The 144179-nt window shown below is 42.0% G+C and overlaps 2 protein-coding genes, 2 long non-coding RNA genes, 1 other non-coding gene and 2 pseudogenes across 9 annotated transcripts; 2 read left to right on the top strand and 5 right to left on the bottom strand.

The window, feature by feature from the left end:
• Window positions 1-14218: 14218 nt before the first annotated feature.
• Window positions 14219-30638, bottom strand: LOC136332058 (uncharacterized). 5 transcript variants are annotated; one of them, XR_010730587.1, is made up of 4 exons: window positions 30272-30638; window positions 21744-21864; window positions 17362-17454; window positions 14219-16272 (listed from the first exon to the last, which is right to left on the bottom strand). It is a non-coding gene; the product is annotated as an uncharacterized lncRNA (long non-coding RNA). The 5 variants fall into 5 exon arrangements; XR_010730586.1 differs by having other exon boundaries at window positions 14219-17454; window positions 30386-30638; XR_010730589.1 differs by having other exon boundaries at window positions 14219-19498; window positions 30386-30638.
• Window positions 30639-54508: 23870 nt separating this feature from the next.
• On the bottom strand, window positions 54509-67910 carry LOC136332059 (zinc finger protein 84-like). The gene is made up of 6 exons (XM_066271309.1): window positions 66927-67910; window positions 64902-65073; window positions 59248-59414; window positions 57777-57903; window positions 56883-56975; window positions 54509-56371 (listed from the first exon to the last, which is right to left on the bottom strand). The coding sequence occupies exons 3-6, from the start codon at window positions 59260-59262 to the stop codon at window positions 54627-54629; spliced, it is 1980 nt and encodes a 659-aa protein (XP_066127406.1). The 5' UTR covers window positions 59263-59414; window positions 64902-65073; window positions 66927-67910; the 3' UTR covers window positions 54509-54626.
• Window positions 67911-69529: 1619 nt separating this feature from the next.
• LOC136332082 (uncharacterized) lies at window positions 69530-104701 on the bottom strand. Its single transcript, XR_010730592.1, has 3 exons — window positions 104354-104701; window positions 77475-77536; window positions 69530-69673 (listed from the first exon to the last, which is right to left on the bottom strand). It is a non-coding gene; the product is annotated as an uncharacterized lncRNA (long non-coding RNA).
• On the top strand, window positions 69985-72941 carry LOC136332080 (vesicle transport protein GOT1B pseudogene; annotated as a pseudogene).
• A 619-nt stretch (window positions 104702-105320) lies between the features above and the next one.
• On the top strand, window positions 105321-105426 carry LOC136332754 (U6 spliceosomal RNA). The gene has a single exon (XR_010730904.1). It is a non-coding gene; the product is annotated as a U6 spliceosomal RNA (small nuclear RNA).
• A 3803-nt stretch (window positions 105427-109229) lies between these two features.
• Window positions 109230-120169, bottom strand: LOC136332070 (zinc finger protein 613-like). The gene is made up of 4 exons (XM_066271331.1): window positions 120080-120169; window positions 118928-119126; window positions 117242-117368; window positions 109230-112873 (listed from the first exon to the last, which is right to left on the bottom strand). The coding sequence occupies exons 2-4, from the start codon at window positions 118940-118942 to the stop codon at window positions 111501-111503; spliced, it is 1515 nt and encodes a 504-aa protein (XP_066127428.1). The 5' UTR covers window positions 118943-119126; window positions 120080-120169; the 3' UTR covers window positions 109230-111500.
• Window positions 120170-125612: 5443 nt separating this feature from the next.
• LOC136330170 (large ribosomal subunit protein eL30 pseudogene) lies at window positions 125613-125954 on the bottom strand (annotated as a pseudogene).
• Between the last annotated feature and the right edge of the window lie 18225 nt (window positions 125955-144179).

The raw sequence follows: 144179 nt of genomic DNA on the forward strand, positions 1-144179 counted from the left end.
GAACACGGACTCTCTCACTGTCGGAGCCTATAAATGCTAATGAGCCTCGACTGCCAACGAGAATAAAGCACAATACATGACATCACCATAGAGACTTATCAACTGCAAACCTCTACCTGAGCGTGCCAAAGGGGCAGAACCTGGGGTACAGAGTCACCGACCAGGAAGAGGGAGAGAAAAGAAAAAGCAAGAAGATAACCTCTCAAAATCAAGAATAATCTGCAGACTTCATAACCTATCCCATTTTATTATATTTGTTCGTTTGTTTCTCTTATCTTCATTCTTCATATTTTTTTTTCCTCCTCCAATTTGGCCGATTAACTCTCTGCCGGTCTTACTCTCTCCTCTCCTTGAACTACACTACCCATAAGTGTTACATCTCCCATTATCTTTTCTCTCCTCTTCCTTTCTCTCTATGAGGGTTGCACTCCAAAATCCTTAACTCTCTCTCTCTCTCTCTCTCTCTCCTTTTTCTTTTTACTTCTTTTAGTGGTTCCCTCTTTTTTTCTCTCTCTCTCTTTCTTTTCTCCCTCTATATTAGTTTGTTCCTTTCTCCTTTACGTTTCCTCTCATTCAAACCTCAATAACAAACAAATTATCTTATCTGGGACTCAAACTTATGTTTGTGGCATTTTGGGGGGTTTTTACTTCACCTTTTTAACTCACTAGCAGTGCTCCCATCCCTGGCTCTCCATTTTATCTAGTTCTTGTTCCACTAAATACAATAGTAATTTTTTAATTTGTCCCCCCATTTTCTGTTTTCCTCTTATTCCTCTCATCATAACTCTTAGTCAACCAACACCTAAAAGCAAATCATTTTATTCTTGACCCAAATTTTTTCCTTATTTGCTTTTTGTGGGTCCATACCCCCTTCTTTTTTCTTTTTTCTTTTTTTTTTTTTTTTTTTTTTTTGCCCCTTTATTACTTTTCCCCAATTCAGGCCCTCCATTACAGGCATTGTTTGTTATAATTCACAGTTCACCACAATATTTTCTCAAGAAAGAGGGGAGAGGAGAGGAGAGGAAAAAAGGAGGGGGGGAATAATTTCCTTTTTTTTAATTTTAATTTTATTTTATTTTTCTTTATTTCATTATTAATTTTAAAAAAACTTTTTGATTTTTTATTTTTTTAACTTTTTATTCTTTATTAAATCTCATTAATACTATCAACAAAACCACCCTCAGATGTCATTAAGGAAGAGAAAATTGAATATCATGGATACAAAAGAAAGAGAGGTAACACAGCTAGATAAGGAAAACTCTATGGAGAAAAAATTTAATATATTGAAAACCTTGGAGCTAAATGACAGAGAATTCAAGATAGAAATCCTAAAAATCCTCCGAGATATACAAGAAAACACAGAAAGGCAATTTAGGGAGCTCAGAAAACAACTCAATGAACACAAAGAATATATGTCCAAGGAAATTGAAACTATAAAAACAAATCAAACAGAGATGAAGAACTCAATTCACGAGCTGAAAAACGAAGTAACAAGCTTAGCTAATAGAACAGGTCAGATAGAAGAGAGGATTAGTGAAATAGAAGACAAGCAACTTGAGGCACAACAGAGAGAAGAAAGAGACTCAAAAATTAAAAAAAATGAGATAGCCCTACAAGAATTATCTGACTCCATCAAAAAGAATAACATAAGAATAATAGGTATATCAGAGGGAGAAGAGAGAGAAAATGGAATGGAGAACATACTCAAACAAATAATAGATGAGAACTTCCCAAGCGTGTGGAAAGAACTAAAGCCTCAAGTTCAAGAAGCAAACAGAACTCCGAGTTTTCTTAACCCAAACAAACCTACTCCAAGGCATATCATAATGAAATTGACACAAACCAACAGCAAAGAAAAAATTCTCAAGGCAGCCAGGGAAAAGAAGAATACAACATATAAAGGAAAGCCCATTAGATTATCATCAGATTTCTCAGCAGAAACTCTACAAGCTAGAAGAGAGTGGACCCCAATATTTAAAGTCTTGAGAGGAACTTTCAGCCACGAATACTATACCCATCAAAGCTATCCTTCAAATATGAAGGAGAAATAAAAACATTCACAGATACAGAAAAGATGAGGGAATTTATCATCAGAAAACCCCCACTCCAGGAATTACTAAAGGGGGTTCTCCAATCAGATACAAAGAACAAAAAAAAAAAACAGAGCCACAAGTAAAAGCTCCAAGAAGAACACAATAAAACCAAATTTAAACTGTGACAACAACAAAAAGAAAGGGGGGAAGAAGATGGAGATTAACAGTAGCAAAGGATGATGGAGTGCAAAAGTACTCACAAAATAGTTCGCTACAATGAACAGGGTAGGGACTCTTTTCATTACTTAAAGGTAACCACCATTGAAAAAACCACCATAGAAGCACATGAGATAAAAAAGATAGCAACAGAGAAAAGATGTATGGAATACAACCAAATAAAAACAAAAGATAGAAAAATGAAAGAGAAGGATCAAACAAGACACAAAACTAACAGAAAGCAATCTATAAAATGGCAATAGGGAACTCACAAGTGTCAATAATTACACTAAATGTAAACGGATTAAACTCACCAATAAAAAGGCACAGAGTAGCAGAATGGATTAAAAAAGAAAATCCAACTGTACGCTGCCTACAGGAAACTCATCTAAGTAACAAGGATAAAAAACAAATTCAAAGTGAAAGGCTGGAAAACAATACTCCAAGCAAATAACATCCAAAAAAAAGCAGGCGTAGCAATACTCATATCTGATAATGCTGACTACAAGACAGCAAAAGTACTCAGAGACAAAAATGGCCATTTCATAATGGCTAAGGGGACACTGAATCAAGAAGACATAACAATTCTTAATATATATGCACCAAACCAAGGAGCACCAAAATATATAAGACAGCTACTTATTGATCTTAAAACAAAAACTGACAAAAATACAATCATACTTGGAGACCTCAATACACCGCTGACGGCTCTAGATCGGTCATCCAAACAGAGAATCAACAAAGACATAGTGGCCTTAAACAAAACACTAGAGCACCTGGATATGATAGACATCTACAGGACATTTCATCCCAAAGTGACTGAGTATACATTTTTCTCCAGTGTACATGGATCATCCTCAAGAATTGACCATATGTTGGGCCACAAAAACAACATCAGCAAATTCAGAAAAATCGAAGTTGTACCAAGCATATTTTCTGATCATAAAGGCTTGAAACTAGAATTCAACTGCAAAAAAGAGGAAAAAAATCCCACAAAAATGTGGAAACTAAACAACATACTTTTAAAAAATGAATGGGTCAAAGAAGAAATAAGTGCAGAGATCAAAAGATATATACAGACTAATGAAAATGACAATACGACATATCAGAATCTATGGGATGCAGCAAAAGCAGTGATAAGAGGGAAGTTCATATCACTTCAGGCATATATGAACAAACAAGAGAGAGCCCAAGTGAACCACTTAACTTCCCACCTTAAGGAACTATAAAAAGAAGAACAAAGAAAACCCAAAACCAGCCGAAGAAAGGAGATAATAAAAATCAGAGCAGAGGCCCTGGCCAGTTGGCTCAGCAGTAGAGCGTCGGCCTCGCGTGCGGGGGACCTGGGTTTGATTCCTGGCCAGGGCACATAGGAGAAACACCCATTTGCTTCTCCACCCCCCCTCCTTTCTCTCTGTCTCTCTCTCTTCCCCTCCCGCAGCCAAGGCTCCATTGGAGCAAAAGATGGCCGGGGCGCTGGGGATGGCTCCTTGGCCTCTGCCCCAGGCGCTAGAGTGGCTCTGGTCATGGCAGAGCGACGCCCCGGAGGGGTAGAGCATTGCCCCCTGGTGGGCAGAGCGTCGCCCGTGGTGGGCGTGCCGGGTGGATCCCGGTCGGGCACATGCGGGAGTCTGTCTGACTGTCTCTCCCCGTTTCCAGCTTAAGAAAAAAAAAAAAAAAAATCAGAGCAGAAATAAATGAATTAGAGAACAGAAAAACTATAGAAAAAATTAATAGAACAAGGAGCTGGTTCTTTGAAAAGATCAACAAAATTGACAAACCCTTGGCAAGACTTACCAAGGAAAAAAGAGAAAGAACTCATATAAACAAAATCCAAAATTAAAGAGTAGAAATCACCACCGACACCATAGATATACAAAGAATTATTGTAGAATACTATGAAAAACTTTATGTCACTAAATTCAACAACCTAGAAGAAATGCATAAATTCCTAGAACAATACAACCTTCCTAGACTGAGTCAAGAAGAAGCAGAAGCCCTGGCCAGTTGGCTCAGCGGTAGAGCGTCGGCCTAGCGTGTGGAGGACCCGGGTTCGATTCCCGGCCAGGGCACACAGGATTATCAAACATTCAAAGAAGACTTGGTTCCTATTCTACTCAAAGTCTTCCAAAAAATTGAAGAAGAAGCAATACTTCCAAACACATTTTATGAGGCCAACATAACCCTCATACCAAAACCAGGCAAGGATGGCACAAAAAAAGAAAACTACAGACCAATATCTCTAATGAATACAGATGCTAAAATACTAAACAAAATACTAGCAAATTGAATACAACAACATATTAAAAAAATAATACATCATGATCAAGTGGGATTCATCCCAGAATCTCAAGGATGGTTCAACATACGTAAAACGGTTAACGTAATACACCATATCAACAAAATAAAGAACAAAAACCACATGATCTTATCAATAGACGCAGAAAAGGCTTTTGATAAAATACAACACAATTTTATGTTTAAGACTCTCAACAAAATGCATATAGAAGGAAAATATCTCAACATGATAAAGGCCATATATGATAAACCATCAGCTAACATCATGTTAAATGGCATAAAACTGAAGGCTTTCCCCCTTAAATCAGGAACAAGACAGGGTTGTCCACTCTCTCCACTCTTATTTAATGTGATACTAGAGGTTCTAGCCAGAGCAATCAGACAAGACAAAGAAATAAAAGGCATCCATATCGGAAAAGAAGAAGTAAAGGTATCACTTTTTGCAGATGATATGATCCTATACATCGAAAACCCCAAAGAATCCACAAAAAGACTACTAGAAACAATAAGCCAATACAGTAAGGTCGCAGGATACAAAATTAACATACAAAAGTCAATAGCCTTTCTATATGCCAACAATGAAACAATTGAGAACGAACTCAAAAGAATAATCCCCTTCACGATTGCAACAACAAAAAAAAATTCTTAGGAATAAACATAACAAAGAATGTAAAGGACTTATATAATGAAAACTATAAACCATTGTTAAGGGAAATCGAAAAAGATATAATGAGATGGAAGAATATACTTTGTTCTTGGCTAGGAAGAATAAATATAATCAAGATGGCTATATTACCCAAAGCAATATACAAATTTAATGCAATTCCCATCAAACTTCCAATGACATTTTTTAAAGAAATAGAGCAAAAAATCATCAGATTTATATGGAACTATAAAAAACCCCGAATAGCCAAAGCAATCCTAAAGAAAAAGAATGAAGCTGGGGGCATTACAATACCTGACTTCAAACTCTATTATAGGGCCACGACAATCAAAACAGCATGGTATTGGCAGAAAAATAGACACTCAGACCAATGGAACAGAATAGAAAGTCCAGAAATAAAACCACATATATATAGTCAAATAATTTTTGATAAAGGGGCAACAACACATAATGGAGAAAAGAAAGCCTTTTCAATAAATGGTGCTGGGAAAACTGGAAAGCCACATGCAAAAGAATGAAACTGGACTACAGTTTGTCCCCCTGTACTAAAATTAACTCAAAATGGATCAAAGATCTAAACATAAGACCTGAAACAATTAAGTACATAGAAGAAGACATAGGTACTCAACTCATGGACCTGGGTTTTAAAGAGCATTTTATGAATTTGACTCCACAGGCAAGAGAAGTGAAGGCAAAAATTAATGAATGGGACTACATCAGACTAAGAAGTTTTTGCTCAGGAAGAGAAACTGATAACAAAATAAACAGAAAGCCAACTAAATGGGAAATGATATTTTCAAACAACAGCTCAGATAAGGGCCTAATATCCAAAATATACAAAGAACTCATAAAACTCAACAACAAACAAACAAGCAATCCAATAAAAAAATGGGAAGAGGATATGAACAGTCACTTCTCCCAGGAAGAAATACAAATGGCCAACAGATATATGAAAAGATGCTCATCTTCTTTAGCTATTAGAGAAATGCAAATCAAAACTGCAATGAGATACCACCTCACACCTGTTTGATTAGGTATAATTAGCAAGACAGGTAATAGCAAATGTTGGAGAGGCTGTGGAGAAAAAGGAACCCTCATTCACTGTTGGTGGGACTGTAAAGTAGTACAACCATTATGGAAGAAAGTATGGTGGTTCCTCAAAAAACTGAAAATAGAACTACCTTATGACCCAGCAATCCCTCTACTGGGTATATACCCCAAAAACTCAGAAACATTGATACATAAAGACACATGCAGCCCCATGTTTATTGCAGCATTGTTCACAGTGGCCAGGACATGGAAACAACCAAAAAGCCCGTCAATAGATGACTGGATAAAGAAGATGTGGCACATATACACTATGGAATACTACTCAGCCATAAGAAATGATGACATCAGAACAATTACAGCAAAATGGTGGGATCTTGATAACATGATACGAAGCGAAATAAGTAAATCAGAAAAGTCCCTGGGTCAGGGCACATACAGGAGCAGATCAGTGTTCCTGTCTCTGTCTCTCTCTCTCTCTCTCTCTCTCTCTCAAATCAAAACAATAAATATAAAAAAATAAACTCCATATTCTACTATTCAACCATTAAAAAATTCATTTGCAATATGGATCAGGGCATATGCTAAGTGAAATAAATCAGAGACAAATACTGTACTGTATGACCTCACTTCTATGTGGAACCTAAAAACCAACAAGACAGCAAACTCATAGAAACATCAGATTTGTGGTTACCAGAGGGGGTGGGGGAATTTCAGGCAGGTTGTCAAAAGGTAAAAATTCCAGTTATGAGATAAAAGGACTGGGGACACAATGCACAACATGATGACTATTGCTAACACTGCTGTAAAATACATAGGAGAGTTATTAGTAGAATAAATCCTAAGAATTCTCAACACAAGAATTTTTCTTTTTATTAAGAGAGGCAGGAAGGCAGACAGACTCCCACAGCTCCTAGACATTAACCCAAGAAAATCAAAAACACATTTCAACAAAAAGGTTTTAAGAAGGTTCATAGGCTTTGGCCTGATAGCTTGGTTGGTTAGAGCATCATCCAGAAGCCAGAGGTTGCCGGTTCAATCCCTGGTCAGGGCACATACAGGAACAGATTGATATTCCTGTCTCTTTCTCTCTCTCTCCCTCTCTTTCTCTCTTTCACCCCCTCCCTCTCTTTTTCTCTCTCAATCCCATGTCAGGGCACATACACAGATGTTCCTGTCTCTGTCTCTCTCACTAAAATCAATAAATAAAAATATTTAAAATATTTTTTTAAAAGGTTCAGGCCCTGAGTGGATATAGCATCGGACTGGGACGCAGAGGACCCAGGTTCAAAACCCCAAGGTTGCTGGCTTGAGTAAGGGGTTACTCAGTCTGCCGCAGCCTCCCGGTCAAGGCACATATGAGAAAGCAATCAATGAACAACTAAGGTGCTGCAACAAAGAGTTGATGCTTCTTATCTCTTTCCCTTCCTGTCTGTCTGCCCCTATCTATCACTCTCACTGTCTCTCTGTCACGATAACCAAAAAATCAAGGTCCTTCCTAGTTCAGATTCCAAAGATCTGAGACAGAGTATACAGCCATAAGGGGCCAGTCTTCTTCTAAATATCAAGCAGACAGTCCTGACATGAGCAAGATGTGAGTGGAGGAACCCTTAAAGACATTCAGGAAGCTTGTGTCAACTGTTCTGTGTCAGATTTAAAGTTTATAAGTAGAGTTCTCAAAATAACCAGTCAAAGCTTCTAATTCCTTATACTTTTACTCATCTGCCTGGTTTTTATTCACTCACTGTCCTAGACTACCCTCACTGCAGATTTCTCTCTCTACAATCCATGATTCTTCTGGCTCCATCTGGGAGACCGCTGCTAGTCTAGAAGCCTAACAGTCTGTATAGAGATAAACGTGGGCCCAAGAGCTTGGCCTTCAGAACCTCTGAAGAAGCTAAGAAGTATCTGTATCACAGGTAGCGCCTCAGCAAAGTAAAAAATTTTCCTCTGGGCAGTTAGAGCAGTCCTCTATCCAGGTTCACGCAGACACAAAGATTCTATCACCTATAAATCTGAACTTCAGACACTAAACACTTCGGAGGGCCTATAAATTCTAGCAATTAAGAAAAAAAAAGGCAATAGACTCAGGATTTACCAAGAGATATACAAGAATAATGTACTTGCTGACTGGCACAACATTGCTGTAATTTTCCAACATTATATCCCAGTACAGGTTCTTCTGAGCAGGATCTAGGAGCTGCCACTCCTTCAAGGTGAAGTCCACAAACACATCCTTAAATAACAATGATACCTGTGACAGCAAATTCTTGTTTCAAGTGATTTTTCAATAATGTGGAAAAAAGGCATAGAACATTACAATCATTTTCGCAATGTGTTAGCTATTCAAAAAGTTTAGTAAAACTAGTTTTGCCTTACATGTTACTAAAGAAACAAAGTTCATTAAAAATATCCTGCCCTTGCCTGACCAGGCGGTGGCGCAGTGGATAGAGCATTGGACTGGGATGCAGAGGACCCAGGTTCGAGACCCTGAGGTCGCCAGCTTGAGCGCGGGCTCATCTGGTTTGAGCAAAAGCCCACCAGCTTGAACCCAAGGTCGCTGGCTCGAGCAAGGGGTTACTCGGCCTGCTGAAGGCCCACAGTCAAGGCACGTTTGAGAAAGCAATCAATGAACAACTAAGGTGTTGCAACGCGCAATGAAAAACTAATGATTGATGTTTCTCATCTCTCTCCGTTCCTGTCTGTCTATCCCTGTCTATCCCTCTCTCTGACTCACTCTCTGTCTCTGTAAAAAAATAAATAAATAAAAATTAAAAAAAAAAAATCCTGCCCTGCCCATGTGGCTCAATGGATAAGGTGTTGACTCAGCATGCCAGAGGTCGCAGGTTCGATACCCACTCAGGGCATGTACAAGTGATCAATGAGTGCAAACTAAAAGGGACAAAGTGGAACACCAAATTGATGCTTCTCTCCCTCTCTCTCTCTACTTCTTCCTCCCCCTCAAATCAATAAAAAAAAAAATGTTATATCTTACCATTCAAAACTCAACCAATGTAATTCACCACATTGACAAAATAAAGGATAAAAATTCTATCATCATAATGAACACATGAAAAGCATGTAATACAGGCGCACATGTCAGAACTGTGGAATGGAACGTTGTAAGTCAAGCACTAGCTGTAGTCTGAATATACAGTGTGCCTGTAAAGTCATGGTGCACTTTTGACCTGTCACAGGAAAGCAACAAAAGACAATAGAAATGTGAAATCTGCACCAAATAAAAAGAAAACCTTCCCAGTGTCTGTAGGATGATGTGGAAGCATGTGCGCATGCACAGATGATAACATAACACCGTGTATACAGCGGAGCAGACCACAGCCATGCCAGTCGAGATGTGGACAGTACAGAGGAAAGTTCAGTGTGTTCTGTGGCTCACTAAATTCGAATCCGTGACCAAAGTGCAACGTGAATATCAGCACGTTTATAACAAAGCGCCACCACATAGGAATAACATTACTCGGTGGGATAAGCAGTTGAAGGAAACCGGCAGTTTGGTGGAGAAACCCCGTTCTGGTAGGCCATCAGTCAGTGATGAGTCTGTAGAGGCTATACGGGATAGCTACCTAAGGAGCCCTAAAATATCTGTGTGTGAGCCCACATCGAACTACACTGAATAGGTATGAAACTGGGAGTTTTCCTTTTATTTGGTGCAGATTTCACATTTCTATCGTCTTTTGTTGCTTTCCTGTGGCCGGTCAAAAGTGCACCATGACTTTACAGACACACTGTACATTTGCTCTTGTGGGGTGTCTCTCCTCCTAACTCATGGTGTCTTATCAAACATTCAGGAACCCACCGAAGAGCCTTAGCAGACGTAGGAAACACACACATATCCTCGGCCCCACAAGAGAGCAGGGTCCTTCCATTGCACTTCAGGGAAGGCCCTCCTTATTTGATTCCAAATTCTCTCAGCTGCTGAATGGCCCTGTACATCAGCATTCAAAAAATTTAAAGTAGAAACAGCATGATAAAAGAGATTTTCACGAGTCCATGAATATATCTCCCTCTTTATAATTTTTTCTATTTGACCTTTAAGTGTGGGGTGAGCACGCTCCACAATGCCCTGACCCTGTGGATTATAGGGAATACTTGTTTCAGTAAATTCCAAAAGTTTGACAGAATGTAACAAAAGCCTTTCCTACATATGCAGGAGCATTGTCAGTTTTTATCATTTTGGGAGCCCTAAAATGGAGAAGGCACAAAGACAGTGAGCTATAACATGTTTAGGGATTTAGGATTATACCAAAGAAAGGAGTATGAGTAACAGCCATTTGCCAAAGCTGCTCAGGGAGGGAGCCCACGAGGGTTCACTCCAAATGAGGGGACATAAAAGAAAGGAGGACATGTTGGGCAGGTTTTAACAATCTGCCGAGCCACCTCTCGAGAAATCTTAAATTGTTCGCGCAATGCGGAGGCATTTTGACGATGGATGGCATGGGATTGAGCAGCCTGATCTACAATATTAGCACCCATGAGCTTCTTTGGTGGCGGCTTAACAGCAATGGCATTCCCTACTGCCAAGGCTCCAGGAAGCAGAGTGAGGTTGAATATGTCCTATATAGCATGGAGCTTTATGCTGACAAATAAGTCTTTGAAGATTGAGGAACTGCTGAAACTGTTCATCTGTAGTCATTCCCAGGACAGCCATTTCTTTTTTTTTTTTTTTTTAATTTATTCATTTTTAGAGAGGAAAGAGAAAGAGGAGAGAGAACAGAGGGAGGAGCAGGAAGCATCAACTCCCATATGTGCCTTGACCAGGCAAGCCCAGGGTTTTGAACCAGCAGCCTCAGCATTCCAGGTTGATACTTTATCCACTGTGCCACCACAGGTCAGGCCCCAGGACAGTCGTTTCTATAGTGGAAACAACGTAAGCATATATTTGCTTATGGGTGTTGGTATATAGATTGAAAGAAGAATGTGGTAAATGTTGAAAAGCCAGTTATAGCATGTAATTCTACTCTCTGGGCTGACTTCAGAGCAATGGTTTCAGTATGGACTGACCCATCAATCACTAAGCCTGCCGCCCCTGAGCCAGACCCATGAGTAAATACAGTGGGCACCCCAGGGATAGGTTGAATTAAATTGTTTTTGGAAAAATAAATGTAGTAGTCAAAGAGAATTGAACTAATTTGTCAACAAGATAATGGGAATCAATCTGGCCTGTAAAATCTGCAAATGCCACCTGCCAATCCATAGATGTTTCCCACAACCACTGTTGTTGATGTTTGGAAAAGGGAACAATTATAACCTGAGGTTCAGAACCTATGAGTTGCAGGAGACCTCGACACCCATTGGCAATCACAGACGTGACAAGCTCAAAATAGGGAGATAAAACCCTTAGGAGTGGTAGGTAGATGAATGCATTCAACAGGCCTCAAGGTGTCCCGAACCAGCGTGACTTGTAATTTTGCAGGTCTCAGGTGGGAATGGTGGATTAGAAAATAAACATCAGGAAAAAGGACGAAATAGGGAGGTCTTATGGTGTCTGATGGCCTACCAAAAGTGTCTGCACCCCTAAAGGCATTATTTTTATAGTATAAAGCAAAGTCCTTTGCAAATCAAAGAGGGCTCAGATACAAAGTCACATTTCCGAGACAAACCAAGAATTCTCCCCAGTACAGAAAATCCCCACCATGAATATCTTACCTTCACAAAACAAAGGGTAAAAAGAAAACTGCCTCCATTCTCTCCTAGGGACATGGGGGATGGGACAGCAGAAACAATCCAGCATCACAGCTAACACGGAGGTGTGCGGAAAGGCGTGTAAATTACCTTTACCAACTTTAACAATCAGAGGTTGTGAAGAGCTTAGCCCTCAGCATTTAGTCAGGCAAATGAGGTGGGGAGAGGGGCAGCAAGGACCCTGTCAAATTACTGCATCCCCCACCCATATCCCCCCAAAATCTAAACCACAAGGACCCCATCAGTTTGTAGTCTCCAACACCAAGGATTCCCATAATAAACCCGTAGGAGTATAGTTTGAAGGACAAATTAAGGAAATTGGTTCCTTAAGATTTATGTATTTTACTTGTGCTTTTTGTATAGCCTGTTCTAGGAGTTGCAGTTTGCTACCCTTCAGCTGTAAACAGCCAAGGGGAAGTTGGCTCTGTGGGGCCTCTAAAAATATCAAAAAAGGCTTTCAGTTCTCCTGTTGTCAGTTTTAAGGAGGGCCTGAGCCAATTAATATCTCCCAATAGCTTCTGGAAGTCATTTAATGTCTGTAGATGGTCTGTCCTGATTTCTAACTTCTGGGGCCGAATTTGCTGTCCCGAGGTGAAGACTGCTGTATCTCTCCAGGTGCTATACAAAGTCCTGCTTCTGTTAAGGAGTGTTCAAGTTGCTGTAAAATAATGAACACCGCATCTTTATCTGGGTGAGCAATAAGAATGTCATCCACATAGTGAATTACATAGCCTTAGGATGTTGCCTCCACACTGGGAAGATGGCTTGGGCAACCTATTTTTTGACACTGTAGGACTATTGGCCACGCCCTGCGGCAAGACTTTCCGTTATGGTTCCATGGGGGCTTGAAAACTGATGGAACTCTGAAAGCAAAACACAATCAGGAGGGCTCAAGGAAATGAAGAAACAATCCTTTAGATCAATAACAATGACATGAAAGTCCCATGGAATAGCAGTGGGAGAGGGCAGTCCTGGTTGTAGATGACCCATAATTTCCAGTTTCCTTTATCACCCTCAAATCCTGCAGCAATCTCCATTTGCCCAACTTTTTCTTGATAACAAATATAGGTGCATTCCAGGAGCTATTAGCTGTAACTGCTCTTGTACTAACTGATCAGCTGCCTCAAGTTTCTCCCGAGAGGGGGGCCATTGGTCAACCCAACAGGATAATCTGATTTCCAAGTAATTGGATCAGCACAATGCATTACTGGGGTAGCAGGAGTTACCAAGGCCCCTATGTTAAATTTTGATACCCTAAACCACATCTCCTGGTATTAGGTGTTACTTCAATGGGGGCACAAACTTCCCGCTCTTTCCCCAACCCTTTGGTGGGCAGAAACCACTGATCAAGCACCTGGGTGCAGACTAATTCCTTGCTACTAACAAGCAGAACTCCCACACCCTTCAAAACATCTCTGCCCCACAGATTAACACAGTCCAGGGAGCACATATGGTTGAAAGTATCCAGAATGACCTTCTTCGTCCTTCCACTGCAGGACTCCAGAGCTCTGCTGAGGGGACTTGCTTTGTCCTCTGCCTTGCAGCTTGATTGCTGCATGAGAAGGCTGGTATCAAAAAGTCCCCTAAACCTGTGCCCCTGTATGGAAATTTCCATTTCAGGGCGGCCTTGGCCTACCTTTTGAATCCAATAAGCGGCATCAGAAGAGCCAAATCCGCGGTCTCCTCAAGGCCCCTTCTGGAGGGTGCGGTCCTGTCTGGTGAGAGGCAAGAGGACTGAGCAATTTTCTTATCAGGGGAGACATAAACTATATTCCTCGGGGTATGAGCCATGACTTTAATCTCCTCAGTTTAATCAGAATCTATTACTCCTGGGAGCACAAAAAATCCTTTCATGGTTAATCCGCTTCTTCCTAATAAGAACTTCCTATCCTAGTATTTCTAGGAAGCAGTCCAAAAATTCCTGTAGGTATAGCCTGAGGTCCCATCTCTAGAGTTAATATGAATAAGGAAATGGAACTGAGGTCCAGTCCTGCACTGGCTGCGGTTCCTCAAGATAACTGGGTGATGTTTGGAATGCTGGCATCAGAATCTGCACCGGAAACCTCGACATTGCCCCTACTGTTTGACGGGGCCAAGGAGGCCCCAGTTTTCCTGACTCACCAGCTGCCGTGAACCAGAGCGGCTAGTAATTCCAGGTCCTGATTGAGAAAGATGTGGAAATGAAGAAATAAACTCGAGGAGAAAAAGGATGGGATCAGAAGGCCTCTGTAACACCATGATAGCTTGCAAGAGAGAATCTCCATCCCCAAAGCCGCTTTATTTATAGAGCAAGGTAAAGTTGTTAGCAAATCAAAGAGATCTTTAAAACAAAGTTACATTTCCAAGGCAACCCAAGAATTCTCCCCAATGCAGCAAAGCCCCACCATACACATAACATCTTAACTTCACAAAACAAAGGGTAAAAAGAAAACTGCCTCCAGTCTCTCCGAGGAACATGGGATAGGACGAGTAGAAACAATACAGCCTCACAGCTAACATAGAGGTGTGGGGGGAAACAGCCTTTAGCAACTTAAGCAAGCAAGTGATGTGGAAGTATGGGCAGAAAGGATTCTGTCATCTTACTGCAAGTCCCCCAGACCTCTGTCTCCCAGAAATCTAAACCAAAAAGACGCTGTTGGCTTGTAGTCCCCAACATACCCCCCCCCTTTTTTTAACTTCAATTTGTGTGCTGTGATTTACACTCGTCTGATTTCCCAGATTCTGATTTGGAGGCAAACTGGAAAAGTACAAAATAAACACAAGATTAATATAGCCAATGCTAACAGATATCAAAACAAGTGTCTTAATACATTGAAGGGATTAAAGCCTTTTAGATTATCAAGTAAATTCTTAGCCAATACAGCAGGATCTATAAGTCTTTGCTGTTTTGAATGTCCCTAATATGTTGATGCAATTTCACCACGTCCGTGTTGGCACCATCACCGTTCCATTCCCTGCACATACAACCCAACCCCATTTCAGTCCCATAGAGAACTGTCACAAGGAACAGGAGTCACACTCAGGAAAAGTCCGCAAGGCACCAGAACTGTTGTCACATTCTCATTCTGTAGTTGGTTTCCAAGTCCCATGACCACTGATTCCAGCGCATTAAGCTGTTGCCTTCAGCTTAATGGGCATTCTGGATCTCTGGAACCAGGCTGCTCTCTAGGGGCTGATGTCGATCTATGATGAGGCTTCACCTTCTTTGTTCCTCGCTGGCATTCAAAGAGGACCTGTTGATGACAAAATTGGAACATACCCTCGCCCCCAAGTTAGTAATTTGATGGAATTTTGCCACTTAGGGCCAGTTAATATATCCCGGGTACAACACGAGAGACTTAGGCCATTGCTCAGCTGGTATAAAATGCCTCTTAGCTGCCGCAAGTCTGAGGAGGGAATATTTTTTTAAGAATTTTAAGTAAAATAAGTAACTGCTCTTGTGTGATGAGTCTCTCCTCCTGACTCATGATGTCTTACCAAATGTTCAGGAGCCCACTGAGGAGCCTCAGCAGACATGGAAAAACACACACATCCTCGGCCCCACAGGAGAACAGGATCTGGCCCTTGCCTAACTCCTGTGAGCGAACACTCCATCGTACTTCAGGGAAGGTTTCCTTATTGGATTTCAGTCTCTGGGCTGCTGAATGGCCCTGCACATCAGCATTCAAAAAAAAAAATTAAAGTAAAAAGCATGATAAAGATTTGCAGGAGTTCCAGGTTCTGACTCCCCCTTTTTCATTTTTTATAACTGACCTTTAAGTGTTTGCTGGGCACGCTCTACAATGCCTTGACCCTGAGGATTGTAAGGAATACCTGTCCTCAGGTTAATTACAAAAGTCTGACAAAATATAGTAAATGCTTTTCTTAGTAACACTCTCATACCTTTCAAAACATTTCTACCCCACTGATTAACAGGCAATCTAGAGAGCACAGAAGACTGAAAAAGTCCCTATGACTGTCCCAGTAGAGCCCAAGCTCTACATAGATCAGGCGCCCCCGATTCAACTTCCCCATCAGGGGGACACTCCTGCTTATCAGCAGGGCTGGCGGCCTCTTTAAGACTACTCCTGAGGTGGCTGTGAGGATTCTACTTATCAGTGCTGACACCAAGTGCCACCAGAGGAAAGACACAACCGACACACAAGTTAGTTGCAAGAACCACAAGCAGTTTATTACTCATAAGTCCTTTTGGCGTGCCTGGGTACAGCTGAAGGGGGTCCCAACGGCATGCTTCCCATTTTAATTTCTGCTTGTTCTAAATGGGGTTTAATCAGTTCCTCCAGAGGAAAACTTCTGTTTACTCTTGATCTACTATTTAAGGCAAAGCATGCTTTGTTAAGAAGTGCTTGCAAATTGTTAAATTTTCATGTATTAATAATGTATGACATTTGACTTTTTATAGCCCATTATGTCTATTATTTCTGATGCTGTTGGGTTATACAGCATATGAAAATTCCAATCTATATTATTTATAGCAGCAAGAGATTGTACTCAGCTGTCTGTAAAATGGGTTCCCTTGATCTGAATCTATGATTTGAGGAGTTTCGAAGCATGTTTTCCACATATTTAATGTCTTAATTGTACTGGCTGAGATGGGTGTTTTGCTACCAAGGCGAACATTATTCCTGTATGTATGTCAAACATCATACATGCATACTTTTGTTGGAAAGGCCATGGCAAGGGTCCAAAAAAATCAACTTGTGCTTGAAAATTTGGTATTTGGAGTCTGTCTAACCCTGGTGGATCTGTTGTCTGGAATGTACATACATTTTTACAGGCTGTACATCTATTAATGCCTCTTTTTTTTATATATATTCTATCTTTGCCTTTGAATTCCTGGTTCTAAACCATTCTAACATTACTGTTTGTCCTGGATGTCCTAACTGGATATGAATTTCCTTTATAAACTCTGGCAAGAAATGTAAGTATTCCTCTTGTATTTTATATTTATCCCCTTCCCTTTTTAACTTGATTGTAGGCCTTGGGGGTATTTTATATTCTCCTGTGTCTTCATCTTTTTCTAACCTTCACTTTATCCCATATGTTTTTGTTGTATCCCTAATATTAGTTTCTTTACCTACCTTAATTCTTGCTAACTTATCTGCTATTTGATTCCCTAGTGTGGTTGGAGAATTACCTGGGGCATGACCTGATATATGGGTTACACAGAGGTTTATGTGTGATGTTAATTTATCTAGTTTTTTCCCAGTGTTCTCTGGACCAGAGGTCCCTTCCATTCCTTTGCCAATTATTTTGTTTCCATTTTCCTGACCATTCTGTTATTCCCTTATATACTGCCACTGAATCAGTAAAAACATACTTTGGGTAGGCCCTTCTCCATAGCACACTCCACTGCCAGGACTCCTATTAGCTCTGCATGTTGAGCCGAGTCAGTCTTACCTTCCCTCGTGAGTGCTGTATTTGTATTTGTCGCCGGGTTGAAAGCTGCTGCTCTCCATTTGGTCGAGTCACCGGCTACGGGGGCTGATCCGTCTGTAAACCAGGCATTTTTCAGTGAGGGTCTATAGTTAGACCCTACCACCCCTAGATTCTCGGGCACCCTTCGGTTCTCGACAATCTGTCTTGGGGGGTCTATCTCCAGTTTGGAGACCTCCTCTGTGAGAAGGGCTGGTTCGCCAGTGCTCGTTATTTCTCTGGAGCTTATGTACCATTTCCATGCCAGTTCTTTCTCCTCAATTTGGGTACCTGCCAATTCCTCGGCCAACATTTTAAGCCATGCTTTGAGGGGTAGTAAAGATCTGACTATTATTGGGTTCTGTCCTGTTAGTGGCTCTGTATGGAGGAGCACTGCATATAGTACCCATATGTTTCTCACAGGGTGAATATTTACTGTGGCAGTATGGGAATCTTTGCAACCGAAAGCCTACTGGTATTCTTTTATCACTTGGTCCTTTTTTATATAGGCCCCAACAACCGTGAGTTCCAGTAAATATTATGTCTAATGTGACTGTGTCTCCTGGTTTTGGTGCTGCTAATTTTTGATTGGTGCTCTAAATATTCTTTTAATTGTTCTAGGGCTTCTTGTTGCTCTTTCCCCCATGTAACATCTATTGCCTTCCTAGTTACTTCTGCTAATGCTGACAAGTATGGGATGTGAATTCTCCAGTATGCAAATAATCCCATTAACTATTGGGCTTCCTTTTTATTACTGGGAGCCTTAATGCTAAGTATTTTATTTACTACCTTTTCTGGTATTTTCCTAGAAATACTCATCGGGGCTCCACGGAATTCCTAAAAATTTTACTTCTGTCCCTGGCAGTTGTATTTTTTCTGTATTGTCCATCCTGTTCTTTTCAATTGTTCTACAAGTTTAAGTCTTTCTGAAGGTTTTCTTTATTTTCACTATATGTTGTTATATCATCAATATATGTAATAATTTGATTGGTAATCCTTTGGATTTATGCTAGATGCTAATAAATTACGTGCAATTGCTGGTGAATTTTTGTATCCCTGTGTGCACACTTGGGGAGTCTCATCCTCTGCCTTTAGTTTAGTTTTCTTGTACTCAAGTCCCTGTTCAGGTGCCACCTGCTGCAAACCAGCATGGCTATTAATTCTAGGTCCTGAGTGAGAGCACCCCCAAAGCTGCTTTATTTATAGGGCATGGTAAAGTCATTAGCAAAACAATGAGATTTTTAAAACAAAGTCACATTTCCAAGGCATCCCAAGAATCACCTCAAGTGCAGAAAACCCCCCACCATGCATAACATCTTAACTTCACACAACAAAGAATAAAAAGAAAACTGCCTCCAGTGTCTCCGAGGAACATGGAATAGGACCAGTGCAAACAATCCAGCATCACAGCTAACATGGGTGTGGGGAAAAACTTAGCCTTAAGCAACTAAATCAAGCAAATGAGGTGGGGTTGGGCAGCTTACTGCCAGTCTCCCACACCTGTCCCCCACAAATCTAAACCACAAGGACCCTGTTGGCTTGCGGTCTCCAACAACCTGCCCTTCGGCAGTGTATTTAGATTTACACTCACTTGCCCAGTGTTTCCCTCTCCTGCAGCGTGGGCAGAGGCCCAGAGATTTGGGAGCTGACTGTCCTTGCAGGGGAGGCGGAGGCTGGCTTCCTAAGGACTAGGGCAATTTTTGGCAAAATGCCCTGAACCCCCACACCTAAAACAGGACCCTGTGGCAGATGTGCTCCTTTGGCCTCCCTTTCTTGGCTCACTTGGTCCTTTGTCAAAATATTGTCCTGGTAGCCTCCCTTGGAGTGCCGCAGCAATGGCCAAACCTAGTATATACGAAGGTCCAATATCAGCACATACTCTTATGTAATCCTCTATATCTCCCTCCTTTCCGTAAGTCCGGAGGGCCGCCCGACAGGCAGAGTTAGCATTTTCATATGCCAGGTGCTTTACTACAATCATTCCAGCCTCCTTGTCTCCTATAGTCCTTTCAACTGCCTGTTGCAGCCGCGAGACAAATTCTTGAAATAGTTCCTCTGGTCCCTGCCGAATGTTGCTCAATTTCTCCGTCTTAGTACCTGTAGCAGGTAGGCGTCTCCATACCTGTGTGGCAATTTGACTGATCTGTAGATAGGTAGCTGGCTGATACTCTAACTGAGCCACCATTGGGGCATACTGACCCTCCCCAGTCAACATATCAGCTGTGATGGCAACCTGTTGTAGTCTTTCAGCCTGTTCAGCGGCTCGTTCATAAAATTCACATTTCCACAGTAAGTAATCACCCCCGGAGAGACAGGCACGAGCAATCGCCTTCCAATCATGTGGTGGAAGGGCCTCTTCACCAATAGTATCTAATAAGTTAAGTGTGAAAGGAGCAGTAGGCCCATATTGAGCACAAGCAAGTTTAAGTTCTTTAAGAGTTTTAAAAGGTAAAGGCTCATGCACCACGTTTCCTTGGCTATCTCGTCTCATCACAGCGGGGAAGCGTGCAAAGCCAGACATTGTCTCTCCTAAATCTCGAGCCTGATCTAAGGCTTGCTGGAGCGGGGATCTCCAAGGATCATAAATAAAAATACCCCGCTTTGAGACAGGTACACGCCTGTGCTTCCTGGAAGCACCCTGCGGCTCCCGGGGAGGATAAGATGGAGCAGAGGGCTGAACATAAGCAGCAATGGGCAGCGGAGGCGCCAAAGTTGTGAATGTTTTTATATCTCCTTCATACTTGAAGGATAGCTTTGATGGGTATAGTATTCTTGGCTGAAAGTTCCTCTCTTTCAGGGCTTTAAATATTGGGGTCCACTCTCTTCTAGCTTGTAGAGTTTCTGCTGAGAAATCTGATGATAATCTAATAGGCCTTCCTTTATATGTTGTACTCTTCTTTTCCCTGGCTGCCTTGAGAATTTTTTCTTTGTCATTGGTTTGTGTCATCTTTATTATGATGTGCCTTGGAGTGGGTTTGTTGGGGTTAAGAAAACTTGGTGTTCTGTTTGCTTCTTGAATTTGAGGCTTTAGTTCCTTCCACAGGCTTGGGAAGTTCTCGTCTATTATTTGTTTGAGTATATTCTCCATTCCATTTTCTTTCTCTTCTCCCTCTGATATACCTATTATTCTTATGTTATTCTTTCTGATGGAGTCAGACAATTCCTGTAGGGCTTTCTCATTTTTTATTATTTTTGAGTCTCTTTCTTCTTCTCTCTGTTGTGCCTCAAGTTGTTTGTCTTCTATTTCACTAATCCTATCTTCAATCTGGGCTGTTCTGTTAGCTAAGCTTGTTACCTCGTTTTTCAGCTCGTGAATTGAGTTTTTCATTTCTGTTTGATTTGTTTTTATAGTTTCAATTTCCTTGGTAATATATTCTTTGTGTTCATTGAGTTGTTTTCTGATCTCCCTATATTGCCTTTCTGTGTTTTCTTGTATATCTCTGAGTATTTTTAAGATTTCTAGTTTAAATTCTCTGTCATTTAGCTCCAAGGCTTCCAATATGTTACGTCTTTTCTCCATAGATTTTTCCACATCTATTTGTGTTACCTCTCTTTCTTTTGTATCCATAATATTCGATTTCCTCTTTCTTATCGGCATCTGAGGGTGGTCTTATTGATAGCACTAATTAGAATTAATAAAGAGTAAAAAGAAAAAGAAAAAAAAAAGGGTAAAACACCCCACAAAAAAAAAACAGTAATAATTTATTATTTCCCCCTTTTTTTCTCTCTTCTCTTTCCCTCCTCTCCCCTCCTCAGGGAAATATCGTGGAGGCGCCAAAGTTAAGGCATCCATAGGCACTATGCCAATATCTTCCGAATCATCCTCTGAGTCAATCTCAGACTCAGAAATGTCTAGTTCTCTTCCCTTCTCTTTCCCACATTTTCCTTCTTCTTCCTTCTCTAACTGATACTCCTCCTGCAAAGGTTCCCCATCATGTGATTTTTTAGGCAAAGGTTTAATACCTTTCTTTTCATTCTCTCCCTGTTTGTCTGCTGTGCCTGCAACCCCTGCTACTACAAGAGGGGCTTTCTCTTGTTCATGAGTTGAATAGAGACAATCTCGCAGCAGGCTCCACAAAGACAAAGTCTCAGTGGGTACCTTGGAAGGCCCATGAACTGTATGATTTTGCAGGCACTGACCCACCCGTTCCCACGTAGCCAAATTAACTGTCCCTTCCTCTAGGAACCAGGGGCATATTTCCTGAATATACTGCAAAAAGCATTCCAATTGCAAAGTTCGCACATGGCATCCGTCTGCTTTAAGCAGAAGCGTAAGCATTTGTACAAAAAGGTCCCTTTCTTTTGACCCTTGCTGTCCCATAGCGTTTTACTCCCGACAGTACTCGCCCCCAAAATTTCCAACTTACTGCGTGCACTCAGGGAGTTCCCTCACCTCCACCGTTTGCCTTCAGTTTCGTTTTCTTGTACTCAGGTCCCCGTTCTGGAGCCACTTGTCACAAAACAGTGCAACTCATAACTGACCAGGTCCTAAGGGAGAACGGTGGGGAATGAGAAAATAGACACAGAGAGACAAGACATGAATTGGGAGGTCTCTGTAGGCTGATGACCTATTAGAGCCCTGATATTTTTAGTCAGCTTTATTGTATAGTGCAGAAACCAGGAAGTTAGTCAAACAAGGAAGTCTCTGAGACAAAAGTCATATTTCTGTAACTTTGCCAGGAACAATCTCACCGTGCATAACATGCTTATCAAGCATAACATCTTAACTTGCATTTCTTGACAAAAGGAAAGGAATGCAGACTGCCTCAAGCAAACTCAATCAAACAAAAAATGTAGAGAAAGGTTAGCCTTTGGCTGAACCCTGTATTGCAAGGGCCATGTCAGCTTATAGTCTGTCTCCCACACGTGGGGTCAGAGGCTTAAGTATGGGATCATAGACATGATCCCATGGTTACTGCTTGAAGCCAGGTTACTGGTTTGAATAATGCTCAACTGGAGCCCCCAAGTCAAGGCACATATGAGAAAGCAATCAATAAACAACTAAATTGCCACAACTAGCCTGACCAGCTGGTGGCGCAGTGGATAAAACATCGGACTGGGATGTGGCAGACCCAGGTTCAAAACCACGAGGTCACTGGCTTGAGCAGGGACTCATCTGGTTTGAGCATGGCTCACCAGCTTGAGTCTAAGGTCGCTGGCTTGAGCAAGGGGTCACCCAGTCTGCCACAGCCTCCAGGTCAAGGCACATATGAGAAAGTAATTAATGAACAACTAAGGTGCTGCAACAAAGAATTGATGCTTCTCATATCTCTCCTTTTGGGTCTGTCCTTATCTGTCCATCTCTCTCTCTCTCTGTTTCTGTCACACACACAAAAAATGCCACAACTGCCTGACCAGGCGGTGGCACAGTGGATAGAGCGTCGGACTGCGATGCGGAAGACCCAGGTTCGAGACCCCCGAGGTTGCCAGCTTAAGCATGGGCTCATCTGGTTTGACAAAAGCTCACCAGCTTGAGCCCAAGGTCGCTGGCTCAATCAAGGGGTTACTCAATCTGCTGAAGGCCCGCGGTCAAGGCACATATGAGAAAGCAATCAATGAACAACTAAGGTGTGGGAAACACAAAATAACATGAAGAAACTGGGTTTGAGAACAGTGCAAGACCTGTAGTGGTACAGGGGATGAAGCCTTAACCTGGGACACTGAGGCTGCTGTTCAAAACCCTGGGCTTTCCAGGTCAAGGCACACAGAAGAAGCAACAATTATGCTTCTTCTCATCTTTCTCCCTTCCTGTCTGCCCGTCTCTCTCTCTCTCTCTCTCTCTCTCTTTCTCTCTCTCTCCAAAAAAACAATAATAATACTAATAATAATAAAAGGGAATTTTCTTAATCCAAAAAACCATATATAGCAAAAAACCTGTAACAGAAATCACACTTAAGGGTAAAACAACAAAAAAATTTCCCTACTGTGATCAATATTTCCAGTCTACATTATAGTATATTCCTTGTCCTGGCCAGGATAAAGCAAAGAAAAGAAAGAAAAACTGTAAGGATAGAAAAGAATGAAATACAACTGTCATACTTTCTTTATGTTATGACAGTTTATAAAGAAAAAAAGCCCTAGAATCTTTACATATATTAATAAAATTAACAAAGTCTTACAACATAGATAAAAATCAATGTAGACTACTGTATATCTATATAGTAACAAACAATTAAAAATACCAAAAAAATAACTTTTAAAGTCTGTAAAACAAGCCACAGAATGTGAGACCATCTCTGCAATATATGATATATTACTAAATACAGCTTATATGTAATATATATAAATAACAAGTCAATTTTTTTTAAATGGGCAGAAAACTCAGTAAGAATTGGGCAAAAGAATGTCATAAGAAATCCAATCTTCAGGAAACAGCTTATTGATTACCTATTGATAGGGAAATGTATATTAAAACTACAGTGAGATACTAATTCAAGTCCCACTAGATGGACCAAATGCAAAAGATCTGACAATACTGAGGGTTGGCAAGGATCTAAAGCAAAACAGCCTCCACACACTGCTCAGGGGTGCAAGTTAGAACTCCTGTAGGAAGATCATGGCACTGGCTAGTAACATTGTTATAATCTAGCAACATGACTCCTAAATAAATATCCTAGAAAACTTAAGAGACATTTAAACCAGGATATGTATACAAGAGCACTTACAATTTATAACAGCCAAAAGTGAGGAACAACTCCAAGTCCTCCCAAAAATGGATGGACTACTATAAGTTTTTTGTTTTTTTGTTTTTAAGTGAGAGGAGGGGAGATAGTGAGACAGATTTGTCAGAAGCCAATCCACAACTGCTGGCTGACAAGGTCACAGCAGGAGAAGACCCACAACTGCTGGCTGACAAGGTCACAGCAGAAGATGATCAAAAACTGCTGATTGACAAAGTCACAGCAGAGAAGACCAATGGCTGCAGGTTGACAAAGTCACCCAAAGGAGAGGCACAATACTTCCCCCTTTGACTTTTTGAATTAATCTGGCCTTATATCCCCCCTTTTTCTGGATGTGTGCTATTATTTATGACACAGGGATAATAGTACCATGCTTTCCCTGTAGATTCGTAGTAATTTCTTTGGAAATGAGACAGAGGGTGTGAGTTCCACAGAAAAGCCTGTAAGCCTCTTGAACTGGGCTCATAGACATAAGAGGCTGGCTATGATATCCCTCGTAAAGGGTTAAGTCTGTAGGAGAATTCCTTCTTAATCATGTTAGAAAGAATAGATTGTGACTTGTGAATGGGTAGGAGGCAGTGGCTGTGCACAGAGCACCTTTCAGCCTTCACTTAATTCAACATTTTTCCTCCCTAGCCTTTTCATGTGATAGAATAGAGAAACATTCCTTTCTTCTTGCTTATCTGATATGCAGATAGTGGTACACTCTGAGAAGACTAGAGTTAGAACTTAACTAGTGTATAAATATAGTAAATAAATAATATTTGACTAGACAATAGAATCTTAGGTAAGGTGTAGTAGAATGGTCCATTGTGTGGCCTAGGATGACAGCGCAGTCGGCAAGAAAATGTTTTACTAAGAGAATTGTTTTTTGACTGAAGGCAGTTGCTGGGCTTTCTCAGTGAGATGTTCTCATGAGATTTATGTACTTTCCAAGATTTTTTGATAATGAGAGGAATGTGGGGGAATCCATGGAAGTAATAAAAGTTAATGTCTTCTGAAATTATGTTGCTACCAGGCTATCTTGCAAGTGGACTCTGTATATCTTTGGGTGAAAGCTACTCTTAATGTTATGTCAATTTCCTTATGGGCAAGCCTTTTAGAATCTTGTGAGAAAAAGTAGGACACTGCATAAACTCAAGGCCATTTACCTGAGCAAGCGGTGGTCCTTTGTTAGTCCTTAATGATTTCATCTGCTAATCTCTCTCTGCCCCTTGACTCACAATAGCAGTAAAGTTGAGTTAATTGTTAGTACTAATCCTTTAAAAGCTTTTACCAATGTTGTTATCACTATTCAAGTTATTTTGTAGTTGTACTTTGAATGATTTGCTACCTGGTTTATAGTTTATAAATATAAATTAACTGTTATCTGGAAATGCGTAACCATAGTAAAACAAAAGCAATAATTAACACCATGTAATTGTAATTTAGTGTGTGTGTATATAAAAAAAAAAAAAAGCTATACTAGCATTTGGCAGAGATGCCTGGCAGTAAATGCTAACTAGAGAATAAAGAGAAAGAAAAGAATTCGGCTCTCTCACTCGATTCGCGCCGACGCCGTCTCCTCCTGTGGGACCCCTGGATCCCCCCGGGGCTGGACCCCAGCACAGATTCCGGCATGTGCCCCAACCACGATCCACCCAGCAACCCCATCATGCACCAGTGTTTGAATCGACCAAGCTATCTTCAGTGCCTGAGGCTTATGCTGGGACCAACTGAGGTATTCTCAGCACCAGAAGCCCACACTTGAACCAATCCAGCCACTGGCTGTGGGATGAGAAGAGGGAAAAAAGAGGGAGAAAGGGAAAAAGAAGCAGATGGTCACTTCTCCTTGAGTGCCCTGACCCAGAATCAAACTGGGATGTCCACATGCTGGGCTGACACTCCAGGGCCTCCTAGAAGATTTTTTTTTTTTAACTTTTCAGTATTTTCAACAGAATTAATAAATATGGGTCATGTATATATGATAACCTCAAGTGGTAAGAAATTATTCACTTAACTTTTTTAAAAAGCATAAAAATCCTAAAATAAGAAACATACCCAAATTTTAACTACTGTTGTCTCTAAGTAGTATATAGTTTGGGGAAACTGGCTTGTTTCTCATTGCCTGTGTCTTGATCAACCAGAAAAGAAACAGTCAAGGAAAATCTACAAAAACCTTAAGAACAAAAGGCAGAAGTCACACCTTTCATAACACATATTATTGCAGATTATCTTAATCACTTTTGAAAATTAGTACCTCAGATCCAATTCCAACATGTATGCAGAGGCTTCCCCACACTAACAAGCAACTTTTGGTCACCAAGTTTATCTGAGGTCCTGGCAGGTTAACTCAGTAGTAGAGCATTGGCCTGACCTGTGGGTGTCCTGGTTTAATGCTGAAATGCTGACCAGGGCACAGAGGAGAAGCGACCATCTGCTTCTCCACCCCTCCCTCTTCTCTGTTTCTCTCCTTCTCTCTCTCTCTCCCCTCCTGCAGCCATGCTGTGTTGTGGACCATAAATGGCAGAAAGCCATTATAGACTAGAGGCTTAGCAAAAGGCTAAGTTCTCCCCCCTCTGTTGACCGAGGGCGCACCACTAAGACTCTAGACCCAAGTGTGTGGGTAAAACAGAAGAAAAAGTTTATTACACTCGCGTGAGGGCTCAAGGCAAGGAGGTAGCCAAGAGCCCCGAACAACTTCAGCAAGCAAGTTTTATACATTATTTCAGGGAGGGGAGGAGACACCCAGGAATTCAGGAGTCATGAGATAGGGAAGTTGCAACGGCTCTCTGGGTGATTGCCCCAGGTGCTTGCGGAAGAGCAAGCACCTATGATTACATCGGGGCCAGGCGGGCCAGTTCCTGTTCTGCAAGCCAAGATTAGCCAAGCAAAGGACAGATGGAATTTTCTATTTTTACTGTTACACTAGCTCTAAGCACATTTCTCAGTGGTTTATGGTAGGGAGCGGTCAATTCCTGCTTTCTTTAATTTTAGTCAAAAGGTCAAGCAGAATTTTTCCACTCACGGTTACACTCCACCTCCATATTGGCTATGATGCTGAGTATTTGCACCCACTTCACTTGCTTCCTTAAGTTGCTGGAAGCAATTTACATGCCCTTTCTCTTATCTTACTCTTTTGTTTGTTCAGATGTTGGTAGACTTCACTAATGCATCCTGTTTATACCTTGGGAGAGTTCCTGTTTTAGCCTTGGATGTGTAACTTTGTATCAAGGACTTCCTAGATTTGCCTATGGCTATATAATAAAGAGCAAACTGGGGCTTTGGGGCACTCCGATATTGCCATCAGCATTTGAAGAGTCCCTCGGTCCCATTTTTTTCTTAATAAGTGTGTTTCCTTAATTCCCCACCGTTATCAGGAGACTTGCTGGTCCGCAGCAATGTTGCATGGCCTTGACTCAGGCACTAAAAGTAGTTTGTTGCAGAGCAGCACCCAGTAGGGGTTTTGCCTGGTGGGGCAGGGTCAGGAGGTCTGTCTCTGCCTCCCCATCTCTCACTTAATAAAAAATAAATTTCAAAAAGGTTATCTGAAAATTCAACTCAATTCTGACACTACATACCCAGGAACAGAATCAGATAAGAATCAGGTAAAAGGCTCAGTCCCAGAAAACCACCCTCCACTCCAGCTGCTGAGGTCTAAGGTTAACAGGATCTCCGACCCACTGCATATAAAGAGGTTCCAACAAACCCCTTCTTGTGTTCCATTCATTTTCCATAACAGCTCACAGAAGTCAAGAAAACTCACTAGATTGGTTCGTTACAAAGAATACTAAAGGATACCCACAAACAGCCAGATAATGAGACACGTAGGTGGAGATCCCGAAGGAGTGAGAAAAAAGGAGCTCTGTCCACAAGGAGCATGAGGCCAAAAACCAGTGGCACACAGAAGTGTTCTGGTTCTCCAGCATGGATGCTTTCTAAGAAAAAGGGGCCAAGAGCTGTCCTTTTGGTTTTTATGCAGGTTTAAGTAGCCATGATAGACTAATTTTCTGGCCACTGACAAGAGATTCATTCAACCTTGCCGTGAACCAGGGCAGCTCCTAATTGTGAAGGTCTTGAGTGGAATCGTGAGGGATTAGGAAATAAACACAGAGAGAAAAAGAATGGGATCGGGAGGTCTCTCTATAGGCTGACCCTACAAGAGCCATCTGCACTGCCAAAAAGCTTTATTTTTATAGTGTAGAGCAAAGTTATTTTGCAAAGCAGAGAGCTCAGATACAAAGTCACCTCTGAGGTAAACCAAGAATTCTCCCAAGTGAAGAAAACCCCCCACCATGCACAATATCTAAACTTCACACAACAAAGGGTAAAATGAAAATTGCCTTTAGCAAGCGAGGGATATGGGGGATGGGACAAGTAGAAACAATCAGCATCACAGCTAACATGGGGGTGTGGGGAAGGGCATGTAAATTGCCTTTATCAATTTAATCAAACAATCAGAGGCTGTGGGGAAGAGCTTAGCCTCTGGCTTAACCCTTAAACTGCAAGGATCTTTGTCAGCCTGCAGTCTCCCACACAACCTCAATCCGAGAGGTAAAGTAGGGTTGGGGAAGAAGATTTAAAATCCTAATCTTCACATCACAAGGCTGCTTCTCCTGGCAACCAGCCACCATCCTAGGGTGGGGCGCAAAAGTCACCTCATTAACTTAAAACACTCTTAACATTCTTCACATTTATATTCCAAAGGTTTGGAGAGCTGTAAACCAGGAACCGTAAAGATCTAATGTGGTAAAACTGCAATATCGCAACTTGAAAGTATTTCTATTTTTCACAGAAAGAGAGAGAGGTGGGGATGACTTGGGGGTCCCACTGAGGTAGAAGACGAACAATGCCACACTAAAGATCTGTCAGCTATGAGAAGAATTACAGACCCAGAATGCTTGTTCCTATGATCTGAATCTGTGGACTCAAAATTACTGAACCTTCCGAGCCCATCATACTTCAATTACCACAACCATCAAACACCGACTACCAAAACTCCCCAAAAAGTAATCCCTAGCCCCTTCTGAGGGAGGAGAAACCAGAAGCATGCAGAGGAGAGGGGGCCTGCAATGTCTGGGGTCTTACACTCCCGTCTGTGACCTCAATGTTCTTGACTGAGGGAACAAGGGCAGACAGAAAAGTTTGAAAAGCAAACCGCCTGACCTTTGGTGGCGCAGTGGAAACGGGCGTCGACCTGGAACGCTAAGGTCGCCGGTTCGAAATCCCAGGCTTCCCGAGTCAAGGCACATCCGAGAAGCAACCATGAGATGACGCTTTCTGCTCCTCTCCCACCTCCCACTCTCTCCTCTCTCTAAAATATCAATAAATACAATCTTTAAAAAGGAAAAAAAGCGAGAAACACTTTAAAAAAGAAAAAAGAGCCCTGGCCGGTTGGCTCAGCGGTAGAGCGTCGGCCTAGCGTGCGGAGGACCCGGGTTCGATTCCCGGCCAGGGCACATAGGAGAAGCGCCCATTTGCTTCTCCACCCCTCCGCCGCGCCTTCCTCTCTGTCTCTCTCTTCCCCTCCCGCAGCCAAGGCTCCATTGGAGCAAAGATGGCCCGGGCGCTGGGGATGGCTCTGTGGCCTCTGCCTCAGACGCTAGAGTGGCTCTGGTCGCAACATGGCGACGCCCAGGGTGGGCAGAGCATCGCCCCCTGGTGGGCAGAGCGTCGCCCCCTGGTGGGCGTGCCGGGTGGATCCCGGTCGGGCGCATGCGGGAGTCTGTCTGACTGTCTCTCCCTGTTTCCAGCTTCAGAAAAATGCAAAAAAAAAAAAAAATTAATAAATAAAAAAAAAGAAAAACAACAAACCACAAGTGTGGCCCTTGCTCGTTATCAGCTCCTTGAAATGAACTTGCAGCTCCAGTAAAAAGAATGAGTAATAAGATTAAGGACAGACCCTCTGGCCTCCTCTTCCCTTCCCCTCCCTAAGACAGGAAAGTCACCTAGGCTTGAAAACAAAGAAGTCATAGGAATCAGGCATTTGTCACATAAAAGCTAAAGCTGTAAAAGTATATAAGATGTAAGAAATCTAACTTCGGGGAGCATGGCTTTTGTTGCCTCTTTTAGGGGTCACGCAGCTCCTCCGGCTAAATAAATCCTACTTCCTTCACCAGGTGGTCTGGGAGTTTTTGCCCTCCTTTGATTCCTGCAATACTTCTGGCCCAGGCCCGTAACTGACCGCCATAACCTGACCCTGTCCCTCGACACCACCACTCACAGCCCAGCCTCACCGTCGGTCACTCTCCACAGTCGGACCCCCAGCCACTGCCAAGCGCCCCCACGCTGTCCTCAGCGAGTACGAATGCCACCAACGTCCTCAAGCTGGTTCTTATTAAAGGTCTCACCAGCACACGGGGAACTCCAGACTCGCACACGGAGAACTCCAAACTACATTGCACCACGCGGGAGATTTAAGAAGCATTCCATTACTTCCGCTGTCGGTCCCCACACTGGGCGGAACTCCTCTTTGCTCCGCGGGGGCAGTTTGATGAAAAGGGCCGCTTTCCTGCCAAAGACCCGGATTCTTTTCGGCGGAAAAGTAATATGGCCGCACCCATTATGACTTCATAATGGGAGCGAACATCTTGAAAGGTGTATCCATGGAAACGAACGAGCTCGAGGACCACGCCTCGGCAGAGGCCTCACGCATGCTCAGTAGCGTGCCAGAACTCGCCCATACCCACCCAAGACCATAGCAGCGCCTGCCCCTCAGTAAAGGCCGCTGGCTATTGAGACGCCTGGGACCAGGGAAGTTAAGCACGCCTCTCAGCAAATGCCATCATATTCGAGTGAACGTAGTTGTGCCTACAGCAGAGATGAGGTTCTTTACCCAAGAAAAGAGAAGGCTTGTGATAAAAGAGGCAGTGTTCTGGGAGTACACTGTAGGCAAGTGTATTGAAAAGTAATTTAGGATATTTGGAAGGGGGAAATGGAGAAGAATCACTGGGCCTGATAAGAGAGAGAAGCCATCAGCCAGGACAGGGTTCCTCGATATTCATTAAGTCGGGTCAGTGCAGGAGGTGGAGCTCAGATGTGGTGAGCTCTGGACTTTGCCTAGAGACCAGCCAGTTCTAGGAGTGGGGCAGGGGGGTGGGCAGTATCAGGAATGTGGTTTCTTGTCGCTAGAGTAGGAACTGTTGAGAGACCTAAACTGCCTGACCAACTGCCTGACCTGTGGTGGCGCAGTGGATAAAGCGTCAACCTGGAAACGCTGAGGTTGCTGGTTCAAAACTCTGGCTTCCCGGGTCAAGGCACATATGGGAGTTGATGCTTCCTTCTCTCTCCCCTCCCCCCCCCCATCTTCCCTCTCTATAATAAATAAATAAATAAAATTTTTTAAAAAAAGTGGAGATACTTCTGAGCGCATCTCGTGGCCTCTACAGTTAAAACCAGCCAGCCCCTACTCCAAACGTTAGCTTGTTAATATGGTGCGAAATTCTGGCCAGGGCACACAGAAATGTCCATCTGCTTCTCCACCTCTCCCCTTCTCTCTCTCACACACACTCTCTCTGCTCTCCTTCCTCCTGCAGCCATGGTTCATTTGAGCTAGTTGGTTCTTGGTGCTGAGGATGCCACCAATGGCTTTACCTCAGGTGCTAAAAAATAGCTCAGTTGGGGAGGAACAAATTAACAGAGCATCCCTAGTGGGTTTCTGGAGTGGGTCCTGGTGGGGGCACTTGTGGGAGTCTGTCTCTCTGCCTCTCCACCTCTCATAATAATAAAATATGCTGGGAAATGATACTTCATCTGAATGCCTCAAGCCTAACTGTGATTTGGTGATGTCACATTAAGTATGTGATTTAAATTCCTCTTCAAATTGCAGATTTTTTTGAAGATTTTTTTTTTTTACTTTCTGACGACAAAGTGGAGACTCAGGCTCAAATAGGATTTGTCATGTATTGGGCAGATAAAATATATTAAGCTCACTTTGTTAAAGATGGCGCTGCCCATGTGGAAGCCCTTTGCCCAAGTGATATTTGTTGCCCTTCTTGGGATGGGCGTGATTATATTAATGTGTGTTGGGGGCGGTCTGTGGTCAGGCAGGATCCTTGTTGCCTGGGGCTTGGTTTTCGGACTAAGCCTTTCCCACCTTTTTTGATGTGGGGTGGTGCACTCTCATGAGAATCCCATTATGCCTCAGATAAGTGACTTTGTATTAGAGGCTTCTCTATTTGTACATTGGATTAAAGGTTTGGATTTCTACACTATAAAGTGGGGCAGACTGGGAGCTTGCTCTCTCTCAGCTCCTGAGATTAGCATTAGAGGAGAGAGCAGAGAAAGGCCACGTGGAGGAGAGGAGAGGTAGCCAAGATGGTGGAGTGTTGAAGGAGAAGCCAGTTTGTGCAGTGTGTGCAGAGAGGAGATGAGGAGCAGAGGTGAATGAGACTGGTGAGGTTAGAAACCTTTGATTCTAGGAAGCTCAGATAAGTCAGTGGCTTTGTGAGCACTGAATGGGTTTTGGAGCCCAGGGTGTGTTTTTACTTGCCCGCCAGGTGCAAACTAGAATTAAAGCTAATGGCTCCATTGTTCTTGGCTCCATTGTTTCATTACCATCTGTCTGAATTCAATACAAACCTGCCTGGGCCAGGTGGCTGTGATGGTGGCCATGGATACTGACCATGCATCATGTTAATGTGACTTGCCTGTTGTCCACCTATAGCAAAATCTGGTGTATAAATGGAAAACCCAGGTTCCTGAGCCCAACATAGTGTCTCTCTGAACCTGGATGGTCCATTAATCTCCCATTTTCAGTGGGTTACTCAGTTGATTCTTTTTTTTACTCAGTTGATTCTTATGCAGACTAAGGTCTGAAAAAAAATGTATTTGAAAGCCATTTGAACTAAAGGATCCTGTCTCTTAAAAGTGTGTGTGCTGTGCAGTGGACTACAGTTTCTGGCATAGAGATCCTAAAACTTTTGAAATTTCCTAAAGAATGAGACAGAAAACAAAATATTAGTTATTTACCTTGATTGCTATTGTCTGCCGTTGACAAGGAATTTCTATGAGTTCAGAAAAAGCCACTAAGGAAGAATAAAAATAAACATACCAGAAATTTCAGGATTTTCAGGGTGAGAATTTAGAACAGGGGTCGGAAACCTATGGCTCACGAGCCAGATGTGGCTCTTTTGATGGCTGTATCTGGCTCGCAGACAAATCCTTAACTAAAAAAAATGTTAAAAATATTAAACATTCTCATGTATTACAATGCATTCATTTCCTACCACTCACGTTCATGGTTGCGGGTGACTGGAGCCAATCACAGCTGTCCTCCGGGACAACACCAAATTTTTATTGGATAATGCGTAACATAGATGGGTCGTTGTGAGATCAGAAAGTAAACTTCCCTCCTTTTAACCAGTAGTCAGCTAGCTAATTGCAGAAACCCTTTTGATGAATAAGATGTGTTGCTGTGAGTTGGGGGCGCAGAGAGAGAGATCAGCAGACGGAATCATCAAGGACTAGCAAAGGACCACCGCTTGCTCAGGCAAATGGCCCTGAGTTCATGCAGTGTCCTAATTTTATTCACAAGACTTCAAAAAGCTTGTTTACTGAGAAATTGGCATAACATCAAGTGTAACTTTTACTTAAAGATACATGGAGTACACCTGCAAGATAGCTTAGTAACAACATAATATCAGAAGGCATTAATTGCTATTGCTTCTATGGATCCCACAACATTCCTCTCCTTATCTGAAGGGATAAGGAAAGTACAGAAATCTTATGAGAATGTTTTACTGAGAAAAGCCCAGCAACTGCCTTGAGTCACATAGACTTGTTTCAGTGACTCACCTTCAAGTCACAAAACAACTTTCTTGGCAAAACCTTCTTTTCTTGTTGGCTGTGTTGCCATCCAAGGCCATGCAATGGGTTATTCCACTACATTTCCCCCTTTTTGTTTATGCTGAATGTTATGAAGCACCACAGAAAACACAGCCTTCTGTCGTTCATCCCTTATTTCTCTTGCTTTGATTCGTCGACAGACTACATATAAAAGAAAACATAGAATTAATACTATTATAGAAAGTCCTACAGTGAATCCCAAAAATCCTTTAATATATTCAATAGGATTTAATTGAGATAAATTATCCATTAACCCCTTCAATATAGGTTGACCTGTCAAAATTTCTAATTTTCTTTGAAAAGCTTCATGAATAAGTTTTTGTAATTCAATGATTTCTTTAGTCATGTTATCATGGTTTAACAAATGTCTCTTAACACGTTCCCATGGAAAAGCTGTTTGACTATATTCTACGGGTGTTATACAAAAACTACTTTGATTCTAATCACACTTTAATTTAATTTGATTTTTTAAGCTAGATAATTGATCCCCTAGCACAGTTTCTCTCAAATCAGTGAGTTCATTTTGTATTTCAGTATCAATTTGACGTTGAGAAGACCATAACTTTTCAGAATATTTACAAATTCAGCTGTCTGCACAGACTGTTGTAACGCTGTCCCAGCTGCTGCAGCAGTGGCAGTGATAGCAATCAATCCCATAACAATGGCTATTATTAATCCTACTAGCCTTTTGCCTCTTTTTAATAATTGTTTAGCTACCAAATCCAATACTGATGTAGCAGGACTATCTTGCCAGAATCGATTCATTTGTACAGGAATCCATAAACCAGTCCTGGCTCTTAGAAGGTAGATACTGTCTCTGCTAAAGTTTAATGAGAAAGAGTTATTAATACATGTGTACAAAGAACAATTATGACAAAAAATAGCTCCATTGCTATTATTCCAGACTACTTCCCCAACTAACATGACGTAAGGCAAAGGAACACAAGCTTGTATATAAAAAGTTCTATTAACAGTAAAAGAAAGATTAAAAATCCCATTATGATTAACCATATGCCCATACCAAGTTCTTAAAGGTTTCAAACCAGCTCCTATCTTTCATATGTGTAGATGTTTAAAGTATCCTAGCATGAAAGGATTGGGGGGAGAAAAACCACCTCCGTGCCACTGAATAGTTTCATTCGCTGATGTAGATATACTATTCTTTGCTTTATGCCACCTAAGATCTTTTCCACTATGTGCTGTGCGTGCAGAGCTCATAGGACTCCAATCTATGACACTTCCATAGGAAGTATTAAGCAATACACGCGCCTTTTCTCCATTGCAGTTAATCCACAGTGGCCTTTCAACCAAATGAGTTAAAACAGGAGTATGGCACAGAGGATAATCATAACCTCCCTCTACTATTTTATCAGAAATATTTCCTTTAAAACCATTGGTAGATAAGATCATTAACATATTATGATTTGGTGTTTTAATAACATTGGCATATATAGCCAACCATGCCTCCAATTGTAATTTTAAACAGTGATTACCGGCACCTATACAGATAGGAAGACCAGTGACTCCAGTTTCATAAAAATTCATTTTAGTCCCTTCTTCGCTTGGAACCATTGGTCCTCTAGAGTCATAGGGTCCGGGCATCAAACGGGAATGGTTAGTAATGATAGGAACTGGTCCATCAGTCCAAGAGACCCCTCTTAGTAAGGGTGGGTTAGGAATGTAAGCCCAATATACATATTTATCAGCATTTACCTGTGTGGTTACAATAGCAAACATAGCTAGAAATAATGATGATGCATTCAGTGGAGCCCCTCGGCGATTAACAAGGGCTTTTCCTTCATTAGTTAACTTTTTAATTTGCCCCCAAGTTGGAGGTTTTGTAGCCAATGTGGAGTCCAAAGGAACAGTGTACTGTTGTCCTTTTCCACTTAATGTCATCTCCTGTATCTGGTCCTCCAGATTGGCCATTGTAAAGGTGCGTTTCATCTTACTTCTGGGGCTTTGATGTTTTTCACAGGAACCCACAATTTCTCTGCACCTGTAGAAATATAAGCATAACCTCGACCCCAGCACACTATGGTAGCTGGTGACCAAGCATTAGTAATTTCATTTTTATAATATATAGGTTGTTGATAATAATCATCAGTTTTATTCAAGCTCCAATGTTTTTGAGCAGCTGTTACATTATCATCATCCAAATTCAAAAAATTAAGAGTAAGCAAGGCTTTCATTAATCTGTCTCGAGGGCTACACAGTATTTTTTCTTTTTGTTTAAACAGCATGTCTTTCAGAGTACGATTTTTTCTCTCAATGATGGCCTGGCCTGTACTATTACCAGGTATGCCTGTTAGATGTTTTATGTTATATCTACAGAAAAATCTTTGACACTTGCGTGATAAATAAGCAGTAGCATTATCAGTGTTGATTGTTTTTGGAATTCCCATAACAGAAAAACAATGTAAGACATGAGAAATTACTGCATCAGCCTTTTCCGAGCTGTGAGGAGTGGCCCAAGCAAAGCCAGAAAATGTATCAACAGAATGATTAACGTATTTTAATTTTCCAAATGTTGCATAATGAGTAACATTCATTTGCCATAATTCATTACTTTGAGTTCCTCTAGGATTAACTCCAGGAGAGAACGTTGGAACATTGATTAATCGGCATGTAGGACAAGTTTTTACAATATTACGTGCTTGAGCCCAAGTTATATTATGCGTAGCTTTCAAAGCTTTGGCATTAGAATGATGTAATGCATGTTCTCGTGTAGCAGCTCGTACACTTCCTACCAGTGCATCAATGGTGGAATCAGCATTGACCAATGGACCAGGTAATAGTGTATGAGCCCTAATATGTGTAATAAATAAAGGATGTTTTCTGTGTCTGAAGGACATTTGTAATTTAGAAATAGCTGATATAATTCATCTTGAGAATAAGGAATGGTGGCAGTTTCTATGTTTTTTACTGTAAATTCAGCATACTGAGAGTCCGTAACAACATTGAGTGGTACTGAGTGAAAATGTTCAACTGCTAAATAAATTGCATATAATTCAGCCTTTTGGACAGAGTGATAAGGACTTTGTACTATAGATGTTACAGAATCAGTAAAACCAGCCATTCCAGCTCTATTAGCATCAGTAAAAACAGTAGTAGCATTAAAAATAGGTTGATTAACAATAGTTTTTGGCAATATCCATGGAGTCCATTTCAAAAACTGAAAAAGTTTAATAGTAGGATAATGATTTGAAATTTTTCCTAAATAATCAGAGAAGGCACATTGCCAATCTTCATTAAGCATCCATAATTCTTGGATTTGTTTTTGTGTGAAAGGAACTACAATTTCAGAGGGATCTTGTGCACACAATTGCCTTAAACGAATATGGGCCTTAATGATAAGATGTGAAACTTTTTGTATATAAGTCTCTAATTTTTTGACAGATTTATGTGGCAGAAAAACCCATTCAGTTATACCCTCTTGTTGTGCTATGATGCCTGTAGGGGAATGTGTAGTATTAATAATCAGTAATGAAATAGGTTGTCCTAATGTAATACAAAACAACTGTGCCTTATGCACTTGTTGTTCAATCCAATTTAATTCAGCTTCGGCTTCAGGTGATAAAGTCTGAGGACTGCTGAGATCAGAATCTCCCTCTAGGGCAGGGGTCCCCAAACTACGGCCCACAGGCCACTGGCCCCCTGAGGCCATTTATCTGGCCCCCGCTGCACCTCCGATAGGGGCACCTCTTTCATTGGTGGTCAGTGAGAGAAGCACAGGATCCATCCTCATCCTGTGCTCCGGGAGTACTGTATGTGGCGGCGCCACAAAGTGCAGCATGGCTCACGTACAGTATTTCTTCCAGTGACGTGGGATGCACGCATCACGGCTCCGGAAGCACGTCATATCACCTGTTACGGCTAGCAGTGACAAATATGGAACCGGACATTGACCATCTCATTAGCCAAAAGCAGGCCCATAGTTCCCATTGAAATACTGGTCAGTTTATTGATTTAAATTTACTTGTTTTTTATTTTAAATATTGTATTTGTTCTCATTTTTTTTTTTACTTTAAAATAAGATATGTGCAGTGTGCATAGGGATTTTTTCATAGTGTTTTTTATAGTCCGGCCCTCCAACGGTCTGAGGGACAATGAACTGGCACCCTGTGTAAAAAATTTGGGGACCCCTGTGCTAGGGTCTTAAACAAATTAGTCAATTGATATGTAGGAATACCTAATAAAGGTCAAAGCCAATTAATGTCTCCCAACAATTTCTGAAAATCATTAAGTGTTTTAAGAGAATCTCTTCTAATTTGTACTTTATGAGGCACAATAAAAGTATCCTGTAATTTTTGTCCCAAATATTTGCAAGGTGAGGTCTTTTGCACTTTTCCCTCAGCTATTTGTAAGCCATAATCATGAAAAAGTTTTTTACTAAATGTAAAAATCTCTTGTAACTGTTGCATATCCTCATGAGCAAACAAAATATCATCCATATAATGGTAATATAACAGTGCTGGATATTTTTGTCTAATAATGTCTAAAGGTTGAGCAACAAATTCTTGACACATAGTTGGACTGTTTAGCATGCCCTGTGGTAAAACTTTCCATTGATATCTTTTTGTAGGCCCTTGATTCTTAAGAGATGGAATAATAAAAGCAAATTTAGCACAATCATCAGGATTCAATTTAATTGTAAAGAAACAGTCTTTCAAATCAATAATGACAATATGTCAGTGGTGAGGGATCAGGGCAGGATTTGGGACTCCTGGTTGTAAAGTTCCCATAGGTACAATATTGTCATTTATTTTTCTTAAGTCTGTAAGCATTCTCCATTTACCAGATTTCTTTTTAATAACAAAAACTGGAGAATTCCAAGGGCTATTACTAGGTTCTATGTGGCCTGCTTGTAACTGTTCTTCTACTAAATATTTTAGCGCTTCTAATTTTTCCATAGTAAGGGGCCACTGTTCTATCCAAATAGGTTTTTCTGATTTCCAAGAGAGTTTGGAAGCGAAGCGCTCAACAGTAGCCCCTGCTAAAAATTTGACTCTGTATCAGGAAATCCTATCCCTCTTTTGTCAGAATGCTGCCTTACTTCTTGATTCATATTGCTGGATGTGTCTGTTAAAGGATTATAGCCCATAGAGAACATAGTATTTTTTGGCATTTTGAGATTGGTGGGAATAAACACTGTAGTAAATCTTGTCCCCATAAAGTCATAGCAACATCAGCCATATAAGGTTTCAGAGTAGCAGGTTGACCTTCCGGTCCCCTGCATTGTAATTGATTTGTACTCTGAGCTACTTGATTTAATGTGCCAAGGCCGATAGAAGTAGCCTGCAGTTTCATAAGGCCACGAGTGGGGCCGTTGCTCGGCGGCTGTTACTGACACGTCAGCACCGGTGTGAGCAAGTCCTGTTACGCATATTCCATTTTCAGACATCACAGTTAATTGGGGGCGAGAATCATTAAGTAAAGTATGCCAAAAGACGTGATGGTCAGTACTGCCAACCCCTCCAGTTCGATTATTTGGAGAAGCTTTCTGAGATATATAAGGTAGAAGTATAATTTGAGCTATACGCTGATCCTTAGTAAGAGTAACAGGTGTGGGAGAAGACATCATAACCTGGATTTCTCCAGTATAATCAGCATCTATAACACCTGTATGAACAATTATTCCTTTACTAGTTAAACTACTTCTTCCTAACAAAAGTCCTACCGTGCCCTTAGGCAACGGTCCATATATTCCTGTAGGAACTTTAATGATAGTATTGGGTACGTTAATTTCAAAATTGCCTGGGCTGGGACTATCTAAGGCAGCACTGCCTTTAGTGGCATGCATCAAATCCACGACTGAAAGCCGTTTTGTTGTTCCAGCTGTTTGTGCTCGACTCCGTTGCTGACTGGAAACTGTAAGTGCTGCTGATTCGGTATGTGTTCTGGGCCCCGAACCTGGCCCTCTAGGCAGTTTCCTGGCAAAATATTGCCATCTTTGTCTTTAAAAGATTTACATTCACTGACCCAATGTTTGCCCATTTTGCATCTACGACATAATCCTGGAAATGATCTTTTGGATGAATTATTAAATTGCTGTTGTTCTCTTCTACAGTCCTTTTTTATATGACCTAACTTGCCACAGTTATAACATTTAGGACGATTATTAGAAAGACCAGCCTTTAGCGCAGAAGCTAGAATATTAGCTTGAAAAGTCTGTGAGCCGCCCTGGCCGGGTGGCTCAGCGGTAGAGCGTCGGCCTGGCATGCGGGGGATCCGGGTTCGATTCCCGGCCAGGGCACATAGGAGAAGCGCCCATTTGCTTCTCCATCCCCCCCCCTCCTTCCTCTCTGTCTCTCTCTTCTCCTCCTGCAGCCAAGGCTCCATTGGAGCAAAGATGGCCCGGGCGCTGGGGATGGCTCCTTGGCCTCTGCCTCAGGCGCTAGAGTGGCTCTGGTCGTGGCAGAGCGACGCCCGGAGGGGCAGAGCATCGCCCCCTGGTGGGCAGAGCTTCGCCCCTGGTGGGCGTGTCGGGTGGATCCCGGTTGGGCGCGTGCGGGAGTCTGTCTGACTGTCTCTCCCCGTTTCCAGCTTCAGAAAAATACAAAAAAAAAAAAAAAAAAGTCTGTGAGCCAACATCCCTGCATGCCTTAATGTACTCCTCTAGTGCTTTTCCACTTTGTTTTAAGGGTAATAAAATCTTTTGACAATCAGCATTTGCATTTTCAAAAGCCAAAGTCTGCATAAGAACCTCCTGAGCCTGTTCATTAGAAACAGCACGGCGAATAGCTACCTGTAATCTTGATAGGAAGTCAGTATACTGTTCATCATTCCTCTGTCTAATTTTTATAAATGACTTTTCTCCCGCTTCTTCAACTCCAGTGATCTGCATCCAGGCTTTAAGACAAGCAGATCTAACCTGAGCTATAACAGCATCAGTATAACCAGCTTGCTGTTCCACAGCTGCATAAGCGCCAGCGCCTATGAGAGGAAGGAGAGGGGGAGGGGTGGAGAAGCAGATGGGCGCTTCTCCTGTGTGCCCTGGCTGGGAATGGAATCCGGACTCCTGCACGCCAGGCCGACGCTCTACCACGGAGCCAACCAGCCAGGGCCTCTATTCCTCTTAATAATACTCATCTCCTTCACACCAGTTTTATATACAAAATTCAGAAAGGGGCCACTGGCTGTGAGAGAGCCAGCACTCTCATAGGAGATTACCCCTCAGCTACAAACTGAGCAAACAAGCTACACTAAACCTACTATTCCCAGCTTGACAAGTTCCTTCCACAGCCCTTTCCAAACAAGGACTCACACCTATCAATCCTCCCTGGGGGCCAGGTCTACAAGAGGACACGGGGAAAAACCCCTCTCCAGCCTACCTGGACAGGGCCCCATACTGTTATCCTGTCCACCCCTATCGCCATCAAAGTGGAAGGAGACTCACACTGGACTCACCTCTCCCACATTAAGCCTTATCCCACCAATACCCCTAAAACCTACATCTCCACCCCCACAGGTCCTCTGTCTCTCAAAATCTCCCCATGTTCCCCTATCCAAGAAGAACCAGACCAGTCCATCTCATGATGCTCCTCCATAATCCCGCCATACCGCCCAGTCCAACAGGCACTCACAACAGGCAACTGCCAATTATCACCTTGCTAGATTCTTCTACTTCCGTCATCAAGCCTCTGGGGACCTCTCCTGGTATAGGCCTCACTCCAGTAAAATTGATAAACTCCTTAATTAAATATGGGACTTGGCCTGACAAGATTCTCTACTTATTCTCCAAAAAACTAGCAGCTTTTTAATTTCTTGTTCTCTTCCTCTTAATCACCCCTAAGCCCAACCACCATGCCCCCAGTTCTTGATCTCCTAACAGCAGTTCACTTTCTCTCTTACTGGGCACCACATATGCCGCCCCCATCTCCTCTCTCCTAGAGGCCACATATATAGAACGCTCTCTCAACCTCACTCAAAGACTTCCTATTAAAGTTAATTCTTCCTATGCAGTTAATTGCCAGATGTGTATGTCTATGTCCTCCTCAGCCTACTCTGCCCTCCCTATCCCAAACAACAACAGCCACCTTCTACGGACAGTTCTCATATACCAAACCCAAAAAGGGGCTTCCTTCTTTGAGAGAGCCGACACTCTTGTAGGGAATTATCCCACTTCAGCCGCCAACTGAGCAAATAAGCTAAATCAAACCTATTATTCCCAGCTTAAAAAATTAATACCCCAAATTCCCCCTGCTCGGGGACCAGTCACCCTGAACAACCCCCTGCTTTCACCTGCCCCTTTTATGCTTTACTGCTCAAGGTACTGTCCCAGTGGGTCATCTCCCTTCTAACCTCTGCAACACCACAATAACTATCCAATTTCCCAAAAACTATCACAATCATCGAGTCAACTATCAATTTTCTCCAAAAACAAACATTATTTTCTAATCCCGTTCGATTCACAGGACGCCCTACTCTTACAGCTTCACAACATAAATGCTCCTATCCCACCACACAGCTATATCCCTGGCTCACTACCCCTACCACACGGTTGCAATGCTCAAAGCAGGCCTCTGACCACGTCTCCCCCTAGTCGGGGCTGCACTTTCCTCCACCTTGACCGTCTGGAGTTCAGAGCTGGACTGACGTAACCGAGCCCTTGTCCATCTATTCTCTATCCACCTCTCAACCTGCCTCACCCAATCAGGGGCTTTCTACTTGAGTGGGAACAACATCTATATGTGTCTCCCTACTAATTGGACAGGAACCTGTACCCTAGTCTATCTCACCCCAAATATCAACCTAATCCCACCCCATGAGCCTCCTTCAGTTCCTAGTGCACTACCCATCAGTCTAAGGACCAAACGAGCTATACAGGTAATTCCTCTTCTTGTTGCTTTAAGAATTTCTATAAAAATAGGTCTAAGAGCAGGGGAACTGGCCACTGCCCTGTCTTATTCTCTCTCTCTCTTTCTCTCTGAAGCCCAGCGAATTTGTGAAAAACAAACCAAGTCATGGAATCAGCGGTTTCACACAAACTGGGTGTCTTGACTATTGCCTTTCATTAGACCACTCACTCTCCTATTTATTTTTCTAACTTTTGGACACTATCTCTTACGTTTTTTCACTAGTTTCTTACAGAACCACATGCAGACCTTCGCCAATCAGAAAATTGGAGAGATCTACCCAGCCCTACACACCAACCCCGAAACATGCCGTCGCAAAACAGAAAAATCTGGAACCCTATAAATACACCCCTACCTGACAAGAAGCCATCACTGCATATCTCTACCCCTCACTGAGAGTAATCCTTGGAGAGACCATAACCCCTCACCACCCCTACTCAGCAGAAGAAGTTACAGAAGATGATGACTTCTGTCCCTTTTCCCTTGAGGCCTCTCTAGGAACCACTCTCTTTCTTTATTTTATATATCAAATAGTCGGGAATCTTAGGTTTCATTTCTTTAACCCTGCCAGTAAGTCTGTTTCAGGGCTTGCGGCAGATGACTAACCGCAAAGGAATGTCTGACATCACAAGCCGAGAAGTCCTGGATGATTGAAAACTGCTAGAAGTTAAACATACTCAAACTTCCATCAAAGAACATCCTTTGTCCAGCAGCCAATCGAATGATGCCCCACGACCCTTCCTACTCCCCCTCCCCTAACCCTTAAAAAGCATGATCCTAGCCTGTGCCTGCCGCGACTCTCCCTTACGAGGCAGCCCGGCAGGTTTCTTTTCAATAAAGCCTGTTACACTGGTCTTTTCAGACTCCAATGGATTCTACCATAGATGAAGTGTCAATCTAGAAAGCTGAGGCCACCAGTTCAAATGCCTGGGCTTACCCAGTCAAGGCACATGTAAGAAGCAGCTACTATTAGTTGATGCTTCCTGCTGCTCCCCCCTTCTCTCCTCTCTCTAAAAATCAATCAATAATTTTTTAAAAAATGCATTACCATGGCCCTGGCTGGTTTGCTCAGTGGTAGAGCATTGGCCCGGCGTATGGGCATCCTGAACTTGATTCCCAGTCAGGACACACAGGAGAAGCAGCCATCTGCTTCTCCACTCCTCCCCTCTTCCTTCTCTCTCTCTCTCTTCACCTCCTGCAGCCATGGCTCAGTTGGAGCAAGTTGGCGCCGGGCTCTGAGAAAGGCTCCATGGCCTCACCTCAGGCACTAAAATACCTCAGTTGCCGAGCAACAGAGAAACAGTTCCAAATGGGCAGAGCATTCCCTGTAGGGGGCTTGCTGGGTGGATTCTGGTCGGGGTGCATGCGGGAGTCTATCTGTCTCCCTTCCCACTTCTCACTTAAGAAAAAAATGCACTGCCACAACCATGGCAATGATATGGACATGTAAAACCCTGAAAGAAAACTCATCTCTATGAATAGAAACACTCGGAAAAGCACTCCCTTTTTTTGCAAAGAGCTTGGAGGAAATTCTATTATTTTTTCTTTATCATTTTTTTTTTTTAACAGAGACAGAGGGAGAGTCAGAGAGAGGGATAGATAGGGACAGACAGACAGGAATGGAGAGAGATGAGAAGCATCAATCATCAGTTTTTCGTTGAAACACCTTAGTTGTTCATTGATTGCTTTCTCATATGTGCCTTGACCAGGGGGCTACAGCAGACCAAGTAACCCCTTGCTCAAGCCAGCGACCTTGGGTCCAAGCTGGTGAGCTTTGCTCAAACCAGATGAGCTCGCGCTCAAGCTGGCGACCTTGGGGTCTTGAATCTGGGTCCTCTGCATCCCAGTCTGATGCTCTATCCACTGCGCCACTGCCTGGTCAGGTTCTTTATCTTTTATAGCACTACTTTGCCGCTGGGTTGGCCTAGTGCAAAAGTGCCTGACATCATGGGAGAGTTACAGTGAAAGAACCCCATCCTTCTAGCCAGAATACTAAGAAGTACTAGTAAAGGGGACCCCAGGGAATCAGAGACTTTGGGGGGAGGATACAGAAAGAAGAAAGCTGAAGAAGGAGAATCCCCTAATTCTGTGTATGAACTGACATCAACCCCAGACTTCAGACTCAGCCCTGCGTCCCATGTTAAAAGCACAATAAGAAGCATAGTAAATTAAAACTTTTTTTTACTATAATATAAACCAGTACCTAGCAGGCATCCCCAAACTACGGCCTGCGGGCTGCATGAGGCCCCCTGAGGCCATTTATCCGCCCCCCCCCCCCGCCGCACTTCCGGAAGGGGCACCTCTTTCATTGGTGGTCAGTGAGAGGAGCACTGTATGTGGCAGCCCTCCAACGGTCTGAGGGACAGTGAACTGGCTCTCTGTGTAAAAAGTTTGGGGACCCCTGATTAAGGCCTAGACGAATACTAAGTGGTTCCTCTGAGGGGCACACCCAAAAAGCATAAGAGGAACTTTCAAAATTGCACAGACATTGGGCCCACCACTTACAGAAGAATTTCTGTGTGAATATAACCAGGTTGATTGCATTCTAAAACAAAAAGCATTAACATTCTGCAGAGGATTGTAACAGGACAGACTCTCACAACATTACAATTAAATTAAGACATTAATAAATAACATTATAAAAAAATAAGACAATTATCAGATGACAAACCTGTGATGACTGAAGCATTAGGACCACTCGTGGGAAGACTTTAAAGTGGCTATGATGACAGTACTACATGAGGTACACTCTTGAATGGAAAGAGTTCTCATGTTCTCAGTGGAGAAATAAATGCAGTAGAAAAGAACTCAAGAGAAATTTTACAATTAAAAATTTTTTGGAGCCCTGGCCGGTTGGCTCAGCGGTAGAGCGTCGGCCTGGCGTGCGGGGGACCCGGGTTCGATTCCCGGTCAGGGCACATAGGAGAAGCGCCCATTTGCTTCTCCACCCGCAAACCCCACTTCCTCTCTCTCTCTGTCTTCCCCTCCCACAGCTAAGGCTCCATAGAAGCAAAGATGGCCCGGGTGCTGGGGATGGCTCCTTGGCCTCTGCCCCAGGCGCTAGAGTAGCTCTGGTCGCGGCAGAGCGTCGCCCGGGAGGGACAGAGCATCGCCCCCTGGTGGGCAGAGCATCGCCCCCTGGTGGGCGTGCTGGGTGGATCCCGGTCGGGCGCATGCGGGAGTCTGTCTGACTGTCTCTCCCCGTTTCCAGCTTCAAAAAAAAAGAAAAAAGAAAAAAAAATTTTTTTTGGAAAAAAAGATATCTTAGAGCTACTATACATAGCAGAAAATGAAATGAAGTTGAAGAATACCAACAGAAAAATTTTTACCATGATCATAATTACTAAAAAGAATTAAGCAATGGCCTGACCTGTGGTGGCGCAGTGGATAAAACATCAACCTAGAACGCTGTGGTCGCTGGTTCGAAACCTTGCACTTGTCTGGTCAAGGCACATATTGGAGTTGATGCTTCCTGCTCCTCCCCCTTTTCTCTCTCTGTCTCTCTGTCTCTATCTCTCATTCTCTCTCCTCTCTAAAATGAATGAATAAAAAGAAAGAAAGAAAGAATTGAGCAATATTTATATACTTCTATGATGCTCAAAATATAAATGAATAAATACTGATGAAATAAAGGGGGAGAGAAATATTATCAGTGCAACTGAAGTACACAGACTTCTCCCTGACCAAATATTCCCTTATCCTCAATCCCCAAATAGTAGTAACACCTCTCATAAGTTTTATCTTCTTAAAGTTTGTTGCTGTTTTTTTTAAATCTTTACTCATTGATTTTAGAACTTTTAAAATTCATTTTAGAGAGTGGGGAGAGAGAGAAGGTTGGGGAAGAGCAGGAAGCATCAACTCACATATGTTCCTTGACCAGGGTTTTGAATCGGCGACCTCAGCGTTTCAGGTCAACGCTTTATCCACTGCGTCACCACAGGACAGGCTTTACTCATTGATTTTAAAGAGAGAAACATTGATTTGTTGTTCTGCTTATTTGTGCACTCATTGGTTGATTCTTATATGTGCCCTCACCAGGGACCGAACCCATAGCCTTGGTGCATCAGGATGACACTCTAACCAACTGAGCTACCTGGCCAGGGGCTTGTTCTTATTTTTAGTTGTATATGTTTGTCTTCAAATAAAAAAAATATAGTTGTTTTATAGATTTATCGAACTTAAAGTATTTTATCAGTCAGGATTCAGCAGGAGGAAGAAAGCATATTAGTAATTTGAAGAGTTCTTAATACAAGTTAGATTACTATTTTTTTTCTGGCAGAGACAGAGAGAGTCAGACAGAGGGACAGACAGACAGGAAGGGAGAGAGATGAGAAACATCAATTCTTTGTTGCGGCTCCTTAGTTGTTCATTGATTGATTTCTCATATGTGCCTTGACTGGGGGAGGGGTACAGCAGACTGAGTAACCCCTTGCTCGAGCCAGCGACCTTGGGCTCAAGCTGGTGAGCCTTGCTCAAACCAGATGAGCCCACACTCAAGCTGGCGACCTCAGGTCTCAAACCTGGGTCCTCTGCATCCCAGTCCGATGCTCTATCCACTGCGCCTCCGCCTGGTCAGGCAAGTTAGGTTACTATTGAAAGGACTCCAAGCAATACAGAGAAAGCAAATGCAAAAAAGAGTTACTACCTCCAGAACTAAAGGAGACTAAGAAAAGAAAGAACTAAGAACTGTGGAAGAGGGATTCCTCCAATCTCAAAGTTAGGTCCACACTTCATTGGAGAAAAGGGGCCAGGTCTGTGCAGCTTGCCAACGCCAAAGGAAGTTGAATGGGGAGCAGCCTATAGGTGGCAGAGCCCACTGAAGGGTGCCAACAGGGCATACTTCATCCACACAAAGTGCCCACTGATGGTGGAGAAGCTTGCCAGAGGCTACAAGAGAGATGGAGCTCATCAGTGAGGAACACTAACATGAAGGACAGTGGAACTCCAGCCTGCCCACCTGCTGGCGGCCACACGGTCACAGAAAAACACACCAGAACCAGAAAGAGAGGCCCCTTTGCTATGGCCACATGTCCCTCCTGTACCCCTCTGATAAACCTAAGACTGTGCCAGCTGACCCAGGAGACAGGTTCACAGGGTCCAGCTCTAGTATCAAGTAGGGTTAAGAAGGGTAGATTGAGTCTGAAAGTCGATACTTTGATACAGGCAATAACCGCTGAAGACATACTAGGCGTATTACGCAACTAGTTCGTGTACCTGGTTTGTGACATGCATCCCTTTAATGAGGGTCGTCCTCGGCTACTTATTTTTAGTATTCTGTTGTATTAACATATCTGTTTCATAAGCTTGCACGTAAAATGCAACTAGTGCACCATCGCCCCCTTTTTGAATATGCTGGAACATTTTCTGTCTTCTCACATTTATAACTAGACTTACAAATTTCAACCCTGTCCATTCAGTTAGGAAGAACACTTTCCTGTGGTCCTCACCCTCTCTCCAAAGGCAAAGGGGTAAACTGTCACATCTGTGAGTTATCAAAATAGTTTCTACTATGTTCACTTAACTTTTTTCTGTTTGCATTCGTCTGTTGGCAGACAGGACTTTTCCTCTCAGATCTGCTGTCACAGTGGTCAACACCGTTGCTATGGGATCCAGGATATGCCTCAGAGAGCTGTCCTTCCTCTGTCTCCACTTAGGAGGCATGATGGGTGTAAATACCTGCCTAGATGTGTCTACTATGAAAATGGGACTATCTTTATAGCTACACATCCAAAGTACTAAGTGTTTATGAATGAATTGTGTCCCTCTGTAATAAAGGTTTACAATAAATACATATTTAGTCTTCCCCCACAATTGCTGAGCCACAGCTCCCCAAACCTTTTGAATTTCCTAAATGTTGAGAGCGATAAATGTGTCTTTTGTCATGTTATTGAGGTGACTTTTTTTTTTTTTTTGGTATATATTTTTCCGAAGCTGGAAACGGGGAGGCAGTCAGACAGATTCCCGCATGCGCCCGACCGGGATCCACCCAGCATGCCCACCAGGGGGCAATGCTCTGCCCATCTGGGGCGTTGCTCTGTTGCAACCAGAGCCATTCTAGCGCCTGAGGCAGAGGCCATGGAGCCATCCTCAGCGCCTGGGCCAATTTTGCTCCAATGGAGCCTTGGCTGCGGAAGGGGAAGACATAGACAGAGAGGAAGAAGAGGGGGAGGGGTGGAGAAGCAGATGGGTGCTTCTCCTGTGTGCCCTGGCCAGGAATCAAACTGGGGACTCCTACACGCCAGGCCGATGCTCTACCACTGAGCCAACTGGCCAGGGCTGAGGTGACTTTTGGAAAGCACCTAAGGATAGGGGTTTGTTGCCCATCTGATTAGAGGATTGGAACTTTCGGTTCCACACACCCCCAACTCCAGGACGAGGGAAGGGCTTAAGGCTGAACCGATTGCCAATGGCAGTGATATAATCAACCATGGCTATGTAGTGAAGCCACCATAAAAACCCAAAAGGATGGGGTTCAGAGAGCTTCTGGGTGGGAGAACACAGGGAGATGTCAGGAGAGTGCTGTGTCTAGAGAGGGCATGGAAGCTTCATGCTGCTTCCCATTTTCCTTGCCCTTTGCATCTTTTCCATCTGGCTGTTCCTGTGTTAGATCCTTTTACAATAAACCGATAATCTAGTAAGTAGCATGTTTCTGAGTTTTGTGAGCCATTCCAGCAAATTAAACCAGATAAGGGGGTTGTGAGAAACTGATTTAGAGTCAACCAGGCAGAAGTACAGGTAACAACTTGTACTTGCGATTGGCATTCTGAGTTGGAGGGGATCATTGAAACTTCCCATTTATAGTCATTGGTCAGCAGCGTGGGTAACATCCTGGGATTGTGGCTGCCATCTGAAGTGGGGGCAGTCCTAGGAACAGAACCCTTAACCTGTGGATTCTGATGCTATCTCCAGGTAGATAGTGTCAGAAAAGGACTGAATTCTTGGACAACCTACCGGTGACTCTGAACTGTTTGTTGTTGTGGGAAAACTGCATCCCACCCTTAGAAACACACACACTGAAATTATAGTCCAGGACCAATGTACCCTCCCTCCAAAAGAGATATGTTTACATCTTAACCTCAAGGACCTCAGAATGTGACTGTATTTAAAAATAAAGTAATTGTATACAACTGATAAGGGGTAACTATCCAAAATTTGTCAAGAGTTTATAAAACTCAACACCAGGAAGACAATCCAATTAAAAAAATGGGCAAAGATCTGAATAGACACTACTCCAAAGAGGACATACATTTGGCCAATAGACATATGAAAAAATGCTCAATGTCACTAACCATCAGAGAGATGCAAATTAAAACCACAATGGGGTATCACCTCACACCTGTTGGAATGGCTATAATTAACCAACAAACAAGTGTTGGCAAGGATGTGGAGAAAAGGGAGCCCTCCTGCACTGTTGGTGGGAATGCAGACTGGTATGGCCACTGTGGAAAACAGTATAGTTTCCTCAAAAAATTAAAAATGGAACTGCCTTATAATCCAGAGATTCTACTTCTGGAAATATATCTGGAGAAACTTGAAACACTATTAATTTTTAGAGAGGAGAGAGAGTGAGAGTGAGAGAGAAGGGGGAAGGAGGAGCAGGAAGCATCAACTCCTATATGTGCCTTGACCAGGCAAGCCCAGGGTTTTGAACTGGCAACCTCAGTATTCCAGGTTGATTCTTTAACCACTGCACCACCACAGGTCAGGCTCGAAACACTAATTTGAAAGAATATATGCGCCCCTATGTTCACTGCAGCATTATTTACAAAAGCCCAGATCTGGAAGCAGCCCAAGAACCCATCAGTAGATGAGGGACAAAAGAATGGTGGTATATTAACACAATGGAATACTTAGCTTTAAAAAAGAAGGAAGTTTGCCTGACCAGGCAGTGGCGCAGTAGATAGAGTGTTGGACCGGGACGTGGAGGACCCAGGTTCAAGACCCCGAGGTCACCAGCTTGAGCGAGGGCTCATCTGGTTTGAGCAAGGCTCACCAGCTTGAGCCCAAGGTTGCTGGCTCTAGCAAGGGGTCACTCAGTCTGCTGTAGTCCCCCGGACAAGGCATATATGAGAAATCAATCAATGAACAACTAAGGAGCCGCACTGAAGAATTGATGTTTCTCATCTCTCTCCCTTCCTGTTTGTCCCTCTCTCTGACTCTGCCACAAAAAAAAAAAAAAAAAAAAAAAAAAAAAAAAAAAGAAAGAAAGAAAGAAGGAAGCTTTACCTTTTGCAACAGCATAGACGGGCCTGGAGAGTATTACACTAAGTGAAAAAAGCCAGTCAGAGAACGACAAGTACCATATGATTTCACTTATATGCAGAGGCAGATTTAGCAGCAAGTGCCCCAGGCACATACCCTGAGCCCCGACTTCTGAAGGGCCCTGCAAAACCCCAACTTCACACTTTTTTCTAATGATATCAAGTACATAATATTTTTTATTTATTTAAAAATATGGCTAACATGTATTTTTATTTTCCCTGTCTGTATTTTTAAGGGACCCAATATTTTCTTCTGCGCCCAGAGCCTCAATTGACTTTAACCCACCTCTGCTTATATGTGGAGCCAAATGAACAAAATAAACTAATGAATAGAATAGAAACATAGGCATGGACAAATGGAACAGACTACAACTGTCAGGAAAGTGGGGTGGTGAGAGGACTGGATAAAAGAAGGTGAAGGAAAAGACAAACAACATATATACAGAACACACAGACAAAGACAACATGTGGGGATAGGCAGAGGGAAAGGGGGTGGAAGGAAACAGCTTGGGGGAGGGTGAGCATTATGTGGTATGCAGACGGCATTATTATTAAGTTGTACACTTGAAACCTATATGGTTTTACAAACCAATGTCATCCCAATAAAGTCTATTAATATATATGTTAAAAAAAACAAAAACAATTCTGCCTGACCAGGTAGTGGTGCAGTGGATCGTGCATCAATCTGAGATGCTGAGGACCCAGGTTCAAAACCCTGAGGGCACTGGCTTGAGTGAAGGCTCATCTGGCTTGAGTGTGGGATCTGGTGATCCCTTGAGCGCAGAGTTGCCAACTTGAATGGGATCATAGACATGACCTCATGGTCGCTGGGTTGAGCCCAGAGATCGCTGGCTTAAAGCCCAAGGTTGCTGGCTAGATCAAGGGGTCATTGGCTCAGCTGGATCCCCCTGGTCAAGGCACATATGAGAAAGCAATCAATGAACAACTTAAGTGCCACAAGGATGAGTTGATGCTCCTCATTTCTCTCACTTCCTTTTTGTCCCTGTCTGTCCCTCTCTCTCTCAAATAAACAATTCTTGCATTGGGAGAAAACCTTTATCAAAATGTAAAAATTTTTAAATTGTCTTTACAGGTGTAATTCATTAAAATGAAGTCATGGTGAACTAGGGTAGGACTCTAATCCAGTATGACTGGTGCTTTTATACATACAGATGGCCAGATGAAGACACATAAACATATGAGAACGCCATGAGATGATGAAGACAGAGATTGAATTTACATGGCCCGAAGCTAAGGAAAGATGAAAATTGCAAGTCACCAAAAGCTAGAAAGCAAGAAAGAATTCCCCAACAGGTTTCAGAGGGAACATGGCCCTCATTTGACACTGATTTTGGATTTCTAGCCTCCAGAACCTTCTAAGCCATTCCATTTATAGTACTTTCCTCCAGCAGCCCAAAGAAACTAATAGAGAAAGTAGTGGGAATCACATCTGGCCACGGGTCTAAACCACATTCCTCATATGAGCAATACCACTAAAAAAGTTAATTTTAATCTTTATCTCTTTAAAAATAGTTACTTCTGGCCCTGGCCGGTTGGCTCAGTGGTAGAGCGTCAGCCTGGCGTGTAGAAGTCCCGGGTTCGATTCCCGGCCAGGGCACACAGAAGTGCCCATCTGCTTCTCCACCCCTCCCCCTCTCCTTCCTCTGTCCCTCTCTTCCCCTCCCGCAGCCGAGGCTCCATTGGAGCAAAGATGGCCCGGGTGCTGGGGATGGCTCCTTGGCCTCTGCCCCAGGCGCTAGAGCGGCTCTGGTTGCAACAGAGCGACGCCCCGGAGGGGCAGAGCATCGCCCCCTGGTGGGCGTGCCGGGTGGATCCTGGTCGGGCACATGCAGGTGTCTGTCTGACTGTCTCTCCCCGTTTCCAGCTTCGGGGGAAAAAAAAAAAAGTAACTTCTTCCACTTTTTCACAGGATCCAGCTTGGGAAAGAAAAGTTGTGATTAAATTTTCCTTCTTAAATCTCAATTACTATTTTTGTGTGTGTGTGTGTATTTTTCCAAAGTTAGAAGCAGGGAGGCAATCTGACAGACTCCCCCATGCGCCCAACCGGGATCCACCGGGCATGCCCACCAGGGGGCAATGCTCTGCCCATCTGGGGCAACTGGAGCCATTCCAGCACCTGAGGCGGAGGCCATGGAGCCATCCTCAGTGCCTGGGCCAACTTTGCTCCAATGGAGCCTTGGCTGTGGAAGGGGAAGAGAGAGATAGAGAGGAAGGAAAGGGGGAGGGGTGGAGAAGCAGATGGGTGCTTCTCCTGTGCACCCTGGCCAGGAATTGAACCCAGGACTTCTACACACCAGGCTGACGCTCTACCACCGAGCCAACTGGCCAGGGCCTCAATTATTTTTAATGAGTCTGTTGTTGTTTTTTTCCTGACAACCAAAAGACAATTTGTTTTTAAAAATTTATTATTCCAAAGGGCTGAAAAAAATGCCAGTTCCATTTATATATACAAGTAAACAGTAAATATACATGTGTATGGTATTGTTTGTCTTGTTCATTCTTAAGCCTAATTACGTCCCTTGCAATTTATATGATATACAAAAATTTACAATGTTGGCATTTGGGGGTGGGGTGGATACTACACATACTAACTGGAAGAATGTTGTGGTATACAACTTTACCTTGTGAAATCTGGAAATGAGTATATACATGTAGTACAAAAACATTCACACAAAGCAAACACACACATCAACAACCTTTCTTAATTTACTACTTGACTATACAATATATCCAAACATGTAACAGAGCGTCATTTAGCATGCTAAAGTTATCTGGTATTCATAACTCATTGTTTTGTGCTACATTTTTTTATATATAATTATGTCACAAGATCAGAATTAGTATAAAATTGCTTATATGTAAACAACCTTTTCCACCATCATTACACTGTACTAATTCTCCCAAATATTATCTGATGCACAGTAAGTTTGGACTTAATGCCAGAGGCATCCTTTATCATGAGTTTTCAGTCATCTGCATTCTTTGGTATGAAAACTTATTTGTTTGGAAGGTATTCCAGGATTCAAAACATGCATGAGACTTTTCCTGTGAAAACTGAAATTTTGTGATGACCTACCAAAACATTTGTGCATTCAAAAGGTTTCATTTCTCCAGGATGTATAATGGGATTTCTCTTAAGAAATGACTTTGACTTCTCAAATCATTCATATTGCCTTTCTCTAATGAAATATGAGGCTAAGTTGGTGACAAATAATTTTCCTATATTCAGTACATTTACAAAACTTCTCATTGGTAAGTTTTCTGAAACTTCAAAGGTCAACAATAGAAAAATATCCTTTCAGCACATTCACAGGGTGTCTCTTATGTGAATTCCCTTGTATTCAGTGAGATCTGACACCTTACTGAAGTCTTTCTAGCATCTAATGCGTTTCTCAGATTTCTTTTCTGTAGGAATTTCATGTGAAGTGAGAAAGAACTTGACGGAGTTTCCCCACATTCATTACAGTAATAAGGTTTTAGTCCTGCATGACTTCTCTAATATCAACACTGAGGTATGTTTTCTTTTAAAAGGCTTTCCCACAATGAGTACATTGATATGGTTTCTCTCTTGTGTGATGTCTCTAATGTGTAATGAGCTGTAACTTCTAGCTGAAAATCTGACCACAGGGAATACACCCATAGGGTTTCTCTCCAGTATGGCATCGCTGATGGATAATAAGATGGCTTTTTTGGCGGAAAGCTTTTCCACACTCATTACATCCATGAGGTTTCTCTCCTGTATGAATCAACTGATGTGTACTGAGCATTGCCATACTGCTAAAGGCTTTTTGGCATTCAAGACAGACAAAGGGTTTCTCCCTTGTATGTGTTCTATGATGCACAATGAGCACTGCCTTTCTTATAAAAGCTTTCCCACACTCACTGCATTCATAGGGTTTCTCGCCTGTATGAGTTTTCTGATGGACAATGAGATGTGACTTGTATACAAAAGCTCTTCTACATTCAGTACATTCATAAGGCCTCTCTCCTGTATGAACTCTCTGATGTGCTATGAGAGATGACTTATAACTAAAGGCTTTCCTACATTCTCTGCATTCATAAGGCTTCTCTCCAGTATGAGTCCTCTGATGAACAAGAAGCTGTGAGTTGTCTATAAAACCTTTCCCACATTCACTGCATTCATAGGGTTTCTCTCCTGTATGAGTTCTCTGGTGGACAATGAGATGCGACTTGTCTATAAAAGCTTTTCTACATTCATTGCATTCATAAGGCTTCTCTCCTGTGTGAATTCTCTGATGTGTTACGAGGGATGACTTTTTATTAAAGGCTTTCCTACATTCCCTGCATTCATAAGGCTTCTCTCCCGTATGAGTCCTTCGATGAACAACAAGATGCGAGTTGTCTACAAAAGATTTTCCACATTCATTGCATTCATATGGCTTCTCTCCTGTATGGATTCTGTGATGTCTTATGAGGTGTGACTTTTTGTTAAAGGATTTCCCACATTCCTTGCAGTCATAAGGTCGTCTTCCTGTATGACCTCTCTGATGTTCGATGAGCTGTGACGCATATGCAAAAGCTTTTCCACAGTCATGGCATTCATAAGATTTCTCTCCTGTGTGAATTCTTTGATGTATTATGAGGTGTGAGTTTTTACTGAAGGTTTTTCCACATTCCCTGCATTCATAGGATTCTCTTGTATGAATTCGCTGGTGAACAACAAGCTGAGACTTACTAATGAAGGCCTTTCCACATTCTCTACATCCATAGGGTTTATCTCCTGTATGAATTCGTTGATGGATAATCAGGCTTGACTTCTGCATAAAACCTTTCCCACAATCACAACAATTAAAAGGTTTCTCTCCTGTGTGCATTTTGCAGTGTAATCTGAGCTTTGTCTTCTCCTTGTAAGCTTTTCCACATTCTTTGCATTCATAGGGTTTCTCTCCTGAATGAGCTCTCTGGTGAATTAAGAGCTTTGATTTATATCTGAAAGACTTGGGACATTCACTGCATTCATAATGTTTCCCTTCTGTGTGAATTCTGTGATGTCTTTTAGGATTTGTCACCAGACTGAAAGTCTTCACACGTAAATTCGGTTCATAGTACTGGGCATGAATGTGAGAGGTGTCGTGTAGCGTATAGACACATGATTTCCCAGAACCATTTAACTCATCAGAGTTCATTTCTGCATAGTTTTTACTCTGAAAATTTGAATCTGAATTTTGTGTCCAAGTTATTCCTCTTGAGATACACTTATAGGGTTTTTCCAAAAAGTTTTTGCTAAGAGAAAACATTTTTCCCAATGCCTGATTTTCACGATCTCTCTCCACGGGTGCATTCTTCACAATGTCTTCCTGATACCAATCATACATTTGCCACATTGTTTCTAAGGGGAAAAAAATTTCAATGAATTTTACCATTGTCATGAAATGAAGGGGGACAGAATCTCAAGTCAGTATTCAAAAGAGAATGAAGACAATGATGAAGAAGGTGCACAAAATAAGTATGAGGCATTCAATAAAAGAAACAGTAATAGGTAACGAACTGAAGGACATGGGTGTCATCAAACTTTGGAACAAATCTAGGAATATTTGAAAGCATAAGAGGTATGTGAACATGGATAAGAGGTGCAGGAGGCTGGTTGTGTCTAACAAGCTTCAATATAAGAACTAAGCAAATAAGGAAAGACCAAATGAAGCAGGCAAAGACCTGACCCAGGGTAGCTGGAAGGAAGTACATCTCCCTCAGTGGCTAGGAGCAGACAATATTCATATAAAAGACCTCTTTTCACTCAAAGGCACCTCTAAAGGTTCAGAATCTGTGAGAAAAAGTATTAAAATAACAAGGGTCCCATTCCAATGTCCACCTGTTACTTTGCTTCCACTGGGTTCACTCACCTGGACTAAAATGACTTGGAAATTCCCTCTTTCCTATTCCTTCTTCTCCTTTTTCCAAGTGGACCACTGCTTCAGGCTTGGTGGCTTGAAAACCTATCAAGGCATAACCACAGAGAATCTGAGCAGTACTAGGGCCTGCGAGTAAAAGTTGTTTCAGAGAATATATACCTTAAATCTCAGCAAAATAGAAACTTCATTTGGAAATAAAAGTAGTGTCCCTGTCTGATCATAAAAAAAATAAATTCTAGCCTGACTGGTGGTGGCGTAGTAGATGGAGTGTCAACCCAGAGCACCGAGTTCACCAGCTCAAGCCCAAGGTCACCGGCTGAAGCCTGGAGTCACCAGTTTGATCACCACACCAGTCAAGGCACATATGAGAAGCAATCTCCCTCTCTCTTTCTCTTTCTCTCCCCCTTCCTCTCTCTCCAAAAAAGAACAGCCTGACCAGGCAGTGGGGCAGTGGATAGAGCATTGACCTGGGATGCTGAGGACCCAGGTTTGAAGCCCCAAGGTTGCTGACTTGAATGCAGGTTCATGCAGTTTGAGCAAAGGGTCACCAGCTTGAGCATGGCATCATAGACATGACCGCTGCCATAGTCGCTGCCTTGAGCCCTAAGGTTGCTGCCTTGAGCAAGGAGTCACTGGCTCAGATGTAGCCCTCCAGTCAAGGCACATATGAGAAAGCAACCAATGAACAACTAATGTGCTGCAACTATGAGTTGATGCTTCTCATCTCTCTCCCTTCTTGTCTCTCTAAAAACAAAACAACAAAATTCTGTATAAGCCCCAGTCCAAAATCACTGATAATATCTTACTACCAATAAACTATGACAATAGAAAAAAGACAGGCAATTAATGAGCTCATGCTGAGATCTTTAGGAAAGTTGTCTTTACCCAATGACATTAGGTTGCTATGATTTTCCAACATTACATCTCTGTAGAGATTCTTCTGAGCAGGGTCTAGTAGCTGCCACTCTTCCCAGGTGAAATACACAGCCACATCACTGAATGACAACAGACCCTGTTATAATACAATCCTTTTTAGTCTGGAGTTAATAGAATAAAAATATAAGATAACGATAGGATATTCTCATTATACTATGGAAATTTATAAATAAATATTTCTCCATATCTAGTTTTGATTTACACTTTTTGGCGACATTCGTTTAAAATATCCTCACTTTGTGCATTATTCAGTCACTTCATTCATTCATTCATCAACATAAAATGTTAAAACTTTAAATTACCTAAAAACTACTTGCAACCCACCTTAGGAGCACTGAATGTTACCTACTATCCAGTTACAATAAAAATGGCCCTATGCCATATAGCTTCTGATCTATTTGGGTTCAAGGAACTGCAAATAGTTTAGTGAGACGGAAGAAGCTGATGAGAACAGATGCCCAGGTAACAGGCAGAAGCTGGTCTCGGAGAAGGTGCACACAGTTCTTGCAGACACTCAGTAGCCATTGCAGTGTTGTCCATATACAAAAGTACGATATGCTCAGAACTGCTTATTAGAAATGGATTGTTCTGCCCTGGCTGGGTAGCTCAGTTGGTTAGAGAATCAACCTAATATGCCAACACTGCAAGTTCGATCCCTGGTCAAGGCACATACAAAAACAAACCAATAAATGCATAAATAGATGGAACAACAAATCAATGTTTTATCTCTCAATAAACACATTTTTAAAAATAACAACAACAAAAAAACTTAACAAATTGTTCTACATACGAAATCATAATATAAGCATAAAGCTTTTATTATGTGCTATGTATCATTCTAAATATTTTAAAAATATTAACATGATAATGTGTACAACAACCCTTATGCAAGCTCTATTATTATCTTTTTATCTGTAAAAAGAGACTTTAAAAGTTTTCTAGCTGTGCCTTTTATATCTCCCACATTTCCTTCGGAAGAGGACTGTTCACTGGATCTGGACAAGAAAAATGGAAGAGGAAGACCCATCAAAGACATTTCTTCACACTTAATATCCAGGAAATATTTACTGACCTCAGGGATTTCATGTGCTCCCTCCATACATACAAAGTAAATCCTGTAACGCATTTTTACTCTTTTGTGATGGTAGCCAACATTACCACAGAAAAGTCTGCAACTCAGTTCCCGATGCTGAGCTTACCCGGCAGTATTGTTAGTCATTACCACTTTGCAGGATCCTATGACACACAGATGAACCTCCCTTCCTGATGGCGACTCTGAGTCATTTATTGTCTCCCAGTCCAAGCACATCTCTCCCAGCCACAATGTGTCTATATATATATATTGTTCTCTTTGATTGTATATATATTTACAGGCTTCCTGAAATCTACGGGATAACAAACTAGGATATAATAAGCTCACCTGGGACTTAGTCATTTCAGCAGCTTTCAGGAAATAGCCACCACTTCCTGAACTCTGGATACTGGTATCTCATCAAAGGTAGCCTCAGCAAGGAATAATTTCTGGAATTCTGGAATTAAGCTCTTTTTTTCATTCACAGAAGCTGTCTCATTCTAGGACGCCAGCATCTACAGAGTCAACAAAAGAGCGGTTTGGTGCGACAATAAAAGCAAGTTCCTATACAAGCAGGGCACTGTTCTAAGTGCGTTCTGTTCTTACTTCATCTTCACAACAACCCCATGAGGTACAGACTATAATTATTCCACTTCAGAGAAAACCAAAAAAGGGAAAGCCTAACATCTTGCTAAAAGCCACACAACTAGTAACTCACAGAGCAAGGCTAAAACGCAAACTCTAATAATCAATAAACCCTCTGATTCCAGGGAATTACTAGAATTATCCATCACCTTAAACCAACTTTTATTTATTTACTTTTAATTTATATCATTTTTTATAATTTTTAAATTTCTTTTAGAGAGGAAGGGGGAGACAGAGAGACAGAAATACCAATCTGTTCCTGTAACGTGCCCTGCCCAGAGATCGAACCCACAACCGTTACATATCAGGACAACTCTCTAACCAACCGAGCTATCTGCCCAGGGCTCCACCAACTTAAAAAATGGAGAAAATATCTAAAACGACTACTTTCAGACACAGAAATCAGAGAAGAGGAGAAACAAACAAGGTGAGAGCACTGTAGGCTGTGCAGCTCATGGCCTAGACTTTCGAGGCCAAACACGGGGACAAGGAGCCCCAAAACTCTGGCAGTCTTGCTGAGTTAATGACACAATTCAAATCTGAGGAAGCAAAAGTGGTAAGTTTGCCAGGCAGTGATGAGGGAAGCAGGGAGGGAGGAAGTGAGAGAAAGAAAAACCTCACTCTTGAAGATGTGCAGAGGATTCCTTTGAGTCTCTAGCTAACTACTAAAGAACTGAGAGGTGAACAATTCCTGGAACTCACACTAGATCAGGAATAGTCTGTGTTCTCACTAGCCAGAATGAAAAAACACAGGGACTTTAAGTCGAGTTCTCAGCAGAGTACTGCCTCAGCGGGGACAAAGTCACCTTAGACAAAAAGACTGCTTTGGCACGAGCAACAGAGCTAAAAGAGCCTGCCTGACCTGTGGTAGCAAGGAATATAAAAGCGTAGACCTGGAATGCTGAGGTCGCGGGATCAAAACCCTGGGCTTACCTGGTCAAGGCACAGACATAAAGCAACTACTACAAGTTGAACCTTCCTACTCCTTCCCCACTTTCTCTCTAAAATCAATAAACCTTAAAAAAAGAAGCTAAAAGAAAGCCTCCATACAATCAAACTGAGCTTCAAAACTTATTCGCAAGAGCATTTGATTTTATTCCCTGGTAATATGTCATCAGTTTGGCTGAAATAAACTCGTAAAAAAAAAAAAAAAGAATCCAACCGTTTTTGTTTTTTTGTTGTTGTTTTTTTAAGCGAGAGGCTGGGAGGCAGGGAGGCAGAGAGACAGACTCCTGCATGTGCCCCGACTAGGATCCACCCCAGCAAGTCCCGTACCAGGTGATGCTCTGCCCACCTGGGGTTGCTGCTCTAATGCCATGGCTGTGGGTGGGGTAGAAAGAGAGAGAGAGAAAGAGAGAGAGAGAGAGAGAGAGGAAAAGGGGAAGGGGCAAGGGTGGAGAAAGAGATGGTCACTTCTCCTGTGTACCCTGACCAGGAATTGAACCCAGGATTTCCACACATCAGACCAATGCTCTACTGTTGAGCCAACTGGCCAGGGCCAAATCCAACTGTTTCAAAGTAATTTAAACACATCCTAGAGCAAAACTCAAAAGTAGTTAAAAGCATAAGAAAAAACCATGCAAACAATGTAAAACTGACAATATCTGACATCCAAACAAAAATTACCAGGCATGCAAAGCAAAAGAACTAAAGAAAACACCTACATTTCAAGGACAGTATGAAAAATAGACCAGCCTCTTCTATGAACTTAACTATAAAAACCCTACATAAAATATTTTGAAATCATATCTACTGATAGGTAAGAAAGATCATGCAATGCACATTTGACTTTATTTCAGGAATACAAGTATAGTATAATACAAACCATTTAATTATCTCAGTAGATTAGTAAAAAACAAGTAATAAAACAGCATAGCCATTCACAATTTTTTAAAATCTTTCTCACCTAGAAATAGGCACTTTAACTTGATAAAGATATCTACAAAAAAAATCCACAGCGGCCCTGGCCAGTTGGCTCAGTGGTAGAGCGTCGGCCTGGCGTGCAGGAGTCCAGGGTTCGATTCCCAGCCAGGGCACACAGGAGAAGCGCCCATCTGCTTCTCCACCCCTCCCCCTCTCCTTCCTCTCTGTCTTTCACTTCCCCTCCCCCAGCTGAGGCTCCATTGGAGCAAAGATGGCCCGGGCTGGGGAATGGCTCCTTGGCCCCTGCCCCAGGCGCTGGAGTGGCTCTGGTCGCGGCAGAGCAACGCCCCGGAGGGGCAGAGCATCGCCCCCTGGTGGGCGTGCCGGGTGGATCCCGGACAGGCGCATGCGGGAGTCTGTCTGTCTCTCCCCGTTTCTAGCTTCAGAAAAATACAAAAAAAAAAAAAAAAAAAAAAAAAAAAAATCCACAGCATTTCTTTAGGCTTAGGGACATGACAATGATAACCACTCCCAAAATCTTTACCAAAAATGTACTGACCAGCAAAATGGGAGGAGCCCTGGCCACAGCTCAGTTGGTTACATACAGCATTGTCCCAATATACCATTGTTGTGGGTTCAATCCCTGGTCAGGACACATACAAGAATCAACCATGAAAGCATAAATAAGTGGAATAACAAATTGATGATTCTCTCTCTCTCTCTCTCTCTCTCAAATCAATAAATACAAAATTTAAAGGATAAATAAAGAAATGAAAATTGCAAAAGAACAAAACCTTCATTATGCAAAAGCTTCAAGATATTGAAATTTCATGTTCAAAACAACAAAAGGATTTGAAAAGCAAAGAAAAACACTATTTACAGCAACAATAAAACCTGTTAGGGCCTGAACAGGTAGTGGCACAGTGGATAGAGCATTGGCCTGGGATACAGAAGACCCAGGTTCAAAACCCCGAGGTCGCCAGCTTGGACGTGGGCTCATTAGGCTTGAGGGTGGGGTCGCCAGCTTGAACATGGGATCATAGACATGACCCCATGGTTGCTGGCTTGACCTCATGGTCTGGTTTGAGTTCAAACGTCGCTGGCTTGAGCAAAGGGTCACTGGCTTGGCTGGAGCCCCTCCACCCAAGGCACATGTGAGAAAGCAATCAATGAACAACTAAGGTGCTGCAACAAAGAATTGATGCTTCTCATTTCCCTCCCTTCCTCTCTGTCTATCCCCCTCCCCCCTCTCTCTTACAAAAACAAAAACAAAAAAAACTATTAGGTACATCAAGGAAAAATGTACAAAATTACAGTTTCATTACATCAAAAGTATACAGATCATAAGCAGTCTAATGGAGAGACATAATAAAATGAAGTCTGGGAGGGTCCCAAACCAGAAGCTTCCACTGTCCTTTCCCCTTGGAGTCAGGACACGTTACTCATCCAGAATATCTGTAACAGTACACAGGTACTGCCAACCAAAGCTCACCAGAGCTTCACTGTCTATAGTTTTTATTCGAGTTTCATTAAATAAGCATGGTTAATAATCACTGGTCATGTGACTCACCCTACAGCAACCCTACTGGCCAGGAAACTGGATTGGTATTACCTCACTCGAAGCTCCAGCCCTCTAACCTCTGTGACCAGTCTTTCTGGCAGAAGCAGTCCCACCCCGAGTCACCTCACCAGCATTAACTACCTATCTATGGACCCACCGTGAAAAACACACACTCCTATCGCTCAGGACATTCCAAGATTTACAGGCTACCTCTCAGCAACTGGAAAAAAAGGCAGTCAAATTGTTTAACACATAGGAAGGATAGAATCAAAAGATTACTATTCCAAATATGTGACTACTTTCTAAAAGGGAGTAAAGAAAAGACAAACTTCTCAGGTTTAAAATTGGCCAATGCACACATAAAACAACGATCAGTCATGTTAGTACTGGGAGCAGTGCATATGGAGACCACAGTGAAATGCCTTTTATACCCAAAAGATGATTAACAAGCCAAAACTGAGCTATCATATTAGGAAATAACAGGATTATATACCCACTGTCCCTAAAGATGTGTGAAAACCTGGCACAGTGTATGTAAAAGCATTATATATTAGAACATTATTGGGCAAGTTTGGCAAAACTGAGTCAGAAGCCTTTGAAATATGCATTTAATCTGACCTACTTTTTATAAATTATAAAAAGAAAAACACCCACCCCGGCTAGGCAGCTCAGTTATTAGAGGGTCATCCTGATACGCCAAAGTTGTGGGTTCAATCCCAGGTCAGAACACATGCAGGAATCAACCAATGAATGCATAATGGGTGGAAGAGCAAATCAATCAATCAATAAAATTTTAAAAAGAAAAACACCCATAATATATAGCGCCATTTAAAAATACATTTCAAGCCTGACCTGTGGTGGCACAGTGAATAAAGTGTCGACCTGGAATGCTGAGGATGCCAATTCAAAACCCCTGGCTTACCTGGTCAAGGCACATACGAGAAGCAACTACTACAAGTTGATGCTTCCCACTCCTTTCTCCTGCCTTTCTCTCTCTCTTCCCCCCCTAAAATCAATAATCAAAATCTGTTTTAAAAAGTTTTAAAAATATAAATATGGCCCTGGCTGGTTGGCTCAGTGACAGAGCATCAGCTCAGCACGTAGATGTCCCGAGTTTCACTCCGGATCAGGGCACACATGAGAAGTGACCATCTGCTTCTCTCCCCCTCCCGCTCCCCCTTCTCTCCCTCCATCCCTGACACAGTCAACTGGTTCGAGCATCTGCCTCAGGTGCTGAGGATACCTTGGTTGATTTGAGGATGAGTCGAGCATCAGCCCCAGATGGGAGTTACCAGGTGGATCCCGGTCAGGATGCATGTGGGAGTCTGTCTTTCTATCTATCTCCCCTCCTCTCACTTAAAAAATAAATAAATGAATGAATAATAAATATTAAATAAGATAATAAAAGCCCTGGCCAGTTGGCTCAGTGGTAGAGCATCAGCCCGGCATGTGGATGTCCCGAGTTTGATTCCTGGTCAGGGCACACAGGAGAAATGACCATCTGCTTCTCTAGGCCTCCCCCTCTCTCTCTTCTCCTGCCGCAACAATGGCTTGATTTAAGCACATTGTCCCCAGATGCTAAGGATGGCTCTGTGGAGCCTCCGCCAAATGGCTCAGTTGTAAGCATGGCCTCAGATGAACAGAGCACCGGCACCAGACTGGGGTTGCCGGGTGGATCCCAGTCAGGGAGCATGCAGGAGTCTGTCTCTCAATCTCCCCTCCTCTCACTTGGAAAAAGAAGAAAAATAAATAAATACATAAGTAATAATAATAAAATAGAAATATATTTCAAAATATTACTGATAGCTTAGTCAGTAAATTAAGGGTGATTTTTTTCTTTCTCTTTATCTTTTTATGAAGTGATTTTTATTCTCTGCTTTTTATTGATGACAAGCATACAGTGATATTGTGATAAAAAAAAAAGAGTTCTCACCTGACCTGTGGTGGTGCAGTGGATAAAGCATTGACCTGGAACGCTGAAGTTGCCTGTTGGAAACCTTGGGCTTGCTAGGTCAAGGGACATACAAGAAGGAACTACTAGGAGTTGATGCTTCTCGCTTCTTCTCTCCACTGCCCCTTTTTCTCTCTCTTTCTCTCTCCCCTCTCTCTAAAATCAAGTGAAAAAAATTAGAGATCTCCATTTAATATCAAGCATAAACTTATTCAGAGAATACAGAACATGTAATAGAAATAAGTTAATCAAATTGTTTAAATATAAAACTCCCACTAGGAAGGTATATATCTGAATAACAGCTACTTTTTGTCAAGTACCTACTCTTACAGACTCACTTTTGTGCACCCAAATTGGTATGTTGAAGCATTAACTCTCAATGTGATGTTACTTTGAAATGGGGAGGTTAGCGGAGGTCATGCAGGTAGGGCTCCTGCGAACCTGTGAGGCACGTATCATTTCTTTAAAGGGGAAAGCGTGATTTAAAGAACCTGGTATTCAAGAGTTCAAATGCTGTAGAAATGTTTACCTGAAACCTATGTACTCTTATTAATCAATGTCATCCCATTAAATTTAATTTCTAAGTTAAAAAAAAAAAAGAAAGAACTTAGTACTTTACCCAAAGTCACACAAACAAGAGGCAGAATTGACACAGTAGGCTACAAAAGGGCTTTCAAATGTATAAAAATACATGTGTACACCGGCTGACACAAATACTCCAAGTATTTAAGGCACAATTTTAACGATTTATGGATCTACATAGCAGGTGTAAAGATGATCATTTAGCTTTTCTTTTTACTTTTCAGTACATTAGAAATTTTCCATTATTAAACTTTAGGAAACAATATCCCAATGTTCGCTGCACACCCCAATGTCTGTCTACCTTACGTTCCACCCCACCAACCTCTCCCAAGGATACCCAAACTGCTCCCTGTCAGGTTCAGGGCCAGGACCCTTTACCAAAAACCTCAGGTTAAATTTGAAGTAATCTGGCGCCAGGGAAGTTCCTGTAACTCCCTACCTGAGCAAACCTGACTTATAGCCCGCATCACCTCACCCAACCTCCCACCGGGACAAATTCCTCAGTAAGCACCCAACCTCCACATTCAGCATATCCCTTCATCCCACCCCAAAACTAACCTAAACCTTGCTCACTAACCCTATAAAAGCTTAAATCCCCATACCCGGCCCTGGGACCGGTTGGCTCAGTGATAAAGCGTCTGCCCGGCGAGTGGATGTCCCGTGTTCTATTCCCGATCAGGGCACACAGCAGAGGAACCCATCTGCTTCTGCACCCCTCCCTCTCTCGCTTCTTTCTCTCTCTATCACTCACTCACTCTTCTGATCCTGCAGCCATGGCTCCAATGATTCCAGCAAATTGCCCTCTGGCACTGAGGAGGGCTCCATGGCCTCAGCCTCAGGTGCTAAATATAGCTTGGTTGCTGAGCAAAGAGCAACGTCCCAGATGGGCAGAGCATCGCCCCCTGGGGTGGATCCCGGTGGGGGCGCATGCTAGAGTCTGTCTCTGCCTGCCCTCCTTTCATTGAACAAAAAATAATAATAAATGCCCAGCCCCTGGGGCTAACGCAACTTTGGACTCACCCCATCTGCTCACAGATGCATAGATATTTCTTAGGAAACTCGTCGGGATTCGTGCAACCCTCCCTCGGCAACCTCACACTCCCCACCCCGCACTTAGCGGCCGCATCCATTCAGAGTTCCCCAGAAAACCTATTTTCACGAGGACCTCGGCCCCTCGGCTGCTCCAACTCGGACCAGAAAATTCCAGATGACTCACCCCCAGTCCCTACCCTCACCGACCATACCCCACGAGCCCCTCGGTCAGTGACTCTCCTTACGCCCCTCTCCACTCCCGGTTCCCGACCCGCAGCTGATCTGTCACTGTCAACAGGGATAAACTCTCGTTTCTTCCTCAACCCACCCACAACGGCCCCCAAGAACGACGAAGCCGCCTGAAGCAACACCCCAACCCCCACGAATACCCACCAGAAACCGCGTCTCGAGTCACGGAATTCCCAGGGCCCGGGATGCTTATAGACGCTCGCAGAAATCAAAGGGAACCTCCTCCAAGAGAACTGTTACCTCCCCCAAGGAAGCGAAGCTCCTACGTCACTTCCTCTTCCGCTCTGGTGTGGCTGGTCCGCGTCTCTGGCTCTTACACAAACTCGTTGGCACTGTGGCAGCGAGCGCTTTCCCTGCAGCGTGGACTCTGGGTCCCGTTGGAATGACTGCTAGGCAATATGGCCCCGCCATTTCCGTGACGCTATGTCGAGAGCGGCCACGTTCGATCGTGCGCCGCCATGTCGGATTGAGCGGCGTACGGAGAGAGAGATGGCCAATCTAGGCGACCGGATTTCGCCCACCAGGCTGGAAAGTGGCAAGTTCTAACGATCCTTGGTTGTTGTTTTTTTTCAAGACTTCTCTCCTTGAGTTTTTCTACTTCCACAGCGGCAGTCAACCTCGGCGCACATGCTTAGTAGTATTTCAGCGCTCTCGGTCAAGGTCTGTTCGACCTGGACCGCTAAACCTATCCCAGGCCAGGTCGTAGCAGAAAATGGCCGCGCCCATGTTGTCTGGTAGCGCTTTAGAAGACGCAAAAGAAGGCGCGGCCATATTGCAAACGTTTGGGTCCGTACAATAAAGATCCGCTTGGTAGGGAGAATTGAGGAATGTTTCGAGGGAAGATGCCGGCAACACGTTTGAAAAACGGGGATTAAGAGACTGGAATTGGATGGAGAACAGAGGTGGTAGGAGGAAAGCGCTCTGTTGCTTCGTGATGAGAGACAGTGAGGACGGGACAAAATGGTTGAGAACCTGGCCTGACAAGGTAGCTCAGTTGGTTGGTTTCCTGCAGATATGCCATAAATTGCAGGATTCCAGACAGCATCAACCAATTGAATGCATCAGTAAATGAAACAACAAATCGATGTATATGTCTCGCTTCCTCTCTCTCTCCCCCTTCCTCTCTAAAGTCAATAAAATAATAAAAAGTTACGAAATTGTTCTAAATTATGAGATTAGTATATATACCACAAGGAATAAAATAATACAACGAAATATAGAGAGAACATTCATCTATGCCGCCTACCTCTCATTTCTAGTCTTACTGTTCTCTTCCCAGAGACAGCCATGCATCTCGGGCGTGCAGTCACCCCAATATCCTTTGTGTTCTCACAAAAGGTGTGTGTTAGTCATCAGTAATAAATACAGGATTGTTTTAACAATAAATAATGAGTTAGGTAAGTGGAGGCAATTCACTCCCATTCTATAGCTAGAAAGCAGCTTGACCGCTGGCAGGTCACTGAACTCTGCGGGAGAAATCGGTTAATCAATCATTTGAAGACGGGCCCATTAACACAGTTAAAGAGACCTGCTGGGCGGGAACTGAAAGCTAGGGAGTTAACCAAAAACCCATTTCTGATGAACTCCCCGTTCCCCACCTTTCACTAGAAAAGCAAGTGCCTTTTCTCAGCTCAGGGCTGATGTGGCTTAGACTACCTCAGCCCGCTCGCACCCAGGCATACATTTTGGCCTCGTGTTCATGTGGCTCCGCGGTTTCTACCTTTCAATAAATACAGGATTAGGTGTGCTGCTTATGTTTAGAAATTTAAAGCCTTCTTCCCTGTTACAGTAATTAAATATATAGAAATATGGAAGATATGTAGAAATAATTAGGATATAATATTAAAAGCAATTAAGGAAAGTAAATAAGGCAATGCCGACTGGATAGGAATTAATCTAGTGTGCACAGATAGGAGGCTGACTCCGCCTTTCGCGCAGAGCCCAGTTAGTGTGTGTGTGAAATTATATATAGATAAAAAGTGGCTTGATGTCATAACTAGGTTAACAAACAAGAAGCTTCCCTAGGAACACCTTAAAGGTGGCTTGATGTGACATTTTGGTATATTAACATAAAAAGGGCTCCCTGCTAGGAACTCCCCAAAAGGTGGTTTGAGGTGATAATCCTGTAGACTGACACCTGTTAGAAGGCGTAGGCCAGAGTAGGTACTAATACTAAGGGCCCCTCCTGCTGTAGTCGTCGCCCAGACTCCAACGTTGATGTGGACTGTCTCCACGCCACTCTGAGCTATGACCAAAGACAGCCGAGAGGAGCATGCCAACGGGGCCCCCTTAAGCTGTACCCAGGCACGCCAAAAGGATTTGTGAGTAATAAGTTGCCTGTGTGATTCTTGCAACTAACTTGTGTGTCTGTCATGGGTCGTGTCTTTCCTCTGGTGGCACTTGGTGTCAGCACTGATTAGTAGAATCCTCACAGCCACCTCAAGAGTAGTCTCGAACTGCCAGCCCTGATGATAAGCAGGAGTGTCCCACTGTGTGGGGAATTCGAATCAGGACGCCGGATCTAAGTAGGGCTCTGTATCTATTGGGACATTCCGCATAAAACATGGACCAAGGATAAAATCATACTGGAAACAGCATTAGAAAAATAATATATATGGCCTTGTGAGACATATACGAGGAACACAAAAAGAGAAATTTTATTAAGAAAATTCACCATATAAATCTATTTTTAAAAAGATTTTATTTATTCATTTTAGAGAGGAGAGAGTAGGGGGGAGGAGCTGGAAGCATCAACTCCCATATGTGCCTTGACCAGGCAAGCCCAGGGTTTCAAACCGGCGACCTCGGCATTCCAGGTGGATGCTCTATCCACTGCACCACCACAGGTCAGGCCACTATATATATCTTGGTGTAAAATTCACTTGATATATCTAGAAATAAAATTCATGTGATTATCTCCATTGATAAAGAAGCCTTTGAGAAAAATCAACAATATACTTTTTTAAAACTACTCCAGGACACCCTGGCCAGGTAGCTCAGTTGGTTAGAGCTTGGCATCATCCTGACATGCCAAGGTTGCAGGTTCGATCCCCAGTCAGGGCACATACAAGGAGCAACCCATGAATTCATAAATAAGTGGAACAATAGATCCATGTTCCTCTCTCTCTTCCTCCCCCTCTCCTTCTTCCCCTTCCTCTCTCTAAAATCAATAAATAGAAATAAAACACTCAAGGATATAGAAGTTTGAGTAGCTGCGTGTTTCCGGAAGACGTGGCGGCTCTCTTCTGGGCAGTTTCCGGCTTCATTACTCCCTACTTTGCTTCGTGTCCTGGGTTCCTCGAGGTGCTATCGTCGCTGTCCTCACCACTGCAGCCATGATCTCCTTAACGGATACCCAGAAAATTGGAATGGGATTAACAGGATTTGGAGTGTTTTTCCTGTTTTTTGGAATGATTCTCTTTTTTGACAAAGCTCTACTGGCTATTGGAAATGTTTTATTTGTGGCTGGCTTGGCTTTTGTAATTGGTTTAGAAAGAACATTCAGATTCTTCTTCCAAAAACATAAAATGAAAGCCACAGGATTTTTCCTGGGTGGCGTATTTGTAGTCCTTGTTGGTTGGCCTTTGATAGGCATGATCTTCGAAATTTATGGATTCTTTCTCTTGTTCCAGGGCTTCTTTCCTGTGGTCGTCTCCTTCATTAGAAGAGTGCCAGTCCTTGGATACCTCTTGAATTTACCTGGAATAAGATCATTTGTAGATAAAGTTGGAGAAAGCAACAATATGGTATAACAACAGTGGATTGAAGACTCATTTAAAATATTGTATTATTTATAAAATCCTTTGAAGAATATTCAGCACAAAATTAAGTTACATGAAATAGCTTGTAATGTTCTTTACAGAAGTTTAAAATGTATACCTACAAAGTACCAACAGCAGTTAACAAAGAAGCAGTGGAAACAGCTTCTAATCAGGTGATCTAAGAAGTCAGCAAGCAAACTGAAGGAGATGAAGTCTGTTACAATGCGTATTGAAACTCCTGAAGGCGATTTGTATTGTTTTTCCACAATATGCGAAACACAGCCATTCATAGAGAGCTATGGAGCCTGATTCTTTTCTTTTTCTATTGAAGGTTCAGGAGCACCCAGAGGCATTTCCTTTTTAGAAATGTCCACTACATTGGCAAAAATATTTCTAGTTGCACTGTGTTTCTGAAAGTGATGCATGACTTAGATTGGGTTATGGCATTTTAATGTATTAAAACCAAGGAAAACCCAGTTTTGATGTATGAATCACTTTTTTTAGTAAGCCTATGGTGAAAATAAAACTTTTATGGTTCTTCTGAATCTTAATATTTAAAGCCAGATGAAAAGCTGAACTAGATATTCTCTGTTGGAATACACAAAGGTCATTCTTTACTAGCTTTTAGTTTCTAAATTATAGCTGACTAAATACTTCTTTGGTCAACAACACACTCTGGAAATACTTCTTGGGAATCGAAGACTGAATCTGTATCATTCATTACATGTAGGTATTTAACGAAAGCGTTCTTGACCATGAAGTAGGCTGTTACGCAGCTTGTTTCACTGAACAGTCTTATTTAAGATGCTAACAGATGCACACCAAATGGGCTTTCTGTGTCATGATGGAGGGTTTTTTCTTTCTTTTTCTTTTTAAATTTATTTTACAAAAAATTAGCAATGGTTCATTGCTTTTTAAAAACAAAAGTAACTTTTGGTAACATTTATTTCAAGATGTAATATGTTAAAAAGTTTAAAGTACAGCTTTTTATTTTTTAAGAGCCATTCATGAAGCTGAGTTCTCCCTTATTTTCAGCTTTTTCATAACAGAAAAATCAATCTATAGGCTTCAAATGATTGCTCTTCAGCTTTATTCCTGGGGAAAATATATTAATTCACATAGTGAGGTGATTTTACTATAATTAAACTGGTTATAGTTTCTTAAAAACATGACACTAAAATAAAAAATCATGTGTTGTTTTCTACCACTGATGCTTGATAGGTGGTAAGAAACTGGTTGCTTCTTCATAAGCAGTTTTCCATGCTTGCAGCTTCCGTGGTCGATGAAACACATTTCCACAGCCATAATACTGTTTGTTTTACCACCAATGATTGCACTATTTACTTTTTAGCAGTTGCAAAGATTTTTAATACATAAAATCATAATTGAAACTTGTGATTTTTATTTACAAACGTCTACAAAATCTATTATAGCCTATGTTATTTTTGAATAAATTTCTTAATGCACAGCAAACTCCCAACCTTGCTTGTTTAAAGAAGGAAAGACTTGGTATGTAATCTAATGGTTCGGTCTTGTGGATTACTGTCTTTTTGGTACTGGCATCTGATTGATGACATCATCTATGAAAAATACATATCGACAAAATGAGACTCCTACCTCAATAGTTCATGGAATAAGAAACTTAGTACTGCATCTGATGTTCTTCAAAAAAGTAATATCCTCATTTGGAGAGTATCAAATATATACATATTTGGGGGATTAACTTATACAAGTTACCCTGTAGGACTCCTGTTTTACATATTTTTGACTGACCCTCATTATTTACAGTGGCTAGATAATTCTACCTTTTAGAGTAAGAACAGTATCTTAATATAAGGAGCATCTATATTATTTAACTCCTTTGTGGATGTGAATTTCTATCAAAATTTTATTGCACTGTAACATCACTTTATCAAAACCCTTGTTTCAGAAAAGCTGTCAGAGTCCGTAAGGGGTTTGCTGATCTCCCGGACCTTTGTAAGTGAGCGGCTGGCACCGTTTTCAGTTCTAAATGAGTCCACGGTTAATCTCCAGTGTGAGTTTGGGACTGCACGGCAGCACTGTGTAATTCTTATTCAGAACCACTGAGAAGGCTTTCAGTTTTAAACATACTAGTCCTCCACTATTTCAGTTTTTCTAAAACATATTGTTTCTTCCTTGCCAAAATTAGCCTCTGTCAAAAATACGTATTTTGATCATAGCTATAGAGGAAAAGGTCCAATTCTACTTAGCCTTAAGTGTTTCTGGCATTGTTCAAATGTATTTTCTATAACAGAAACCTTTTTGGAATGTTTTTCTTTTCCCCTTATAAACTGTAATTCCTGAAATACTGCTGTTGAAAAAGTCTCACAGTCAGACTATATGGTCTAACAATTGAATATTGTAAATAACAGTTGTCTTATCTCTCAATAAAGGGTACTTTTCTATTAAAAAAAAAGGATATAGAAGTTTATGATGACTATACAACATAGTCAACAGTTCAAATGCTGCAGAAATGTTCACCTGAAACTTAGGTATCTTATTGATCAATGTCACCCTCTTAAATTTAATTTTCTAAATAATTTTTTTAAAAAAAGTTTATGGATACTTTCTTAGTATGATTATGTATTTATATACTAGCACTTTGCTAAAGAGAAAATATTACAGGAACAAAGTAAGGGGGCCATTACTTCAATTAATAATTAATACTGTCCTATAAGTATGAGCCATTATAATATAAAAAGCAAATAGCATACACATTTAAAAAGAAGAAAAAATAGCCTGACCAGGCAGTGGTGCAGTGGATAGAGTGCTGGCCTGGAATACAGAGGACCCAGGTTCAAAACCCTGAGGTCGCTGGCTTGAGTGTGGGATCATAGACATGACCTCATGGTCGCTAGCTTGAACCCAAAGTTCGCTGTCTTGAGCAAGGGGTCACTCGCTCTGCTGTAGCCCTCTGGTCAAGGCACATGTGAGAAAGCAGTCAATGAACTAAGGAGACTAAGGACCTGCAATGAAAAATTGATGTTTCTCATCTCTGTTCTTTCCTGTTTGTCCCCATCTGTCTCTCTCTCTCTCTCTCTCTGTATCTGTCACCACACACACACACACACACACACACACAATTTGGGAAGGGGCAAGCTATAAAATTAATATATAAAACTCATATACATAATAATGTTAAAATATACAATTAGAAAAACAGGAAAAGAAAACCCTGTTTACAAAACCAACCAAAAGTTATATGTAGTGGAATAACCCATTGCATGGCCTTGGATGGGAACACAGCCAACAAGTAAAGAATGTTTTGCCAAGAAAATTGTTTTGTGACTTGAAGGCGGATCACTGAAACAGGTCTATATGACTGAAGGCAGTTGCTGGGCTTTTTTCTCAGTAAAACATTCTTATAAGATTTCTGTTCCTTTCAAGGTTATCCCTTGAGATAAAGAGAGGAATGTTGTGGGAACCATAGAAGCAATAACAATTAATGCCTTTTCATATTATATTGTTATTAAGCTATCATGCAGATGTATTCCATGTATCTTTAAGTAAAAGTTATGTTTGATGCTATGCCAATTTCTCAGTAAACAAGCTCTTTGAAATCTTGTGAATAAAAATAGGACACAGCGCGAACTCGGGGCCATTTGCCTGAGCGAGCGGTGGTCCTTTGCTAGTCCATGATGATTTCATCTGCTGATCTCTCTCTCTCTGCACCCCCGACTCACAACAACAGTTATAAGTTTTAGGAACAATCTTATGAAAAACAGAAGGTTTTAATGGTCCCCTATTGTATACAGGATAAAAAGACAAGTCTTCACAAAGTCCTACCATCCACACTTCATCACCGACTGCTGCTCACCTCACCCAATACACTCCAGTTCCACAGCTGTCCTCTAGGACAGTGGTCCCAAACCTTTTTTGGGCCACGGACCGGTTTAATGTCAAAAAATATTTTCACGGACCGGCCTTTAGCGTGGGACAGATAAATGTATCACGTGACCGAGACAAGCGTCAAGAGTGAGTCTTAGACGGATGTAACAGAGGGAATCTGGTCATTTTTAAAAAATAAAACATCGTTCAGACTTAAATATAAATAAAACGGAAATAATGTAAGTTATTTATTCTTTCTCTGCAGACTGGTACCAAATGGCCCACGGACTGGTACCTATCCACGGCCTGAGGGGTTGGGGACCACTGGGTTAGATAACATGAGTTTGAAGCTTGTTCTTACTTTCAGACATCTTGTTAGATATCCTCTTCTTCTTACTGCAGAATTTTCCACCATCTGTGTACCAGATTACTACTTAGTTACTTTGGTCTTAGCTAATGACATTCTGAGAAGCCATCTCAAACACTTCATTTAAATTAGGTACTAACAATTATTTTCTCTAGGACGAAAAATTCTTTAGCTTTCCTTCAAGTCTTTTTACTTTATTTATTTATCTATTTATTTAAGAGACAGAAGAAAGGGGGGAGAGAAACATCAGTTTGATGTTCCACTCTTTCATGCATTCATTTGGTTGATTTTGATGTGTGCCCTGACTGGAGATCAAACCTGCGACCTTGGTGTATTGGAAGGGTGCTCTAACCAACTGAGGTAACCCACCAGGGACTTTTTCTGCTATTTATTTAAGATTTTGTAAAAAAAAAAAAAAAAAAAAAAAAAAAGAAAGAAAGAAAAACAAAAAGAAATGTAGTTAATTATTTGTGTTTCACTCCTTGAACTCAAATTTGGTATTAGCAGAAGAGATTTTTGTTTTGTTGGCTTTACCTACCCCACACTCAGCAGAGTAGCTTGCCCACAGGGCATGGTCAGCAAATATTTTTGTCATGATGATAACTGATTGAATTTCATCTGCAGCTTTCTCAACGCACCCCCAACCCCATGTGGCTGTCAATCACATTTCTGTGGCACCAGTTACATGTGGCCCCATAGAATACAAGATATATGACTTTGAATATTTATATTGATATTCTCTAGGTTTAATGTAGATGCACATGCTCTTTCTCTCTCTCTTTCCCTCTCTCCCTCCTTTTCTCTCTCTCAGCTTAAAATAACCCTGAAGATGAACTTAATACCATCTTTACCAACAAACAAGAATGTTTTGTTTGTTTGTTTTTTAAGTGAGAGGAAGGGAGATAGTGAGGCAGACTCCTGCATGCGCCCCAACCAGGATCCACCCAGCAACCCTATCTGGGGTCGATGCTCAAATCAACCATGCTATCCTCAATACCTGAGGTTGATGCTCAGACCAGTTGAGCCACTGGCTGAGAGAGGGGAAGAGGGAGAGAAGGGGAGAAGGGGAAGAGGGAGGGAGAAGGGAGAGAGAGAAAGAGAGAGAGAGATAGGAAGGGACAATGAGAGAAGCATAAACTCATTCCATTGAGTGAGAGGGTGACAGAGAGAAGGGAGAGAGGGAGGTGAAGAGAGCAGATGGTTGCTTCTCGTGCCCTGATCTGGGATCAAACCCAGGATGTCCTTATGTCGTGCTGATGCTCTATCCACTGAGTAAACCAGCCAGGGTCAAAAATTTTTTAAAAAGTTAATAAGTAGCAAATGCTTCCAAGATTTTGCTTTGTCTGTTTTTTTAATGTTTATTTTATTGATTTAGAGGGAGAAGAAGGGAGGGAGACAGAGAGGCAGGAAATCAATCTGCTCCTGTATGTGCCTTGACTGGGGATCGAACGGGCAACCACTGTACTTCGGGACGATGCTTAACCAACCAAGGTATCCAGCCAGGGCTGCTTTTCTATTGTAATGTGAGTATATTATATCAGGGAACAAAGAAAATCGTATATAAGAATAAGATATTACATCAATATATAATGATACTATTGTTGGAATATCATGAGAGATTCCACATGACAGGGAGATTGTGCCCCCAAAAGTAAAGAAAGTGCCTGAGCAGGCGGTGGCGCAGTGGATAGAGCGTCGGACTGGGATGTGGAGGACCCAGGTTCAAGACCCCGAGGTTGCCAGCTTGAGCGCGGGCTCATCTGGCTTGAGCAGAAAGCTCACCAGCTTGGACCCAAGGTCGCTGGCTCCAGCAAGGGGTTACTCGGTCTGCCGAAGGCCCGCGGTAAAGGCACATATGAGAAAGCAATCAATGAACAACTAAGGTGTTGCAACAAAAAATTGATGATTGATGCTTCTCATCTCTCTCCATTCCTGTCTGTCTGTCCCTATCTATCCCTCTCTCTGATTCTCTCTCTGTCCCTGTAAAAAAATAAAAAATAAAAATAAAAAAATAAAAAAAATAAAAAGTAAAGAAAGCAGCTCAGCCTGAAGACTAGAAATGAGAGATCTGGTTAGAGACTGGGACTAGTTAGATCCACCTGTAAATCAGTTTACCTCCCATACCTCTGCATTTTGTGATCTATTTATGTGTTTCCTCTAGTTTTCCTCCTTCAGCACAAATTGTAACAACACCCATTTGCTTGTCGGTCACAAGGAGACTTTTCTGTGGAGGAATGATGTTGGCTCTTGAAAGAGTTGTGAGACCCACTTAATCATGGGGTGGCACAGTGGATGAAGCGTCGGACTGGGACTCAGAGGACCCAGGTTCAAAACTCCAAGGTGGCTGGCTTGAGTGCAGGCTCACCAGCTTGAGCGCAGGGTTGTGGGTTTGAGCATAGGATCATAGACATGACCCCATGGTCTCTGGCTTGAGCCCAAGGTCACTGGCTTGAGCAAGGGGTCACTCGGTCTGCTGTAGCCCCCCATCAAGGCACATATGAGAAAGCAATCAATGAACAACTAAGAAGCCCCAACAAAGAATTGATGTTTCTCATCTCTCTCCCTTCTGTCTGTCTGTCCCTATCTCTCTCTCTCTCTCTCTCTCTCTCTCTCTCTCTCTCTCACACACACACACACACACACACACACACACACAGATGTGAAACCTAAAGACAGCATTACTGAGCTCCTGCGAAAGAAACCTCTCACACTGACCTTACTCAACATGACCGCCTTCCTTTTCCACAGCACCGAGGGTCCTGCCAGGGTCAGAGACTCTAGAACATGAGAAAGAATAACAATTGGGCCGTGAACCAAATCAGGGCTGGGTGAATTAGTGTTTCCTTCTGGAGAGGTGACGTGGTAGTATGCTACATTACATCCACCCAATTCCTGGAGCAGGCTCCAGGCTCATGCTGAAGCGTGCAGTTTCACCTGTGCTCACCAGGGGATGTGGACTATAACATGTGTTTTGTGAGACCAGCAAAATAAAGATAGAAACAGTGAAAATTTACTGAGGTTCAGCCCTGCACCAGAGACCAGTCTCATGATGTTAAATATATTGATTCATTGAACCCCCTGATAACCCAACAAACTATTATAAATACAGTAATTATTATTCCCATTTGGCCGGTGATACGAAAACCAGAGAGTTCAAGGGTCCTGCCCAAAGTTACACAATTAGTAACAGATGTAGGCTTTGACCCCTGAAGTCCACATTCTAAGGATCTTGTCCATAGACTTTGTTTTGGACATAGACTAAAATATTCTGCAATAGAAGCTGCATAAGTTTCTTCTTATGAAAAAAATTTTACACTAACAGCAGGGAAAAGAGGGAAAAACACTTGACTACTGCAAGTGTCATAGAGACAAGAATTAGTCAGAAATAAATGTGAAAATGTTTTTTAAATGGTATTGTGAAGAACAGGTCGAGGACTGGGGAGTTTGGCACAATTAGACTTGAAAATTGGAGCCAGGGCAGTGATGTTTTAGAAATCCTCTGGCTTCGCCTGACCAGGCGGCGGCACAGTGAATAGAGCATTGGACTGGGATGCGAAGGACCCAGGTTCGAGACCCCGAGGTCGCCAGCTTGAGAGCAGGCTCATCTGGTTTGAGCAAAAGCTCACCAGCTTGGACCCAAGGTCGCTGGCTCGAGCAAGGGGTTACTTGGTCTGCTGAAGGCCCGCGGTCAAGGTATGTATGAGAACGCAATCAATGAACAACTAAGGTGTCGCAATGCGCAACAAGAAACTAATGATTGATACTTCTCATCTCTCTCCCTTTCTGTCTGTCTGTCCCTGTCTATCCCTCTCTCTGACTCTCTGTCTCTGTAAAAAAAAAAAAAAAAAAAAAAAAAAAGGATAATAGAAATCCTCTGACTTCAAGAGTACTGGAAATAATCCCTCCAAGTGGATTCACTTTAATGACAGAAAAAAAAAGGAAGAGAGGCCCTGGCTGGTTGATTCAGTGGAGCGTCAGCCCAGTATATGGATGCCCTGGGTTCAATTCCCAATCAGGGCACACAGGAGAAGTGACTATCTGCTTCTCCACCCCACCCCCTCCTCTTCTGTGTGTGTGTGTCTCTCTCTCCCCCTTCCATGGTCATGGCTCCATTGATTTGAGTCAGTTTGGCCTCTGGCGCTGAGGATGGCTCCAGTGAGCCTTGTCTCAGGTTCTAAAAGTAGCTTGATTATCAAGCAATGGAGCAAACCCTCAGATAGTCAGAGCATTGCCTTTAGGGGGCTTGCCAGGTATATGCTAGTCGGAGGTGCATGAGGGAGTCTGTGTCTTCCTACCCTGCTCTCATTTAATTAAAAAAGAGAGAGAGAGGCCCTGGCCGGTTGGCTCAGCGGTAGAGCGTCGGCCTAGCGTGCGGAGGACCCGGGTTCGATTCCCGGCCAGGGCACACAGGAGAAGCGCCCATTTGCTTCTCCACCCCTCTGCCGCGCCTTCCTCTCTGTCTCTCTCTTCCTCTCCCGCAGCCAAGGCTCCATTGGAGCAAAGATGGCCCGGGCGCTGGGGATGGCTCCTTGGCCTCTGCCTCAGGCGCTAGAGTGGCTCTGGTCGCAACATGGCGACGCCCAGGATGGGCAGAGCATCGCCCCCTGGTGGGCAGAGCATCGCCCCTGGTGGGCGTGCCGGGTGGATCCCGGTCGGGCGCATGCGGGAGTCTGTCTGACTATCTCTCCCTGTTTCCAGCTTCAGAAAAATGCAAAAAAAAAAAAAAAGAGAGAGAGAGAGAATGTACTTGGAAGAATCTATTCACATAAGGAGGGGATCATAATAAGAGATATTAAAGATAAAAGTGATTAGGAAAATAGATATCCAGAGAGAAAGGGTGAAATTAGAACATATCTACCAATTCTTTGTCTCTGTACCCATTTCCCAATAAGAGTCCATTCAGAGAAAATACCCGATACAATTAATTGATGACCTTCTGTATGTGTGGACCTAGGGCTAGGTGCAGGATCTTCATGTAAGTTAACACTGAATGGTCATGTCAAAGAATATTCTCACCTGCCTGACCAGGCGGTGGCACAGTGGATAGAGCGTTGGACTGGGATGCGGAGGACCCAGGTTCGAGATCCTGAGGTCGCCAGCTTGAGTGCGGGCACATCTGGCTTGAGCAAAAGCTCACCAGCTTGGACCCAAGGTCGCTGGTTTGAGCAAGGGGTTACTCGGTCTGCTGAAGCCCACGGTCAAGGCACATATGAGAGAGCAATCAATGAACAACTAAAGTATTACAACGAAACACTGATGATTAATGTTTCTCATCTCTCTCAGTTCCTGTCTGTCTGTTCCTGTCTATCCCTCTCTGACCCTCTCTCTGTCTCTGTGAAAAAGAAGAAAAGAATATTCTCACTCTATTTTAATGGATAGAGAAAGTGTCAGAGAGCTTTTTTTTTTTCAGCAAGAGACAGACAGACAGGAAGAGATAGAGATGAGAAGCATCAACTAGTAGTTGCAGCACTTTAGTTGCTCACTGATTGCTTTCCTTTTTTTAATTATTATTTTTTTTTACAGAGACAGAAAGAGGGACAGAGAGGTTCCAGGCACGCAGGAAGGAAGAGAGATGAGAAGCATCAGTTCTTCGCTGAGGCACCTTAGTTGTTCATTGGTAGCTTTCTCATATGTGCCTTGACCACGGGGCTCCAGCCAAGCCAGTGACCCCTTCCTCAAGCCAGCGACCTTGGATGCAAGCCAGCAACCTTGGATTTCAAGCCAGCGACCTTTGGGCTCAAGCCAGCAACCATGGGGTCATGTCTATAATCCCATGCTCAAGCTGGATGAGCCTGTGCTCAAGCCAGTGACCTCAGGGTTTTGAACCTGGGTCTTCAGCATCCCAAGCCGATGCTCTATCCCCTGTACCACCGCCTGGTCAGGCCAAAGTGCATTTTTAAATTTCTCAAGGTCACTCAACTCTAGTAAATGGCAGGCAAGGTCTGATGTCACTGAGGGTATGCACTATCTCATTATTCAGATATAAATACCTTGGAAATAATTAATTCACTGGTATACTGCTAAATGTGGGTGTGATCTAGATACAGTCTGTCTCTGTGCTTCTCTCTCTCTGTTTCTCTGTGTCTCTCAAACACACATTCTCTCACAGAGACATGGAAGAGTAATCCCGATCCATTCCACAAAAACTCCACAACAACATAAGATGGAATTGGGAAGTCAACAGTCACATCCAGTCAGGGTGAATTTGATGACAGTCACTGCCAGCTTCGTGTCTACCTTGCTGCAAAGTCCTGGCTAGAATCACGCAGAAGAGACCATCATGACTACCATTTGCTAGAACTTGTTATGTGCTGATAATGTCACCTTCTTTAATATTCAATCACTTTATCTAGTTAGTGACACTATGTTCCTACTCCTGGCTTTTAAGTAGGGAAGCTGAATCACTTGTCAGTCTTTTGGCTAAGGTCAAGTGTAGGTTGGGAAGCTGAGACATGCTGTCAGGCCCCCCCCCCATCCCACCCCTCATCTTGTAGGAGGCAGACTCAAGAATTGAAAAAAGCTATTCCTGGCTCCAAAGTCTGTACTTTTACTAAGTGTTGCTTTTTTCATTTTTATTTTAGAAAGAAGAGAGAGAGAGTGCCGTGAACTAGCGCAGCTAGTAATTCCAGGTCCTGAGTGGGAATGGCATGGAATTAAGAAAATAGGCTTAAAGAAATAAAGGATGGGATCAGGAGGGCTCTGCAATTGCTGATGGCAAGAACAGAGCGTGCTCCACACCTGTTTCTTGCTTTATTTATAGGGCAAAGTCGGCCATTAGCAAATCAATGAGATCTCTGATCATTATTTCCAAGGCAATCCAAGAATTTTACCAAGTGCAGAAAACTACCACACATAACATCTTAACTTTACACAAAACAAAGGATAAAAGAAACTTGCCTCCAGTCTTTCTGGGGAACCTGGGGGGTAGGATGAATATAAACAATCCAGTACCATAGCTTAACAGCCTTTAGTAACTTAACATAACAAGTGAGGTAGGTGGTTGGGCAGATTTACAGCCTGTTCCCCACACCTCTGTCCCCCAAAAATCTAAACTGCAAAAACACTGTTGGCTTTTTGGTCCCCAACATACCCCCTTTTCTATTTTTTAATGTCAATTTGTGTGCTTTGATTCATACTCATCTGATTTCCCATGTTCTGATTTGGAGGCAGACTGGAAAAATATAAAATAACACAAAATTAAAATAGCCAATACTAACAGATACCAAAACAAGTGTCTTAATACAATGAAGGGATTAAAGCCTTTTAGATTATCAAGCAAATTCTTAGCAAAACAGCAGGGTTCTAAAATCTTTGCAGTTTTGAATGTCCTTAGTATGTTAATGTAATTTAACCAAATTCATGTTGACACCATCACCGCTCCACATTATTTGCAAATGCAACCCAACCCCACTTCAGTCTGAGAACTGTCCCAAGGAGCAGGAGTCACACACATTCAGGAAAAGTATATACGGCACTAGAACTGTCACATTTCCACACTCTACAGTTAGCGTCCAAGTCCCAATGACCACTGCTTCTAGCACATCAAACTTTTGTCTCAAGCTTAACGTCAATGCTGGATTTCTGGCAATGATTCAGGTAATCTGCAAGGCCATCTGCAGCATGTAGGGAGACGGAGCATCTGTTCTTTTTGACCTGGAGAGATGAAACCAGGGGGCCGTTCCCTGGAGCTTTGCAGCTGTGGGGTGGTGAGGAGAACCTTGGGATACACTATGCTAGATGGTAAAGGGAAATCAGTAACAGAAGTGGGCAAAAAAGGAGAGGGGGGGGCTCTGAATTTGGAATGTAGATCCCAGCCTAAAATAGGCATATGGGGCATTAAGGCATGAGGAGAAAAGAGTGTGTAGAGGAGACACTGTATTAAACAAGGCAGTGGATCCATGGCAAAAGGGGAGGAAAATAAGACCATCAATACCCACAACAGAGATCTTCGAAGAATGAGCAGAACCCAAATATTCAGGCAAGGCAGAGTAAGTGGGCCCATGTCTATAAGAAATAAGATCAGTTTACCTGCTACTTGGATGATTACTCTAGACAAGGGGTCCCCAAACTTTTTACACAGGGGGCCAATTCACTGTCCCTCAGACAGTTGGAGGGCCGGACTATAAAAAAAACTATGAACAAATCCCTATGCACACTGCATATATCTTTTTTAAAGTAAAAAAAAACAAAATGGGAACAAATACAATATTTAAAATAAAGAACAAGTAAATTAAATCAACAAACTGACCAGTATTTCAATGGGAACTATGAGCCTGCTTTTGGCTAATGAGATGGTCAATGTGCTCCTCTCACTGACCACCAATGAAAGAGGTGCCCCTTCCAGAAGTGTGGCAGGGGCCAGATAAATGGCCTTAGGGGGCCACATGCGTAGTTTGGGGACCCTTGCCCTAGACTCATCCACGGTGACATGAGATGGGGCTGATGGCCCTAGGCACCTTCAGCTTAAGTGGCAAGTCCCAGCAGGCTGGGCAAGGTTAGGTCAGAGATGGCTGGGGTAGGGCTGGAAGAGACTGAACCTCCCTTGGAGGAGTGAGGGGGAAGGCTATCTTCCAGTGTCCCTTTTTCCCACAGCAAGGGCATGGCCCTGGTAGGGGCCAAGAAGCCAAGCAGGCTTTAGCTCAATGCCCTTCCTTTCCAATCTTGAAGCAGGGCCTTGGTGGAGTCTTATGAGGCCCCTTAGAGAAGGGGTAGGGAACCTATGGCTCATAAGTCACATGTGGCTCTTTTGATGGCTGCATCTGGCTCGCAGACAAATCTTTAATAAAAATAATAATAACATTAAAAACATAAAACATTCTCATGTATTACAATCCATTCATTTCCTACCGCTCATGTTCATGGTTGCAGATGGCTGGAGCCAATCACAGCTGTCCTCCAGGACAACACCAAATTTTTATTGGTTAATGTGTAATGTACACGAGTCATTGTGAGGTCAGGAAGTAAACTTCACTGCTTTTAATCAAGTAGTCAGCTAGCTAATTGCAGAAACCCTTTTGACGAAGAAGATAGCTAAAAGAAAAAAAGATGAGTATCGTACTTTTCAGCAGGAATGGACAGAGGAATTCACCTTTGTGGAGAGAGCAGGTTCTGCAGTGTGTCTAATATGCAATGATAAAATTGCATCAATGAAACGGTCAAATATAAAGCGGCACTTCAACACATGCCATACTACATTTGCATCAAAATATCCAGCGGCGGACTGCAGTAAGAAAGTATGTCAAGAGCTACTGTGCAGAGTGCAAGCTATCAGCAGCAACTCCGTGTTTGGACCCAACAAGGTGACTGGAATTCGGCTAGCTTTGCTGGTGCTTTAGCAATTGTGAGAAACGGAAAGCCATTCACAGATTGGGAGTATGCCAAAACAGTCATGCTTGATGTTGCCAATGAACTTTTTGACGACTTTTCAGAGAAAGACAAGATAATTGAACAAATAAAAGATATGCCTCTGTTGGCAAGAACTGTTCACGATTGTACCATCATGATGGCAAATCAAACTGAGGCAACACAAGTGAAAGACATACATGCAGCACCATTCTTTTCTCTCACTTTGGATGAGTCAACAGATGTAAGCCATTTATCCCAGTTCAGCGTGATTGCAAGGTATGCTGTTGGTGACACATTACATGAGAAAAGTTTTGCTGTTTTGCCTATGAAAGAGACAAGAAGAGGGGAGGATTTATTCAAGTCTTTCACTGAGTTCGCTAAAGAAAAATATCTACCAATGGATAAACTTATTTTGGAGTGTACTGATGGTGCTCCGTGCATGGTGGGAAAAAACAGAGGATTCGTAGCACTTCTTCATGAACATGAAAAGAGACCCATCCTAAGTTTTCACTGCATCCTACATCAGGAGGCGCTTTGTGCTCAGATGTGTGGCGAGCAGCTTAGTGAGGTAATGCCGCTGGTCATTTGGGTGGTCAACTTTATTGTTGCCCAAGCTTTAAATGATCACCAGTTTAAAACACTGCTGGATGAAGTCGGGAATAATTATCCTGGTCTGCTTTTGCACAGCAATGTGCGTTGGTTGTCAAGAGGGAAGGTGCTCAGCTGTTTCACAGCTTGTCTGAGTGAAATCTGGACTTTTTTTGAAATGAAAAATGTCAAGCTTCCTCTAACACTGAGTGGCTCCTAAAGTTCTACTATCTCATGGACGTGACTGAACATCTGAACCAGCTCAATGTGAAAATGCAAGGCGTTGGAAATACAGTCTTATCCCTTCAACAAAGTGTTTGCATTTGAAAACAAGCTGGAACTCTTCATCACTGACATTGAAACAGGTCATTTACTACATTTTGAAAAACTGGGAGAGTTTAAAGAGGCATGCACAGCAAGTGACCCTGCTCAACATCTTGATCTCCAGCAGCTAGCAGGCTTCACATCTAATCTCTTGCAGTCATTCAAAGTGCACTTTGGAGAATTTCGTGAGCGCACTCGTCTTTTTAAGTTCATTACCCATCCACACAAGTGTGCAGTGGACAGCGCTGACCTGAGTTACATCCCTGGTGTCTCCGTCAGAGATTTTGAGCTACAAACTGCTGACCTGAAGGCCTCAGACATGTGGGTGAATAAGTTCAAGTCACTGAATGAAGATTTGGAAACACTTGCACGACAGCAAGCAGAGCTGGCAAGCAAACACAAGTGGGGAGAAATGAAAAAACTTCAACCTGCAGACCAGCTGATTGTCAAAACTTGGAACGCGCTTCCCATCACACACCACATACTGCAGCGTGTGAGTATTGCTATACTGACAATGTTTGGCTCTACATATGCATGTGAGCAGTCTTTCTCACATCTAAAGAATGTTAAGACCAACCTATGATCACGTTTAATGGTTGGAAGTCTCAACGCCTGCATGAAGCTTAACCTCACCATGTATCAACCAGACTACAAAGCCATCAGCAAAACCATGCAGCACCAGAAGTCACATTAATGGTAAGAAGTACCATTATTCATCATTGGTTAGCAACAGCATAACAACATTATTAAAAAGAATTCAGAGACTTATTGTACTTTAAAAGTGTTGGTCTTACATAAAATGCACACATTTACTTGTATTTAGTGTTAAACATATTGTATGGCTCTCACAGAATTACATTTTAAAATATGTGGCGTTCATGGCTCTCTCAGCCAAAAAGGTTCCTGACCCCTGCCTTAGAGGTATTGGAGCCTTTAAGGACATATGCCAAGAGCTGGTATTTTGCCTGATCTCTTTGGGCCCTGTCTGCCTTTTCCTGTTCCTCTTGGTCACTATAGACCTTAATAGCCATGCTCAGAAGATTTTGCTGAGGGGTTTGAGGGCCCTCCTCTTTCTATATAAACTTTTTTTCGTATCTGGAGCTGATTGGAAAAAGACAGGACAGCGTTATCAGCTGGATCAAATGAAGGAGGGTACGAATTTGCAGGAGAAGAGGTTTGGCATGTGCTAAGAGGATTTGATAGATGGAACAGGTTTGACAGAGAAAGGGATGACAGCATAAGTGAGTGTCTCATCCTGGCTCATGGTATTTTACCAAACATTCAGGAACCCCCTGCGGAGCCGCAGCAGACCTAGGAAAAACACACACATATCCTCGGCCCCATAGGACAACAGGATCTGGCTTTTGCAGATTCCTGTGAGCAGGTCCTTTCATTGCATTTCAGGGAAGGCTTTCTTTGTAGGTTTCCAGAGTCTCTCAGCTGCTGTCGGGGTTCAGCCCCGGGGGGGATCCAGGGGTCCCACAGGAGGAGATGGCGTCGGCGAAAATCGAGTGAGAGAGCCGAATTCTTTTCTTTCTCTTTATTCTGTAGTTAGCATTTACTGCCAGGCATCTTTACCAAATGCTAGTACAGCTCCTTTTTTATACACACACACCAAGTTACAATTACATGGTATTAATCATTGCTTCTGTTTCACTATGTTTACATGTTTCCAGATAACAGTTAATTTATATCTATAAACTACAAATCAGGTGGCAAATCATTCAAAGTACAATTAAAAAATAACTTGAATAGCGATAACATCGGTGAAAGCTTTTAAAGGATTAGTACTAATTAATAACTCAACTTTACTGTTGTTGTGAGTCAAGGGGCAGAGAGAGATTAACAGACAAAATCATTAAGGACTAGCAAAGGACCACCGCTTGCTTAGGCAAATGGCCTTGAGTTTATGCAGTGTCCTAACTTTTCTCACAAGACTTCAAAAGGCTTGCTTATTAAGAAATTGTCATAACATCAAGAGTAACTTTTGCTTAAAGATATATAGAGTGCACCTGCAAGATAGCTTAGTAGCATCATAATATCAGAAGGCATTAATTGCTATTGCTTCTATGGATTCTTCCATATTCCTCTTTATTATCTGAATGAAAAACCTTGGGAAAGTATATAAATCTCATGAGAATGTCTCACTGAGAAAGCCCAGTAACTGCCTTTAGTCATAAAACAAGTTTCTTAACAAAACATTCTTACTAGCCAGCTGCACTCCTATCCAAGGCCACGCAACAGGCCACTCCACTCCACTTTACCTAAGATTTTAATGTCTAGTTAAACTTTATTTATTTACTATATTCATATACTAGTAAATTCTAACTATATTCTTTTTAGAGTGTTCCACTATTTGCAGATTAAATAAGCAAAAAGAAAGGAAAGTTTCTCTACTCTATTACATGAAAAGGCTAGGGAGGAAATATGATGAATTAAGTGAAGGCCAAAAGGTGCTCTGTGCACAGCCACTGCCTTCTACCTATTCACAAGTCACAATCTATTCTTTCTAACATGATTAAGAAGAAATTCTCCTACAAACTTAACCCTTTACGAGGGATATCATAGCCAGCCTCTTATGTTTACGAGCCCAGATCAAGGGGCTTACAGGCTTTTCTGTGGAACTTACACCTTTTGTCTCATTTCCAAAGAAATTATTACAAATCTACAGGGAAAGCACGGTACTATTATCCCTGTGCCACAAATAATAGCACACACCCAGAAAAAGGGGGGATATAAGGCCAGATTAATTCAAAAAGTCAAAGGGGGAAGTATCGTTGTGCCTATTCTTTTTGCGGTGACTTTGTCAACCCGCAGCTGTTGGTCTTTACTGCGGTGACTCTATCTTCTTTTGCTGTGACTTTGTCAACCAGCAGTTGTGGATCTTCTTCTGCTGTGACCTAGTTAGCCAGCATTAGTGGATCGGCTCCCGACATCTCCCCCTTTTTTATTATTTAAATAAAGCTTTTGTATTTTCACCGTTGTTTCTCTGAGATTGCTGTTTAAGAGTCGGAACATGACTGGAAGGACAAGAAGAGTGATAATTGCCACAGCTATTATTATGCCTATATCAGTAGCCAAAGAGGTTAGGCCATGCATAGAAAACATACTTTTAATGTTTTCAACAAATTGATCAGCTACTTCTGAGGCAGAGACTAAAGAGCCTGAATGTCCTAAGTTTTGTATTTGCTGATGTAGTTTCCTCAAATCTAAACTAATATCACTATTATTCCATACCCCTAACAAATGATTCTGTACATTATTCCATGCTATGATAGACTGATTGTATTCTAAAGGAGTCACACATATCCACTTGAATCCTGCATGGCATCTAAGGGTCATTCTAGCCTTCAGAGCTAACAACTTATTACATATGTGAATAAAAGCCTCCTCTAAAGCATTCACTTTCAATTCTAACTTCCTATCTATAGTCTCCTGTACTGCTAATGCAAGAGATATATTACGAGATAAACTATTCACATGATTTGCAGTGTGAACTGATTGAGCTAAAGCAGTGGTGGAAGCAGCTACAGATTCTATAATAACAATAAGAGCAGTAATTCCCAAAATCAATTCGGCAACAAATCGCTTTCCTCGATGGTGAGCAAGCGCTTCAGAAGCAGCCTGTAGTGCATACAACCCTGGGTCATCATACCAAGGCTGAGACAGACTAACAGGTAACATCACATAAGGTGGCTGCCGCAAAATAAACATAACTTGAGCTTTGGTGTCAATAGATAGACAGTTTGTTAAAACACAGCGAGAGCAGGAAATGCTAAACATAGAATTATAAGTACTAACAGAAAGATTACTGTCCATTGTAGCAATTAAGAGTACATAAGGAGCCTGTACACAAGCCTGAACAAAAATATTTTGAACAGGATAAGGGCAAGGCCTAACCAAATATGCTGGTGCAGCAGCTGCAATTCGCTGCCAAAGCTTTGTTTGATACCCGGTGGTTAATTCATTCTGATAAGTCAGCTGTGCAGGTATCCATCCAGCAGACTGCCAACGTGTGATGATTTTATTTAAAGGATTATATTTATTTGACCAACTGTAATCGTCTCTCATTTCCTGCACTAATTTTCTATAATCATATTCAAAATAAGGACTAGACCAATCTTGTACAGTGAAATTAACAGCATATGCAGTATAATTCATATAATTGTAATATGCACATTCTTGCCATGGGGGAAAACCAAATCTATTCTCCACAGACCACCAGTAAGGCTTTTGAGTTGCCTTTTTTGGAGGATAAAGTTTACATGGGTGAAATCCCTTAGGAGGCAATGTAACAGGATTATACTCATGGGTGTCAGGGCCTCCAGGCATTAAAATTGTGAGAGACCATAAGTCTCTTGTTGGGTGTCCAGGTTTATTACTTTTAGGAGAGTCAGTCAAAATAGTCTTAAGTGTAGTAGAAAAACACCCAGAAATCTTGTGAGTATTATTAAACATAAAACATATAGGTACCTTATCCGTTTTTCCATGAAATGAGAAATTTGAATCAGTTTTATGCATAATAAAAGAACTACATGATTCTCCCAAAAACTTAGTATGATTATTAAACACAGGTATATCATCTCCTCCCCAAGTAACAGGCTTAACTAATGGTGGATTTGGAATATAAGCCCAATAAGATTTGTTTTGTCCAGTAGCCTCAACATTAAGTACCTGAATTGAAAGTACAGCTAGCATGGCAATAAACATATTAACAGGGTTACGCTCTATATTTTGTTGACGACAAATTGAATTAGCCCTTTCACACAACGCCTTCAACTGGCCCCAGGTTGGTGGGTTGACAGTTCGAGTAGAGCGAGCCATACGTTGATAGGGAGGTCGTCTAGCTCCCTGTAGTGACAATCGCTGTATCCCTCAAGTAACAGGATCATACGGAGAGCTCCTTGATGACCTCTGCTGGGAAGTCACTGATGACGCGGGTGGCACAGAAGTCTCCTCCGGGCTGGATGGTGTATAAGGAGGAGGAGGGAGATAAGGAGGGGGCAGTGGCGGCATAGGAGACCTCCGGCGAGGCATGGCGAATCAGCCGGTCTGGGATCCAAAGAGGCGAGTCAGCGTCCTGTGGAAATATACAAGCATACCCTCTCCCTTGAGTTAAAATTACATCTGGACCTTTCCATTGACCTGTCAATAAATCCTTCCACTTTGCCATTGGTTTAGGCTTATCCAGATCCAGATTCCAGTGTCTCAGGTGTTGAATAATCCTGTATATCAGCATTCAAAAGAAATTTTTTAAAGTAAAAAGCATGATAAAGAAGATTTGTAGGAGTTCCAGTATATGAGTTTTTTGTATTTATAAAAACATTTCTACTCCATTAATTAACAGGCAATTTAAAGAACACGTTAAAGCTGGAAAATTCTAGTGTGGCTTTTATTATTTCTCTATATTAAAAAAAAATCTACACCTTTGTTAGGCAAATTTACTCTGCTTCATGCTCTGCAGTGGCAGCAAGCAGCCTGAAGCTTGAAGCAGTTTAGTCAAAATCAACAAGTCTTTAGGATTTATATTTCATATTATTTAAATTTAAATGAGTGCGCTTTACTTGTTTCAATTAAAATTATAAATTTGTAGGGATGGTATTTTTATAATATTAGAGCCAGCATATTCAATTTTTGCATGCAAGAATGTAAAAAATCACATTTAGACAACATTAAACAAAGACCAAACACAAACACGAATCAGACAAAGTAGACAAACCAGACAAATTAGAGAGAAACCCGGGATTTTAGAGATTAGAATATGGCCTGCTTGATTTTTACACAGAGCAATTTTTTTTTATTAAATAATTTTATTTTTTTAATGGGGTGACATCAATAAATCAGGATACATATATTCAAAGATAACAAGACCAGGGTATCTTGTCGTTCAATTATGATGCATACCCGTCACCCAAAGTCAGATTGTCCTCTGTCACCTTCTATCTTGTTTTCTTTGTGCCCCTCCCCCTCCCCCTTTCCCTCTCCCATTCCCCCCCCCCCCCCCCCGTAACCACCACACTCTTATCAATGTCTCTTAGTTTCACTTTTATGTCCCACCTACGTATGGAATAATGCAGTTCCTGGTTTTTTCTGATTTACTTATTTCGCTTCGTATCATGTTATCTAGATCCCACCATTTTGCTGTAAATGTTCCGATGTCATCATTTCTTATGGCTGAGTAGTATTCCATAGTGTATATGTGCCACATCTTCTTTATCCAGTCATCTATTGATGGGCTTTTTGGTTGTTTCCATGTCCTGGCCACTGTGAACAATGCTGCAATAAACATGGGGCTGCATGTGTCTTTACGTATCAATGTTTCTGAGTTTTGGGGGTATATACCCAGTAGAGGGATTGCTGGGTCATAAGGTAGTTCTATTTTCAGTTTTTTGAGGAACCACCATACTTTCTTCCATAATGGTTGTACTACTTTACATTCCCACCAACAGTGTATGAGGGTTCCTTTTTCTCCACAGCCTCTCCAACATTTGCTATTACCTGTCTTGCTAATAATAGCTAATTGAACAGGTGTGAGGTGGTATCTCATTGCTGTTTTGATTTGCATTTCCACAGAGCAATTTTGATTGGAACATATTGGATAGGAACTAAACAGAACTCTCTCTTGAAAAGTTTCAAGAACGGCCGTTTATGAGATTCTGTTTAGCCATATCCAAACAGGTGTTCCCTTTGCCCTCTTTTCAGGCATAGAACAGGAAAGAAATAAAATGAGTTGAGAGAAAGAGGAGAACAAAAAAAACCTGTAATTTTTCCAAACTCTTAAGTCCTTCTATTTTACTAAAGAAAATCAGATAATAACACAATTTTAAAACTCATCTCAGTCTCTAATCATTCTTAAATTCTAATAGCTGCTACAACCGGAGCCAAAATCCCTCCATTTCAACCCCCACAAGAGGCTTGCTTCTCATATTTTGCATGGAGGCATGGGTGGTTCAGTAGTAGAATTCTTGCCTGCCACGTGAGAGGCCCGGGTGAGGTCTGAGAGAGACCGGAGTTGACAAATGGATTCAGGCTGGCCCCAATTGTTATTGGGGCCTGAGGCTGGCCCCCTTGCCAGTTTCCCTGATTGCTATTTTGATTACTTGTCAGATTTGGATTATGTGGGGGCTGCCATTCTATTCCTAACTTTGGTTCTAATGGCTGTCCGTTTTTGTGAAATTTAGAACGACACTGCTTTGCCCAATGATATCCTTTTTGACAGTGTGGACACAAAGTCTTAGGCAATGGGACATTATTATTAGCATTATTAATTATGGGAGCTGTCCCTTGCACTCCTGGGCCTGCTTGCCCACTCTTGTTAGGGCATTGTTGGCTAACGTGGCCCGTTTGATTACAAGTAAAGCAAGTAAGACTTCTCTTAGAGGAAGCTTCATTGACAGAAGGCATTTTTCCTTGATACATAGTCTTAATAAATTGAGGATACGTTTCTCCTTTTAAAGCTGCAGCAATAGTTACTCCCTGAACAAAAGCAGGATTTACATCCTGACAGGCTTTGATGAAATCCCCTATCGTTCCTTCTCTCCTCACTGACCGCAACATGGCCTGGCAAGTGGAATCATCATCTTCATAAGCCAACTGTTTAATTATAATATCTCCTGCTGCCTCATCCGAAACAACTCCTCTCACTGCTTGAATCAACCGAGCAACAAACTTCCCACAAGGTTCATCACCTCTCTGTTTTACTCCTACCACAGTAACATTTTCACCAGACAAAGCCGGCAACTTTCTCCAAGCTGATATAGCACAACCATTCACTCGTATCAAAGCCGGTTTAGAAAGTTTTAACTGTTCACTAACACCAGCAAACTCTCCCTCTCCCGCAATCATTCCTCCAATCACAGGATTATGAGTCCTCCGATTCCCAACTGCCTGCTGTTTAGCTTGCTTCTTACATTCAGCTCTCCAAAGGAGACAATTTCCTCCAGATAAACAAGCTTTAGCCACTTGTTCCCAATCGTAAAGAGTCATCCAATTATGAGAAACTGTTTCCACCAAAGACATAGTATAAGGAGAGGTGGGTCCATATTGACTGCAAGCCATTTTCACCTCTTTCAATAATTTATAAGGAAGCGGCTCCCATGTAGGATTCTCCTCATTATCAAATTCACCATCCACAGCCATAGGAAAACATAATGCCAAATCAGTTTCCCCTTGGTGGCAAGAAGCTTGAATTGCCTTCTGCAACCCTGTTAATTCTGATTATTTTTTCTTTTCATTAACATCTGGTGATTGTACTGGTAGAGGCAAAGACATTTTAATAGCCTTATTTTCATCCTTTTTGTCAGTCTTGGAGGAATATAATATGGGCAAGACTGTTTTTGACTTCCAATCCTCATTATCCCTATTATTTTTAGCTGCCTCATCTTCTAATTCAGCCTCATCTTTTGGAGATAAATGATTTTCACTATCATTCTGATATTTACTTAATTTTAAAGAGGCCATAGCATGATTTGTAGTATCTTGAGACTGCCTTTTACTTCTAATTAACGGAGTCTCTTCTTTTGGAGGAGCAGTTGCCTTAGAAAGTTTATGCATCTCATGTTCTGGATTTAAGGCATCTTTAATCAAGCTCCATAAAGCAAATGCATCAACTGGGACCTTTTCTGGTCCATGTAGCTCATAATAAAGTTTTAAATCTTCTCCAACTTTAACCCATTTCTCGAAACTAAGTGTTCCCTCATCTGGAAACCATGGAGAACATTTTTGTACGAATTTCATAAAATGAGCTACTTGTTTAGAGGAGACCTTAACTCCTTTTTGGGAAAGTGTATACTTAATGACTTTCATAAAGAGTCTTCTTTCTTTAGACTCAGTATGGCCCATGACTTCTCAAAATCTTAAGTTCTGAAATTCTCCACCTATCCTCACCCTGTCTTTCTTACAGGGGGGTCTGCAGCACCCTGAGTGGAGTCCTAGCCATCCCGAGACAATGAGGGGGGATTACCTGTAGGTCCTTGTTTCAGGTGCAAACTCTGGGGTCCAGCCCCGGGGGGGATCCAGGGGTCCCACAGGAGGAGACGGCATCAGTGAAAATCGAGTGAGAGAGCCGAATTCTTTTCTTTCTCTTTATTCTGTAGTTAGCATTTACTGCCAGGCATCTTTACCAAATGCTAGTACAGCTCCTTTTTTATACACACACACCAAGTTACAATTACATGGTATTAATCATTGCTTCTGTTTCACTATGTTTACATGTTTCCAGATAACAGTTAATTTATATCTATAAACTACAAATCAGGTGGCAAATCATTCAAAGTACAATTAAAAAATAACTTGAATAGCGATAACATCGGTGAAAGCTTTTAAAGGATTAGTACTAATTAATAACTCAACTTTACTGTTGTTGTGAGTCAAGGGGCAGAGAGAGATTAACAGACAAAATCATTAAGGACTAGCAAAGGACCACCGCTTGCTTAGGCAAATGGCCTTGAGTTTATGCAGTGTCCTAACTTTTCTCACAAGACTTCAAAAGGCTTGCTTATTAAGAAATTGTCATAACATCAAGAGTAACTTTTGCTTAAAGATATATAGAGTGCACCTGCAAGATAGCTTAGTAGCATCATAATATCAGAAGGCATTAATTGCTATTGTTTCTATGGATTCTTCCATATTCCTCTTTATTATCTGAACGAAAAACCTTGGGAAAGTATATAAATCTCATGAGAATGTCTCACTGAGAAAGCCCAGTAACTGCCTTTAGTCATAAAACAAGTTTCTTAACAAAACATTCTTACTAGCCAGCTGCACTCCTATCCAAGGCCACGCAACAGGCCACTCCACTCCACTTTACCTAAGATTTTAATGTCTAGTTAAACTTTATTTATTTACTATATTCATATACTAGTAAATTCTAACTATATTCTTCTTAGAGTGTTCCACTATTTGCAGATCAAATAAGCAAAAAGAAAGGAAAGTTTCTCTACTCTATTACATGAAAAGGCTAGGGAGGAAAAATGATGAATTAAGTGAAGGCCAAAAGGTGCTCTGTGCACAGCCACTGCCTTCTACCCATTCACAAGTCACAATCTATTCTTTCTAACATGATTAAGAAGAAATTCTCCTACAAACTTAACCCTTTACGAGGGATATCATAGCCAGGCCTCTTATGTTTACGAGCCCAGATCAAGGGGCTTACAGGCTTTTCTGTGGAACTTACACCTTTTGTCTCATTTCCAAAAAAATTACTACAAATCTACAGGGAAAGCACGGTACTATTATCCCTGTGCCACAAATAATAGCACACACCCAGAAAAAGGGGGGATATAAGGCCAGATTAATTCAAAAAGTCAAAGGGGGAAGTATCGTTGTGCCTATTCTTTTTGCGGTGACTTTGTCAACCCGCAGCTGTTGGTCTTTACTGCGGTGACTCTATCTTCTTTTGCTGTGACTTTGTCAACCAGCAGTTGTGGATCTTCTTCTGCTGTGACCTAGTTAGCCAGCATTAGTGGATCGGCTCCCGACAAGCTGCTGAATGCCCCTGTACATCAGCATTCAAAAAATTTTTTTAAGTAAAAAGCATGATAAAGAAGATTTGCAGGTGTTCCAGGATATGACTCCCCCTTTTTTATTTTTTAGAACTGACCTTTAAGCATTTGCTGGGGCATGCTTTATAATGCCTTGACCCTGAGGATTGTAAGAACTACCTGTCCTTATGTTAATTCCAAAAGTCTGACAAAATATAGTTAATGCTTTTCCAAGTAACACTCCCATATTTTTCAAAACATTTCTACCCCATTAATTAATAGGCAATTTAGAGAGCACATTAAGGCTGGAAAAATCCAGTATGACTTTTGTTATCTTCCCATTGTAAAAAAAAATTTACTCTTTTTTAAAAAAATTTTATTTATTCATTTCATAGAGGAGAGGGGGAGGGGAGAGAGAGAAAGAGAGAGAGAGAGAGAGAGAGAGAGAGAGAGAAGGGGGAAGGAGCAGGAAGCACCAACTCCCATATGTGCCTTGACCAGGCAAGCCCAGGGTTTCGAACTAGTGACCTCAGTGTTTCCAGGTCGATACTTTATCCACTGCGCCACCACAGGTCATGCAAAATTTACACTTTTCTAGTCAAGAGAAAAAAAACCCCAAAACCAGTGTTGCTTAAAAATAACAGATGCATTAGCTCGACCAAATTAGCAAGTCTTTAGGATCCATATTCCATCTTATTTAAATTTAAATGAGAGCTCCTTACAAGTTCCAATTTTTTAAAAAATGTAGGTGTATGGCCAGTAACCACAGCCACCATCAGCCTCGCATTTGATTTGGACAGATGGTAATAAAACAACAGAGCCAAGAACTGGTGGGCCATTTTGTTTAATCCTAGCTCGCACCCAGCAGGCAAGAAATACACACAGTGGGAAAACACTTCCCTTTCCATTCAGGGCTCCCAAATCCACTGACTCATCCAAGTTTCCTAGAATCAAAGGTAACCAGCCTTATTCACCTCTGTTTCCCATCTCCTTCTCTCTGCACAAACTTTGCACAAACTGGCTTCTCCTTCAGCACTCTGCCATCTTGGCTGCTTCTCCTTGCAATGCTAGTTTCAGGAACTGAGAGAGAAAGCCCCTGGTCTGTCTCATTTTATAGTGTAGAAAATCAAAACCTTCAAGCCAGTATACAAATAAGGAAGTCTCTGATACAAAGCCACTTACCGGAGGCATAAATGGGATTCCTCATAACAGTGCACCACCCCACATCATGCAACAGTCAAGGGTGTGGGGAAAAACCTAGTGTTGAGAAGATCTTAGAACTAAAAGGGTGGGAAAGGCTTAGTCTTAAAACTGAGCCTTAGGCTATAAAAACCCTGCCTGCTTATAGCCTGTCACTCATACCCAATGCAAACTATAAGCGAGCAAACATATATACATCATATTTGCAAACTTATTTGACCCACCGTAGGGATGAAATCACTTTATTTTTTCAATATTAGAGCTGGCATTTCCAATTTTTGCACACAAGAACTTAATTCAGGCCTTAAAAAGACACATTTTAGACAACATTAAACAAAGATTAAACACAAGAATCAGACAAACCAGAGAGAAATCTGGGATTTCAGAGCACAACCAGGTTAGAAGATGCCTGCCTGATTTTAATCAGGGCATTTTTTGATAGGGAAAAAACGACGGTCATACTAATCAAAACTTTCTTGAGAAAAATCTCAGGTGGCCACATGAAAACTCTGTATAGCCAGATCCACCTCAGTTCCCCCCCCCAAATTTCCCGGCAAAGAATAGGAAAGAAACAAAATGATAGTTCAGAGGATTGTAGCTAAAACTTTAAAGAAATTAGATAATAACAGGAAAAGCTGTAGCTTTCCTAACATCTGAGTCTTCTATTCATTCTCAAATTCCAATAGCTGCTGCAACTGGCAGTTCAGATTGATTATGCTGAGATTTCTCTACCTCAATTTTAGCTGAGCGGCAAACTTAGTTGATGGGGGCGGGAAAGGCTCTGTTGTCCATTTCCCTGAATAACAGATGCATTAGCTCAACCAAATTAGCCTGCCCTTTGGTAGTATACTTAGACTTACACTCATTCACCCAATATTTCCCTCTCCCACAGAGTGGGCAGAGGTCTGGAGCTTTAGGTGCTGGCTGCCCTTGTGGGAGAGGCCGAGCCTGATATCTGGGGGGGAGCAGGGCAATTTCTAGCAAAACGTTTTAAACCCCCACATTGAAAACAAGATCCAAAAAAATAAAAAATAAAACAAGATTCATGGAAGAAGTACTTCCTCAACCTTCCTTCTTTCGTTTGTTTTGCTTTAAGTGCTGTGGCAATAGCCAGGCATTGCATGTATGAAGGCCCAATATCAGCGCATATTCTGATACAATCCCCTATATCTCGAGCCTAATCTAAAGCTTGTTGGAGCAGGAATCTCCATAGGTCTGAGATAAAGACCCTGGGAGCAACCTGATAAGCATAATAAAGAGCAGAGGGCTGCAGAGGCGCAAAGGTTAAAACGGCCACAGCCACAATATTCTCATCTCCCGAGTCATCCTCAGACTCCAAAGTCTTCTCATATATATCTCTCTGTTTCTACCTCAATCTGATCAAACAACAGCTTCTCCTCAAATAAAAACATCTGTACAAAAAGAAAAAGGTCCCTCAGGACTTTTGATCCTAACTGTCCTATAATTTATTACTTCCAATTATACTCTCCCCCAAACTTGACTCAAAAGTATTACTTTGGCCTGACCTGTGGTGGTGCAGTGGATAAAGCGTCGACCTGGAAATGCTGAGGTCGCCGGTTCAAAACCCTGGGCTTGCCTGGTCAAGGCACATATGGGAGTTGATGCTTCCAGCTCCTCCTCCTTCTCTCTCTCTGTCTCTCTCCTCTCTAAAAAATGAATAAATAAAATAAAAAATTAAAAAAAAGTATTACTTACTGCATGCCCTTGGGGAGTTCCGTCACCTGCTTTTAGTTTAGTTTTCCCTTTCTCAGGTCCCTGTTCGGGCACCACTTGCCACGAACCAGCACAGCTAGTAATCCCAGTTCCTGAGTGGGAACGGCACGAAATTAAGAAAATATGCTTCAAGAATAAAAGAATGGGTTCTGGAGCGCTCTGCAAAGCTGCTGGCAAAAACAGAGCTCACTCAAAAACTGCATCTTGCTTTATTTATAGGGCAAAGTGGGCCATTGGCAAATCAATGAGCTCTCTAATCATGTTTCCAAGCCAACCTAAGAATTTTTACCAAGTGCAGAAAACTCCCACCAGACATAACACCTTAACTTTACACAAAACAAAGGTTAGGCCTGACCTGTGGGGCGCAGTGGGTAAAGCATCAACCTGGAACATTGAGGTCACCGGTTCAAAGCCCTGGGCTTGCCTGGTCAAGGCACATATGAGAGTTGATGCTTCCTGCTCCTCCCCCTTCTCTCTTTCTCTCTTCCTTTCTCTAAAATGAATAAAATTAAAAAAAAAAAAAAAACAGAAAAAGAAAAACAAAGGATAGAAGAAACTTGCCTCCAGTTTTTCCAGGGGACAGGAGGGGTAGAATGAGTATAAACAATCCAGCACTACAGCTTAACAGCCTTTTGCAACCTAATCAGGGAAGTGAGGTGGGGGGATGGGCAGACTGTCAGCTTACAGCCAGTTCCCTGCACCTCTGTCCCCCAAAAATCTAAACTGCAAAAACCCTGTTGGCTTTTCAGTCCCCAACAACACCCATTTGTTCATGTAATCTGTGGCTACTTCCCAATTACCATAGAAGAGTTGAGTAGATGCATCCAGACCTTCTAGACAGCAGAGCCTAAAATACCTACTATCTGCCCTTATACAGAAAAAGTTTGCTGACCCTAGTTAATCTATAGCCTTCAGGACTGTCTCTTTGTTCTGTTACTGAGAGAAGTATGTTAAGAATCTCTCATTAGTGGATAGAGCACTGACCTGGAATGCTGAGATCTCCGGTTCAAAACCCTAAGCTTGCTGGGTCAAGGCACATATGAGAAATGAGTTGATGCTTCCCACTCCTCTCCCCTGCCTTTCTCTCTCTCTCTCTCTCTCCTCTCTCTAAAATAAATAAATAAAATATTTTTTTTTTAAAGCAAAACCATTATGACTGGTTTGGGGCATTTGAAATTTCTCCTTGTATACAGCATACCCACACATCAGAAATTCCACTAAGTATATACCAAACAGAATTTTCATGCTCCAAAATGTATGTACAAAAATGGTCACATAGCATTAGTCATAATAGATATGAGTAAGTAACAATCCAAATGTGCCACGGGCCAGCCGCAACAAGTATATTCCAGGGTCCTGAGCGGGAAAAGGTACGAAATTGAATTAAAGATAGACAGAGACTTAAAATATATATACATACAGGATGGATTCAGGAGGATGTTATAGCCTGGCAACAGTCACTACTGTTCTGCCGCCAAAACATGGCCGCCCCCAGAAAGACATCCATCTTTATTCCTGGGCAACGTGGGCCATTAGCAATTCAATTAAGTTTCCAAGGCAACTCAAAGACAACCCCCACCATACCAGACAATCTAACTTTACACCAAGAAGAAACATGCTTCCAGTCTCTTCCAAGGAACAGGGGTGGGCAGGACTAGCACTGAAGCACAGCCCTTTGTTAATTAGGCGGGTGAGGTGGGGGGTTGGGCCCAACACCTCTGTCTCCTAGACATCCAAACTGCAAAATACCCTGTTTACTTTACAGTCCCCAACACAAATGTCCATTAATAGCAAAATGGATAAACAGAGCTATAATCACACAATGGAATATTACAAGCAATGAAAAGAAATTAACTACTGCTATATGCAACACCTTAGGTGATTTTCCCCACAAAATATTGAGCAAAAGAAGCCAGACACAAAAGAACATGACTGTATGGTTCCATTTATATAAAGTTAGCAATCAGGCAAATTTAATATGATGTTTTTAGGATAATACCTGCCTCTGGAGAGGAAGGGCAAGATTACAATGAGGTAGGGGTATCTACTGTGCTATAATATTTTATTTTTTATTTTTAATGTTATATTTGAAAAAACTTTTAAAATAGAGTACAGGTCAGTTTCACTTACATGTGCTGAAACAAAAATTTTTAATGTTTTATTATGAAATAGTTTAAGCAAAGGAAAAACAAACAGTATAATTAAACCTCATGTATAAAAAAATGAAGAACAGTATAATCAAACTGTACATATCCATCACGTGACTTCAATAATTACCAACTCAAACCCAATTTTGTTTTATCTACACCATCACTCAACCCCCTTCACCACTAGATTATTTTGAAACAAACTCAAGACATCTTTTCATTTCTCAATGCAAAAATATTAAATATACTACTGCAAACAGAATCTAGCCCCACATTAAAAGCAGAAATAATTATGAACAAGTATATAAATATATTGCGAATCTAGCAACATAAGTCAGAAAAAATTTAAACATAGAAATTATAAATGAAAATAAATTTATTTATTTATTTTTTACAGACAGCGAGAGTCAGAGAGAGGGATAGATAGGGACAGACAGACAGGAACGCAGAGAGATAGATGAGAAGCATCAATCATCAGTTTTTCGTTATGGCACTTTAGTTGTTCATTGATTGCTTTCTCATATGTGCCTTGACCGTGGGTCTACAGCAGACCAAGTAACCCCTTGCTCAAGCCAGCGACCTTGGGTCCAAGCTGGTGAGCTTTTGCTCAAACCAGATGAGCCCACGTTCAAGCTGGCGACCTCAGGGTCTTGAACCTGGGTCCTCCGCATCCCAGTCTGACACTCTATCCACTGCACCACCACCTGGTCAGGCTAAATGAAAATAATTTTAAAGGTAAAACACCTTTGACAAAACGCCTGACCTTTAGTGGTACAGTGCATAAAGCAGCAACTTAGAATGCTGAGGTCATCAGTTCAGAACCTGGGCTTGCTGGTCAAGGCACATACAGGAAGCAACTACTACAAGTTGATGCTTCCAGCTCCTGCTCCCTTCTCTCTCCCTCTCCCCTCTCTTTAAAATCAATAAAGTATTTTTCTTTCTTTCTTTTTAGTAAGAGACAGTTAGGGACAGACAGACGGGAAGGGAGAGATGAGGAGCATCAATTCTTTGTTGTGGCTCCTTAGTTGTTCATTAATTGCTTTCTCATATGTGCCTTGACCAGGGGGCTCCATCCCAACCAGTGACCCCTTGCTCAAGCCAGCAACCTTGGGCTCAAGCCAGCAACCATTGGGTCATGTCTATGATCCCACGCTCAAGACCACGACCTGCGCTCTCGCTGGTGAGCCCACACTCAAGCCTGCAACCTCAGGGTTTCAAATCTGGGTCCTCAGCATCCCAGGCCTATGCTCTATACCAGCGGTTCTCAACCTGTGGGTCGCGATCCCGGCGGGGGTCGAACGACCATAACACAGGGGTCGCCTAAAGCCATCGGAAATACACTCTGCCACTGCCTGGTCAGACCAGGCAATAAAATCTTTAAAAAGAGGAAAGGCCCTGGCCGGTTGGCTCAGCGGTAGAGCGTCGGCCTGGCGTGCGGGGGACCCGGGTTTGATTCCCGGCCAGGGCACATAGGAGAAGTGCCCATTTGCTTCTCCACACACACACACCCCCTCCTTCCTCTCTGTCTCTCTCTTCCCCTCCTGCAGCCAAGGCTCCATTGGAGCAAAGATGGCCCGGGCGCTGGGGATGGCTCCTTGGCCTCTGCCCCAGGCGCTAGAGTGGCTCTGGTCTAGGCAGAGCGACCCCCCCACCCCCGGAGTGGCAGAGCATCGCCCCCTGGTGGGCAGAGCGTCGCCCCTGGTGGGCGTGCCAGGTGGATCCCGGTCGGGCGCATGCGGGAGTCTGTCTGTCTCTCCCCGTTTCCAGCTTCAGGAAAAAAAAAAAAAAAGAGGGAAAAAACCCAACTTTGAGAATCTAATGGATAGCATGGTGATTATAGTTAATATTACTGTATTATATAATAGAAAGGTGCTAAGAGAGTAGATCTTAAATATTCTCATTACAAAAAAATGGTAATTATGTGACATAATACAGGTGTTAACTAACACTATGATGGTCATCATTTTGCAATATATAAGTGTATCAAACAAACACAACCCCTTAAACTTACAGAATGTTATATGTAAATTATATCTCAACAAAGCATGGGAAGGGGGGTTGAAGCCTTTAAGAAAGAGTAATAAAAACTTGATAAACTGCAGTTACCATTATTCAGACTATACTTTGTGCTAGACACTATACTTTGTACTTAAGAACATATGTTCATTTTTATTTTTATTTTTTTTTTAGTGAGAGGAGGGGAGGCAGAGACAGATAGACTCCTGCATGTGCCCAGAAAGGGATCCACCCAGCAAGCCCACTAGAGGGCAATGCTCTGCCCATCTGGAGTATGGCTCCATTGCTCAGCAACCAAGCCATTTTTGGGTTTTTTTAGCACCTCACTGAGGTAAAGGCCACAGAACCAACCTCTCCGCCGCAGCCTACTCCTGGAACTAATTGAGCCATGGATGTGGGAGAGGGAGGGGGTATGGGGGGGAGGAGAAGCAGATGGGCACTTCTCCTGTGTACCCTGATCCGGAATCATACCAGGACATCCATGTGCCAGCATACACTCTACCACTGAGCCAACTGGCCAGTACCTCATTTGATTTTCATAACAACTCTATGAGGTAGGAATTATGACAGATTTTTGTGTGTTTGCTTTTTTTTATTAAAAAATGAAGAACCTTGACTCAGAGATTAACCTACCCAAGTCAGAAGCAGATCCAGCTTCTTACACCACAGTCCATCCACTTGCCACCTCCATCCACTTGCCACCTGGCCAAAATGATTTGCAGAGGACAAAAATACTCAACTAGAAAACATAAAGGAATCAACTTAAAAGCTGTCAGTAATAATAGGATTAGAATGAGGTAACAAAATATGTGTTTTGCTCCTGTGCATTACATAAAATTAGAAAAAGCAAAAAAGAGGGAGTGAGGTCATACGGGGAATAAAAGACACCATTTACAATTACAACAACAACAAAAAACTATTTAGGAATAATTATATCCAAGACACACAAGGAAAAACACCACAGCTTGTCAAAGAAACAAGTAACTTGGGTTAAAGGAAGTCCATCAACTGCCTGAAAGTTTTGTATCTCACTGTCCTCAGCTCTACCAAAATTAGAGCACTTACTTTCTGAAACATAAAGTTTCAAAAAGAAGAAAACTTCCAAAAAGTCTGTAACATGGAAATGATTATAAGATGTTAGATTAAACATGTGTTAAATTTGTATCGGTACCTACAGGACTGATCCCAACATGAAAAATTAAATACACTAAATTTTAACAAGGTCCTGGCCAGATAGCTCGGTTGGAGCGTCCTACCATAAGCAAAGGTTGCATGTTCGATCCCCTGTCAGGGCACCTACAGGCACAGATCAATGTTTCTCTGCCTCTCTCTCCCTTCCTCTCTCTGTAATATCAATCAATATATTTTTAAATTTTTTAAAAATAAATAATTTTTAACAACGTAATTTCTGAAGCAGTATTTAGGAGGGTGGCGGTGCCTTTACTTGGGTCGGAATGAACCTGAAAACAAATTTTCTAAGTACTGTACAGTCAACAGGGACACAAGAGGACCAGAAACCCCATCTCTAACATGAGGCTTGAATTCAGTCATAAACACGGACACCCCAAACGCGACTGTCCAACAAAGATTTGCCAAGTGTTCGTCCCAACAAGAAACCCCAGGAACTCCACCTCCACGGGGAACCCTCAACATGGGACCCGCCTCCCCTCCCCCGCGAGGATGCCCAACACCGACTTCTGCCAGTTCCGGAACAAAAACAAAAAATCTCCCAGAAACACGCCCGGAACCTGACACTGACCCGCTGGAGACAAATCGCGAAACCTTTCCTCCGAACACTGCGTCTCGGTGTCCATGACAACAGAACCCTCAGAAGCTGGAAGGATGGTGGCCGAGGAGGGTCACCTCGCGTCCTTACAGAGTCTCGGAATCTGGCCCGCCGACCCTCTATGACGTCAGTTTGTCGCTCCCTTTTGGCGGAGCGTCCGTGTTCCAGCTGACTGCTTTACTACAGTAGTCAATCCTTTTTCATGCCTTTCCCGGAAAAGCTCAAAGGTGAGAAGCTACTGAGAATCACCCCTGTCACCCCATTTCCAAGCCACTTGCAGCTCTGAGCCCCAGCTGTGCAACACTGGCCAGGGCCACGACACAAATTCCTTAGCTCTTCAGAAACGCAAGCCAGTCGTGGTCAGGCTACTCAGTTAGTGGGAGCATTGTCCAGATAGGCGAAGGGTTGCGGGTTGGATACCCAGTCAGGGCACATGGCAGAGTCCACCAATGAATGCATAAATAAGTGGAACAACAAGTCCGTCTCCCCCCACCCCCTTCCTCCTAAAAATCAATTTAAGAAAAAGAGAAAGAAAAACCTGAAGCCAGCCCAGATCTCCCCTTCAGGATGGGCAGAGATGTTTGGGGGCCTTATGGCCTTTGGGTCTAAGGCTAGAGACAAGTTCAGTGGGCACGGTCATCTTCGATTAAGTCCCACAGAAGGGAACCGGAGCAGAACCTGAACAGCTGGAAGGGAACTGGCTGTTATCCTGAGAATTCTGGGTGGAGGTTGCTGGAGGAAGCGGCATTTGAGGCCAGTCTCTAGGGTTTAGAGACGCGCTGAAGATGGCACTGAGCAGAGAGTGGGTAAAAAGGATTTATAAAGTTCCCGTTATGATTGGGGTGGAGAAAAACGGGGAACACGTTTGTTAGCAAAAGGGGTGTGCTAACAGAGAGGCTTGGCTCTCCCTTGGGATGGGGGTGAAGCCAAAGCTCTGAGAGTGCTCCCTCCGGGCAGCACATGTACACAAATTGGACCCATATAGCGGAGAGTAGCGGCCCCTGCGCAGGATGACACATAAATTCTGTGATGTGTTCCTCATTTTTGTGACTGGGATTAGGAAGTACAGAATGTCAATTATAAAAATGGTTACTGGGATGTAAAGTACAGCATAGGTAATATTAAGGTGACCAATCGTCCTCCATTAGGAAGGACAGTCCTTCTTTTGTAAGTTCCGTCCTCCCTCGAAAAGTGTCCTCCTACATGACCTCCTTTTTGATATTGGAAGACTATCTGTGAATGTCCATATTCGATCGATGCAGTCAATCCATTGCGTGTGATGTGATGTATTTGTATCTAAATGAGGACTTTTTTTTACAATTATTAAAAATTAATAGGCATGTAAGCATAATAACGATATAAAATATTACAAATGTTTTTATTATGCATTTATCATATTATAGTGCAAGAGTCAGGAAACTTTTTGGCTGAGAGAGCCATGAATGCCACATATTTTAAAATGTACTTCCGTAAGAGCTATACAACGACCCGTGTACGTTAGGCATTATCCAATAAAAATTTGGTGTTGTCCCAGAGGACAGCTGTGATTGGCTCCAGCCACCCACAACCATGAACATGAGCGGTAGGAAATGAATGGATTGTAATACATGAGAATTTTATATTTTTAACGTTATTATTTTTTTTAATTAAAGATTTGTCTGCAAGCCAGATGCAACCATCAAAAGAGCCACATCTGGCTCGCGAGCCATAGGTTCCCGACCACTGTCATAGTGTATTATTGTTGCAATGAATAAAATGTTTATTTTAGTTATGATACTGTTTTCTTCAACTTATTTTTGTCCTCCTTTTCATTGTAAAAAAGTTGGTCACCTTAGTAATATGGTCGATAATATTGTAATCACTGTATGGTGTCAGATCTGTAGTAGACTTAGCAGAGTGATCACTTTGCAAGCTACATAAACATATAATCACTCTTGTATACCTGAAACTATGCCAACTGTAATTGAAAATTAAATTTAAAATTTGTTTTTACTTGAGAAAGAGAAAGGGGTTTTGTTCAATATTGTGGCCCAACTGATGAGTTCTCACTACAAAACCACCCTCAGAATTCTACAGCCAGGCTGAGAGTGTCTTCAAAATAACGGGATTGATCACTATGTTCAACTAGCAGATGTTTTCTTCCTACTTGTGTCAAACAGTTCTGCATGCTGAGTAGAAAATATATATATTTATATATATGCACACACACACAGACAAAAATACCCTTCTATTGGAGATATCACATGAAGTTGTTGGTTTAATGTCCTCATTCTTGCAGGAGTGTTACCATTCTTCCTAAAATCCCTGGGTGGCAGAGCATTGAACCAAAGATTCTCAAGCCTTAAGATCTAATGGACTCTGCTTTGCTAAGTTTTGGATTCACTAGGAACCCATCACCCCTTTTTCTTCCTTCCAATTTCTCTTTTGGAATGGGAATGTCTGGCCTATCCCTGTTAACTTTAACAAATGGAGAGCCTCCAGAAAAATAAGTTTATTTGGGAGCAAAAACATTACAATTCTGGACATGCAAGCTAGGGCAGGACCATAAGCAAGTCTGAGGGACAAGGAAGAGGAATGTGTTCTATAAAGGAAAGGGTGAGGAGCAGTTAGAGGGGTATTGAAAACAAAGAGTCTATTGGACACTGGGCATTGGAAATGTCTTGCTTTTCATTGGCTGAGTAGTTGCCTAGGGAGATCTTCCTGCTGGCCTAGTAAATTAGAAACATCCTCCTGTTGGAGATGGAAAGTATGTCTCGGGCTTGGCGCTCTTAACAATGAGTAACAGGGTTTGCTAACTGCCCCCAAAGGCCCTCCCAACTCCGACTTCAGTTAAAGTTTCCAGTTATTTTCACACCCCTGTCCCATTATTGTATTTTGGAAGCACCCAACTTCTCTGATTTCATAGGTTCACACCTGGAGAGGAATTCCGCCTCAGGATAAGTTGTACCTCATGTCTCATTCATCTGACTTAGATGATATTTAGATGAGACTTTGAACTATAGACTTAAGAGTTAATGCTGAAGTGAGTTAAGACTTTGGGGTTGATGGGATGGAATACATGTATTTTGAATACAAAGACATGAATGGGGGGAGTACGAAATGAAATGTTATGTACTGAATGTTTGCTACAAACGCTTGTGTTGAAGCCCTAATACCCAGTGTGACTATATTTGGAGAGGGGGCGCCTGAGGAAGTAATTAAGGTTAAATAAGGTCATAAAGGTGGGGCTTTGATCCAACAAGTTTAATGTCCTTGTAAGAGACACCAAAGAACTCTTTCTCAGTGCAGACGAGTGAAGGAAAGGCCATGTGACACCGCAAGGAGCCAGCTGTCCGCAAGCCAGAAGAGGATCACCAGGAACCAAATCTGCTGGAACCTTAATCTTGGACTTTTGGCCTTTAGAACTGTAAGAAAATCTGTTAAACTATTCGCTCTGTGATATTTGTTATTGCAGCCAGATATAGTGGTAAATTACATTGCTTTAGAAAATTAAACACATTTTAACCTACTTTGCTTTCTTTGGATAAACCCAACATAGTTGTGAAGTAGATATTTATCTCTATATATTGCTTATGTGTTGAATAGAAATCTGGGAAATATTTGCAGAATCATGGTAGAATATAATTTTGGATCAAGGAAATTTAATATGGGTTTACCATGAATTGATTCTGGCTTTAACATGTGAGCTCAATTAGAGTGCTTCTAACAGTTTGGTTGGTAGGTGGAGTAAAACTGACTCAGAGTGGCCTCCACTAAAGTTTCAATGTCAGAAATTCCTTCATATTCTGCAAAGTATCCAAAGTATATATATGAAGTTAGGTATGCTAAAGTGGATTTATCATATAAAATCAGCTTCCCCAATCCTTAAATATGTATCCCAGGAGCATCCAGAAAACAGTCTCTTCACTGAAGCTGATCTTGCTACAAAAGATGGAAGTATACTATTATAAGAGTCTGTTACTTTACATGAAGAGGTATACTAACACTTGAACTTAGGCTGATAAGCTAATGATACATGCTATAAAATCAGAGGAGCTCCTTAAAAGGAGATAAATAGCTCTGGCCAGTTGACTCAGTGGTAGAGCATAGCATATGGAAGTGCCAGGTTCAATTCCTGGTCAGAGCACACAGGTGAAGTGCATATCTGCTTCTCCAACTCTCCCCCTTTCGTTTTTCTGTCTCTCTCTCTTTCCCTCTTGCAGCCATGGCAGGAGTGGAGCAAGTTGGCCATGGGAGCTGAGGATGGTTCCATGGCCTCTACCTCAGGCACTAAAAAGAGTTAGGTTCAGAGCAACACCCCAGATGGGCAGAGCATCGCCCCCTAGTGGGCATGCCGGGTTGATCCCTGTTGGGGCACATGTGGGAGTCTGTCTCAATGCCTCCCTGCCTCTCACTGAATTAAAAAAAAAAAAAAAAGAGATAATTAAACATATTCAGTTCCTCCAAAGGGAGAATAAAAGGGGAGCAAAGAACAGATGGCATAAATAGGATATTACATATTATTAATTTAAGCCTAATCATGTTAATTCTTACATTAAATATAAATGAACTAAATACAATAAAAGAAACAGATACTGTCAACTAGATTAAAAAACCAACGTCCAACTCTATGCTGCCTACCAGAAAACCACTTTAAATATTAAATCACAAGTAGTTTAAAAGTAGACTATGATAGTGACATGAAAGATAAAAAGAATAAAAAGGCACAAGTCAAATTTCTAGAGATAAAAACTATAATTTTCTTTATAATTTTTTAAAATGTATTTATTGATTTTTAGAGAGATAGAAAGGGAGACAGAAACATCAATCTGTTCCTGTATGTGCCCTGACCAGAATCAAACCAGCAACCTTTGTGTATCAGGATGATACTCTAACTAACTAGGCTCTCCAGCCAGGGCACACAATTTCTGAGATAAAAACACACTGGATACGCCTGACCTGTGATGGCGCAGTGGATAAAGTGTCAACCTGGAGTGCAGAGGTTGCCAGTTCAAGGCCCTGGGCTTGCCTGGTCAAGGCACATATGGGAGTTGATGCTACTTGCTCTGCCCCCCCTTTTCTCTCCCTCTCTCTCTCTAAAAATGAATAAAATCTAAAATAAAAATGGAAAAGAGTGAATTAAAAAACATTTTTTTAAGTGTATGTAAAAAATCCCAATAAAACAGATACACTGGATACAATTAATGGCAGATTAGACATTGCAGGAAAAAGATCAGTGAATTTGAAGACAGAGCATTAGAAAGTATCCAAAATAAGCCCTGACCAGATAGCTCGGTTGGTTAGAGCATCGTCCTGAAGCAGGAGTTGCCGGGTTTGATCCCCAGTCAGGACACATACAGGAACAGATCGATGTTCCTGCCTTTCTCTTGCTCTATCCCTTCCTCTCTCTAAAATCAACAAAAAAATAAAATAAAAAATTTGGAAAAAACTATCCAAAACAAAACATGGGAGAACAAACGACCAAAAAAGTATGAACAGTATTTTAAACTATTGTTGTGTGCAAAAGATCAGTGAACTTGCTAACAAGGTAAAAGAAAGTATACAAACTCAAGTACAAAGAGAACAAAAGATAATAAAAGCTTTTATTAAGAGAAAAGCGTGGATTTCCTGGCGGATGAGTTAGAGGTATCATTGTAACATGTACCAGTGTGGGACAGGATTTTCCACATTCAGTGACCTGATGTTTGGCTTTATTTATAAATTAATGTTGAACTCATCTGTGGGCATTAAGTTACATTTATGAATTTAATAGTTTATTTTCTGAAGTACTTCAGTTGTCTGAAATATTTGAATAAAGCCAAAAAATACAATAGCTAATCATCATATATTGGGTGGGTATTGAAAACCTTTTTTTAAAGACTCCACAAATGGAAAAGTGAGTATGTGATAACTGTAGTGGAATAACCCATTGCATGGCCTTGGATGGGAACACAGCCAACAAGAAAAGAATGTTTTGCCAAGAGAATTGTTCTGTGACTTGAAGGCGGGTCACTGAAACAGGTCTATGTGACTGAAGGCAGTTACTGGGCTTTTCTCAGTAAAACATTCTCATAAGATTTCTGTACTTTCCAAGGTTATCCCTTAAGATAAGAAGAGGAATGTTATGGGATCCATAGAAGCAATAGCAATTAATGCCTTCTGATATTATGTTGTTACTAAGCTATCTTGCAGGTGCACTCCATGTATCTTTAAGTAAAAGTTACACTTGATGTTATGCCAATTTCTCAGTAAACAAGCTTTTTGAAGTCTTGTGAATAAAATTAGGACACAGCGTGAACTCGGGGCCATTTGCCTGAGTGAGCGGTGGTCCTTTGCTAGTCCTTGATGATTCTGTCTGCTGATCTCTCTCTCTGCGCCCCCGACTCACAACAACCGATAACCTTAAGCAGTGCTTTGGGGTGGAGACTATTTCCTTTAAATTATGGAATCGTTAACATAGTCACTAAGAATATGGTTCGAGGTAGCCTGTCCAAAAATGTTTATCAGGTGTATTATATGATGTATAATGAACTTGGAAATGGTACAAAAAGCTCTCAAACATTTTTCATTTTTACAAGCCTTCTTTGATTCACAAAAACTTTAATGTTTTGTAAAAGGTATTCAACATTTAGAGTGTTCACAGTATTTCATTAGTATTTTTATTTTATGTGCCCGCACCTTGGTGTATCAGGACGATGCTCTAACCAACTAAACTACTCAACCAGAGCCTCAGTATTTAGTATCTTTATGATTTCAACTGTTAACAGATGAAGCAGAATGTACCACTGAAAACCCTGCCACATTCACTGCTCCCAACAGACTCTCTCCAGTACATACTGACTCCTACTGAGGGCAAGGACATTCACTTTTATCACATTTCTATCTACTATGAGCTCATTATTTTTTCCTGTGTGTTTTTTGTGGCATAAAAGATGATTGACCATTGAAGGCTTAAAAAAATTCACTTGTTTCATAACGTTTCTCTCCTGTATGAACTCTCTGTTGACTGCTGAGACTGCATGTCTGGTAACGGGCTGTCCCAGTGACTACATTCCTCTCTACTAGGACCCCACTGATGTTTAATGCCGTCTGAGGGATCACAGAAGGCATCTATCTGCACAGACACCGTATGAACAGGGCTTTACCTCTGCAGGAGTTCACCAGTATCTAATAAACTGCGAACACTTGTGGGAGGACATTCCACTTCTACTGAATCTACATGTTTCTCTCTTGTGTGCGTCGTCTTATGTTTCACTAGACATGACATGTGGGAAAAAGCTTTCCCACACTCATCGCATCCATAGGGTCGCTCCCCTGTATGAGCTCTCTGATGGACACTGAGCATTGTCTTTGTAGTGAAGGCTTTGCCACAGTCACTGCACGTGTAGGGTTTTTCTCTCGTGTGAATTCTCTGGTGTTTAATGAGTCCTGATTTCTGTGAACAGGATTTTCCGCATTTGGTACATACAAAGGGAGTCTTTCCTGTATGAAACCGCTGATGTGCTATAAGACAGGCCTTCTGGCTGAAGGCCTTCCCACATTCAGTGCAGCCATAGGGTTTCTCTCCTGTGTGAATCCGCTGATGTATAATGAGATTGCCCTTCTGAATGAAGCCTTTGCCACAGTCACTGCATGTGTAAGATTTCTCTCCTGTGTGAATTTTCTGATGTAGAATGAGCTGTGACTTTCTGAAGAAACCTTTCCCACATTCACTGCATCCATGGGGTTTTTCTCCTCTTTCAATTCTCTGATGTGTATTGAGCTCTTCCTTCCTGCAGAAGGCTTTCCCACATTCAGTACACGCATAAGGTTTCTCTCCTGTGTGTACCCTCTGGTGTTCAGTTAGCCTCAACTTTCTGGAGAACGCTTTCCCACATATATTGCACACATGGGGTTTGCTTCCTGTGTGACTCTTCTGATGTTCAGTCAGCTGAAATTTCCTGAGAAAGGCTTTTCCACACTCACTGCATGCATGAGGTTTCTCTCCACTGTGAGTTCGCTGATGTTCAGTGAGCTTGAACTTTTTGGAGAAAGTTTTCCCACATATACTGCATCCATGGGGTTTCTTTCCTGTATGAATTCTCTTATGTTCCATGAGCTGAGGCTTCTTGAGGAAGGCTTTCCCACATTCAGTACATTCATAGGCCTTCTCTATTTTGTGCGTTTGCTGAAGTTTAAGGAATTGTGACTTAGTCCTTGTGGGTTTTCCATTTTCATGGAATTTAATTTCAGTAGGAGTTAGCTCATGGTTTGCACAAAGAAAGGACTTTCCATTTCCATTAAACTCAGCGGGCTCCTTTATGTTACAGCTTCTCCTCTGGTTGATTAAATCAAAATATGATTTCAGAGTTTTTCCATGGAAATCAAACATATGATTTGGCCTTATAGGTAAACGAGTTTTGCTCTGAAGAACAATATTTCCAAATGCATTCTGTTCATAACGCTGTTCCATCACCTTCAGCGTATTTTGGTTTTGCAAGCGCCACTGCAGATAATCATCAACTTCCTCAATTTCTAGGAAAGGAGAGAACAGTGAATACTCTCGTGAGCATCATATGGAATACAGTTGCTTCAAAAATACCTTGGGGCCCTGACCAGTTGGCTCAGTGGATAAAGTGTAGGTCTGGCATGCAGACATCCCAGATTTGATCCCTGGTCAGGGTACACATGAGAAGCAACCATCTGCTTCTCTTCCCCTTCCTCTCCCGCTTCTCTCTCTCTTCCCCTCTTGCAGCCAGTGACTCGATTGGTTGGAGCATCAGCCCTGGGCGCTAAGGATAGCTTGGCTGATTCAAACATTGGCCCCAGACGGGGGTTGCCGGGTGGATCCCAGTTGGGGCACATGCAGAAGTCTGTCTATCTTCCCTTCTCTCACTTAAAAAAGAAAATCCTTGGGATAGGCTAGCACTTTAGTAGAAAACATATATTAACGTAAAAGAGTTCCAAGTATCAATGTGCCTAATCTTTTTGAAAACTTTTTAAAATTGCAGTTAAATATTTATAAAATAAAATAGACCATTTTAACCATTTGTAAGTGTACACTGTTTTACAACTGGTACCACCATCCCTCTCTGCAACATTTTCACCTTCCCCAGCTCTCTCAATCTTTTTACCCCCACCTTCCTCCCTAAAATCAATAATTTCTTTAAAAAAAATGAAAAATAGGCCCTGGCTGGATAGGTTGGTTGGTTAGAGCATCATTCCGAAACACAGAGATTGTTGGTTCAATCCCAGTTAGAGCACATAAAGGTACAGATCAATGTGTCTGTTCTCTCTTACTCTCTTCCTTTCTCTCTCTAAAATCAATAAAATAAACATTTTAAAAAAATAAAAAATAGGCCCTGGCCGGGGAGCTCAGTTGGCTAGAGTATCATCCTGAGATACTGAGGTTCCAGGGTTGCGTGTTAATCCCCAATCAGGGTACATACAAGAGACAACCAAAGATGGCATGAATAAGTGGAACAAGTCAATGTTTCTCTCTCTCTAAAAATCAATTAAAAATAATAAAAAATAACAAAAATAAAATTCTAACAGAATCTTGGGTGCTCATCTAAACATGATAAAATATACCACTCTGCATTATGTAGGCCAAAGGTCGGGAACCTTTTTGGCTGAGAGAGCCATGACGCCAGATATTTTAAAATGTAATTCTGTGAGAGCCATACAACGACCAGTGTACGTTACGCATTATCCAATAAAAATTTGGTATTGTCCCGGAGGACAGCTGTGATTGGCTCCAGCCACCCGCAACCATGAACATGAGCGGTAGGAAATGAATGGATTGTAATACATGAGAATGTTTTATATTTTTAACATTTTTTTTTATTAAAGATTTGTCTGCGAACCAGATGCAGCCATCAAAAGAGCCACATCTGGCTCACAAGCCATAGGTTCCCAACCCCTGATGTAGGCCATTATCAGACTAACTTTCCCAAAACACCAATCTCAGTTTTCCATCAACATTCTGATCTTATATGTATCTGTGACACATTCTCATGTTCCCACAGAAAGGGGCATGATGAACTTTCACAACATGGTAGTTGGACCCACAGTCTCCTCTAGAAGCAGTTCTGCTATAGCACCAGATATGGGAACTGTCACCTTCTTCACCATGCTGTCCCTGGTATACTAATCTCTCATCTTGCCAATGGTACCTTTCTCAATTCTACAGTTATGTCTCTGCTAGCAACTGTTAAGGGGTCCTAAAGGAACACTTTTCTTCTGGACCAAGACTCATGGCAGGCCCTGGGGTAGCTCAGTTGGTTAGAGCATCCCAATACACCAAGGTTGCAGGTTCGAACCTGGTCAGAGCACATACAAGAATCAACCAATGAATGCATAAATAAGTAGAACAACAAATCAATGTTTTTTTTCTCTCACTCTTCCTCTCTAAAATCAATAAGTAAATTTTTAAAAAAGTATGAACTCATGTCTGGCTTGTGGTGGTACAGTGGATAAAGCATTGACCTGGAAGGCTGAGGTTGCTGGTTTGAGGCGCTAGGCTTGCCTAGTCAAGGCATATACAATAAGTAATCAATGAACAACTAAAGTGAAGGAACTACGAGTTGATACTTCTTGCTCCCCACCCCTTCCTCTCTGTGTAAAGATCAATAAATAAAATCTTTAAATTTTTTTTTTTAAAGTGCTAGCCAGATGGCTTTGTTGGCTAGAGCATTGTCTTGAAGTGCAGAAGTTGCCAGTTCAATCCCCAATCAGGGCACATACAGGAACAGATCTATGTTCCTCTCTCTCTCTCTCTCTCTTTCTCTCTCTCTCTCTCTCTCTCTTTCTCTGTCACTTGCTCACTCTCTCCTTTCCTCTCTTGGTAATATCAATAAATAAAAATTTAGCCTGACCAAGCGGTGGCACAGTGGGACCCAGGTTCAAACCCCGAGCTCACTGGCTTGAGTACAGGCTCACCAGTTTGAGTGTAGGGTCACTGGCTTGAGTGTGGGATCATAGACATGACCCCGTGGTTGTTGGTTTGAGCCCAAAGGTCACTAGCTTGAAGACCAAAGTAACTGACTTGTGCCCAAGGTCGCTGGCTTGAGCAAGGGGTCATTGACTCAGCTGTAGTCCCTGGTCAAGGCACATATGAGAAAGCAGTCAATGAACAACTAAGATGCCACAACTATGAGTTGATGCTTCTCATCTCTCTCCCTTCCTGTCTGTCTCTCTCTTACAAAAAAAAAAAAAGTATGAACTCATAATGAGTTGCCACGGAGACAGAATATATATGGCAGTACCATATAGATTAGACAGTGTTATGGAAATATAGAAAAGTCTCCACAGAGAAAATGAACTTTACACACTGTAATAAAGGTAGGATTTAGGCCTATGAGAACAAGGAATAGAAACAGATTCTTTGAAGGAGCTAAGAGTGGAGGAAAAAAGTTAGGGAAGCAGATTAATCCACATTAAAATACCAGGTTACCATGGGGTCAAGTTGGATGTTATGAAGGGAAGTAATTCCCAATAGGGCAAGAAGGTGCATTAGTCAGAAGGCAAGGAAGAATTGAAAAGTTTTCTCTTAGAAGAGAGACATGGAAGGACCAATTTTGTGAGAAGAGGTAAAAGGAGCACAAATTCATACTCGGACAAGTGACGAAGAATCAGAAGATTTGAAAATCCAAGCAAGAAAAATCATGGGGGAGCTTTCTCTCTCCCGGAAGCATGCCCACCTCTCTTCCCCCACAGGCAAGCATCTCCTAAACTCTAAGGGTCCTCATGAGACTTGCAACCAGGGAGCAGTGGGCAGCAGCAGCTCGTCCCAGGCTCACCCCATGCACCTGTCTCCAAGGCCCCTTTTCTCTGACTTGCAGTGAGCAAAGCAGCCCCACCTAAGCTCTCTCTTGTTGCTGCTTCTAAGCCCTTCCTTGCCTCACTGTCCCCAGCTTTAATAAATGTATCATACCCACAAAAAGAAAAAAATAGTAATTTTAGGGAGAAAAAAGATATCATGTAACAAGAAATAAAGAGGGAGAAGTTCCAAGTGATAACAGGGTAAATTTTCCTCTAAATTCCTACAAAGAAAAAGAGCTCCTGTATGGGAACAGGGACACAGAATACCTGTTTCTATCTCCTCAGACACCCTGATTCCTGGAACGTCTTCTCCCAATGACTGGAAAGGGATTTCCACAGGCTTCCCCTCTTGTTCATCTGGAAGGGTCTGACTATGGATTTCTCTTTTTTTTTTTTTTTTTTTTTTTTTAACAGGGACAGAGAGAGAGTTAGAAAGAGGGATAGACAGGGATAGACAGACAGGAACGGAGAGAGATGAGAAGCATCAATCATCAGTTTTTCGTTGCGATGCCTTAGTTCATTGATTGCTTTCTCATATGTGCCTTGACCGCAGGCCTTCAGCGGACCGAGTAACCCCTTGCTTCAGCCAGCGACCTTGGGTCCAGCTGGTGAGCTTTTTGCTCAAGCCACGAGCCTGCGCTCAAGCTGGCAACCTCGGGGTCTCAAACCTGGGTCCTCTGCATCCCAGTCGGATGCTCTATCCACTGCGCCACCACTTGGTCAGGCTGACTGTGGATTTCATCTTCTGATGTCCACGGTGGTTCTCCCTGTTCCAATCTGAAGAGCACATCTGGTTTGCTAGCTTGATATCCTGCTCATGGGAAATGACAGGAGACTTAGGCCTATCAGATTGCACTGGAGATCTGTGATGCTGTGAGAATTCTACATTTTAGGGACTGCACAATTTTCATGTTTACAATTAAAGAGTTTCCTCTAAGATATGATTATACCTTTTCATGTCAGGCCAGGGAAGGGACTAAGACTCTACCATTTCAGAGCACCACACATAGTCGAGAGCTTTCAGAAGATGAGAAAGGCACTGATTGGGGACCCTGAGTGACACAGGGGAGCTGTCCTCACCCACTGACACCAGGTGGCTGTAGATCTCCAACATCACGTCCCGGTACAGGTCCTTCTGATCGGGGTCCAGGAGCTGCCACTCCTCTCGGGTGAAGTCCACAGCCACATCCTCTAGTGTCAGCAATTCCTGAAATAACACAGTCCTGTTCAATATGGTGTTTATTTATTGAAATGGAAGGCATGAGATAATAGAAAATATATATATTGGCCTCTGTCCGTGGTTCCTGACACAGGGCTCCCAAAACCGTTTTAAATTCCTAAGTGATAAGAACAGTACGAGTGTCTTTGTTCTAATGAGGTAACTTTGAGTGGACACCTGGGTGGGAGCTGGTCACCAAAAAGAGTAGACCATGATCAGAAGCTTGGAATTTTCATGCCTGGACTATGGTGGCGCAGTGGATAAAAAGCTGACCTGGAATCCTGAGGTCACCAGTTCAAAACCCTGGGCTTACCTGGTCAAGGCACATATGGCAGTTGATGTTTCCTGATCCTCCCCCACCCCTTTCCTCTCTCTCTCTCCCCTCTCTAAAATGAATAAAGAAAACCTTTAAAAAAAAACAAACAACCTTTGAATTTTCAGACTCAGTCCCTATTCTATTGAGTAGAGGGAAGTGCTGAAAATGGAACTAATGCTCAATCATGCATACATGAGGAAGCCTTCATAAAAATCCCAAAAGTTTGCGTTTGCAGAGTTTAGGTCAGTGAACAAGGGGAGGAGTGGCCCCTGGAGAGGGGCTGAAGCACCACACCCCTTCCTATCCCTTCCTCCATACCCAGCCCTCCACACTTCCTTCATCACCAAGCTGGGGCCTCCTGAAAAACTGTGTCCACTGAATGCTCCTTAGTCTAGTCCCAGAGGAGACTCGGAATAATCATGCAAGAAGCAGCCATACACAACATGCTTAGACATCTTTTAGAAGAATGCTACTCAGAACACAGTCCACCATTCCAACTCTAGAAAGAAACCATCAGAGAAATTTGCCAAGACTTCAGTGCCACAAAATGCTGACATCTCCTGAAGAGCTGATCTGCTTTCTGTTTCAGTCAGTGCATATCATCATGTACTCATGAGTCCCTGGTTGCCAATGGCTGTCAGAAATAGCAGATACAAGTTGATAGTTTATGTAACAAACATGGTCCTGAAGTCATACATTATATATTCCAACACTGGTCATATAATACGAACTCTAGGAGCAATATATTCCTGGTCCCATTCTGTCCTGATTTTGAAGATACGGTCTAAACATTTCTCCCCAGAGCCCATTTTTCCCAACTTATGCTTTTTTATAATATTGAACTGATTTTTTTCAGGCCTCTACAAAACCATGAGAGAATCAAGTTAAGAATAAAACAAACCAAAAGTCGCCTGACCAGGTGGTGGTGCAGTGGATAGAGCATCGGACTGAGACGCAGGGGACGCAGGTTCGAAACCCCAAGGTCACTGATTTCAGCGCGGGTTCATCTGGTTTGAGCACAGCTCACCAGCTTGAACCCAAGGTCGCTGGCTTGAGCAAGGGGTCACTCGGTCTGCTGTAGCCCCCCGGTCAAGGCACATAAGAGAAAGCAATCAATGAACAACTAAGGTGCCGCAACAAAGAATTGATGCTTCTCATCTTTCTCCCTTCCTGTCTGTCTGTCCCTATCCGTCCCTCTCTCTGTCTCTGTCACAAAAATAAAATAAGTCACCTGGGCTTTTGTCATTTTCTTCTGTTTTGAGAAATGCCCATTGACAAGAATAGTGTTACAGTCACTTGTGAATCTGCCCTAAATTTCTGTTCAGGAATCTGTCTCAGGTCAAAGATGTTCCATGAAATGACCAGATGCAACTCCAGGCACCTCCTACATGTCCTTTACTTGATTTCTCCAGCTCTTGGGAATACAGGACCTGTGGGGGTAAAAACAAGTTCATTTTGGATGATACATTCCCTTGAAGGCCCAGATGCTGTCACTGCTGCTGTGCACCTACCTTAATTCAAAGCCAATATTGCTGTCTCTTTATTTGGTGCTCCCAAAGCCTTTATACCGTGGGGCTTTAAAATATGAGTCTGAATGTGAGGCAGGTAATGCCTTCTGGGAAGTGAAAGTAGCATGAACAAGAAAAAGAAGGTAGAAAAATAAGGCCAATACAGCATGAAAACTCAAAAAATCAAATTACACCAGTGTTTCCAGTTTATGTGAATTATAAAAACTTGCAGAAAAAACCACAAAAATGGCAATATACTAACACATGAATAAGAGTTATCTTTGGAAAACATAATTTGGGACCTAGAAAATGTTATTTTTATTGGTTCAGACTTTGCTTTTAGAAAGAATCTGAAATATCCAAATGTTTGCAGTAAGAAAGAAACTTCATCTTTAATATCAAGTTTACCAGTTTAGATTAGCTTAGTCCTTGATCTCCCTAAACTTCCCATCTGTAGAGAGGAAAAGAAACGGTGATGTGCGGGCCTAAGGAGATTTGCAAACAGACTTTGAAGGCCTGAAGAAGACTGTACCGTTCATCAGGTCAGTCTCACGCCTGCTCCTCTGTCACCGAGACCCATACCGAATCCAGACACCATATTCATTGAGAAATACCACGTTCGCTCCGGTTCTCAATCAGTGACCTGCAAAGACCCCAAACTCTGACCTGAGGACTCTCAGTCCTCGATTTCGATAGACCTTTAAGGCCTGGCCCCCAGAGATCTCCCAACCTGAACATCCAAGGCACCGCAAGTTCAGACCCAGAGTCCCGGACCACCAGCTCTCCCCACGGACTCTACCAGCTCCTCCCTACCCGAACGCCCACAGATCCTCTCTCTCCTGTAACCTATTCCACGGAGAGACTCCCACACTGACCTGGTGTTTCTCCTGATCCCACTGCGATCTCCTAACAGCCACATTCAACGTGAGGGAATTCTTTCATCGCATCCCTTAAGCGTAGCCAAGGGAACCCGCCTACGACAGCGGAAGAAGGACGGAGCTATTTCTACGCAACACTGACAACTGAACTTCCGGGTTCTCAGAAGGCAACGTATCCGCTCCCTCCGCGCTACTGCTCTCTGGGGGCGGCCATCTTTGAATATTTGTCGTACAGAACGGAAGTAGCTATTTTTGCTCCACGCCACTAACCGCTGTGACTCACGACAGTGAAAGTGCTGTCCCTCACCTGACACTTCAGCCCGTACGCGGAGAAGCTGGACAGGTTGCGAACAACACTGCACAAAAACTGCATATATTTTGTCGAGGCTCCCGTTACAGAAGGCAAACATGGCGAGGGCTACGTCGACCTCAGCGACAAAAAATCGTTAGAAATGGTCCAGTAAGCGCGGCCATCTTGAAAATTTTTCAGTTGTCCGTACGGCAAAGAACGCGACCGGAAAGCAGGAAAAAGGAGCTAGACCACTAAACTTGGATGGTAAAGGGCTCGTGAGAAAGTGCCTGCGTCTCATCCAGTGAGATGAGACTTAAGTGTGAGAGTCAAAATATAAATTTGTAGCCAGGGTCGCCTTTGTTTCAGGCCAGCTTGGGAAATTTGAAGTTTGAAATTGAGGTGTATGAAGTAATATTCAAAAGCCACATACTGATGTCGCAGTGCCAGCAATGAGCCGTACAGTAAATGGTTTGTTTTTTGTTTTTTACAGGGACTGAGAGAGAGAGTCAGAGAGGAATAGACAGGGACGGAGAGATGAGAAGCATCAATCATCAGATTTTCATTGCGACACCTTAGTTCTTTGATTGCTTTCTCATATGTGCTTTGACTGTGGGGCTACAGCACACTGAGTAACCCCTTGCTCAAGCCAGCAACCTTGGATCCAAGCTGGTGACCTTTTGCTCAAACCAGATGAGCCTGCGCTCAAGCTGGCGACCTCGGGGTCTTGAACCTGGGTCCTCCACATCCCAGTCCGATGCTCTATCCACTGCGCCACCGCCTGGTCAGGCCAGTAAATGGTTTTTGAAGACATCAGGCACAACCATTCTTTCTGGAACAATGTCTTAAAGGCCTTAGCATCTCTCCTTGAAAATAAGATCATTAGAAGAGAACGCTGGAGCATTTATATTCTGTCCTGTCACTTTCTTATGTCTCTGCTCCTGTCTTACCCTCTCTTGGCATCTTAGCCCAAGCAACCTCCAGCTGTAGCAACAGTGAACATCGCAAAGAGGAATAGAATATTCTATACAAACTTTTAAGAATATAAATCGGTCTGCTGTTGACAGAAATCTTAAAACTATCCCATCCAATAGGTGTTACTGTAAACTTTTTGAAACGCTGAAAGAAAATAGGGGAATTGGCCCATCCATAAATTAGCCAGCTTCAGATTTAAAATGAAATTTAGTATCTTTTCATGTTAGTTGGCTATTCAGAGTCACCTCTTCTGTGAATATTTGCCCATTGATTTTTACTTGGTTGTCATTTTCTTACTGATTTCTAAGAGTGCTTTATATAGTCTTAAGTTTTCATCCTTTTTAAGTTAAATGTTGCTAACATATCTCCCAGTCTGCAGCTTGTGTTATTGTTGTTGTTCTTTTAATTATCTAATTTTAATGTAGCTGAAATTTAACCATATTCTTCCCATTATAATTTGTGCTTTCTAAGTCTTTGTAACAAAATCCTTCCCTACATTATGATTATAAGATAGTCTATTATATTTTCTGATCATAAAATGTTCTCTTGTATTTTCTTCTAAAACTTTTAGAGTTTGCTGTTGATATTTAGGGTTCCACGGGTCAGCAAATGGGCAAAATTCAGCCCACAGCCTGTTTGCCTTTGCCCTTAAGATTGATTTTAAAATATGAAGTGTTAAATAGAGAAAAAAAGTTAAATAGATCATGTATGTGGCCTGTAAAACCTAAAATACTTACGATCTGGTCCTGCAGCAAGTAAATTTGCTGATTTTTAAAGTCTACTATGTAAAGCATTAATTTGTCTAGGGTGTTAGGTAGACACCTAATTTTATTTTTTTAATTTTTTCTATAGGATAACTAATAGGCCTAGCACTCTTTTTAAAATAACTGCAATGAAGAGTTTGACTAGCCTTTGTCCCTGGCTCCTAAGAAAGAAGTAACATCTAAACCCTTAGACTTTTCTGAGTGATAGGTGTGTCTTTGTTATTCATAGAAGGTCCCTCAAACAACAGAGGTTCTTTTAGGATAGCAGCTGGCCAGCAGAAAGATCAATCATGTGATTATAAGGTTGGTTGGGGCCTTGAATTATATATTGGTCTGATTTCAAGAGAGTGTAGGAAGCTGGAGATTGATTTCAACCCCAAATCAGTTATGTCTATGTAATAAAACCCAAATTAAAACTCTGGATAGGAAGCTTAGGGGAAATTCCCTGTTTGGCAGTACTCTTGCATAGTGTCATACCTTAGTGCATTACTAAAGATGACAGGAAATTCAGGTTTAAAAACTTCCAGGTTTTTTCCTATAGTGTCTCTTCCATTGCCTGGTTCTAATTTGTGTCCTTATGCTATAATAAATCAGTAGTTTTAAGAATAGTGAGTTCTCTGAGTCTTTCTCACCTAAGGACCGTTCTTTGAAACCTGAAGGTAGACATGGGAACTCCTATACTTGTAGCCAGTTGGTCAGAAGTAAAGGTGGCCTTGATAACCTTTGAACTTGCAGCTGGTTGCTGAATTGCAGACAGTGCCCTTCACCTCAGTTTTGGCTATCTCCATGTAATAACCCCTTTTACAATGCCTTGTAATGCCATTTCAATTAGATGTCCAATTTCTACGTGTATAGATCAATTTCTGAGCTCTTTTTATAATATTTGGAATATGTATTACTGTATGTAACACCACAATATATTAATTACTATAGATTTATACTAAATCTTATTTATTATCAGGTAGAGCAAATTCCTATCATATTTCTTTGTAAGAATAACTTGAAATGCTCTTGCCTGTTTGTCTCCCATAAGAATTTTATAGCTGGCCTAAGATTATAAGAACCCTTTCGAGTTTTGTTTTGTTTTTGTTTTTGGTTACACAGCAATAGACAATACAAGGTCCTTGCCTACCATACCAAATAGATTGGGATCTTTTTTTTTAAAGACCATAAAGAGTGAAAATGAATTTATGAACAGAATATGTCAATTGAGTAAACATTGGTTACATTTCAGGGGTCCCCAAACGTTTTACACAGGGGGCCAGTTCACTATCCCTCAGACCGTTGGAGGGCCACCACATATAGTGCTCCTCTCACTGACCACCAGTGAAAGAGGTGCCCCTTCCAGAAGTGCAGCAGGGGCCAGATAAATGGCCTCAGGGGGCCGCATGCGGCCCGCGGGCTATAGTTTGGGGATGCCTGCATTAGATTATGTAATAGTGAAACCAACTCCAAAAGATGTACTTCTCACTCATATTATACATGTGTGTGGGTTGTCTGGAAGGTCTGTTCTACATCACCATTGTCATTACTCAAGGCACAGGTAGAAGGAATAGCCCCTACCTGGAATATTACTGGTTACTAGGAAAGATGGAACCAGAACATAGGAAAGTACACATTGATTTTTAATGCTTCTACTAAAACGTGACAATCACTTCCCCTCTCATTTCTCTGACCAAACAAATCAGCGATATGTAATTTCAAATTGATAGAGAAATGCAATCATTCCATGTGCTCAGGAGAAAGATCTGGAATATTTATGAATAGTCCTGATGACTATCGCAGTAGTTCACAAAGTCACCTGTTGGAAGTATGAAAAATTAAAATGGCAGCAGAGGGGAGGTACAATTGTGCATATGGCTGCAGGTCATAGAAGGTTCATTAGCATTAAATCAGAGGATCTAACAGGTGTTGGAAACATGTAAGTTACAGATAAAACCAAGGATATGATGGTTAAGTTGCTGGATTAAAGGATAAGTCATTATGTATGTATGTATGTATAGCAGTGGTAGTCAACCTGGTCCCTACTGCCCACTAGTGGGTATTCCAGCTTTCATGGTGGGCGGTAGTGGAGCATCCAAAGTATAAATAAAAAGATAGATTTAACTATCGTAAATTGTTTTATAAAGATTTATTCTGCCAAATTTAGTGAAAATTCGACATAAAGTACTTGGTAAGTAATTATTATTATATGCTTTAACTTGCTGTAACTCTGATTTATAAATTTTATAAAGTAAAGTTACTTCCCTACTTTATAAATCACCATTACTGTGGAACCAGTGGGCAGTTAGAAAATTTCACTACTAACAGAGATACAAAAGTGGGCGGTAGGTATAAAAAGGTTGACTACCCCTGATTTATAGGAAGGAACAGGAAGGGAGAGATGAAATACATCAATCTGTAATTGTGTCACTCTAGTTGTTTATTGATTGCTTCTCATATGTGCCTTGACCCCAGAGGCACAAGCCTAGCCAGTAACCTTTGGGCTCAAGCCAGCAACCTTGGGATCATGTTGATGATTCTGCACTCAAGCTGGTGACCCCATGCTCAAGCCAGCGACCTTGGGGTTTCAAACCTGGGACCTCAGCATCCCAAGTCCACTGTGCCACCACCAGTCAAGCACAAGCCATTTATTTTAACACAATCTCCTCCTCCTCCTCCTCCTCCTCCTCCTCCTCCTCCTCCTCCTCCTCCTCCTCCTCCTCCTCCTCCTTCTTCTTCTTCTTCTTCTTCTTCTTCTCTTCTTCTTCTTCTTCTTCTTCTTCTTCTTCTTCTTCTTCCTCTTCAAGTGAGAGGAGGGGAGATAGTGAGACAGACTTCTGCATACACTCAATTGAGATCCACCCAGCAACCCCTGTCTGGGGCCGATGCTTGAATCAACCAAGCTATTTTTAGCACCTGAGGCCAAGCACATGGACCAGCCAAGCTATCTTCAGCACCCAGGGTCGATGCTTGAACCAATTGGGCCACTAGCTGCAGGAGGAGAAGAGGGAGAGGAAGAGAAACAGATGGCCATTTCTCCTGTGTTCCCTGACTGGGAATTAAACCTGGAATGTCCATCTGTCAGTCTGATTGATGCATTATCCACTGAGCAAACTGGCCAGGGCCAACACAATATCTTCATAACCTATGTATGTTAGAGTAGCCTCACTCACAATGGGTTAGCAAACGTGGATATCCAGCTCAAGGGATAGGTGCCTCATCAGTATTGTCAAATGTATGCCTTTGCCATCTGTCTTCTGGTAATGTTTTACAGCTCTTGGGAATCATGTGTTCCTTGTTTTTATTTTTCATTATAAAGGCTAGAATCACATTAAAAATAGAAATTTTAATTCCTGTGTCCCCATCACCCAGCATCAATACCATGCTTTCCATTCATCAAGATTATTTTTGATTGAAAGATTATGGCATATACTAGTGATCCTTAGGTTTGTAAAAAAAATTTCTTTCCATTTTTAAACCAAGCTCTGGCCAGTTTTATTACAGAAAAATTTTGCATGATCTACTTTTCACCAGTCTTTTCCAGCATGCGTCTAGTGATATCAGAATCACCCAGATCAGTGACAGCCAGCATGCATACTCTGCAGTATTTCCACACACTGCCCAATTCAATATTATTGCCACTGTAGTGATGGACATCAGTCTTGGCCAACATGGCACAGTGTTCTGTTTCAGATTTCCTCGAGGCTGGACAGTTGTTGGCGAGGATGACCAGTTTCTCTTTGTCTTGTCTGATCATCTTCAGAGTCTGCTTGTACCCCAGCACATACTTTCTATTTTTCATAACAAGTTGGAACCTAGAGTTGATCAACTCCAGCAACATTTTCATCTTTGCGGCCCCCATCTTCTGGCCTTAGGTGCAGGATGGCCCACAACCAAAAGCAGCCTACACGATGGCCAGGGAGCCAGGTTTATAAAATCTGAAACTGAGGCCCTGGCCAGTTGGCTCAGAGGATAGAGTGTTGACTCAGCATGCAGACGTCCTGGGTTTGATTCCTGGCCAGGGCACATATGAGAAGCAACCATCTGCTTCTCTCCCCCTCCCTCTTCCCCTTCTCTATCACTTCCCCTCTCACAGCCAGGGCTTGATTGGTTCAAGTATTGGCCCCAGACGGGTTTCCAGGTGGATCCTGGTCAAGGCACATGCAGAAGTCTGTTTCACTATCTTTGCTCCTCTCACTTAAACATAAATAAATGAATAAAATCTTAAGCTGAGTACAGGACAGGTCTAGATGTCACAAAGCTAAGAGCACCTGAGTTCACTCACTGATAATGGGCTTACAAGGAGACCATCCCCAGATAAATTCACAACAGATACATCTTTAACAAGCCAGTTCTCCTGAAAACCCACTGCCAATTTTAGGATTGTTAACTGTTGTGATAGGATGGGGAGGTAGACCTGAAGGGGGTCTGTACCATGTCTCGAGAAGGAATCATGGACATCTTTTTCTTTTTGATATGGCCTTTACATGGTTTTCCACCAGCTCCCACACTGCTGTTAGTAAGCACAAGTAAAAAAAAAATTGATTTGCAATTCAGAATAGACTTTCTCTTTGTTATATTTTCCCCGCACCCTGTCGCAAACCAGCACAACTAGTAATTCCAGGTCCCGAGTGGGAATGGTGCGGAATTAAGAAAATAGGCTTAAAGAATTAAAGAATGGATTCAGGAGGGCTCTATAATTGCTGCTGGTAAGAAGATAGAGCATTCAAAAACTGCTTCTTGCTTTATTTATAGGGCAAAGTGGGCCATTAACAAATCAATGAGATTTCTGATTACATTTCCAAGGCAAACCAAGAAAACCCCCACCATATGTTAACATTTTAATTACACAAAGACTGCCTCCAGTCTTTCCAGGGATGTGAGGAGACAGGACAAGCATCACAGCTAACATGGAGGTGTGGGGAAGGGCTTAGCTTTTTGCACCTTCACAGAACAAGTGAGGTGGGGGGTTGGGCAGACTGTCAGCTTACAGCCAATTCCCCATACCTCTGTCCCCCAAAAATCTAAATTGTAAAAACCCTGTTGGTTTTTTGGTCCCCAACAGTTACCAGAAAGAAAGAAGGGGCAGAGCTGACACTGGACAGAGGAGAGGTGGGCGGGCAGCTCAGGTGGACGTGTGTCCAGACTGAGGCAGGTGAGGGGAAACGCACCTCCACCTGTGCTACTTTGTCGGAAGGACCCAGAGCACCAAGGACACAATGTTGGCTGGGGGGAGGGGCGGTCAGGTAACTCACGTGGTGCCCTCGTTCTGCCAACTATGACATTCTTTGCATAACCCTGTATCTTATTGATCTTGTCAGATATTTCCATTGATTAATTTTATTTTAAATGATCACATAGGACAATTTATTTTTTTGTTGTATATTCCCATGAATTTAAGAAACATATAGATTTGTGTAATCACCAGCACTGAGGTTAGACTACAGAATCATTCCATCCTCCAAGACGCTCCCTTTTGCTGTTTCCTGTTAGTTACACTTTCCAGCCAACCTCAGGCACCACCTTTCTATAACCATTCTCTTGTGAAGGACATTTGGCTCGTTTTCAGTTTTTGACAATTGTGACTAGTGCTGCTACAAACATTCACTCCCAAGTCTTTATGCAGAGATATGTTTTCATTTCCCTTGGATGGATTCCTACTGTTGTAAAGTACCATACCCCAGATGCTGTAAAGTACCATACCTCATTTCCGTGGGTTCACATAGAGACACCAAGTCCAGATGAATTTTAAGGAGTTTTATTAAAGGAGGAGATTTATTAAATATGCCAGCCACAAATGGCTGACACTGGGGCATTTGCAGACCCAAATCATGTGCACCAGGCACAGCCCTTGCAGCAAATTATATACCTTTGTTCACACACACACCGGTTGGCGGGAAAAGGAGGAGGGGGATGGGACATAATTCATTAGCAAGCTTATAACATTTGTCCATAGGATTTATAAAAAAACATTTTTATATATCAAAATTTATAAGGTAACACAATAGCAAAATTTTTCTACATATTAAAAGATATTTCTAAATTTTCTAATGTTCATTTGCCATTCCTTTTAAAGGTATATACATTAATTACACGTTTTCAGGAGGGGAGAGGTAGTTTCCATGGCGCCAGGGGATAAATGCCTGACTTGTGAATGGTCCATCAAATAGGAAAAGAGGAACAGGAAAAGGTTTTTTTAATCTCTCTCTCCCTGCACCTGGCTAGCTATTTACCAGCTTCCTTACCGGTGTGGGGGAAAGGAGGGAATCCAAGTCTCCCTTCCTCTCTTCATCTACAATACAATGCTATCGGCCATCCTGAGTTGGTGCAAATCACACAAGTATAAAAATCATATTTACAAAATCTCTCTGTATGCCTAGCCCAAATTAATAAAATGTCCTTTAAGCTTCCTAGTAGAAAGGAATTCTTACACAGTATGTTTCTGCAAACTAGGAAACTTTCATATTTCTTTTTCTTTATTCTCTACAGAAAAGAGGGTATAAGAAACCTGTTTTCCTTAAAATATTAATATTAGTTTTGCAGCTTTTAGGTACCTTACTGCATTCCCCACTGGTTTTATATCCTAAGTCAAATTCTTGACTTAATTTACTGAAGAGCATGAGGCTGTAATAGATATTTAACAGCATTAGTAGCAATACAGTTCATTAAAGAAACAAATGTGAGAGTAATGGCGGGGTAGGAAGCGATACCGATAAATCTCCCCCAAAACTCAACAAGATCTTCAACCAGAAACAGAAAAACCTATACTTGGAGCTCCCAGATGCTTCGCAATACACCCAAAGGTATGATTGAGTGAAAAATTGGCTAAATATATAACCAAACCCCGAAGGAAAAAGGGAGTAAGAAATGCTCCGCCTTCCTCACTAACCTAAACAGGGCGGCTTTCTCTGGTAACTGTGAATATAGAAACTGAGGCGGGCAAAGGGGGTGAATAGATCCAGGCCGCCGCAGCACAAACGGCCGAACCAGGCTGTGGCACACAGATCCAAGCCGAGGAAAATCTGATCCTGTGGCAACCCGGGCAATACAAGCTAACACTCGCGCCAAACCCAAAGAAAGAAAGACAAGCGGAGCGGCCATTTTACCCGGTCTCCTGGTCGGTGCGCAGTTAGTGGGCGAGAATTTCTTCCTAGGCCCCGAGAGTGGGTGCCCGTGTTGCCCCACGGAGAGGCAGGGTCAGAGGCCTTTCTGTGGGCCGAGGACAGAGTCTCTGGGCAGCCCCAGCACCCTGGGAAAGCCACGCACGGGAGGGAGTGAGAACTAATTCCAACGGTGGAGATTTTCCGTGCTGGTGAGGGTTTCACTCAGAGGGAACCACGGCCGGCCTCATATCCTGGTGTGCGCGCGCAGATAAGGAGTGAGCGATTCCTCCGAGTGCTTCTGCAGTGCGCGCCCGTGTTATCGCAGAGAGGGGCAGAGTCAGGGGCCTTTTTGTGGGCCAAAGCGGAATCTCGAGCCGCCCCAGCGCCTTGCAAAAGCCGCGCACGGGGACGGAGCGAGACTCAATTCCAACGCTGCAACTTTTCCCTGCGGTTGGGGGTTTCACTCAGAGCGTGAGACTGCTGGCTGGATATCCTGGTCGCAGACAGTGAGTGAGAGTTTCCTCCAAGCGCCCCCCAGAAGTGGGCGCCCGCTTGTGTTACCGGACAGAGTGGCAGAGCCAGTGGTCTTTGAGTGGGCGGAAAGCCTGCCTGATTATGCTAGCAGCTCTGACTGACTGAGCCTTACCCAGAGCCCTGTGCTGAGTGGAAATAGAGTGGGGAGTTGCCAGTTCTTTGAGCCTCTTACTATCCAGGCAGAGGCAGCAGCAACCCCATACCTGGACTATCAGGCTACTAATTGAGGAAGGAAAGACTAGGAGAAAGGCTCCAGGAACACGGACTCTCTCACTGTCGGAGCCTATAAATGCTAATGAGCCTCGACTCCCACGAGACTAAAGCACAATACATGACATTGCCATAGAGACTTATCAACTGCAAGCCTCTACCTGAGCGTGCCAAAGGGGCAGAACCCGGGGTACAGAGTCACCGACCAGGAAGAGGGAGAGAAAAGAAAAAGCAAGAAGATAACCTCTCAAAATCAAGAATAATCTGCAGACTTTATAACCTATCACATTTTATTATATTTGTTCGTTTGTTTCTCTTATCTTCATTCTTGATACTTTTTTTTCTTCCTCCAATTTGGCCGATTAACTCTCTACCGGTCTTACTCTCTCCTCTCCTTGAACTACACTACCCATAAGTGTTACATCTCCCATTATCTTTTCTCTTCTCTTCCTTTCTCTCTATGAGGGTTGCACTCCAAAACCCTTAACTCTCTCTCTCTCCTTTCTTTTTTCTTCTTTTAGTGGTTCCCTCTTTTTTTTCTCTCTCTCTCTTTCTTTTCTCCCTCTATATTAGTTTCTTCCTTTCTCCTTTACATCTCCTCTCATTCAAACCTCAATAACAAACAAATTATCTTATCTGGGACTCAAACCTATGTTTGTGGCATTTTGGGGGGTTTTTACTTCACCTTTTTAACTCACTAGCAGTGCTCCCATCCCTGGCTCTCCATATTATCTAGTTCTTGTTCCACTAAATACAATAGTAAGTTTTTAATTTGTCCCCCCATTTTTCCGTTTTCCTCTTATTCCTCTCATCATAACTCTTAGACAACCAACACCTAAAAGCAAATCATTTTATTCTTGACCCAAATTTTTTCCTTATTTGCTTTTTGTGGGTCCATACACTCTTTTTTTTTTTTTTTCTTTTTTTCTTTTTTGCCCCTTTATTACTTTTCCCCAATTCAGGCCCTCCATCACAGGCATTGTTTGTTATAACTCACAGTCCACCACAAGATTTTCTCAAGAAAGAGGGGAGAGGAGAGGAGAGGAAAAAAGGAGGGGGGGAATAATTTCCTTTTTTTAAAAATTTTTATTTTATTTTATTTTTCTTTATTTCATTATTAATTTTTTTTAAAAGAAACAAATGTTACTGATTAATTTTCTATAAACTGCACAAATCTTTTGTAACTTACATAAAATTAACTGGCTTTTGTTACAATTTACTTTTAGTTAGAACTTTAAATTTTAAAAACTTTAACCCTTAGTGACAACCAAGCTGGCTGCTGGAGGGGCGAGAGGGGGTGCAGCTTGCCCTAAGGAGGGCCACTTCTCACCAGTTTTAAAAACAAATTTGGTTAAAGTTTCCTTTATGATTTGATTCATGTGTTCTACCTGCCCTGAACTTTTGGGGCCTGTGGGCACAATGTAATTTTAAATTAGTTTCTAATTAATATTGGGTTCCTTTCTGACTAGCTGTGAGACTCTGAGAAAAATACAAGCCCAACACTAGAATGGGCAAGCTAAATCTAGAAAGAACTCTACACAGTAACTTTTTAACAACTGTATCTGTGGCCCTACTTCTAGTAGGAAAAGCTCCTATTTATTTGTGAATTATTGTAGTAAAATTTATTTTTAAATATTTATCTGGGAAAAGTTCTTCTCTCCCTGTTTTTTTTTCTCACAATTTCCTTATTTTGCCTAATATTCACTTGGGCATAAATTAAACACTGAGATATTATGCCTTCTGTAATAGAGTCTAAGTTTGGCTTTTATAATTACTTTTTCCTGTTAGCAAAAATTTTTTTCTATTTGGTTTTAAATAAACCTCTAGTAACAAGGGTTTTAGTGAAGTTCCTAAAAATTCCACTGATTTTAGGTGGCATTTTTCTACTCATTTGAATTCCCATGTTCCAAATTTGAGGCAAACTGGAAAAATATAAAATAAACAACAAAATTAAAACATCTAATGTTAACAAATACTATAACAAGTGTCTTAATATGATGAAATTATTAAAGCCTATTAGAATAATAAGCAAAGTCCTAACTAATACAACAGGATTTAAAATCAAATTTTAATAGTCTTAAGTGTTCTTAACATGTTAATGTAATTTCCTTTAGTCCATGTTGACACCATCATTGCTTTATATTATTCATAACTGTAACCCAATCTCCACTTCAGTCTGAGAACTGTCCCAAGGAGTAGGAGTCACACATATTCAGGAAAAGTCCACAAGGCACTGAAGTTGTGGTCACATTTTCACACTGTGCAGCTAGAGTCTAAGTCGCAATGACTACTGCTTCTAGCTGGCAATGATTCAGGTAGACTGGAAAAGCCATCTGCAGCACATATGGAGACGAAGCTTTTGTTTTCTTTAAACTGGAGAGATGAACCCAGGGTGCCTTTCACTGGAGCTCTGCAACTGTGGCTTGGTGAAGAGAACCTTGGGATATACTATGCTGGGGTGTTAGAGGTAAATTTATCTAAATTAGGAGTAGGCCCCAGCTGAAAATAGGCATGAGGCATTGAGACAAGAGGAATAAAGGAGACACTATACATTAAACAAAGCAGCAGAAAATAGGATTATCAATATCCACAACAGAGATCTTTGAGGGATAAATAAAATTTGAATACTCAGGCAAAGCATAGTAAGTGGCCCTTGTGTTTACAAGAAATGAGATCAGTTTACCTGCTACTTGGAAGAAATACCCTAGGCTCGTCCATGGTGACGTGAGAAGGGCTGATGGCCCTGGGCACCTTTAGCCTTCAGTGGCAAGTCCCAGCAGGCTGGGCAAGGTCAAGTCACAAGTGGCTGGAGCAGGGATAGAAGAGACTGATCCCTCCCTTAGAGGAGTGAGGGGACAGCTTACCTTCTCATGTCCCTTTTTCACACAGCAAAGGCATGTCCCTGGTGGGAGCTGAGAAGTCTGGCAGGCTTTAGCTCAATGACCTTTCTTTCCACTGTGGAAGCAGGGCCCTGATGGAACCTATGAAGCCTCTTTGGGGTGTTGGAGCCTTTAAGGGCATATGCCAAGAGCTGGTATTTTTCCTGATCTCTTTTGGGCTCTATTTGCCTTTTCTGTTCCTCTCTTGGTCATTATAGACCTTAAAAGCCATGCTCAGAAAATCTCGCTGAGGGGCTTGAGGGTCCATATCTGTCTATATAAACTTTTGGAAAAAGATAAAAACAGCACTTTTAGCTAGATCAAATAAAAGAAGGTAGAAGTTTGCAAGAGAAACAGGTTTGGCGTCTTCTTTAGGATTCCAGAGTCTCTCTGCTGCTGAATAACTCAGTGCATTAGCATTCAAAAGAAACTTTTAAGTAAAGAGCATGATAAAAAAATAGATTTGCAGGAGTTTCAGGATATGACTCCTCTTTTTCATATTATTTACAATTGACCTTTAAGCACTTGTTGAGCATACTTTATTTATGCTGTAATTTTACTGTTAGGTTAATCAATAGTAATATTTGTTACTCTGGGTTTTGGTGATCTAACATTGAACTATACTGTTTCAAAATGATAATAAATTAAACATTACATACAAAGACATTATTAACAATTATTATATATTCCCTAATATTTAAACCAAGATTTCAATATCACAGGACTATGAAACAGCAAATAAAAAGAATTAACAAAAGACCTTTGAAATAACATATATATTTCTAATATGGAAAATACTTTTCCATACATTAGTGGGGGACAATAAGTCACCACTCTTAACCCAGTGGTCAGAAAACTTATTAGTCAATAGAGCCCATTATTAACAGTACAATAATTGACATTTCTTTTGACCTGTGGTGGCGCAGTGGATAAAGTGTCAACTTGGAATGCTGAGGTCGCGGGTTTGAAACCCTACACTTGTCAAGGCACATATAGGAGTTAATGCTTCCTGCTTCTCCCTTTCTCTCTCTCTCTCTCTCTCTCTCTCTCTCTCTCTCTCTCTCTCCTCTCTAAAATGAATAAATAAAAAGAAAAACACCAAAAGAAGAAAAAAATTTCTTCTGAGAGCCAAATTTAAATTTAGACTATATAGGTAGGCACATTCCCTACTGAGGCAGCGCCCACACATGGCACTCTGTTGGAGAGTTACACCCAAGGGGACAAAAGGCCTATGTGGTCCGCGAGCTGTTTGCGAGAGGCAGTTTGATGACATCTTAGGGAAGGAGGAAGAGGCAAAGGCATCCAACAGGCCTGTCCCTTCCAGCATTTCCAAGAACCAAGCTGACTTTCACTACCCCCCTGCAGCTGTCTAGCTTTATTCCTTACAACAAAAGCGTCAAATTAAAAAAAATACAAATTTTACAAATTTACCTTCCCGACACTGGGCTGCTTTTAGCCCATATGAGGTTTCCAATTTCCCCACTGTAAGGTCGATGGATAATGGGGGATGGTCATGTGGGGAACTCAGACCCGCGAACTTTGGCTAAGACCGCCCACAATCAAGCGCGCCAAAAGGAGGCTTCACAGGAACCATTTGGAAAGAAGCGATCGTCTGCCAGCCAGTGAAATTTCACCACATCATGTTAGCTCCACTTCCCTAGAGGGACCCCTTTAAATATCTCCCACGCGGTTTAATCCGTGCAACTTCTCTGGCCTCCATCTTTCTTTCCTCGGGGCCAGGGAACATTGCCAGGTGGGATGCGCGCTCTGTACTCAATAAAGCCCTTTGCTATTCCACACTTTGTGGCTCTGGCCTCTTCCTTCCTTCTCGGTGGAGAAAAATACCTTACACCTACCATTTCCTGAAAATTCTTTTTTACAATTTTTTACTATTGTGGCTAAAAAGTGGGTCTCCCCTGTGAATCCCATGCCTCCCACATCGGATAACAATCATGCTACATGAAGGAACAGGGAGACTTGGAGGGGACCCAACACCCGCCTTGGTCCCATCAGTCTTTAAGGTCCAGAACTTTAGAATTTCCCTTGGCTGCTTGTAATATGAGACATTTAGTTTCCCTTTTATAATTTTTTACACCAGTGGAGGGCAACAAGCCACCACTTTAACCCATAGAGGGCCTACGTGACCCCCAGCTCCATGGGAGGGGAAGGAGAGAGGCAGCTGGAGGGCCTGTCTCTGATAATTTTATTCCATATAAATTCTGTTATTCATGATTCTATTACTTATTCTGGAGTTGCAATTTATTTCAAGAAACTGATAACCAGCAAGGTCCACACCTGTGGTTTGTTAATTTCTAAATGTCTTTTTTACCTGGCCTTGTTTCCTTTTCTTTTTCTAAGATTTTTCTAAAGCAAAGTTCTAATTTTTAATACTATTCCTACCCTGTATTTTCCAAATGGGAAAAATTTCTTTTGGTCAGTAGGTGAATATTTGAAACTAGTTTCTATTCTGTACTTCCTTCAGTCACCCCACCCTTAGTTGTCTCTGCTACCTTACTCTAGTGCCCTTTTCCCGCTGCTGCTCCGCACACAGCACGTCCCAGCCCTGCCTTCTGCATCTTTCTCACTCAAACCGCTTACTTGCCAGCCTTTTGCCCCCAGAGGCCGGAGAAACATTTTAAACTGTCCAAGAGAAGGCAGGAATTAGCAAAATAATAAAAGCAAGAAAGATAAGACAGATAATAACTAGCACCCAGAATAAAGGATGTTTGACTATAGAGCTACTAATTATTATACAAGACAAAGGAAAGAAGCCAACAGAAGAGAATAATTTCTTCAGGGGAGAAATCAGACAGAGCGCCCTGAAGCCAAAGGTCTTGGATCCAAGAACAGAGTGAATCTACAGTACAAACAATTCACCATTTAAGATTGCCTTCTAGCTTTAAGCTAGAAACTTCCAATTTTTGATATAAGAACTTAAGCCAGGCCTTAAAATCAGACACATTTAAACATTAAACAAAGACTTTACATACACAAATTACAAATTAAGGAATTTAAATGAGCACACTTTATTTATTTCAATTAAAATTATACTGGATATTTTTCCTGATGAACAAAGACAAAGCTCAATAGACAAGGGAAGGGTTCCCCCTAGTGGCCTTTCAGGTGCTTGCAGGCTGCGGCACTAGATATTTCCATTCTTACCAATTACCCAAGGGTTTTAGACAGAAACATTAAAAACAAAGACTAAAATCTTGACAAACACAAAGGTGTCCCTGGAAGTCCTGAGATGGAATTGACCAGCTCAGTATCAACTCAGTCCCTACTCAGGTCTCTTCCTGAGAGCACCCCAAATGTGGCACCACCAAATGTCCCCACTTAGGTCTTTCTCAGACAGCACAACTAGATACCTCTGGAAGTTTGGGGTCTCAACTCATTTCCCACAAACTGTCTTCCTAGAGCATGAACAAATGTACAAACACAAATGGACATTTCTGGAAGCCCACTTTCCAGAGTAAAACCAGATGCATCCCAGATAATCCTAAGGCAGGACCCAAACTCCACCGACATCTCAGTCTTGGAGAGCCTACTGTGAGAGTGTGACTGCGTCCGGTCCTCTATGCAGTGGATCCAGACAGACAGACTAGTCCCAAATCAGTAAAACAGAAGATTGGCCCTACCTACACATTTCCAGAGTCACAAATCAGTGAAGCAGATGATTTGTTCTTCCTACACATGTCTGGAGTCCCAAATTAGTAAAGCAAAAATTTGCTTTACCTACATCCTACATATCTCCAGAGTCACAAATCAGCAAAGCCAAAGATCTGCCCTACCTAAATCCTAGTCCAAAACAGATTGACCAGTACTAGACCCAAACAGAATTCGGTAAAGCAAAAGAGTTGCTTTACCTACTTCCTTGATTCCTCTGCCAAATTGTCTAAATTGTCGAATTTGGGAACCGGGGGGACATCTGCCAAAGCACTGTCTGAAACCACAGGAAAATGGGGAGCCCTGAAAACATCTCAGGTGGCACCTCTCCTCGAGATCCAGAGGAGTCAGGCAGCCCCCCCCCCTGAAAGACCAGCTGATTCGGGGTGTCTCTACCCTGTGACGCAAAACATCGCAGCCCTGCGTTGGGTGCCAAATGTTGTAAAATACCATACCCCAGATGATGTAAAGTACCATACCTCATTTCTGCAGGTTCACATAGAGACACCAAGTCCAGATGAATTTTAAGGAGTTTTATTAAAGGAGAATGTTTATTAACTATGCCGGCCGCATATGGCTGACACAGGGGCATTTGCAGACCCAAATCATGTGCCCCGGGCACAGCCTTTCTGGCAGGTTATATAACTTTGTTCACACACACACACACACACACACACACAGGTTGGCAGGAAAAGGAGGAGGGGGAAGGGGCACAATTCATTAGCAAACTTATAACATTTGTCTATAGGATTTTTTTTTTTTTGTATTTTTCCAAAGCTGGAAACAGGGAGAGACAGTCAGACTCCCGCATGTGCCCAACCGGGATCCACCCGGCATGCCCAACAGGGGGCGACGCTCTGCCCCTCCGGGGGGTCGCTCTGTTGCAACCAGAGCCACTCTAGTGCCTGGGGCAGAGGCCAAGGAGCCAACCCCAGCGCCCGGGCCATCCTTGCTCCAATGGAGCCTTGGCTGCGGGAGGAGAAGAGAGAGACAGAGAGGAAGGAGAGGGGGAGGGGTGGAGAAGCAGATGGGCGCTTCTCCTGTGTGCCCTGGACGGGAATCGAACCCTGGACTTCTGCACGCCAGGCCGACGTTCTACCACTGAGCCAACCAGCCAGGGCATCCATAGGATTTATAAAAAACATTTTTATATATCAAATCTTATAAGGTAACACAATAGCAAAAATGTTGTTTGTAAGGTATTGTCCCAACTGAGGAAGAAAGAAGGATGCAGCCATGAAGTGTGGAACAGCAAAAGCTTTATTTAGTACAGTGCTTCCCAGAAAAGCAGTGAAAGGGGGCCAGAGAAGTTGCGTGGATTCTTCTGCCAGGGGGGGGTGTTGTTTGAGTCGGGGGCGCAGAGAGAGAGATCAGCAAACGAAATCATTATGGACTAGCACAGGACCACCACTCACTCAGGCAAATGGCCCCGAGTTCGTGCTGTGTCCTACTTTTATTCACAAGACTTCAAAAAGCTTGTTTACTGAGAAATTGGCATAACATCAAGCATAAATTTTACTTAAAAGATACATGGAGTACACTTGCATGATAGCTTAATAACAACATAATATCAAAAAGCATTAATTGCTATTGTTTCTATGGTTCCCACAACATTCCTCTCTTTATCTCAAGAGATAACCTTGAAAGGAACAGAAATCTTATGAGAATGTTTTACTGAGAAAAAAGTCCAGCAACTGCCTTCAGTCACATAGCCCTGTTTCAGTGACCCACCTTCAAGTCACAAAACAATTTTCTTGGCAAAACATTCTTTTCTTGTTGGCTGTGTTCCCATCCAAGGCCATGCAATGGGTTATTCCACTACATTTCCCCCTTTTTGTTTATGCTGAATGTTATGAAGCACCACAGATAACACAGCCTTCTGTCATTCATCCCTTATTTCTCTTCCTTTGATTCGCCAACAGACTACATATAAAAGAAAACATAGAATTAATACTATTATAAAAAGTCCTACAGTAGATCCCCAAAATATTTTAATATATTCAATAGGATTTAATTGCAATAAAGTATCCATTGATTCCTTCAATATAGGTTGACATGTTAGAATTTCTAATTTTTTTTGAAAAGCTTCATGAATATGTCTTTGTAATTTAATGATTTCTTTAGTTACATTATCATGATTTAACAAAAGTTTTAAAATATTTTCCTAATGGAAATAAGTACGATTTTAAGAAATAGGGGTAACACAAAAAGTAGTTACATTCTAATCACATCTTAGCCTTATTTGTCTTTGCAGGCTGACAATTTCATCTCTTAACATAATCATAGTCTGTTCTAAATCATTAACTTTAGTATTAATGTTACTATTTATACTTTATTGAGAAGTCCACAGTTGTTTAAAACCTTCATGCCATTTTTGAACAAAGTCCACAGTCTATATTTTGATGTAATCCAACTCCAGATACAGAAGCCACAGTGCTTATAGCTATTAGTCCTAAAATGATGACGATGAGCCTGGCCAGGTGGTGGCACAGTGGATAGAGCATCAGACTGGGATGCGGAGGACCCAGGTTTGAGACCCCGAGTTTACTGGCTTGAGCAAAAAGGCTCACCAGCAAAGTCGCTGGCTCAAGCAAGGGGTCACTCGGTCTGCTGAAGGCCCGCAGTCAAGGTACATATGAGAAAGCAACCAATAAACAACTAAGGTGTCGCAATGAGGAACTAACGATTGATGCTTCTCATCTCTCTCTGTTCCTGTCTGTCTGTCCCTCTCTCTCTCTGACTCCTCTGTCCCTGTAAAAAAATAAAATAAAATAAAATAATGATGACGATGATCAGTCCAACCAGTCTCTTGGTTCATTGCAAGGACTTAATAAGATGTTGCAACAGCATCTTGGAAGGGGAACCCAGCCACATCCCATGCATCTGTACTGGGATCTATACTCCTGTTCAGGTTCTTAAAAAAGACTTGCCTGACCAGGTGGTGGCGCAGTGGATAGAGCATTGGACTGGATGTGGAAGGACCCAGGTTCAAGACCCCAAGGTCGCCAGCTTGAGCGCAGGCTCATCTGGGTTGAGCAAAAGCTCACCAGCTTGGACTCAGGGTCGCTGGCTCCAGCAAGGGATTACTCAGTCTGCTGAAGGCCTGTGGTCAAGGCACATATGAGAAAGCAATCAATGAACAACTAAGAAGTCACAACACGCAATGAAATACTAATGATTGATGCTTCTCATCTGTCTCCATTCCTGTCTGTCTATCCCTGTCTATCCCTCTGACTCTCTCTCTGTCTCTGTAAAAAAATAAATAAATAAATAAAAACTAAAAAAAAAATAAAATAAAATGTAAAGACTTTGACTATTTTTATTAAAAATAATAGAAGAGTTAATACATGTATAAAAAGCACAGTTATTGCAAGTTATTGAATAATTTTCAGCTGTCTATTTGGTTTCACCTATAATAAACATATATATAAAGTAATCTAATACAAGGAGATATAAAATGTGTTTCATTTTTCTTAAAGATTAACATAATATGATTAGAAGGATAATTTCTCCAGATTTTTCCTTTCTATACTGACATATGTTTAAGTGCCATGGCTACTTTCCACCAATGATATTGTATTGGGCCAAATTTTATATGAGGAGCTTGAGGTGACATCCCTCCTCTATGACATATGATAGTAGAATTACTTTGATCACCAGCTGTAATTAAACCATTGTTCTTATGCCACCTTAAATCAGCACCCTGCCCTTTAACTTGGGCGAAGCTATGAGGGCTTTAACCTATGACTTTTTTAAATTTTTTTTATTCGGAGACAGAAAGAGAGTCAGAGAGAGGGATAGATAAGGACAGACAGACAGGAACGGAGAGAGATGAGAAGCATCAATCATCAGTTTTTCGCTGTGACACCCTAGTTGTTCATTGATTGCTTTCTCATATGTGCCTTGACCACGGGTCTTTAGCAGACCGAGTAACCCCTTGCTTGAGCCAGCGACCTTGGGTCCAAGGTGGTGAGCTTTTTTTGTTGTTGTTGTTCAAGGCAGATGAGCCCCCGCTCAAGTTGGCAAGCTCAGGGTCTCAAACCTGGGTCCTCAGCATCCCAGTCCGATGCTCTATCCACTGCGTCACCGCATGGTCAGGTTAACCTATGACGTTTTATGTACAGATGTATTACTTTTAAATCTATATCCTTGTAACAAACTTTTTTTTTTATCTCCTTTATTGTTATCTTGACAATAGAGAGCCAAGCTTGAGCTTCTATGTTTAACCAATGTGACTCATGTCCTATACATATAGGTAATTCCTCAACTCCTGTTGTATGATTTTCTAATTTTACGCCTTCTTCTGAAGGTGCTAAGAAATCTCTATTATTAAAAGGTCCTAGAAGCCAATTAGAGTCATTAACAAAAATAGAAAAGGCATTATTTTCCTAATGAATAGCTCTACTTAATGGAGGATTAGGGACATATGCCTAATAACTAAAATTTTCAGCTCTACTTACCAAAATTGTTACCAACACAATCATTGCTAAAAACAGGTTAGTAGCATTTTCTTCTTCTTTAGTAGTTTGTAGCATTTTTTTTTACCATTAAAGGTCAGTTTTTTAAGTTGACCCTAACTTGGTATTTTAGCCTTTTCAATACCAGGCAGCAGCACCTTTAAGATTCTTCTTTTGAAATTCATTTCTTCCATCTCAGCAATGGGCATATATGGAAAGAATCTATTGTTCTTATTCATGTTGTTAGTTTAATTCTGCGAGCAGGACTCCAAAGGACTTCACCAGATTCTGCAATGACAAAAGCAAACCCTCTTCCCCAATGTTGTACTACACTAGGTACCTATTGATCCAACTCACTTTTATAATACACAGGTTGATTAATCTTAGAACTGTTATTTTTTTTCCAATGTCTGTCTTCAGCAGTCAAATTATCTTCTCCTGTATATAAGAAATTTAAAGTAAATAAAGCTTTGTGTAACATAATTCTAGGGGATAATCTCCTTTCTTCTCCCCTGTTTTGTTTAAGTAACATATTTTCAGAGTGCAACTATTGTGTTCAATAATTGCTTGTCTTTGTGGATTATATTGAATTCTAGTAGTGTGCTTAATATTCTAAAATGCTAAGAATGGTTAAAATTTAGCAGATGTATAGGTAGGACTATTGTTAGTTTTCATTGCTTTAAGAATGTCTATAACATTAAAAGTTTCAATAAGATGTTGAATGACATAATTAGTCTTTTCTTTAGGCAAAGGTGTGGCTTATCAAAAGGAAGAATAAATATTAATAAAACCGTATATAAGATAGTTTTTTTTCTGAAGTTGGAAACGGGGAGGCAGTCAGACAGACTCCCACATGCACCCGACCGGGATCCACCTGGCATGCCCACCAGGGGGCAATGCTCTGCCCATATGGGGCATTGCTCTGTTGCAACCAGGGCCATTCTAGTGCCTGAGGCAGAGGCCATGGAGCCATCCTCAGCGCCTGGGCCAACTTTGCTCCAATGGAGCCTTGGCTGCGGGAGGAGAAGAGAGAGACAGAGAGGAAGGAGAGGGGTAGGGGTGGAGAAGCAGATGGGCACTTCTCCTGTGTGCCCTGGCCGGGAATCGAACCTGGGACTCCTGTACACCAGGCTGACACTCTACCACTGAGCCAACCGGCCAGGGCCAAGATAGTTTTTTTAAAAAGAAGAAATATGAGTAATATTTATTTGTTATAGGTTATTACTGTGTTGTCCTCTAGGATTCATTCTTTTTGGTAATAAAGGAGTATTTATAATACTATTCTGAGAACAGTTTTTAACAATATTCCAAGTTTCTTGCCAGGGTATTTTAAATTTTTGCATAAAATCTTTTTTATTTGTATGAGTCTTTGTATAAAATTTAGTAGCTATTTTTATTGATTTAATGAGTAATTGATTAACTTCATTATCTGTAGTGGACATAGGTCCTGATAAAGTTGTATGAGAATAAATCTGAGTTATATAGATAGGCAAATTTCATTCCTGTAATAAAAGTTGTAACTTTTGAAACAGTTGTGTAATTTAGAACCATTATTTGAAATGTAAATAGTTTCTATAAGTTTAACTTTATGTTCTACATATTATGAATTAGTAACAATGTAAATAGGATAGGATGTTTGAATTTTTTCTTCAGCAACAATTAAAGTACACTGATTTAAATTTTAGAAGCATTTTTAAGGATGACTGAAAGTTCAGCATTATTTTTACAAGCTATTAATATGTCATTTATATAATGGAGCATTAAAGATTGAGGATATTTCTAACAAATTTTTTCTAAAGCTTGATTGACATAATGTTGATACAGTGTCAGGCTATTCAACATTGTTTATTTAAGTAATATAAACTTAGTAAGAATAGTTAGTTTTGCTTATTGTTATAGACACAACAGCTAGCATTGCTAGACACAGAGTCAAAGATGTATTTTGAAGTCTTAGTCTTAATTAAAACATTTTTTGCCTCCTGGGTAAGTTTACTTAATTGTCAAATTTTCTTTTCTTCTATTTTCGACTTATGTCGAGGTTTCAATTTTCTGGAAGGTATTTATTGGTCTCCCATGTCTGTGGAGATAAGAGCAAATTCTCACCTCTACATTTTGCCTACATTGCTGTTGAAATTAGCAAACTGTCTATTTAAAAACTTCATCTTGTGTAATATTAATAAGAGGGTTAGCATTAGCATTTTGATTAGCTTGAATACAAGCTTGATTCTCTTACTAAGTCATAAATTGTAACTCTTTCACTTTTGAAAGAACAGTCTGAGCTAACATTTCTAGATTTTTTTGAAATAAAACATTCAGAGTCTATGAAGTAGGATACAAGTTCCTGCATATAAAGACAGTTAGTTTTATACTGGGAGCAAGTCATTTTTTTTTTCCTGCATTTCTCCAAAGCTGGAAACGGGGAGAGACAGCCAGACAAACTCCCGCATGCGCCCGACCAGGATCCACCTGGCACGCCCACCAGGGGAGACGCTCTGCCCACCAGGGGGCGATGCTCTGCCCCTCCGGGGCATCGCTCTGCCGAGACCAGAGCCACTCCAGCGCCTGGGGCAGAGGCCAACGAGCCATCCCCAGCGTCTGGGCCATCCCTGCTCCAATGGAGCCTTGGCTGTGGGAGGGGAAGAGAGAGACAGAGAGGAAGGAGGGGGGGTGGAGAAGCAAATGGACGCTTCTCCTATGTGCCCTGGCCGGGAATCGAACCCAGGTCCCCCGCACGCCAGGCCGATGCTCTACCGCTGAGCCAACCGGCCAGGGCCTGGGAGCAAGTCATTTTTAACTCTTTAAGAGCTTTGACAGAAATTTGGTCATAGTGAGTATAAAAAATTCCTTGTCAGAAAGTTTAGACTGTAATTTAAAAAGTTGATCTTTTAATTATTTATAAGATAAATGTTTTTCTTTATCAGAGGCCAAATGACCCTTGTTATTTTCCTATTGTAAAAAAAATCTTAGAGCTTTGTTAGGGACTTTCGCTAAGCCATGCAGCTTAGTGACTACTGCCTAAGTGGGCTAAAAAGAAAACTAATGTTGCTTAGTAATAAGAGATACATTAGCTCCTATATTTAAAAGTCTTTTGTATTGTTCAGTCTATTATAAGGCATTAGAGGAACTAAATTCCCGCTTTCCTCAGTGCCTCCTTTTACAGGATGTTGCCTTACAAGCAGCCAACTGTCTGAAGCAGCTTGAGATAAATTCTTAAAATGACTTAATTTTATTTAATTCC

Source organism: Saccopteryx bilineata, chromosome 3, assembly GCF_036850765.1.
Source record: "Saccopteryx bilineata isolate mSacBil1 chromosome 3, mSacBil1_pri_phased_curated, whole genome shotgun sequence".
Lineage (NCBI taxonomy): Eukaryota > Metazoa > Chordata > Mammalia > Chiroptera > Emballonuridae > Saccopteryx > Saccopteryx bilineata.

What these genes read in the sequence shown, in the direction of transcription:
- LOC136332059 (XM_066271309.1), bottom strand. An exon ending in TAGCAACCTAATGTCATTGG is followed by an intron (nt 56,976 to 57,776) that starts GTAAAGACAACT and finishes ATGCCTTGATAG; the next exon opens with GTTTTCAAGCCACCAAGCCT. An exon ending in TCCAAGTCATTTTAGTCCAG is followed by an intron (nt 56,372 to 56,882) that starts GTGAGTGAACCC and finishes TTTTCCCCTTAG; the next exon opens with AAACAATGTGGCAAATGTAT.
- LOC136332070 (XM_066271331.1), bottom strand. An exon ending in CAGCCACCTGGTGTCAGTGG is followed by an intron (nt 112,874 to 117,241) that starts GTGAGGACAGCT and finishes CTCCTTTCCTAG; the next exon opens with AAATTGAGGAAGTTGATGAT.